At 37.5% G+C, this 144,179-nt stretch overlaps 3 protein-coding genes across 9 annotated transcripts; 1 reads left to right on the plus strand and 2 right to left on the minus strand.

The window, feature by feature from the left end:
* Positions 1-3,698: 3,698 nt before the first annotated feature.
* SMCHD1 (structural maintenance of chromosomes flexible hinge domain containing 1) lies at positions 3,699-72,695 on the minus strand. 2 transcript variants are annotated; one of them, XM_063167052.1, is made up of 48 exons: positions 72,501-72,695; positions 60,757-60,832; positions 60,151-60,312; positions 57,456-57,538; positions 57,223-57,353; positions 55,587-55,701; positions 55,314-55,433; positions 52,278-52,444; positions 49,983-50,076; positions 49,531-49,741; positions 48,566-48,683; positions 48,294-48,477; positions 47,594-47,791; positions 47,399-47,512; positions 46,812-46,918; positions 46,451-46,533; positions 46,185-46,298; positions 43,873-43,950; positions 43,675-43,794; positions 38,388-38,532; positions 38,065-38,161; positions 36,383-36,455; positions 34,602-34,741; positions 33,491-33,625; positions 32,443-32,670; positions 31,631-31,779; positions 30,828-30,916; positions 29,602-29,720; positions 28,803-28,970; positions 27,658-27,783; positions 25,686-25,765; positions 24,223-24,380; positions 22,478-22,593; positions 21,976-22,037; positions 19,898-19,985; positions 19,346-19,477; positions 18,048-18,194; positions 14,494-14,620; positions 14,204-14,323; positions 12,839-12,924; positions 11,701-11,823; positions 11,301-11,491; positions 10,422-10,531; positions 9,016-9,086; positions 7,967-8,138; positions 5,893-6,051; positions 5,072-5,195; positions 3,699-4,114 (listed from the first exon to the last, which is right to left on the minus strand). In XM_063167052.1, exons 1-48 carry the CDS (start codon positions 72,678-72,680, stop codon positions 4,012-4,014), a joined length of 6,093 nt encoding a protein of 2,030 aa, XP_063023122.1. In that variant the 5' UTR covers positions 72,681-72,695; the 3' UTR covers positions 3,699-4,011. The 2 variants fall into 2 exon arrangements, with proteins under 2 accessions (XP_063023122.1, XP_063023132.1); XM_063167062.1 differs by lacking the exons at positions 55,587-55,701; positions 57,223-57,353; positions 57,456-57,538; ... (1 more) ...; positions 60,757-60,832; positions 72,501-72,695 and having other exon boundaries at positions 52,278-52,341.
* Positions 72,696-83,010: 10,315 nt separating this feature from the next.
* NDC80 (NDC80 kinetochore complex component) lies at positions 83,011-99,198 on the minus strand. The gene is made up of 17 exons (XM_063177747.1): positions 99,128-99,198; positions 97,261-97,484; positions 96,664-96,750; positions 95,785-95,908; positions 95,485-95,657; positions 94,195-94,297; positions 92,983-93,072; positions 91,632-91,725; positions 90,407-90,513; positions 89,447-89,591; positions 88,950-89,155; positions 87,611-87,763; positions 87,250-87,339; positions 86,353-86,445; positions 84,717-84,847; positions 84,241-84,343; positions 83,011-83,887 (listed from the first exon to the last, which is right to left on the minus strand). The coding sequence occupies exons 2-17, from the start codon at positions 97,359-97,361 to the stop codon at positions 83,750-83,752; spliced, it is 1,938 nt and encodes a 645-aa protein (XP_063033817.1). The 5' UTR covers positions 97,362-97,484; positions 99,128-99,198; the 3' UTR covers positions 83,011-83,749.
* Positions 99,199-99,378: 180 nt separating this feature from the next.
* METTL4 (methyltransferase 4, N6-adenosine) lies at positions 99,379-118,941 on the plus strand. Of its 6 annotated transcripts, none has more exons than XM_063167120.1 (10): positions 99,705-99,796; positions 101,167-101,681; positions 102,391-102,453; positions 105,523-105,889; positions 108,016-108,085; positions 109,915-110,089; positions 110,303-110,409; positions 111,003-111,091; positions 116,223-116,261; positions 117,184-117,318. In XM_063167120.1, exons 2-9 carry the CDS (start codon positions 101,253-101,255, stop codon positions 116,240-116,242), a joined length of 1,320 nt encoding a protein of 439 aa, XP_063023190.1. In that variant the 5' UTR covers positions 99,705-99,796; positions 101,167-101,252; the 3' UTR covers positions 116,243-116,261; positions 117,184-117,318. The 6 variants fall into 6 exon arrangements, with proteins under 6 accessions (XP_063023155.1, XP_063023190.1, XP_063023182.1 ...); XM_063167112.1 differs by having other exon boundaries at positions 117,181-117,315; XM_063167085.1 differs by lacking the exons at positions 99,705-99,796; positions 116,223-116,261 and adding an exon at positions 99,379-99,414 and having other exon boundaries at positions 117,181-118,941.
* The last annotated feature ends 25,238 nt before the right edge of the window (positions 118,942-144,179 follow it).

Genomic DNA, 144,179 nt, shown 5'->3' on the forward strand with positions numbered 1-144,179 from the left:
TTGTTTTCACTAGCTGTTTACTGGGGAAAGTTAACTTTTAAGTTTTTAGGATCATTCCCATTTTCCATTAAACAAAGTAGCAGCAACTTTTAATTCAATAGCTCAGTTTTGTATTCAGTAACTTTTTAATCTACCAATTTATTTTGTGTGTGTGAAAAATGATGAATCAGAGGTTGCTGCAGTTAGTTGGTTCATCATTCTTTGAAACTTTTAAGTACACTAAGGGAAAATAATTTTCTGTTCTTGAAATCAGCCTTGACTGCAATATTTGCTGCATGATATGGTTTAATTGATTTACCAAAGTTGCAGGATGAGGGATAAAGAGGGAGTGAATAATAAGAAATAAGAGCCCACTAAATGTCTTTTCAGTAACTAGACAGTAACATTCATTTTCTAAAAAGGGTGAATACTATATGATTTAGGCAAAGATTCTTGGGCTGTGTTATTAGATGAAAAAAATCTTTCATAATTTGTTCCTAGGTAAGACAGTGAAACACATAGTTTTGCTGTTGTACTTATTTTCAATTTTTTGAAGGAAGGTCTTAGCAGCCCTATTGCTCTTGCAAAGTTCACCTGTGCTTGATGATATGCATACAAACAGGGCCTAAATAATGTAGTCATAAAGAGCAAGGCTACTGTAAAATAATAACCCCAAAATAGTGACTGGGGATTTCTTTAGAGCCCTCATAAATACTGAGTCCTATAAAAGCTAGTTAGAGTTGTAAGAATCCATTAACATATATTATAAAATTTGTGGAATTTATGTATTTACAAATTGAAAGTACTGTATTTTTTTGCCTCTAATAACTGAAAAATTTCCAGTTTATATATAGGCTGGATTAAAATAAAATTGCATTCAATTAGTTTACATGTGTACCTTTTCTAAGTCAGTTTTCATTGCTAAAGCTAGGGCTTCTCTGTTCTTAGAACCATTTCACAGCAGAGAAGACATGCCACAGAGGCAGAGATGGGGGACAGGAGCAGCTAAAGCACATCCAGGTAACACAGTAGCTCTCTTGGAATTTTTCCACAGTCACGATGGGTGTGGAAGAACTTGTCTATGGAAATAGAGGAACTATATGTACACATGTACATATACAACTTGTCGTGTGTATGCACATCCACAAGTCCATACTTTTTATGAACCTGAAATGATGCCTGTTCCTGTGCGAAGATGATCTGGTGTGGCAGTAATGTCAAAATCCCTGAATACACCCTGTCGAGTCACAGGCAGAAAGGGAGGCAAACAGCTGCTTTTTACTAATACTGGTACTGCTACCATCAGTAAGACATGTTCTACTTCCTAGATAATAAGCAAACTGACTTTTAAAAAAGAAAACATTGGAAGTGATTTGGGCATCTCTTCTGGTGTATTGCATTCTGGCACGTGAAAGGAATTTACTGCAGGTACAGTCTGTGATGGTTGCCTATCTTTGCTCTGTGATCATGAAATGCAACTTTAATAGATTTTGTTTCCCAAGTATTTAAAAAAAACAAACCCCTAAACAGAACAATTTGGGAGCAGAATTTATTGGGAGAAAATGTTGGTGCATGGAAACAGGTAATGTTTTAATGATAGCTCCTTAATAATGCTTTATTAAATATCCACAAAATAACACTACCATAACTGCAGCAATGCACTATAATAAAAGTCTTTAGAGCAGCTGATATCTTTGCTGTTATAAAACAAGCAACTTATCTTTCTTTTCCCATTGTGACCAACTGAAGAATGAGCCATTCACCAATGGGGACTGCAAATCTCTTTAAAGGCTTAGCTGAAATGGAGTTCAGGATAGCAATATAATGCTAACTTAATCAAATATGCACCTACTCTGGATTGCTTCAGCAGAAAATTTCCAGTAATTACACTGCTACAGTCTCACAATGTCTCAATGGACATTTGGAATGCGTGTTTTTCATCCAGGCTACTGCTGTAGCAGTAACATAGCAACACCCTGCAGTGGTTCCCTGCCCCCTTTTGCTCCCTGGGCATCATCCCTTCCTCCCTCCCTCCCTCCCTCTCACTGCTTTTTCCCTGACCTGCAGCTCTGGCTGACAAGGGGGCTTTGGCCCTGGAGGAGGCAGAACAAGTGCCATGGCTAGAGAAGTACTGGTGATACTGGGATTGTAGAGATGTAGAGTCAGGGCCATGATACTGATGGTGGGGCTGTAACACCACAAATGTGGTTTGGCATAAAGGAATTGTCATCCAACCTACCTCCCTGGGTTACAGGGGGTGTCCAGCCCCCCTCACCTGACAGGCAGTCTCTGCATCCCTGGGTGCTAGTCAAAAAGCAGGCCCAGACCAAAACCACAACCACTTTCTCCCAGTTTCCTGCATGGATTTCTACCAGCCCCACATCAAATCAGTGAGGACAACACAACACTGCCCACCATGGCTGAGGTCCCTGCTCTGCTCTGTTGCAGAATAAAGAGTGGGTAAAGGAAAAAAATTGACACTTACCTTCAGAGCTCCAATTTGTTGTCATGACCAAATCAGCTGCCCTCAACAGCTTTGCAAAGCAGTGACTTGCACTGTAGTAACTTGCCATCACTCTGCTGGAAAGTCCTGAAAGTTCCCTGGTGAAATTTCCTGAAATCTCTGATAGCTATTGCACAATGCTGGAAACCATCCTTAATTTTGTGTTTGTCTCTTCCACCAGGGAGATCCATCACACAATGCTAGTAGTGCCTACATTGACTACCAAAGGCAAGAGATGAACTCCAACAGGAATACATATTTCTGCAGGAATACTTATTTAATCCAATTCTGGATTAAATTTCTGCAGGAATACATATTTAATCCAGTAAGATTCAAGGTTATCCATAGGCTGGAGACTGAGGCTAGGCAGATGTCAGAATTAAAATAAATGCATTTAAAAGAAGTACAAATAGGTAACTTGTGTTAGGACAAATTATTACATGGCAAACCCTTCATGATGGCTACCCGATTCAAGTCTTGATGTCTAAATTTAGAGAGAAAAAACAGAAAAAAGGGTTGAGGTAGGGCTAGCTTAGTTTCTTGCTGGTGTTACATGTTTACTTGAATATATTTATTTGCTTTAAGAGTAGGATAATTTGATGTTTAACCTGTCTTTAAAGCATAAAGCTCTGGAAAACCTTCAACCAAAAATTACACTGTTTTATTTCTCCTTAATTTGGAGAAATTTCATATTATAACTGTCACAGAGATGTGCACCAGTGATCAGCATTCTAAAACTTCTAGCAGGAGACCACCATGTCTTTTTAAGTAAAAGTCCTTTTTCAGAAAAGGAGTATGTACATAAAATGCATGTTGCTGAGAGTACAGGTCAGTAGATTTGGTGTCAACATCCACTCCGAGGCAGAAATTCTTTGAGGCAGAGGTGAACCCACATGTCCACACCCCTGAACACTGTCTCCTATGTTATTCACAGGGCCTCAACTAATAACTACTGTACTTTTCAAGTTTAGCTTCCTACTCCTGCCCTATCTTTTTCTTTCAATCAAGTCTGTTTTCAGCTGCTTGCTCTGACTCTCGCTGCAATTCTGTCTTTAATCATGCTTGATCCTTTTCTGCCCTGTTCATCACTAAAATCTTTGCAATGCAGATCATTAAAGTGACCTTTGACTGTCTTCCTTAAGACAGTTTGAGATGCTTTTTAAATTAAAATCTCATTTCATGACACAATCTATTCAACACAAGTGATTGTATTGTCAGTGTTTTGTAATGAAGCAGTTTTATTGCAAAGATCTTTTATTTTCATAAATAAAAAAGAATATATTTAAAACCTTTTTTTTCCACACACGAACATAAAAACTCTGAAAGCTTTTAGAAATGAAAATTAACTATACAAAACTTCGGCTATCAATGTTAAATACTTACACTTTTGTTCCTACTAACTGAAATACATTTGTATCTTCTATCAGTATAAAAATCTTCAGAGTAATGGTAATACCGCATAAGTATTTCCTTTAAGTGAATGTATTCACATTTTCCATACACGGCTTTTCCCAGCAAGTCTCATCAGTCTATGCCTTTCTTTTCCGTGGAGTTCCATTAAGTTCTGAAGGGGCCATTTGCAGCTCTTGCTGTTGCTGCTGCTTTGCAGTAGAGGAAATCCATTCTTCTGAGCTAAATAAAACATAGCACAGTGGCTTATAAACAAAGCTTTTCTTTTTTATAGATATATATATCTATATATAATACTTATATAGCATAGAGTTCCCACAAGTATAAACAATATAATCCCCATATTTGTACACAGCTTTTTATTACTGTATTTATTTCTTTAAAATGAAGAATAGCAACAGGCTCATATCAGTTTAACTACATAACCACTTTAGTTCTATATGTAGATAAAAATTAAAACAATAACAAGTATAAAAAATAAGGAGACATAGCAATATAGTGAACACTTGTTCTGAGATTCACAGAACTGGGTTAAGATTTAAATAATCTCAGAAAAATGACCATAGTTCAGCAAAGACAATGATGTAGTCATGAGAAGAGACATGAGAAATGCCAAAGACAGTTTCATGTTACTTTAAAGATACAGATATACGGATTTCCCAAATTTGTGTGTGTGTGTTCAAACACCCAGCACAGAGGGAATGAGAACAGATGCATAGGTAAAACACTTTACCACCAGTTCACCTCAGAGAGTTACTTAGAAAAAATAGTGTAAGAATGATTCTATTACATAAGAATAATTATTCCTGTGTTCATCTATCCAGTATTTGAGAGCAGACTTTAAAAGAGTTTACAGACCGAGCCATCTGAAATGGTTTTAGGTGTAACAGTGTGGAATATATCAGAGAATATGGGGAATGTGGCGCACAAAGATAATCAACAGTTCATAAAGAGAAACAGAATTAGAATTAGCAAGCAAATCTCTGTATGAGATTTAACTTTTAAATGAGGCAGAAACTTTTAGAAGAAATTAAAAATTATCTTGAAAATCAGCTTTATGCAAACTCTATTAATTGTTGCTTATTAGATACAAATATGAATTTAAAAATATGAATAAACTAGTTTTGGTTTTGAATTCAGATTATGGGAAAATAATTACTAGACTCAGAAAATACTTACCTGTACAATTTTTTCACTGTGTCTCTTCTCATTCTTTTGGGAGGAATGGGGGTGTCAGATATATCTAAAATTATAGGCTGAAGTAACGATTCAGCACCTTTATCTGATAAAGCAGGAGTCATACCTACGAAAAAGTTGCAAGTAAGAACCAATAACAGAAAAATTAAACCTGCTGGTTATAAATGGGTCCTACAACAATAGTTAAACCTTTGAAATAAGACTTTAGAAATGTCATGAATTTTATGGTTTCGTTATATCTAAAATAGAGTTCAAAGATGACAGTTAAAATTATTTATATATAACTGTTGCAGAGTAAGTGTTGATTTTTAAAATATTATTTGATATTGGCATAAAAAAATTTTGCAACTCAGACAGACAATTCTTGCAGACTTCAGGGTGTTTCTTTTTATAGCACAATGTTTTGATTGTGTTTCCTTAGCAAAAGCAATTCAGCTCTTTACTACACAGTCATTTCAAAAAGCATGCCAATGTTCTGTAGCACGGGGCCAGCCACAGTAATAGTTATATAATCTCTTATTAGTGAGATCACGGTTTCATGTTCACAAGGTACAGACTGACCACGTTTTTACTATCTGAACACAATAGAGGGCAGTACTGCTCTAGGCAATATCCACAGCATTATACTACCACATACAGTTTTTCTATTCTTTCCTTAAAATGTGACATCTCTAAGCTACTAATTAATGTTAACAATTTACATTCATAGTTTGAACTTCTTACTTTGTAAGAGCAAAATACATCTGGTTGCAGTTAACTGTTCTCTTCCTATAGCACATCAAAATTATAGTACAATAACCTACCCAATTTTTGTTTTACTAGCTTGAGGCTTTTCTCTTGTTCAGCAAGTTCCTGTTTTCTCTTTTGCATTTCTGGAGTGTTCAATGACTGTAAATGTAAATCCAGGTCCTTATTCACACTATCAAATTTAATCACTGCTGCACGGTATTGCTGAAGAAGATCTAATTGAGAAATAAAACAATAAGCCACAGAACAATAAGTAAATTACCATTTTGATTTAGAATGCTACCAATACAAACTAGGCAACGTATAAATCCACAAGAAAACATACCTTTCAAAACACTACTTAAAAAATATCCAAACTTATAGCGGCTATTCTTAAAATGACTGTTAAAAGAAAACCATATCCAATATTTTGACTCCTCTTTTCTTTTTGAGTCCACATCTTAGATGACAGTGAAGTACCTGCAAGCTCTGAAAATTATGTGGGAAACTGGTATTACTGTACACTTCTTGTTGTCTGTGTGCTCCATGTGAAATTCTCTACCTCTGATGACATTAAGTGCTTGCAGCATGTTGTGTTTTCAGTGCTACAAAGCAGAAGCTTGTATTATTGACTTGAATTGTATTCCACCTTGTGGACCAAGTGAACATTTACTGAGTTTCACTCTGTCCCACTATGGAAATCTAATCAAGCAGACTCAGATAAACAAAGGTGTATTTTGTTGACAATCCTTTTTCCTCTTTAAACATATGAGACAAAAAATTTTTCCACATCCAGGCACTGAATAAATATGTCAAGTAATAAAGGAAGGGTTCAAGCATATTAGCCTGGACTCATTCATTTTACTTTCAGGTGAGTATGAGGTATCTTGCACAAAGATTAACTGAACACTAAATGACCTTAAGTTTGCCATGGGGTGAAAGCTCTCACACAGAGAGCTGCTGCAGACTGACAGAAGTCTGCAGACTCTTAGTACAGCTTATTTTACAAGTACCTTGCCTCATCTGTTATTACACTGGCAACTTTTATCCTACAAACATTCAAAAAGAGCATGTCAGAACTAATGCTAAGTGTAAAATTAAGTTCAAAACAAGCCCTGTGTAATGAGATGCTGTCCTTTAAATGGAATTTTACTATGATTTTCCTTTAAATGTCTAGTATCTAAGTGTAATTAAAACATGCCCTTTTCTTCTACCACGATTGCTCCAGTAGTAAACTATAAAAAATTTCAATATAATTTGTATTGGGTAATAATTGAGTTCAACAATTGAAAAGACGCTGACAGACAAAGTGCTAAACCCAGTGTATTTTAGTCTGTGATTGACATGCTTACTGTGTTTTCCCTAGGCATAATATATTTTTAGTAAAATGCTAAGAAAAGATCTTTTTAGTCCTTATTTTTCCCCCCTACTCAACTGGTCAGTGCTAAGTAGTTTTTCATATATATGGCTGCTTTAATAGTTATGTGTGTTCTCTCCCCACACCACTCCATTGCACTGTCATGGATAAACTTCATGTTCTTTCTTTTTACAGTTAAGTATTTAAAAACAATCTTGTTTGTAAGACTTTTCAATGTTTTGCTCATCAGTCAGGTCAGCTGTTACATGTCAGAAACTGCATCTTCTAACTTAATTTCTAACCTTTATTCTGAAATAAAGAATCCAAGCACATAAAGAAATGGAAGTGATCCCAGAGGAAATAGTGTAACTTATGAGATAGTCTCTCTAACACTGTTTCATAGAGCTCACGTGCACAGAAGAAATTCTAAATTGATTATGGTGCTTCCAGAGTAGAAAGACCTAAAACTTGTGTCTCAGTGATGCCAGAATTCAATCAGCTCAAGCTTCTCATGCTGGCTATTTGAATGATTATTACTGCTTATACTCCTTTAATAAGACTAAGAATAAAGGGGATTGTCTCATTATTATTATTTTTTATTTCAGGAAATGTAATAGCTATAACCTTTTAAGAAAAGGCAAATTTATAAACAAAACACTGTACAGCTCCTACTTCTTAAAATAAATGTATGCTAAATTGAAGTTTTCCTCTCTGTATTATATCAGAGAATAAAAAGCACAGGACAAGCAATACAATTTTGTAAGTTTTGTATGTTTGTAATTTCATTAACCCACCTATCTGTGCAGAGATAGTAGAGTAAAGTTTTGGCATTGGTGCTCCAAATACCATTCCTCTGAGTTTGTCCATTGGAGGAGCTTTATTCTGCAGGCCTCCAAATTTTCCATTGCTGCGAATCCTGTCTCCTTCCCTAGTCAGCAAGGTAGGGCAGTGTGTAATTTTTACAACCTGCACAGGTATAAAAATCGAGAATAAATTAGTAACTCCGCAGAAAATCTAAGTGTTCAGCAATGCTGTTGTGAACCTTTGTATTTTTCAACTGCAATGCAACTTTGTCCCCTAAAGAAAAACATATTTTATGAAATTACATCACGACTTTGCTTTTAAGCAACAGAACACATTTATTAAAATTAAGCATTACTGTCAATAATTACGGAGACCAGTTTTTTTGGGTTTGTGTTCTCACATTTTCCAGAACTCTGAAGGCAGAATATAGATCTATACCTGGGAAAACTGATTATCAACATATATTGGAAGCATAAGGAAGCAGTGGCAATCAGTACAGTTCTACATTCTTATGCTCAATCATTATTTTGATTCCAGCAAACTCATAAGCTGAGAGTAAAAGTGCTCAGTATCAGCACTTCCTCAGAGACTCCTGCCTGCTAAAACATGTACCATTAAACCTAAATAAAATGGGTCTCAAATCTAGCAAGTTTCACATCAAGTTTTTAGTCAAGTGGACCTGAAATTTCACCATGTGCCTTAGACTCCTGTGTTTTATGAGACAGAGTGACTAGGAAAGTACAGAAGAACCTGTGCTTAACGCTAACACAGCAGAACTGAAGATGCTTATCTTTGAAAACATGGTCCCAATTGCCACAGAAACATTCACATAATGGAATTTGTTGAATGGAGGTAATTTTGTCAGTTCCAATAACAGACATTTCATTCACTGTTAAGTGCTTTGAGACCCACAGACAGTAAGTACACTTACAGCTAACACAGCATTAAAGTAGGAAATTACTGTAAGTTTTTAATGTATTAAATATGTAGCTCTGCAATATATTTGTATAGTACAATTTAATGAAAAATTGAAACAAACCTCTTTTCTGTAGTGGTTGGCAGCATCCAAGTTATCTATAATGATAGTATCACCCAAGAGCATACCAAACACTGAAAAATATAAATTTTTGAACTATGAAATTTCTCTGGAGCAAAATAACTTGAGTTTTGAAAAGTCAATTCTGAGGCATCATTATTACATCTTCTAAGATAAGTGCAAGGGAAACAGCATGTAAATAATTTTTGTTTCAACAAAATTCTCTTGAGGTTGAGATATATATGCAATCTTCTGCTTTCATCAGTGAATTCATAAGGGAAAAAATAGTACATTTAAGTGTCTTTTGGCATAATTGATTGTATTTTTCAATAAAATACTCTCTTGATACTTTACATTGATCAAGATACACATAATAAGTTTCAGGGAATTATATAAACGTTATCTTTTTAAAAATCTTCCTGGAATGTTGAATTTTGCTCTCAGTTTCTTAATATTTTTTCTTAATATTCAATGCTTTATCAAAGAAAAAAACATTCACAAGCAAATAATCCAACTGAGCTTAAGACTCTTCTGCTAACAGAAGTCTCTTCCATACAAAATCTAACAATGTAGTCATGCACGAGATAGGTCATGCAATGTGGTTTTTCAATTCCCCAATGGGCATGAAGAAGAATTTATAGTTAAAAGTCTGTCAATATCTAACTTTCTGAAAATGCACAGGGTTAAAAACTGGTCTTTATTAGTAGAGAGGAATACTTCAATAGTGGGAAGTCATGAAATAAAATGCAAAACTTACTGAAGTAACTACAGATGCCAACTCTCCATATAAAGGAGCAGATCTACTTCATTTAAAAAAGAAAAAAAAGTGTAGAAAAAGGTAGGGATTGCTACATTGTTAGAAAGAGCAAGAGGACAATAGTTTCCTAAACTAAAATCTATGTAAAAATTGAAAGATTTTTCCCAACTATTAAGCTGTTTAAGCATAACATACACAGTCACGTACAGTTCAGTCTGCATGTACTTAAATCTATGTATTTCACATTTCTGAGAAGAACCAAAGAAACAAAGCCTAACAAAAGGAACAACTTCTGCAATATGAGATTATAAAATTAATCTTGTGATAGTCAGTTCCTGCTCTAAAGAGCTTGAGAATAAGATAATGTTGCAGGAATTTAAAAAAGAAAAAACCTGCCATACATCTAAGTAGACAAAATGAAACTAAGAAAACAAGCAGAAGAAAGTGGTCATGGTTGAAATTTTCACAATTTTGTTTAAAAATAATTAATGCTAATGCCCTCCTATTTTTACCAACAGAACTCAGGAGGAATGTACTCTGGTGTTTGCAAATGCATCAGTGAAGATTATTGAAGGGATTATCATTTGTCATGTTTCTGTATTTCATGCTTTAAAAGAAATAAGTTATTAATTATTTCTTTCTTATCATTTACCTGTTTGACAATGCTCTATGTTATCTGGAAATGTTAACAGATCTCTGGCAAATACAGGATTTCCAATAGGTCTGAAGAAGGTTCTTCCATTTCTCAAGTGAGGTAAAGGTCTGGTTAAAGAAAGAGGACAGCAAAGGAGAAGAAAAGAAGAAAGCAATTTGTCTTTATTCTACTCAGGAATCTCCAACTGAATTGAATGCATCTTAACACTTCCACATTAGAAAAATGATCCAACCATTATCTGAAATGCCAGTTATATTAAATATGTTTCAGTGAAACACTGATTTGTTATGAGACCTTATTTCCAGCAAATTCATACGACTAATTTATGGACAAGTTTTAATGCACTGTATTATGAAAACTGAGAATTTGAACATTATAAATGCATTTATACATCAGATCTTTCCTAAAGGGCATTCTTATTATATTAGCAGTCACCTTCATAAGCAAATGATTTTCAGGAGCATAAATACTGTACTTTATTTTTCAGGCAACTGAAATAACAAAATGAATTTCTTTTACTACAGATGATTTTAGGAATGTATTTTGAAACTGGACTTTTGAAAGTTATAATCTGATTAGAAGCACTATAATTATTTAAAATAAATTCCTGCTCTAGAAAACATGTAGACATGAAGAAAAAAAGATTATCTTATTTAATAGAAACACCTTATTATATAAAGAACATCACACAGTAGTTGAAGATGTAAAGCTGAGATTTCACTAACACTTCAAGTGACATTACCGTTGCTATAATAAGAAGCCCAGAAATTTTATACTTCAAATCTTTAACTGAAGTTTAACAATCAACTTAGACAAGAAAAAAGAGTTGAAGAAGTATGTAATACAAATGCAGAACTTTCATTGTTTTTTTTCTACCTGCTCCAATCTGGAAGTGTCTTCTTGTAAATGGAATCAAGGGGTAACACTTGTTGTCGACCTTGAGTTTCATCGAAGATAGAACGAGCAGCTTCTGTGGTCAGTGTGACAACACAGTCCATGTCACTTGCCAGGTGCCAAGAGATGACTTTTGCCGCTTCATTATCCTCAATTTGAGCTAAATGTGCAATCTGTACCACAGAAGTTACAACAGTCAAAACAGAAACCAAGACTATGTCCCCCTTTCATAGTAATCACAATAATCCTGCAACTTCAGACAGACATTTAATTCCCCTGTTGATGGCTCTGTTAGGGGAGCTGGTCATCGGATAATTTTTCATCACTACCACTCTATGGAACCAACAAAACTCATTAGAAGGCTCCCTGCAAGAAAACTCACCTTGCCTAGAATATCCTGGTTGCCTTTTGGATAGTTTGGGAGGGTACAAGTTCTCCTTGGCTGCTTCATTACTCCTTCTTGTTCCAACACCTTTTTTTTCAGAAGAGAATCCACATACTGAAGCTGAGAATAAAAATTTAAAATCAGCAAGCATGTACCATTGGACTGAGCAGCAGAAGTAATCTGTCATCGGTTAACATTCTAACCTGAAAGTAACAACCTGAAACAGACTTTTAAAATATAAGGGACCACAATCTCAGAAAAGAGCAAAGGGAAAAATCACTGCAATTGTGACCAAACTTTCTCATTACTTTTTTTCCCCTTTTTTTAATTTTTAAGGACTTCAAGGAGCATTTCACAAAGAACTATCAGTGCTTGATTAGAGACAAAAGTGAGGAAAGTTTAAAACAGCAGGAAGAGACAATCATGCACGCACAAAAAGAAAGCATTTCAGAGGGTGACTATGTCCAGGCTTGAAAAATTTAGCTAGCAGGGGGAACTTCAGTACTGTGACTGCAATTTAATTCTACTGATTTGTGATTAATGACTATAACTTGGTCTTATTTGATCTAACGATAATTGTTTACATAGGTGTTTTCTTCCCCCAAATGTCAGTAGTTTGCAAACTTTTTTAAAGTTTCTTAAAACATAATTGTATCTTTAAGGGAAATTAGTAATGAGGTACATTGCCCTGAATATTTCCAAACTTATTTTTACATGAACTTTGGCAGTAACATATGTAATTCTCTGATTCTCTAAAAAAAAGTGCTTTCCTTTGGCTTACTTATGCCAGAATACATCCAATATATATTGACCAACCTCCTATAACCTACTCTAACATCTAGCAGTACCAGTAACACACGTAACCTTAGCAGAAACATGACCAGCAAAAGCACAAGATCAGGATATAAAAGACAAGGTTTTTGTTAGTTCTTTAACAGTATTTTAAAAGATCATCACACTAACAGAACAATACAAAAAAAAAAAGATCTTAAGTTTGACATTGATTCATGATTTTTTCTACAGTTTAAATTTTCACTGTTTTGGTAACAGGTGTGATTCAGCAATATTAGTATTGATATATTATTGATATCAATTTTAGATATATTAATGGAGTTTAGTAAGAATCAAGGCATACTGTGTTTGTCTGTGGTAATTCAATTTGGTGTTTTTTCAGTTCATTCTTCAGGAGAGCTTCTCGTGTTTCAGCTTCTTTAACCTGACCTGAAACAAATCAAAAGAGAGTGAGGAAGTGATAGGAAGCAATGGAACACATAGAGAATTTCTTATAACTTTTCAGAATTATGCCAGCTGCAACTGACCCTATCTACTTCTTAATTTCAGCACAGAATATAAGAATTTTTCCACAAAGATCTTGCGATTTTGTCCAGTTTCTAAACTACTTCAGCAGATGTCACACCTTCAGCTTCAAGCAGCAAAGGGGCTTAGACCTTATATCAGTCTGAGAACATTAACTGGTTTTAATTTTCATCCTCAATTATCATTGTAAATGGTTCTCCAACAGGTGAATTGGCAAGACAGGAGAGAAGAGTGGTGGCTGGCACTACCTTCTTTTGTCTGTTATATGGGACACCACTTTCTGGACATTATTTCTTCAGCTCTCATATCTGAACTAATTCCAGAAACAAATGAGTAAACAGGTGATTTGCTTTCTACCCTCTAATGACAACAAGTTTGTACTTGAAAATGTTACTTAAGAGTACAGCATTACACTTTATGCTAACTTACTCTCCACAGATGTGTGTGTATGAAACAAAGATTTTATGCCTTTCACTGCAATTCAGGATTTTCCATTCATAATGGAAATATGTAGTATTAAAATTACAACAAACAGCAGCATCTTCTATACCAATGCACTTTACTTACTTTTGGTGATTATTTAAAAGACAAATTCAAAATGCAATTATTAAAACAAACCTTGAGATCAACAGGTGGGATGATTCAAACAAAAAAAAAGGCAAAGAAAACATTTCCTTCATTCATAAAGAATTACATTTGCTGAAGAACACAAACAATGACACAACACTTCTGAATAATGTACACAAGGTCAAACGTGAGGTGGAAAAGTAACATTTTGAAAACATAAGACTACATTTTTTAAAGAGGATTATCTATAGTTCACTCTCCTCAAATTGTTTTTAGACAACTGTTGAATTTCCAGATGTATGAGCATGCAAAGATGGGAGTGAAATGCAGTCGTGGATAAAAAGAATACCAACTTCAATGTTCCTTTTCTACTTTAGATAATCCTGACAATATGACATTCTACGTCAAAGACCTTTATAGGTAGGAACAGCCTAATAGACAGATGCTAAATAATTAGATGCTTCCCTGCAAGATATACACCCTGTCTGCTAGCCTCTAATTACTATGTCTCATGATTTCAATATTGATTTTTCACCCCTTCTCTATATTCTGAAAATCATTATAGGGCAGAAGTTTAATTTAGAGAAAAATTATTTACATATTTGATTGAACTTACATTTCATTTCAGCTACGAGCTGATTTGTAGTATCAAACATCTTTCTGTAAAGATCTATGGACTTGGATAATTGGTCTTTCTCCCTGGTCAGTGTTGCCATCAGCTGCTGCTTCTTGGAATCTACAGAAATACACATGTAAACTTTTAAAAGAAAACACAGTAACGTGCTTAATTGGTTTAAGCATTAGCAAAAATCTATTAAGCTATTACATAGTTCTGAAAACATATTATGGATCTAAAAATAGCTGATTCTAAGGAAAAGCAACTGTTTTAGAGCACTTGAAACATACCATTGTAAAACATAAACGAGAGACAATATGGTTCCAAAGGTTTTTTCAAAGCTGGCAGATGTGGCTCAAAGACAAGAATATATTCAGTGCTATCTCTTCCAGGACTGTCTTCAGCCAGCACTAAATTCTGTGAAAATAAACAAACATAAGTTTATGCCCATGCTTGAGGTTACACACAAAAGAAACATTCTTCAGATGTAAATCTCAAAAGTTACATAAGTGTAAATGTGAATCTTGTGAGTTACATAACACATGATATCTATACAGTTCACAGCCTTTTATAACAAATAAACAAAGTAAAATACAAAGATACAGCTATTTTATTATTAAGAAATTAAGATTGTCATTTTACCTGTTGAAAAAGTCTTAGTATTTTTGGCTATGTCTTTTATTTCAGAGACACACACTCAGAAATAATATCCTCTGCACTGCCTCATAAGCAAGATATCCTCAGGTATACTTCATTCAGTATGTGAAATGCAAACAGATCATTAAAAACAAAGACCCAAAGCATAAACACGGAGAAGGAGGAACAAACTATTCCCAGTGCTTAGCTAAAGTTACTGCTGTTACCATGGAAGTAGACAGCAAATCCCAAATGAATGAACACTATACATCCAAACACTATCATAAACATTTAACTTCTTATCAATTCCTTATTGAAAATACCTACTAAATCCTTTGCCTTTCTTTATAAACATGAGAAATATTATAAAACCATAAAGGTAAACAGAAATAAATTAGTAAAGGTATGATCTAAATGCGCTGCTACTTAGGGAAAAGTATCATGCATAAAATGAATAATTCTTATAATAAAACTCATACTGTTTCCACCTTTAACATGTAGAAATTGCCACTCAACTGGCCAAATCATGAGAGAAGTGGTTGCAGCCTAAAAGAAGAGATAGATATATAACCTTCAAAGATAGTCTTCATAGCTTTCAAAAATATTGTAGCTACATATGTTGTCAGGAGAAGTCTGTAGTGGAAATATGTTTTCCTCATAAAATATGTCAACAAAAATCTTAACATTTTTCTTCATTAAACAAGTTCCTGAACTTATCTATTACTAAGGGTAAACATGTCAGATTATCACTTTCATTATTTGTGCTAAGTGCACACAACTGTCTTTACAAACAAGATGGAACAATTTCAAAATACTTGAAGAACACAAGTATGTCCCTTCCACTCCCTATTACAAGTCATATGAAAAGGACAGTGCCTCACAACCAACAAATCCTTTCCACATTAGATCCGCACAGTTTCCACATGGGTTTTGTGAGTAGTCTGAAGCCAGTGAACTCAGTATAAACCAGATGCCTGAAAACTGCCTGAAGAGGGGGAAAGATACTGGGTTCACTGAAATGCGATTTGTCCCCATGGATGGCTGGGGAACACAAGTTACTGTCGAAAGCAGCAGGACCTATTTAGATCATCATAATAAAAAGGAAGAAGCATGCAAAACCCCCCAGCTCCCACCAAACCAGGAAAAAAACCACCTCATCTGCTTACAAAAAAAGAAAAAAAAAAAGAGGGAGGGGGTAAAGGGCAAAATAAGCCAAACAAACCACCAACCCCCTAAACACCATGAAACTCAATCACACTCTCCCCTCCATTACATTGGCTACTTTGTCGCTGATGGGGAACGGGAGAATTTAGGTCACAATTATGCAACAGGAGGTTACTACATGGAGATAAACAAAAAAAAAATTATTTCTGCATTAGCAAGGAGTCTTTGAAATTATCGAGTAATTTCATCTGAACTGTCACAGGTTGTATATGGGGTTATTGTTATCCATATAAAGGTGTTCAATTTACACCTTGTTACCACACGTGTAAATACAAGAATTGCAGAGTGTTTTGTTAGACCAGTGGTTTTAGCTGATCCTTACCTAAAGCTAAAACCTTTAGGTTTTCCTAACCCCATCTGCCTGGAGGAAAATGTGTTCACAAACCAGTTAATTACTCCTGAAACATGGTACGGAAACCAGAGAAACCCAAGAGTGTACCATAAATCAATCAGTATATTAATTTTATCTGATACCTCCATTCAGCCTCTGCATTTTATTTTACTAGTTTGTTTTTTATACATATTTTGTCACTTTTCTGTATGGATTAGAGTAGACAAGAATCTGGCACATTAATAACATTTGGCCATGTTAACTAGATGTTTCTGTTCTTGACTGTTATTGACAATGAATAACTTAGGCTGTGTCATTCAGTTTCACATATGAAGCTCCATAAAAGCAGTCAATGTACTGAATAAAATATATATTATAAAGAAATTTCTATGTAGGACCTGTAGATTTTAGGATTCTACTGTAGTCGTATGGTGGTGATTTCCAAGATTCATTTGGAGAATTCATTTAGATTGCTATGCAGTGTCTGTCTCCACTTGGCCCACACTGATGTTGGTCTGTCATAAAGCTGGTTCCAAAGGGTGAGTTAGAAAAGGTGGCTGAGAAAATGTCCTTAAAAAGTTGGATCCTCCTGTGGTACATCTTCTAACTGTTTGAAGACTTCTGTAGAAGTCAGACTTTTAAAATATGTGACAACCAAATGAAATAGGGGTATAACTTTGCTCTGCCATTCTTATATGATATTTCAAGTTGAAAACAAAAATCAATATACAACTGTTTCACCACAGGAATACTACTGAATGAATTTCTGTGTAGGCTTGAGATTGTAAACAGAGATTGTGACCATTCCAATTAGAAGAAATTTCACATTCACCTGGATTTTCTTTGGTGTGTTTTAAACAGTTCCTGGTTTTGGGCAGGAGCACATTTTACTCAGTGTCTTTGTATCGTATTTTATAGCAACTGTGAAAGATGGAACTTACAGGTTTTAAAAATTCAATCTGTATTTGTTGAAGAAAAAGTGCCTGCAGTGATGTGACTACAATATGCAGTACTTTCAGAGTATGCATGATGTCAGAGTTTCAAACTAAAATAAGGAAAGCATTTCTAACAGCCAGATGTGTTAATGAGTGAAACAAAGTATAAAGAAAAATGGTAGCTTTATCTTTTTCAAATGAGGGTAGGATGCCTTTCCACAAAGTGTATATATATGCCCACTACTTAGACAAAAAAGTAAAGAGAGCGTAGCAAAATTTAATTAGAAATATATGAAGAAGTCAGTGTAAATGATCTTAAGATATAACAGCCTGAGAGTACTATATATAAAAATGTAAAATAATGGTAATATTAATGGTTTAACTACAAACTGGTTAAGTGTTATTCACATGTGAAATTCAAATGAAGAAAATATTTTTCCTGGATTTTCCTGAATGTCCTGGTCCCTAACTGAAAGTACTTGTACACTTGTCTCACTTGGAAAGGATAAACTTTTTAAAGAATGTCCTTCCTTCAGATTTTCTGAAAATCAGCAACCAAATACGGAAGAAATAATTTATCTACTTATTTCTAAGGGAAACCTACAATATAAACTAAATCTCCACAGAACACAATGAGATGTAAGATAACTTTCAAACTGCAGGAAAAATAGCCTCATTATACACAGTGTTCATGGAGCTGTGTATTTCAGTCACTTACAATTTCAGCTGACCCATTCTCCAATGGAAACTCTACTGTATTGACTTTCCCCTGAAACTGCGGGATCTCAAAATCTTCATTGGGGCTTTTAATTTTTGCTATTATTTTGCCAACTAGATCAAGTCCAGTGTGGTTGTTGTATTCATCCTGTGAGTAAAAAAGAAATTAAAGTTAGTTTGGGACTGAACTAAATAATCCATTCCTGCACTGCCCTGGTTTTATATGGCAAGGTGCTAGCAGTCTCTGCAGAGGCAGCCTTTGTGAGGAGAGGCTGCACACGGCCAGTGCTCCAGCTGTGCACTGAGCCAAAATGGTGTTTCTTTATACTTAAGAATGGGCAGAAATGCATAGGCAGGTGAGAATGGGGAAAAAAAAGAGAAAACAGCAGAAAGTGAGAGAAGGAACAGCAGGAGGAGCAGAGACCTCTGCAGCTCACAGGGAAACTACACTGGAGCAAGTACTTCCCTGTAGCCAATGATGGACCATGGTGGAGCGGAGACCTGCATGGAAGCCCATGGAGGACCCTATGCTAAACCAGGCTGACAACTCCTGGACTGCAGCCTGTGGCAAGGGCTCACAGTGGGGCAGTTCATGAAGGACTGTGGCCCACGAAGGGACCTGCACTAGAACAGGGAAACTGAAGAAAAAGCACTGGCAGGAAGGAGCTGAGGAGCTGTTACAGGTTGACTGTGGCCCCCATTCTCCATCCCCCTGCACTGCTTGGGGAAGAGTACAGGAATCTGGAACAAAGCTGAGCCTAGGAAGGGTGGGGCAGTAGGTGCTGCTTTAGATTTTTGGTCTTTGTTTCTTATTACATAAATCTTTTTTAACTGGAAATGAAATTAAATTACTTTTGCACAAGCTGAGTCTGCTTTGCTATTGTGGTAGCTGGTAAGTGATTTCCTTTTATCCCTGTGAACACTTGATGTTCAAGAAAACTTATTTTTGGTAATATAAGATTTCTAAGAGAATAAAAATCATGGAGGGAAACATCTGCTGTACACATAAGTGTTTTCCCACTAGAATCTATTCTTGAAACAATTTTTTTGTGCAGCAACAAAACATGGATCTCTCAATTGAGATACCTGACAGCAAGGACAAAACACTTCAGTTTTGGTCATCTGTATGTAAATCTAAGAAGACGGACCTGTTATATGCTGAAAAATCACTGATTAACATCTTTTTTAATGAAGTAAATCTGCAAAGAAACAGTAGCAATGCCTTACAGCAAAATTCAACATAGTTTCAGCAGTCTTCTACATTTCGCTAATTATGATTTTGTATGGAAGTATAGTTACCATTAAATGGAGGTATAAATCCTTGACCAGTGTACGGCTGGTTTGAGCTCGAACATTGGAAACTGCTGGAGTAGCTGGTAAAGAATCAGGTAACAAGCGTACAGGGTCATTAGGTACAACTTCAATTATAATCTAGCAGAAAAAGAAGGAAAAATGAAACAAAACAAAATAAAATAAAGACTGATATAATTAACTACAAATCACTGCACACCTGGGTTGCTCAAAAACCACTAAAACAAATGTATGTGAAATTTGTGGACAGACCTGGAATAAATTAGCACAACCATAAAGCAGTTCTGCTAGGTTGCAAATTATGCACTTCTGTTATACCATCAAATTTTTGGTTACTTTTGGTTATAGAAGTTAATGAAAACATATTTTGATAATCAACAGTTTGAAATCAGTAACTATCAAAAATAAAAATATAATTTTTTTTCAAAAGTTGTGAGTGGAAGTATTTCCACTCTGAACCTACAAAGTATCCTAACACTTCACCCAGATGATTCTGTATTACATGTTCTTGGCTACTTGCAATTAATTATAGATACAAACCTGTTCACTGTTGAGCATATTTGTCTTATCCATTGCAAAGGTAAACTGGATCATGTAAGTGCCCACCCTCTCTGGAACCACTTTATCCCTAAAAAAAACCAAAAATAAAACCCAAGCAAACATGAGACAATATTATAGTCACAAGTATGTAAGTACACAAAAAATTCAAATTCGGAGTTGTCCTCCAATCTAGTCAGAAAGCCCTACTAAGGCATAATACTCCTCCTTCAGAAAGAAGGCCATCAAACATCCTTGAGAATTAGAGTATGGCTTTTGGAAGTTTGAATGAGGGAAGTCTCCTCCAAGAGTTTGTCTTTCCTAGATGACAGGATGTTTGTCATGGCCCTATTCAGAAATCTGCAAGTCCACACCATTTAATTTCCTATTCAGAATTTTCATACAGCTACCGGAACAAAACATAGACATGTCTAGATTTGGAACAACAACCATTTCTCTCCAAATCTAATACAATTTTCATAAAATCAGAGTATCTAATTCCCTCCTCAGTCAGATTGTACAAAGTTGTGTAATTGGGATCACTGGTCAAGGCTGAGTATAGTGAAAGAGAAACAGAGTTTTCCTTCTAACTGACAGCATTCCAGAGTGTAGACCACTGGCAAAGAACCCCTACCACCAAAACATGAAGAAAAGCCCAGACACCTGAGGTTCTGCTGCTACAATTTCACCCAGCAAGGAAGGCCACACGGCATCCAGAGGACTTTGCAGTATTCAGCAAGGGATACCAGTGACTTAAAAGTGCTTACAAACTTTTGAAGAGCTGCAAACAGCCAAGATGCAGGTATTTCTCCAAACATGACATGTGGCATTCTTAAACTGATTAATGATTCTTGCACTCAACATACAGCAGTTTAACTGTTTTGTCAACATTAAGTAACTTATTTCTTCTGATTTTGTTTGGGAAGTAGTCATATGTAAGATTCCCTGGAACACTTAGCTTGGAAAATATGAAATCCCAAAGCTTTAATATTTCTAGAACAGACCATAACTTTTCCTTTTTTAGATTTCACAAACGAAGTGACAGTTCTTGTCATCATTTTATTTAGCTTAAGACTGACAGTAGCACCTGCCTTGTCAGGATACATTAAAACATTAATTAGTAAATAATCAGCTAAGGATCTCATGGCTGGACAGACACAGGCTTTAGAAAAAGAAGAAATACATGATTGCTATGGAAGTTGTTTCAGACTGCATAATGGCATCTGTGTTACTGACTGGCAATAAACAGATGAAAACCATCTGAGAGTGTGCCAAGAACAGGAAACTTGAAATAAAGTCACTTCATAGACCGTGATGCCACAGACACTGGCAGCAATATGTAAAATGTAATTTCCTACAAGGGCTTCTAATGGGCAGTGTCTACTCTCCTTTCAAATTTTTCAATAAGGCTGGGAGTTTTATTTCTGGACATTTGTGGACAACTAGTGAACTACAGGCACCTACGAGAAGAAAAGCCCACTCCCAGGAGGCAAAAGCTTAAATCAATAGCCAGTACCATAACTACTTAGCTAATCCCATAGATTGTCTACTAGAAATAGATGTAGAAAGAATGTGGCAGTTAGGTACCAACTTATGATGAGCTCTGGTTCTGCCACCTTTCATTGGAGACACTATTTCTGAATAAGCAGCCCAAGGAATGATTACTAACAGGACCAAGACCATTGCTCAGGATTGATGCACAGCTAGAGAAGGTAGCAAAAAAGAGTTAAATCTTCTTAGTCCAGCCTGCAATTCTACAGTAGTTAAAGAAATATTGAATTAAAGTTACCATCTAAGTTACAAGCTGATCATTTAGCTCCCTCATTGCTAGCGTATCTCAAAATGTATTCTATTATCTTAGACTCCTTTCTTCTCTACTCTCAGATTATACAAATGTCAAAAGTATCTAGGAAAGAATTCAATCTTCATCTCAATGCATCTTGCTAGTATCTTTCACCTCTTCTGTATCATACTAATTCTGTGACGGACTATTATTATCAAAACATAAAACTCTTCTACTTCAAACTATGCATTTTGTACAGTAAGTTCCATGAGTATTTACAGAATAAATGCTGTTATACCTGAAGTAAAAGAAGCCATCTTCCTTGTCATCCTTCACCTTACTACAGCTAAACGTTGTAACCTGTAAAAATGCAAAAAATTTAATGCAATGTACTGAAAGTACTTAACTTGCAATATGCTACCAAGCCTAAATGATTTGCAGTACTGATTAGCCCACAGTGAACCAATGAGACTGCCTGTACTTTAGACACTAATTTCATGTTCTTAATTCTCACAGTCTTTTCTTTCCAAAATTCAATGTGGCTACTTCTAATACCCTCCCTGCTATGAGTTAGCTTCTGCAGAACAGCAACATTTTTGTCATTACTGTAGTACAAATGATCAATCTGACAACTTGTAACAGGACAGGCACTGATAAACACGTAGGGTTGATCTGTAATATTTGTTACTTAAAATCTAGAACAGGATGCAGATATAAGTCAAATGAAAGACAGGTTCTACTATGTTTGTCCTATGTTGGCATGTTCATAGCCATTTTGAAAATGCATTTTGATGACTTACATCAACTGGTGTCCTAACCCGGCCGCTCTGTGCTTCCCACATTTTCATAGAAATCCGTGCTGGATTAATATTTTTAATAATGGTGTCATCTTCAGAAAGAACACTAACCATAAAATCTGTAGGATGAAAAACATGTTTTGAAGATTATTTTTATTCAGAATTAAGCAGCTCAAACTTCATTATTTCTGTGTCTCCCTCATACTTAAGAGAAAAAAAAACTTACAAAACAAGCATTTCAAAAAGAGCCAAAACCACTAAGGATATCAAATCAGGTATGAAAAACCGTCTCTCCTAGACCAGGTAACAATCCTTAGGAAAAACCAAATACCTACTTTATGACAGCTTTAAAAAAAAAATCCTAAAATTTCAAGTCTGCCTTTCTCAATTTATCATTCTTATCAAAACAGCACACCAGGCTGCTTCTTGCTCTCAGGAATGCGTACCAGTAGCAACTGAGCAGGTGATTCCTTCCTTCAAGGACAAGAAATCCAAATCCCCCTTTTCCTTCACAAGTACTTTATTTCTTACAGACTAGGATCACACAGTTGTAGCTGTTAGAAGTCAGCTATAGAAAGACATTTCACTCTGGTGACTAGTTTTGCAGTCAAACTACCTGCCATTTTATAACCCAGTATGAAAAATTTCACTTTTCTTGTAGGCCCCATAGAAAGTGCAGTGATCTGAAGGAAATGGAATCCAAACTTGAATAAAGCTACCCTTCTTCTAGTTCAAAATGTGAACAAAGCAAATGGGTTTAATGCACGTAAATGAACTTGCAGTGTTCGTGCAGGACTGGATTTTGCACTTTAAGGAAGGACTATGATTTGATGAGCATGAAAAGTTCAGGCATGACCCCCCCCCAAGATTAGAGTGCCTGCCCTCAGTATACCTGAAATCAACAGTAAATCAAATAATTAGGATGTTATTTTATTTATTTAATAATATGAAGCAGTTAATACAGAATTTATTATGAAATAATTTAATGTCATATATACTATACATATTGTCCTGAGGAAGCTGTTTAATTCTCTTTCTTAACTAAAAACCTGGTTGATTTACACTACACATCACATTTGAAAAATGTCTGTTTGGCAGGGAGGTTGGAGGTAGATAATTTTACAGGTCCTTTCCAACCCAAACCACTCTCTCATTTTATGATTCCTCCAGGAAAAACTAAAATACCTCGTGAATTTAATCAAGGTCATAACATTGTATGGAGTATTTTAAAAAACAAAAACCTCTTGTCATAAAAATGTTGGCTGATCAAGTTATGACAGCCAAGAAACAAGCTCTTTTGTGAGAGAATACAGCAGGAGAAAAGAATATTTTGTGTTGTCCTCCTATTGATTACTTTTGGTTTGTCTTGGCTCACAGCTGACCTAGAATTTCATAGCTACTTCCTTTGTTACTATTCCAGAGAAAGAGATGTGGGAAAACATACATGAACAAGCTCAGATCATATTTTAGTAAGACAGAAAAGAGATTCTTAGTTTTATCGTTTATAGATGGATAAAAGGAGCAATTTGGAACAAATAAATAAGAGGTCTTTTGAAATGCTTTCCAAAGATGACCTACATATCTCTTCTGTCCAAGTGTTACACCTCAGACACAGCTGTTACAAAGAACTCAGAAAACAGACCAGAAAAACAAAACAAAACAATAGAGTAGGCAAACCCCCAAAATAATTTTCCGCAGTTTTCAAAGCTCTTGAGTGATTGATTTCCACCAAAAAGTCGTACACTTACCAGGAAAAGTACCTCCTGCTGGAAAAGAAGAACTTTTGTCATATTTAACATTCAAGCAGATAGGTTTCTCAGGATCAGGCAGGACATTTACTGTGATTACAAGACAATCTAATATAGCCTTGTTGTATGAGGCTTTAATCTGTAAAATGTGCTCTCCCCTGCAATATAGAGAAATCATAAAAATGGATGTAAAATCTCTTCTGAAAAGACAATTTTCAACTGGCTTAAAGTCTGAATAATGTACATAAAAGCATGCTAAACAATATCTAGTAATGTAGTAGTAAAGAGAAGAAAAAAAAGGAACTGTTAATGCAATGACAGGTAAGTATAGTCACAAGTTATTCTTAAGATATTAACTTGTTAATTTTGTGTTAGTATTTCATTATTTTAATCACATTTCATTGCCTGTAAGACACTAGCAACTATAGCCTCAAGCAGCAGACAGTAAAGCAAAAAGCAGTTAAAATGGTGAGAAGCATTCCACTTTGATAAATTTCCAAAGAGTGAATCCAAGTACCATTCACATACAACAAAGTACACTGAAAGTATATAATGTCTTCAATGCTATCAAATAACTAATTTTCTTCACAGTATTAAAAACTTAAATTTTTAAGTTTAATTTTTAAAAGTTTAATTTTTAAGTTTAATTTTTAAAAGTTTTTTCAAAAATTCCCAGTCTTTTAAAAAATACATCTGGGAATATAGTATTTAACTGCACAGAGGTTGTACTTCCCAGGAAGTTTTGATTATGCTATAAATAGTATATCACACCTGTTTCTAACCTCCAGTAGTAAACTGATATCTAATATTCATCATCCTTCTACCAAGTCACAGACGTCATAAATACACTGAGCACCATCAACAGCATTTAAAACAATGCTGTTTTAGATTTCCAAATGCAAGAGTACTATGAGTCAAATCCTCCATATTTAAATGCAAAGAACAAGCACTTATTGCTAGTTTCAAATAACCTAAAATCAACCCAGTCTTGCTCCAAAACCTCAGGGATACAGGGAGTGGGTTGCAGAACTGTGACTATGAGGAAGATACAGAAATGATGAACTGAAAAGCCATATGGGACCTAAGTGTGTAAGGGAAGCTATACATGAAGTGAGCATGAAGAAGCATAAGATGAAGAAGCAGGAACCACAGTACACATATCTGCTGGAAATTAGACTTGAGCAGTTGAATTACAAATAGGAAAAATGAAATACATCTATTTAAAATTCTTTAGGACACTCTACCCAATCCTTTAAAACAATGTCTAGCACAATAAAACGTGAAAATTACAGCAGCAGCTTCTCAATAGATCAAAAGAAGCAGCTACTGAATTTTATTTAGTTAAGCACTTAGATTTTTGTAACTTACTATCTGGCCATCCACCTGCATATGGATAGTAAATCTTAGTTCTAGATTAATACTTAGTAGTACTTTATGAAATCCATCCGGTTTTCACTACTTACCTAGGTGCGTGAACCCTAAAAACTCCCAGGTTAGCCCTACCAGTGTCATCTGTTTTATGCTGCTGGTTTGAAGGAACAAGCTGTCAAAAAAAAAAAAAATCTTTCAACAACACAGAAATAGTCTTAGGACAGAATGTTTATCTCATTTGCCTGCGTATGTCTGTTAATTTGAGCTGTAGCTAAAATTTGTACTATAAGTTAGGGAAAGATATACTGTTATTAGGACAATATTAAGAAGAGGGTTCAAATTCTCTACCAGATTTTAAAAGCAATCACTTCATCTGAACTAGGACACTTTCTTCATTAATATATTCAAATATTTTAAAAATGTTATTTCTTAAACTGCTACTGATGCTATCGTATCATCCACAGCAGATGTTAATCTGAGTGTATTTTCAGATCCAAAAACTTTCTACAAACAATTTAGTGCTTGTTACAGTGTTCCTCCAGTTCTTACTCAGTTTTGGATCTGTAAGATAAAGGAGTACAGGGAACACATGCTACAACTGCATAGTATCAGGCTTTGGAGACTTAGAGGATGGAATCTGAAATATAGAGAACATCTTATTTGAGAATTTCCATTCCCAAAATCTTCTCATTTCTTTTGAGAGACCGTGCATACCACCTATTGGAAATGCCAAGGCAGAGCATGCTGTAATAAACACTTTTATAACAATGTTCAACCTTGGCTTCCAGAGCACTTTCTCCTGGACACATCCCACTCAGCTCAAGAACATGTGGACTGTTAAGACATGCTGCTGGTGCTCCCCAGAAGAAGGCAAAAAATCTGTGAAGACACAGCATGCCACCCAACGTCTCTTTGACCAGGCAGTGCTATCACACAGTGCTACTGCCAAGGTTGTGTCTTCTCTCAGGAACAAAATAACTAGAACCCACAGTGAGCTTCAGCTGACACCATAAAAACAGTAGATGGTGCAAAGAAAAAAATCTCCAAACTGCAAGGCGGGCTTCTATGGCAAGAGAGTAAAAAAAGACAGAAAAAAAGGTTCAGGATATCAAGAAATCTACTCCAAAATATCCAATTAAAAGAAGTAATAATAGCATAGTTAAATTGGGCAAAAGCTAAGGTTGTGGCACAGCTTTGGAGGAGCAAGCAAAAGAAGGTTATCGGCTGTTGTTTATTCTGAGAAAACTGAGGAACGCAAATGCACGGCAAGCAGGAACAAAAAGGGAACAGGACCTGTCCCGAATGAAAAAATGTTATGTCCAGAGGTGGATGAATATATCCTGTGTTGATAATATATATATTCAATATAACAGTCTCTGTACTGACAAGTAGGAATGTTTGACAGCTTGACTTTTTTGTTCAAACACAGGAATAAATTTTTAATGAATGGAGTATTCTGTCAAAGTCCTTCCTTTGTATAGACTAAAGTGAAAACCATCTGATACTCATACCTCACTTATGGAACAGACAGTAACCACTTATATCTGGGCTAGATTTGCATCCTCATTGTTTTAGTCTCATTTATCCTGCTTTTCACAGGATAATCAAGTAGGGCCCAAATCTGCTGACCAGCTTTACCTACAGACCAGTAAGTCATACATTCAGGAATCAAAATCAAAGAACCACCGGATAAAAATTATTTGGTTCCTAGTTGAGACTGCACCATTGTCATTACTATAATTCAGTAAATTACCTCTGATAACATGGGGGATGTGGTGGTCTGATGTGCATGCAAAATTTGGAAAAAAGGTTCTGTAAAATATCTGGAATGTATTCGAATTTTACTCAGATCCCGTCCTAACCAAATTTTGTTATATTTGTGGGTTTTGTCCTGGGACCAGTTTATGATATTTGTTGTCACAGTTCTTATACAAGATCAGTTATTCTTTTGTGATCTTACAGTATTTTATTACATTTCCAAAAATGTCCTGAAAATTAACATACCATAGACATGACAACAAAACTTGTGTTAAACAAAGTTTACCTAATAAGGCCAATGCTTACCTTTAAGTTGCTACTCTTTGTAAGGTTGATTTTGACATTAGGTTCAGGAGTTGGATTTCCCCACTGATCACACAACTGAACAATAAGGGGCCTCTGCAATTCTCTACCATTAATCACTGCCACAGGCTGGAACAGACACAAATACACGATACTCAAATGATGATAATCAATTGTACATATCTTGGACATTAACAGCAGTTTAGGAATCCCCAGAGCAACAGTGTCCACCTTTCCCATACTATTTGTCTCCCAGAACAGCTAGGCCATGATTGAATGGTATGTAGGAATGTATTTCTAGAGTTTGTTATATTCTGTTTTTAGAATAAAATGCACTACTTGAATTAAATGGCATGGGTTACTCATTCTGAAGGGCCTTATCAATGTTCTTGTTGTAGGAAGAGCTATGGTCTAAAAATTTTATTTTCTGATATACTTGAACAGCTGCCTAGAGAAAAAAAAATAGTTATGCGACTTCCTGAACCTTCTGTTTAATTTTCTTCAGTAACCTCCTTCTCCATTTTCCCAAAACACCAATCTTGATTCCTGTCCTCTATTCAGACAATTTTCTTTTTTCTGCTTTCGATTTTCTATTCTAATTTCTGCAAGAAGTTAAGCACTGTTCTTTGAATAGCCAAAGTAAACACTGAAAAATAATTTTAAAAACCTAAGGCAAATAGATGCACAGCACCAAAAATCTCCAGCCATTTCCATTAAGTCTTAGAGACAATGAAGTACAAGTGTTTACTTTCTGACCGTAAACACTTATAAACTGAAGTAAATCTGGGACTGCCATCCTACATCCTGAACATCAAAAAACCCCAGCAGAGACAGAGAGATGAGCTGCCAGCCATTACTACCACTAAGGATTGTATTTTTGGAAAACAGCAGTGAAAGATGGGTGTCAGGATCCAGCCCACAGTAAAATTACTGCACCAGAGAAAAGTTACACTATCTGTAGAAAGGCAAATGGGGCAGAATAAAGTCTGCAGTACTTTAGGTTATAAACATACACATATGAGTTAGATTACTCCAAAATAAGTTTACTTTTAAAAGCCTAATGGAGCTAGCTATTGCATGAAAAATGGAATTAAAATGCATGACTAGGGACCATGTTGTTTTTTTTAAAGCAAAATTGTTCAACTTACCTTTTCTAACTCTGGCCAATCCACAAGCTGCAATTTAGCTGGGGATCCTGCTACTAAATTCACTCTGATAAAGTCAGAAAACTCACGCCAAGCAAAGCACAATTCTTTGCTTCCAAGTAAACAGGGTTTGTATTGAATACCTTTTACTTTCATTGTCTGAGTACTTTCCTATTGAGAAACAAAGAAAATTTTATCAAGAACAAATAAAGCAAAGTAAAACTTACTAGTATTTTTTTAATATAGCATTAATGCTATAAATGCTGTTTGGTATTTTTACTGTGAGACAGTGGACTAAAAATTAAACTACAAGTTCTATTCCTTCTCTTAAATTTTAATGAACTTCATGAGTAAGAAGTGACACATTTCAAACTCAAGAATTTCTCAGAAACTTGTTTTTCAGGTTATATCCAGTGAATTTTAAAAGGTATAGATACCAGTTCATTCTACAAGGTTTTTCAAAACATCTTAAAATCAACTGTACCAACATAAAAAAAACACAGAAGACTAAAAGCAAGATAGAAGAAAACAAATAGAACAATGACCTAGAAACAAAGCAACCCTAACTCAAGCACAGAGTGAACTGGCCTCCACATTTTACAGCTGCAGCAGTGATAAGGTTTTTAACAGATGCAGCTGTGCTCCTTAGAACAGGATCATACAATTTTAATGCTTTCAGCAACCAACTAGCATGTAATTTGAATACCTTTCCACATTTTTGGTTTAGTTCTGTGTAACAGAATTAAGACAATTACCACACAAATGCCACAAAGGAGTAAACTATATGACATCTTATAAATACCTGCCACGTTATTTTCAAATTTGACTTATCAAGTCCAGGCCCAGAAACTCCTAGGGAATTTACACATGCAGATGTCATTGTCTGAACCTGATTTCCAAACTGATCTGTAATCATTACATCTGTTAAAAAAGATGATTATGATTAAAATGATTATTAGGATGATCACCTCAGCAGCTGCTTTAACAAAATTTTCATTATACAACATATGGAATATAAACATACACAACACAGACACAATATAGAAAAAAAATCAGTAACTATCACTACATCACAGGCTGAGGTTGGAGAGTATTTCTGGATGTCACCTGGTTCAAAACCCCTGCTCAAGTAGGGCAACCTCGAGCCAGTTGCAGGCAGGCAGCTTCTCAGTATCTCTAAGGAGGGACACCACAAATTCCGGGCAATCTGTGCCAGTGCTCAGTCAGCCTCACATTGAAAAAGTGTTTCCTGATGTTTGGGGGGAACATCCTGTGTTTCACTTGGCGCCCACTGTCTCTCTTTACAGTCTCTGAACACACCTAGGAAAAGCCCCACTCCAAATCTTTTACACTCTCTTCAGGTTTTTATATACATTGATAAGAAGCCCCAGTCTTGTGGGTATAAACCAAATGTATCTATTTAGTTATATCCCATATTTGTGCTTCCCAATTCTTTTTATTCAAAGATAATTTCTTACCAAAAATTAAAAGGAAAAAAAAAATCTCAAAATTGAAAGCATTTTTCAACCTAGGTTTTTTTTCCTATCTCTTTTTGTTCTGTGTGCTTTCTTCATTCACACCCAAGCTTTTAATGTTCCAATACTGAAAGACTTTTTAATTTTTCATTGTCATGTGGCAACTGCATACAGAAACCAAAGAATGAGAAGACTGATCCCTAACATGCCTTCCTCTTAAGTCCATGCCTTAGCAACAGTCTGAATGTTGTTAAGCCTTTGAGATTTCAGAATACATGAACAAAAATTTATGAAGTATTTGAATTAAGCATGATGAATGTCCTGATGTACAAAGTAAGAGGCAAATTTTATCAGGGAGTAACTCCAGAAGTGTAAAATGGCAATTCAGAAGTCTGAACATCTTTCTGTGAATGAGAATGTAAACCTGTTTTTTTATTAAAGTAGTTGAAGGTAATTTACTCTTGATGACATCTGTATATATAACAGTCTTAACAAACTGCCAAGAAAAAGAGATATATCTTAGAAGAAAACAAAGAATATGCAAACAACTTACCGATTTCACTCTGTAGTTCTTCACCCATCTGCAGTGTGTTTGAGCCTTTTAGTTTACATTTAATGTGTTTGGGTTCATCAGGAACTGGTCTGAGTACATGAAAATTGAGTTATCTCTCTCATAATGGTAAATATAACATCATGGAAGGCATGATAAATATATTTAAGAATCTTAATGCTTTGTCATGCAGTGTATTTTATTTTCCTACTGCAGATCTGTGAAATGACTAATTGCTGCAAATCTACCCCTAGCATCAGAGTGCTGTGAATTAATTAATTATAACCTATTAAAATCACATGAAATACACTGAAATAATTTAGAATCAGATTCCTCTTAATAAACTTTTTAAGATACAAGACTTAAACACGCTAAGAGTGATAAACAGGTAATTTTAAGGTTCAATTTACAGCCTGTCAGTTTTGACTGAGAAACCAGATAAGAATTAACTTTATAGGGACATTTCTTTCTCCTCTGTCACCAGTCACCTTATTCTGTGAGCTAATGTTTACTTCAATTTTACAAAAAAAAATCAACAGTCTTCTTCAGTATATGTATATTTACATAAATGATTATAGGGCTGCATGCAAGTCAGTAATCACAATGGAGTCTTTCACATAGATAATGCTCTCACATGTAATAAATTTACATAAACCCTTCCCATTTCCCAAGCTGACATTCTCCTGTTAATTTGCCAACCACTTTCATTATTTCAGCTAAAGACTTTTGTTTTACTCCAAAGTAATGAGATCTACAATGCTATGCCAATAACATGGTTAATAAAGAAATATACCAAATGAACAAACCTGACTGTGAATGCACTTTCCAAAGACACGTGCTCATCAAGGTAAGTAATTAGACAGTAACGTGCATCTTTTACTGAAGTTGGTACTTTTACATCAGGTAATAATCCCTGCATCAACAGCTCTCTGTCAATTTTAGGTGTCCAGTTGACCTAAAATTAAAATTTTATAAATTAATCAAAAGCTAAATTATAAATGACTAGCTACATAATGCATCTTGAAGCCATTCCAAATATGTTGATGTAACATACAGGCAATAGCAGCTTTCAATGGAAAGCCTGGACATTTCTCAGCAGTAACCAATGCTATCTGCTGAAATACAGTCAATTACTTGAAAAAAAACCACAGGCAGATCAAAACATACATTAGGTTTCCCTCACTGAACTTGAGTTAGAAAACATACAAGTGTCATATATTTGGTGAATCTCTATGTTTGTTTTGGACTCCACATAAGCGCACACATAAGACAGGGGGATAAGATAGGCAAGCAAGCCTTCGTGCAGAACATGCCTATTTAAAGTTTCTAAATGTTGGGAAGGTCCTGGATCTGAGGAATTATACCTCTGTGATAATTATTTAATGCATTTAGGAGAAGCACTGGAAATACTAACCTGCTTTTCATAATATTACCCTGAAGCACTACTTGACATTTAATTAATAAAATATAACAAAATAATTAAAAGGAGAGTTAAGTTTCCATGTTTATTAATACAGTTTTGAGGAATATTATGTAGCAATCTGACATTTATGGATTTAATGCTATCAGCTTTGTGTTCCTCCCCCATATTATGCTGCTGTTTACTCAAAGTACTTGCCTTGATTTTTTCTGCAGCAGCTGCAGTTATGGGTATTTCCCTTTCTGCTTCATCATACATTTGAAATATAAGTTTATTCATGACTTGGCCAGCAACACAACTGATTTCATCCTGATGTTTAATCTGAAGAGCTTTTTGTCCATTCATACTTAAGACCTGTAGTCTTGCAACATGACTGCTAGGAAGAAGTTTAATAATCTTTTCCACTGGTGGCACATCTTTGCAATTCTATTCATGGGTAAAAAAAAAAAAAAGACATATAATTAAGATAATTAATTTAGATATGCATACACATAATACCATAATAGCCTATGGCTCTACTCAGAATACCAGGTCAGACCAGGTGTCCAAACATGAAATCAGCTTGACTTGGCAAAAGTAAATCGAAAAGATACGCCAATATACTTACAACTTTTAACAGATACTAGAATTGATGCTAGCTGTTTAGATTTTTTCTATTCCAGAAGCAGTAGGTTATAAAATTTAAAAAATACATTTTAAGCACAATCCTAAGTATCATTTCATATAATTCCTCTTGCCATACAAGTATTTATTTACACATTTTTCCAGAGTAAAACACACACGGGTCTTATTTTCTCCATCAGCATGACTCTCTTGACTGCCAGAGAACTACAATTTTCAATAGCATTTAAAAAATTCATACTTCATGAGCTTTGAAACTGAAATGCTACAAAAAACTATTGATTGTTGTACCTATTCTTACACTAAAATGTTTATGCAATGAGGGCAGTTTGTGAAAACAATCCAGGAATTAAAAAGGGGAAGAAAAATCCCAGAAAACACGCGTATTTCTGAAACACATCAGGGATTTAACAAATAGAATGAGAAGTGAAGAAAAAATGGAAAAAACTCTTTGCCTTTTTATTATTTTCTAGTGATAAAAAAGTGTAGCCACCTAATTATGAAGTTTATGATACCTAAACCACTAACTTCAGTGGAGCTAAGCTTGTTCATAAAAAATACTGGCAAGACAGTAAAATAAACTTTTCAATCTTTTGTTAATCCAAACAGTCCAACCAATACTTACAAGTACTTCAAACCTTGCTTTCAGTATTTGGTCTTTTTTGATATTCTGTACATGTATAACTGGACCAGTTAAAATGTTTGTTCCTCCATTACTGCAGTCCACAGAATACACAGGAAGGTCTGAAGCACCTAAAAACTATTGAAAATGTAAAATTAAACATCAAGTTTCTTTTACAGAACTACCATGATAATTTCAGAAACGACTATTTGCAAAGTCCAAATATATATTTTATTCTTTACAGAAAAAAATAATATATTTCAGTTTTCCAACAACTGTAAGACAATTGGAAACAATTGGAACCTGTATTTTTCTTCAGGTAATAAGTGATGTGTAGGAGAAAGGAGTAAGTTATAGAAATAAGGTATACTATCTATTAATTTGCTTTAATAACACACAATAATTACACTCTTCTGCCATTATGCAATAAATTCAATTAACTTGTGAAGCAATTTACTAAACATCACACATTAAAGGAATTTAAACATCACATTCATCATATCACTGCAGACCCACTCTACAGGAAGAGCATGTACCCATATAAAGTGCAAATGGAATGCAGCCTATTTTGCAGTGGGAAAACACTTCTATATACCCTTGCTGAATTTCACTAGAATTGGGGAAGTCACTTTCTTGAGTGCAAAAAAGATGGCCAAAAGGGGAAGGTTTTTTACCTCCTAAAGTCAGAGCAAGATACGCATTCCCTTCTGAGCTTATATTGGTGCTTATGATAATTTCTAATATTATTATTAGGCACTAGACTTGAATTTTCAACTTATAAATACCAGAAGTAAGCTTTCTGAAGTTATTTTTCTGAATAAATTTTAACATTGTATATGATAAATATGGTCTAAAATGCCTTAAAATTGAACCTATACATCCTCACATAATTTTCTCTTCCTTTTCTAAGGTCATGTTCCACAGATTCTACAACTTACTGAATGGCTCATAATACATAAGAGGTAAGAGAGTCACAGTTATGGCTAGCAAGCTGTAGAAACTTGGAAAGCGTTGCTAAAGATATTAAATTCTACGTAGACTCCAACACAGATTCTTCTTCCAACCCTTTAAAAAGCAAGAATAAAAATCCTTATGGCTATGAAATTAACTTTACCTTACAATGAACAATCAACTCTGGCTGTGCTGTTATATTTCCTGATTCATCCAGTACTTCAACCTGAAAGGGAAAAGCTGTACCATTTTCAATCTTTAGAATTTCTGAATCTGGTTTTACTTTCAATTGACGAGGAGGGCCTGTAAAAAATGCACAATTGCAGAACAATAGTTACATTCTGGATAACTTGTGAGACACTAAATTCAAGTTTTTGCTAACTCAGAGATTTTAAAGCCAAGCTACCAAGATATTTGTGGGAACAAACCATTTCAAACAATTCAGGTATATATATATATATGTTGGTTTGTACTGGAAAGTTCTACACTTTCTGTCCTTCAACACATACCATCTGCCAACTTTTTGAACTTAGTAGAGAACTCTTAAAAAAAAAACGATGAAATTCAGAATATACAAGGTGTAAACACATTATATAATTTTGTTTACATGTTTACATGTATATGGATCCACATTCATAAAAAAACCAACTTTGAGCTTTCTTGTGACATGATAAACGCAAAAACATTAATGCTGAGATATCCAATTAATTGCCAAAGCTATCACAGCTACAATCTGCATGTAAAAAAATGCAAAAGAAAATTTTGTTGTCATTACTTAGATAATAAAGTGAAGCTATTCAGATAAGTCTATCTCCTGGAATACATAATTATTTTATAAGTTTTTCAAAAGAGAAGGAAGTAACAGATTACTATTAAAAGATAGGTTTTGAAAGAACAAAGATGGTAATTTTTCAGAAGCATCCTTTATGCATGACTTATTAAATCTTCTATTACAAACTCACTAGTTGAAGAATGAGACTGAAATTGCTTTCACTATTCCTTCCTCAAAACCAGCTTACAAAGCCAAGGATTTAACTCAAGTGAGAAGAAAGAGGCAGTGAAGCATCTCTATATTGTCAAAGCAAAATGAAGGATGAAGGTAAATAACAGTCCAAGGTAAATAACAGCAACACACAACACAGTCTGTCAAGTCCAATCATTTCACTGTTTTCTACATTAATCTTTATCCTTTGAGGAGTTAAGGGTTTATGGACTAAACTGTGCATTGTTGGTCTTACAAAGTAGAAGACAGTATCTATGCAAAATGAGATGGTCAAGCCTGAAGTCTGGTAATCTGGGAGGCCAAAACTTAGCTTTCACACTATACTTTATATCCCAAATCCAGAAAAAAAGGTAACAAGGGATAACAAGATCTCATGTAAGGGACTCCTCTGAATCAAGACATCCAGAAAACAAAATTCTGATTAGGGCAGTGTCCTTACAGACCTCTATGTTCCTGTCTTGCATTATGATAAATTCATGTAACATAAAAATTTCAGACAAAATTCAATTGCCAAAGCATCCCCCTTTGCTCAGTTAAGAAACTGAATGACCACTTATTCATTCATAAAAGGTTTTCTGCAGGGAGAACAGGTCAATACTGATTAGTACAGGTTAAAAGTCTTAATGCGAAAGAAAAACAAGAAGATAAGAAATTCATTCGCTCAGTGGTGCTAGATTAGAAAAAGATTTAAAGTAATTAAAAGACAAAAATGTATCTCAAATAAGCAGACCAATATTCCAGCCCCTTGAATAGTAGGTAAGATTGTACTGTGAGTACAATGATACTCCTGCCAAGAATGAGATGCTCTTGGTGTTATTTCCTTTCTAGTCATCACCTTTTTTATGCCTCACTAAATATTTTACTTTCTTGGGAGAAGCTTTCGTTAATAGTGTCAGAATAAAATTTAACAGAATTTCACTAAATATTTTAAGGATACTTACCAGGCTGCAATCTTATTTTAATGACTTGTGTATCTTCTTTCAAACCAGGAAGAGTAATCTTCAGATTAAAGTTCTAATGAAAAGAATATTTTAATTATTAACCTTAAATAAAAAATAAAGGTTAATTATTAACCTTAAATAACCTTAAATGTATTAGTTTCACATAATCATGTCAATTTGTATATATGTTAATTTCAGAAGTCCCTAGAAATTGTCTTAAAGTGCTACAAAAAATAAAGATTTTTTTTTCTCCTGTACTGACACCTCTTTTCCATGTTATTATAATCAGAGATGTTCAATTCAGGATTTATATGTTAAACTACATGATTCTGAAACTACAAAAAGCAGTGGTCATAACTTTTCATTTCCTGCTTAGAGGCTGTTTAAATGGGGAAAAATATAGCAGTTAAAAAAAAAAGTCTTAAAATAAGGGTCGGCAAGTTCTGTGTTTGTTATTCCTTAGCAAGGCATTGCTATCACTGTCCATCTATCTTTGATTAAGGATGTAAGAAAAATAACTGCTGTAAATTGCATCACTAAAACAAATTTTCACATTAAAATCAGATAATGAAAAATAGTAATAATTTTTAAAATTATTATTGTACAGTATTATTTCTATACTGCAAATTCCCTAAATGATTCTTGGTCTTGCCCCTCACCAAATTTATCTCTTGCTAAAGTCTGGCACATTTGCTCCTATACACTTTATTTCTCATAATCCACTCCATTTTATGCCATTGTTCTTGCCCTTCACCTTAGATTATGAACTCTGCCTACAAAATTTACTACACTGAACACCCTTTAACTTTCAATAAGCAGGTATATATGCTCTTTCTCCTGTTCATACATCTTTCCACCAGCAACATTATTTGCTATTTTCTAAGCAACAATATCAACAGTAAAATGGGATATCTCATCTCCTAGCTTTGTTATTAATACACTAACATTATTATATTATCAGACTAAATGAAAGGATAGGCACCTGGCTAAAATACTGTCTAAATATGCCTTATAAATAATTTTTAAAATATTTTAAAAATATTTAAATCTATATTCATCAAAAGCATTAAGATCTGTTTTATGAAAAAAATCTTATTTAACATGGAATGTACATTTTGGGTTTTACAGTAAAGTAGAAGCTTGACAAGGTGCTGAGAATCCATCAGTAACAGGTTGGCTTTAGATAACATAAGTGTGTAAGTGGATAAGCGTAACTGTGTAAGTGCAACAAGAATAGTGGAAACAATTAAAGGAGCTTGAGCAGACACCCTGCATATTAGCTGCTATTACTCATCATCTGAACTAAGAATGCAAGATTTCATTTTCTTTAGCTCCCTATCATCTTTCAGTGCAAAAGTCACCAGAATGATTTGGTTTAAACCAATCTCAGTACTAGTTCAAACTAAGACAGCTGATTTGGTGTGCTGGGTACACTCTACCACACATCCATGCATTGCTCAGCCCTTCTAGCTCCAGGTCCCATCAGCTGTGAAAAGAGTGCAGGTATGGGAAATACAAATTGCTCCAAGTAGAGCTCTAAGAAATAATTTAAAAATATCCCAAGAAATATCTGTAGTCATTAGTGCAGAGCAAACTTAAAAATTTATTTCACATAAAAATTATTTTCTCCGTCTCTTAGTAGACAGAGAAAGTTTACTTAAAGTTTAAATTTATTAGCCTACCTTGCCCTGGCAATTATTTACACAGCCTTTAGCAGTAACACCCTTAATGACACACTTTGTTGCCACAGGTATGTCTTCATGCTTCAGTGTTAATCCACTAGAAAAATATATAGAAAACACAAGAGAACCAGTTTAAAAACAAACACAGTGTTTTAATATACAAGATACTTTCAGACATTCTTATGAACATAAAAGGAAAAATATTTATTTTATAAGTTAATTTATGTGAGAAATTCCCAGAATGTCATTCAGATAAACCCTAAAGTATTATTATATTATTGTCATATAAAGAAAGGGCAAATAAAAAAAGATGGCTGAATTACCTAGCTTCCAGAATTGGTCTAATGCGATTTGTCAAGTGTGTTGCATGACCAAATTCATCCTGCAATTCCAAAGGAATACTAAAAGGTACTCCAATTCGAAAAGGAAGCTCCAAGAGACCCACCAAAAATTTCTCTGGTTTGCCTTCTAAGAGAAAAGAATAATACATTTTTAGAAAGAATTATGTGTGCTCCTTGGCTTTTTCTTGATTAAGGCTGCAATTAAGTCAAGAGGTTTTCAGACACAAAGTAAACAGGCTGTTCAGAATACTGTTATAACCAAAGTTATGCTTATGTTCTTTTTTTAATTTACACTGAAATAAAAACAGTGGTTAAAATATAACAGTGGGAGACTACAGTATAAGAAACATAACAAGCCAGTCAAAATTCCCAAAGTATTCAAAACACCAATACAGCACCTGAAAGTGAAAAAGTTCTGCGTGGACAGCTTTTCCTAAATATTCAATTGCTTTAATTCTGGTAAAATAAATCATTCATGCAACAGAACATTTTTGTTCTACAATTGCCTCAAATTTGAGAAATAAAGGTATATAATGATGAGTATTAGAAAAAAAAACATGAGTGTATCTTTCCTGTGAAACCTGGCCCCACTACACTTCCTCCACTAGTTTCCTGTGAAACCTGGCTCCTCCACACTTCCTTTGCTAGTTTTAGGCACTAGCAAACAAGACCAGTGGTAACAAGTGGAGTGTCTATCAACTGGAGCGTGTAAATCAATAATCATATTTTGTGGAAACCAAATGTCTTGACCAAGTGACCTTTGAAAAAAGAAGCAATGCATGCTGACCTACATGGTAAATTAATGTCCTACCAAAAAATTTCAAACTCAAATTAACAACTATCTATACAACCTAGGGGTGTCCATTATCAGGGAGCTTCCTTTGCACAGGAGATGACAGATACCTTGCATTGGCCAAAATTAGTTACTGGTTATAACAAGAGAAAGACCTCAACCTTACAGTGTCTACAACTTTATTTGTCATTGTAAGCAAATGATAAAACTATAAAATTATTTGAGAAAGTAACAGTAGAATAACTTCTGCAATATTTAAGTGAGTAACTGCCAAAAGAACATGTCTGAACTAAAACCACAAACCTTGTAGATTGACTTCGGAAGCTCAGTTTTAACCAGCATTTATGGTGATTTTTTAGCTTATCAAGAACAACTATAAACACTCTGTGACAACCTTCTGTTAGAAAAATAGAATAATTTGCTTCTCAGTCCAGTGCTGTAATAAATATACCAGATTTACAACTTTCACAAAAGTTGTAGAGTTTTGTTTATCTCTGCAAAACACTATCAGCTAGACCAGTTTTTCAAAGTTTTATTCCTTTCCATTGAGATTTGTTCATTTTAGTTGTTATAGCTGAAGGAATCTTTAACTGAATAGTTAACTGCCATACTGGGGGAAGCCACACTACTATTGGAAAATAATAAGATTCTCTTTTCACTTTGATAAAGAGATAAAGGAAGAGGAAAGATTCATTTTTGTTCAGAGAACAAGTTTTTTGTTTTTCCTCTTCTTTACTTGCAAGTTCACAGAAATATCTTGAGCCTTCCATGGCATGTTTTTAGACATATGTTTAGATAACTACTCTTTTCAAGTAATGCCAAACATTTTTTTTCCTTTACTGTCATACAAGAACACCTCTTTATACTCTGCCAATATGCAGAAACTTTTAGAAAAATATGCTATACAAAGAACTATTTTCTGCCTCAAGAATTTGCATTCAAAGCCTCTCTTTTGTGGAAGAAATAGAAAACATTGATTTTTTCCCTCCCCTTTGATCTTCTGAAAACAGATGTTAGCTGTACCTCCCAAAATTGTGACAAAAAAATCATTTTGATTTTAAATGCAAAGAAATTAGCTTTTTTTTCTTTCCCTCTTCCTGTCCCTCTTGTAGATAAAGTTCACAGAATGGTTGAGGTCAGAAGGGTTTTCTGGAGGTCATCTTATCCAATGCCCCTGGCTCAAATGGGACCACCTAGAGTCAGCTGCCCTGGAACATCTTTAGACAACTTTTGATATCACCAAGAAAGGAAACTCCACAACTTCTTGGGCAACTTGTTGCCACCATTGCGTCACATTTATAGTGAAAAACCCCTGTTTCCTGATGTTTGGAGAGAACCTCCTGTGTTTCAGTGTGTGCCCATTGGCTCTGGTCCTGTCACTGAGCACCACTGGAAAAAGCCCAGCTCCATGTTCTTTACACTCCCCCTTCAGTTATTTATAGACATTGGTAAGACCCCCACAAATCATCTTCAGGCAAAGCAGTCACTGCTCCCCCAGACTTTTTTCAGGTAAGAGATCACAGAATCATAGACTGCTTTGAGTTGGAAAGGACCTTAAACATCACCCAGTATCAACCTGCCCTGCTGTGGACAGGAACACCTTCCACTAGACAAGGTTGCTCAGAGTCCCATACTACCTGGTCTTGAACACTTCCAGGGGTGGAGCTAGCACAACTTCTCTGGGAAAATTGTTTCACTGCCTCAGCACACTCCAGTCCCTTCCTCATCTTCAGGGGCCTGTGCTAGACTCTCTCCAGAACACCCATGTCTGTGTGTTGTGATGTAATGTGTCCAGCTCTGGGCACAGTACCCCAGCTAGCCTCAGCAATCCTGAGAGGAGAGAAAGGATCACCTCCCTTGACCGGCTTCTAATGCAGCCCAAGAGGTTGTTGCTGCTTGTTGCTGTGAGGGCACATTGCTGGTTTGTGTCCACCTGCTGCCCACCAGGACTTCCAGGTCCTTTCCTGCTGCTTTTCAGATACCTGGGTTGCAGGCTGCCCTTCTGCAGGTGCAAGACTTCATCCTTCATGCTGAATTTCCTAAGGTTCCAGACAGCCAATTTCTGCAGGCTGTTGAGGTCATTCTGGATGGTGGCAAATTCTCAGATGTATCAGCCACTCTTCCCAGTTTTGTGCTATCAGGAGAACTTGCTAAAGGTACATTCTGTCTTGTTATCCAGATCCTTCATAAGACATTGAGCAGGATCAAACCCTGTATTGACCCCCTAGGGTAACCCCTACTTGCTGCCCTCCAACTAGACAGATCACCATTCTCTGGGCTCACTGTTCATTAATTCACCTCACTCTGTTCATCCAGTCCAAACTTCATGAGCTTCTCTGTAAGGATCTTATGGGATCTTACTGATGAGAACCCTGCTGTAGTCCAGGTAGACAACATCTACTAAGGTAGTCCTTTCATCATAGAAGGTGAATCCATGCTAACTACTCCTGAGGATCTTCTAGTCCTTCACATACCTGGAAATGGTTTTCAGGATTAGTTGCCCCATCACCTTTCCACAAACTGAAATTAAGTTGACTGGCCTGTAGCTCTGTGTGTCCTCTTTCTGATTTCTGTAGATGGGAGTGATGCTTTCCTCAAAACATCAGGCAGTTCTCTCAATTGTCACGATTATTCAATTGGTGTGAGTGGCCTCATAAGGATATCAGTCAGCTGTCTCTGGTTCATGAGTGCATCCCATCATGGCCCATGAACATAGGTATCACCAGTTTGCTTACGTGTTCCCTGGCCTGATCATCCTCCACCAAGGGTGTATCCTCCTTGTCCCAGACCTTTCACCAGAGGAAAGTCTTTGGGGTCTGGGATTCCTGAGGTCTGTCTTACTAGTAAATACTAAGGCAGACGATTTCAGTATCTCAGCCTTTTCCACATCCTGTGTTCCCTGCCTCATTCAACAGTGGGCTCATGTTTATTTCAGCCATCCTTTTGTCACCTATGTATTTAAAGAAGTCTATCTTCTTGACTTTGATATCACTTGCTAGTGATTCCATTTTCAATTCCAATTGGACTTTGGCTTTCCTAACCCCATCCCTGCATGCTTGGATGGTGTCTGTATTCCTCCCCAGTTACTTGGTTCCATTTCCATCTTCTGTATACTTCTTTGTGTTGAGTTTTGCCAGTAGCTCCTTGTTCATCCATGCAAGCCTCCATTTTTGTCTGACTTTCTATTCATTGTGATGAACCAGACTTGAGCTAGGAAGTGACTGTGAATACTAACAAACTTGTTTGGGCCTCCAGTCTGTCCAGGGCCTCTTTCCATAGAGCTCTAACAGGCAGATCTTTGAAGAGGCCAGAGTCTTCTCCTGAAGTTCAGATTGTGAGCTTCCTTTTTGCTCTTCTTCTTCCAGCCTTTCGGGATTCCTCTGCCCTTCAGAACTACCTCCCAAGGGACTCTGTCAACCACTCACCTAACAGGCCAAATCCTGCTCTCTGGAAGTCCAAGATGACAGTTCTCTCCTTACTTCAAGAACAGTGAACACTGTAAACATCCATTTTATGATTTATATGCTCAAGACAGCCTCTAACCACCCACCAGTCCTTCTCTATTCTCAAAGAGAAAATCACAAAGGAGACGGGGCTCCCTGCCCAGCTGGCTCCCTCACCAGTTGTGTCAGCTCAGCAAGTTCTCTTCAAAAGTCTCCAGGAACCTCCTAGACCATTTCCTCTCTGCTGTGTTACATTTCCAGCACACATCTGGTAAAGGGGAAGTCCCCCATAAGAACAAGGACTAGTGACTGTGACACTTCTCCCAGCTGTTTATGTATTCAGTCTGCTTCTGCATCCTGGCTGGGTGGTCTGTAACAGACTCCCAGCACAATATCTGCCTTGCTGGCCTTCCCCGTTCTCTCAGCCACAAACACTCAACAATAACTGGCACCATCATCAGCTCCAGGCTACCTGACCACCTCTCCTTTCACTCCGACCCTTTCTGAAATGAGTATTCTAGTAAGCATTGCAGTAAAGAGACACATCCATTACAACCAAATGAGAATTTAGTTTTGCATAGGATTCTTCCTTAATTAATTAATTTAAAAAAAGACTTCAAGCTCAGCATGCTTATTTTAAACGTATAACCGTTTTTTAATGCATTTCTGTGGTTTATGTATGACAGTTGGCCTAATGAATATTAGTTTTATGAAAGAATATTTATGTCAATGGCATGAGGAAAAAGGGGGATTCTAATGAAGTTTAAGTTTGTTTTTTATACGTACATTTAGGAAAGGTCACATCAAGGGTTTTATTTTTTTATGTAAAACTGCCTGCCACAGAGCCAACACATTACACATGAGATCAAAACCTACTACAAAACCCCATTGTTTCCTGGAAATTTGTCAAATTTGACATGCAAATGCTACTTTTCAGTGCTGAAAACCACGTCTCAACTAGGACATCACAAATTTTGATATAATATTAATAAAAGAGAAACACTAAAAGTAGAAAAAAGATGGGAATTCTTACCTACAATAGTAAATTTAAATACTTTAGATGGCAGAGGCCTTCCTGCATAAGTGTCTGCATTACTTTCATTCAACACTACTTGCAGTTTCAAGGAGTAGTTACCAAGTTTCTGAAGATTTTCTAAACAGATATAAAAGTACAATTAGAAAAAAAACCCAAAAAACCAAATAAACTGAAGATATTGAATATGCAACTTACCCATTTTTTTAAACCAGTATGGCCACTTGCCTCCATGCTGACTGATATGGGAAATTATTTCTTTATTCTCAGTAGGTGCTGCAAAACAAACACTTAGCTCATGTATTTAAATTTTACACCATAATTCTTAACTTTTTCAAGCATTAGTATCACTTATTATTTAGTATTATTATCACTTCAGGATCTCTAACTAACATCAATTCAGCTTTACAACTAAACACAATGATCACAGCTAAACAAATGAGTTCCCTGTCTAATCCCACTTTAATTAAAACTTGCTAGCCTCAGGCACATTGCACTGAAAGAAGCAGGTTTTTAAAGCTGAATTTTGTTAGCTCTTTGGTTGTACATTTCCTGTAACTATGAGCACTCTGCACTCCATGCTGGCAATGGATCAAACTGACAAATTACTGTAGCAAAATTGCTTAAATGGGAGCAATGATAAAAATGTGCAGTTGACAGAAAATATTACTGTGAAAAAACCCTCCTTTTTTGCTCCAAATTGTTTTATCTTTATAAACCTCTGCAGAATTAAGACATATACAAAAATATAACACACTGAAACTCTGAGGCAGTTCTAGTGACTGGTTCTATAACCTAAGATAAATACAGAAGTAAGATTTATTGTTGGAAGTGTCAAGAGGTAGTAATACTTTTTATTTTCCACCAAAACACACTTCCGAATATAGAACGTGACTGCAATAAGACTACACTGAACAAAAAAAATGCAGTAGAAATACAAATTGTTTTATAGCTAAGCAAAACTGTTTCATTACCCTGTCTTTGCACCAAATGGCATACATAAGATAAAGTAAGAGCTGTCAATGAGATTTTATCATTCTCTTACCCTAATTCAAACCCTAATTTTGAATTGAAGCTTGTATAATAAGACTGCCCAGTAAGAGATCAGGTTTCTCATAGCTCAGGTCTCTTGGTAGCCCGTACTACAGTTCAGCAAGTATTCCACTCCTCAAAAGAGAAGAGAAACTTTTTGTACATTATATTTGCTCTTGGCCTTTGTATGGGTGTAACCACATTTCTCTCATTTATACAAATAAGGGTTTGAGTTTTGCTCGGTGTGCTATGCCCAAATCATCACTTATAGGACTTATTCATTGTTCTGGTGAAGAAGATGAGGATTACACTACTGATTCTTCAACTGAGTAGAGAAAAAAAGCTAACACAGGAAGCAGTAGAAACAGTTAAAAGTACAAATTTCCATCATGAATGGGTCAGGAGACATGAAAGGTCTGAAGGCAGACTTTTCAGTGATCCTAGGAATGACCCTGACAAAACAGAACAACAGAAACACCAGGTCTCTCTCAAGTCCATACTTCCTGACATCAGGATGCCCTATCTTAAGTTTGCAAAACACTGGTGTGTCACACATGCTGATAGGAGACAATTTGATAATCTAGATTAAATGAACAGCTTTTGTTCAATTCCAACCTCTTTATGCCCCAGCACACTATGCTGGACAATGGTCATGCACAGCAGCCAGCTCCCATGAACAAGTGCCATTAAAATACCACATGTAGACTCATGACATATACACTAAACTGAGCTAAGATACCTCATTTGGTTTCCTTGACATGTACCACTACAATAACCTCAGCACTCATAAAGCTATTTTTACAATTCCTAACAGATAAAGGATTTGGATTTTCTTATGGTGTATGGAAAGAAATAAGATTTTAGGTTTCTACAAGTTTCAAATACATTTGACATGTGCAGAATTGGAGTTTTCAGAGAATTTAGTGTTCTAAACAAAACAAAACTTGAGTGATTTCATCTGCGTTGGACAGAACACAATTCTTAATAATGCAATGTGAGAACATCAAGTGAAGTACCCACAAAATGGAAACCACAAATGAGTAACTAAAAAAAACCCTTGATTTTTTAAAAATGCTGAAGCGAATTTATGTTAGATACTTAACAAGTCTGATCCCCACTTTTATGCATCTCATGTAAATTGCTACATTAACTGCAGAAACATTATCCATTTTACCCATGTTCTTATGCAGGTTAAGTAGAACAGGCTGGAATTGTTAGGCTCTCCTTACTTGTGACAGAAGATGTAATCAAAATACAGCATTTAAGATGATACATGGTATTGAGGCAGTTGTCATTTCATGAAAAGTGGCTTTGAAATGCAACACGAACAGATGGAATATTGTCTAACTACGACATCCACTTATCAAATTCAAATATGTATTTTAAATATATACATATATTATACAATTGAATACCTTATTATCCATTATGCACTTTAAAAATAATAAAGATACAATTAAATATAATGAAATACTCACAATGCAAAATAACTTTGAGTTCAACAAGAAGTTTCTTTGAACCTCCATGGCTTGTACCTGGAAGTTTTTGCATTGCTTCTCCTTTTTTATTTAAAATTTCTATTCTTAATGCTCCTAAATATAAAATGAAAGATGACAGACTTTTAAAATATGTTGTGGATTAAAAGTGATCAGAGATTTCTGTATGCTTGTCTTTTTAATAAGAGTGCACAATATATTTTTTAACTGGCATTTAATGCTTTAGTATTTGGAAGAAAAAAATATACCTATTGGTGTACCAGCAAATCTTGTTTCATTTGGTAACAACTCATCTCCTTCAGGCCATGTTACTGATAATTTATCAGGAAGTCTAATAAAAAAAAAAGGATGAACATTTTTGCAGTAAGTTAAAATAAAGAGCAATTTACCTTTAGTTAAATACACATGAAACTATTTTTCTGGTAGGGAAAGAAAAACCAAATCCCAACCTATTTCTTCTTGGTTTTTGGGGGGGGCTTTTTGGTTTCTACTGAAACAGCTGACTGCTTTCCCATTTGGGAATAAAACTGATCTTTGTTTGATTCCTGATTAAATACAAAAACTATAATTAGGAACTCCACAATTATGTAATTGTTACTTAGTGCTTACCTTGCCATTTCATCCTCTATGTACTTTTTCACAACTTTGTCAGACACTGTTCTGTCAAGTTTTGAGATTGGAATAATTTTCGTTTCAGCATACAATGCCTGTGGTTCCTGAAATAAAAATTCAGTGCAGTTATAAGTGGCCAGACTTTATAATATGTCAGATGAGAAAGACCTCCCAATCAAGAGACTAAACAAGTCAACAAAGACATAATGCAATATGCTAACAAATACTGCCTAGTGAAGCTAAAAGACACTTTTTAAAATTTGCTGAAACCACAAGGGTTACAGATGGATGCACAATATAATATTGATGTTAAATGTGGTATGGTACTTTATTCCATACACAAATCTTTATAAATCAGACTGTTCATAATAAATAACAATTTTAATATATTCACATTAAAGCTCAAGTTGAGTATTTCTAGACTGCTGATTGTAAAAAATTACATTAAAAGTATTTACTGTTATTTAAAGTAATTTAATCAGGTCAGACTAAAGATTTAATATCTTTATGTTTAAACATATCTTTATGCTTAAATATTTAATATCCACACTAGCTGTGTGAATCCTTTCTGTATTTCTTCTTACCAAAGCAATTTGAACCTCTCCCCCAGTGGCAAATATATCCCCATCATGGTCCCCATACAAGTAAAATTTCTCAATGCTTCCATAGAATATTGGATGAGTCTTAGTAGTTTTCACCTATAAGCAGAAGACACCAATTAATTCATTAATCCTGCATCAAATGCACATAAACCCTTTCACAGGGTTTAACTAACTTACCAGCTGTCCAGTTTTGTATGTTTTTCCATCCCACTCTATTGCAGCATACATTGTCCAAGGGCTCTGCATTCTTTTGGATAATACATCAGTACGTACAGTTATTCCTTTAAAGACTGTGAATTTTATCTGTTTGTCATATTTTTCATGACAGTCTTTGAGCCACAGAGCAAATTCTCTGTCAATTTTCATTCTCTGCTCCTGTAAAGAGATTACAAAATAAGTACATATTAACAATGTATTATAAAATTTGAATCTGACCACATCAGAAACCTGAACAGTTCTAAGAGTACAGAGATACCGTACTCAAATGAAAAGCCAAAAAGTCACACACACACAAAAAGAACAAACAGAAAAGAAAAAGAAACACAAGAACAGAAACAAAGAAAAAAAAGGATTCTTCAGTCTGAAAACTTTAAAAGGAGGAAAGGTACACTTCAAGTCAAAAAAAGTGCTTCCCCCAGCAGCCATATTCCTTTAGGAAGAGGGTCTTTCCACAAAAATGACATGTAACAACTAAATAAAGTAATTGTTCAAGAAAATAAAGGGAAAAATACAGTCTTAAGTTTTCAGATTTAAAGACTCAGCTTTTACTGCTCACTAAACCAGAGAGACATGAACAAATAACCAGTGAGCAAAGTTTTCTGTATTACATGCACTGAACTTCACCAAGAAGAAACACTTAACAGAATGCAGTAATTACCTGTCCATTGAAGATTCTTGTGAACAGAGTATTCTTATCCTTTAGCTTCAGCTCCAGATCCATGAAAGTGAGTTTGTTTGTGCTGACCTGGAACTTATCATTGGTAAACAATGCACCAGAAATTCTGTTGTAGCATTCAATTGGTGCCAAACCTCTCTTCTTTGGAGGAGCGCACCAGTCAAAACTTAAAAGGAGAAAGTCATTACAATCCTTTTTTCATAAAGGGAGGTTTACATTATAGAAAGAGACTGTACAAACACATCACCACTTACTCTTCCACAGTTGTGTACGGTATTAATCTTCCATTCCAAAAACATTCAAAAATAGGCCTTTTTCCTCTGGCACCTTTTTCTACTAAAAAACAGTCATCGTCATCATCATCATTTAATCCTTGTTTAAAAAAAAAAAAAAAAGAAAGATAGTCTCCTGAATATATTTCCTTAAAAAATTAGTGTAATATCAAAACCCATAGCAATCTTAATGAAGTACTATTGTTATTATATTCAGCACAGTAGCAATGCACATTATATCAAGCTCATTACATACAATATTACATTTTTTTTTTCATGTTTTAGAAATAGCAAGCAGAAAAAATAAGGAAGGTAAAGAAAAATTCTAAATGGAAGTTAAATATTACCAAATTCGAAATTTTAAAATTTTGAGAGTTACTTTTTCCTTTGCTTCAACTGATGTTCTTCTAGTATCATGAAATCTTGTCCCAATTAACTCAAGATTTGTTTTGTCAAAAAAAAAAGCACAAGGAATTTTAAAACCCCTAGCATTTAAAAACTCACAACTGAGTAAAACAAATTTTAAACCAAAGACTTCAGACTATATGTTGTCCTTTGCAGTATTTCGATACTATAATCTCTTGAATCTGTATCTCTTGAAATCTCTTGAATCAACTGCTCATATTTTACTTCTTTGTTGGAGCAAAGATGCAATCAATAAAGTGCAAAGTTTCAACTGGAGTACATTCCATGAGTTTATAATTTGGAATCAGATGGTGGTATGCCAAAGATCAAGTTTACAGGAATGAGTTACCACAACAGAAAATTCACAACATCTGTTCATCCAAAAGAATGTGAACTTTTCTGTTCTGTCTCAACCTAAATCAGGTAATATGGCAATATTTACACTTCAACCTAAAGTTGTTCTGGTTTTTATTTCATTAAAATATTTAGAGTAGTAGGACTGTCTATGATAGGACGGACAATCAGCAAAGCATTTCACTTACTTGATGGAAAACATGGATCGTCAGGGTATGTTTCTTTATCATAAAGGAAGGGATGGTATCGGATGATGCCTTCAACTATACCTTCTTCTTCAACATGTGCCTTGAACTCAAAACTATCTGCTGCAGTGTTTATATACAGTGTCTGCATGTCATCTTTGATCTCCCTCAGATTGACAATCTTTGGTACTTTTCCCTTTTCAAACAATGAAATCTGGAAAAAAGGAAAAAAGGTAAGTTGATTTTCCTTACAGCAAAAGATTTATAGTAATAAGCACTTTGACAACTGACTGTTAGCAAAGGAGTTAGTTTCTACACTGCAATGCTAAACAGAATTACTTCAAAAAATTAAACTACATACACATCTTGAATGCTTGATTACAGAGAAACAGGCACAATATAAAATAAGTTGTCATCAAAGAGGACTTTTGACTAACATGTATAAAATCTCTTACCTGAATATCGATATTGTTGAAAGGGCTTATTTCTTTTGTTACAGCATTAGCTTCATTTCCTTTTGGTCCATGGATATAATAGTGATAGATATGACTGAAACACATTTCAGAAAAAAACCAAACCAGCAAGTGAAATTTAAAAATTGCACATTATAACTTAAAAAATCTAAATAAGCTTTTATTTTAATTAAAATATAACTGGTTTGTTGCACTGTTATAAATCAACTCCTTGACAACATATATCTGGTACAAAAGGTTTACTAAAGGGAGTGACTCCTTTTCATTCTTCTCATCTCTGTCATGCACAATCACACTAGGACCAATTTTTGGGTAAAATAATTGGAAACAAATTTGAAAAAAAATGAATAAGTGAAAAAAAAATACAATTGTTACATGGCTACAGATCCTTTACATCAAAGGGTCGACTAAAAAAACCTACTGTAAATTGTTCTGCAGTCTGGAAATCAGAATTAGAGTCACAAATCTTTCCACACTTTGTCTCTGCTATCAGTTTTATATCAATCATCTAATAGTAACAGAAATATGTAACAAACAATCACCATCTTTACATTATTTACATAAATTTGAATATAGGTAGGAGTCATGGACGTGATCTGCATAATAGAAATAGTTTTTCAGTTGTAAACATTGCTTTCTAATTGGCATTTTTCCTCATTTAACAAATTTCAAAAAATATGTGGTCAAATAGATTAAAAAATTTCACAGAGAAATGCAATTTGAGAAAACTGAGGAACTCAACTCCATTTACTTCAACTTTTCAGCTAGCTAATTCTTTCAACTTCAAAGACTGAATCCTTAAAGCTCTGGGGGATGGTCTGGAGAAAAATGAGATTGTACTAGTCAAGGGGACTGAATGCATGACTAAAGTCAAATGCACCTGCAAATTTATAGCTGCTTGCCTTTGACCTCCACTGCACTAAATGTTCCCCAAAGAGAAATCTTGGTTCCCAGAAAAAGGCCCCTCCTGGTCTCATTGCTCAGGATTTTATAGTATGTCCAAATTGTTTAGTATTTTGTGTGCATTTCTTCCAGACTTCAAAAGGCAGTCTCCTGGCCTTAAGACATTGTTATTTTAGGGGTTCATCTCCGCTTCAAAGCATCCAAAATAATGAGGGCTTGTGCTGCAGCGCACGAAAGCGGAACGAAACTGGTACCCTGCATGTGTGGCAAAAGGCATGGCAGAAGGAAACGGGGAAGTGTTCGGGGGGGAAAGGGCCATTACAACAGCTGAAACAGTGACACAGGACTGTGTAGCACTGGAAGGCTAAGTGAGTGGTTTTACTGCAACAGCTACAGGGCATATATCTGAATAACTGCACCTGGGTTCCATCTCAAACAGAGGCAGCTCTTTCACTTCAAGAGATGGTTGGAAAGAACTAACACACAGTAAAGTGTAAGTGTTCACTGGATGAGCTACTGGAAGCTAATGAGGGATGTAAATTATCCTCTGCAAGTCATGTACCCTATATTTTCATGAGGTTAAAAATGGCTTCAGTAACAAGTTTTTATGTGCAACACTGAATGATATTTCACATAGTAAGATATTACCTAATTCTTATATTAATCCTCTTTTTAAGTACATCTATTATTATCAGATTATAGGTATCACAAAAATGAAATCATAGTTTGAAAACAAAGTTGTGTAGTTTGCCAGATTTCAAAATTGGTCTAGGCCTTTGTATTTCAGTTTACATTCACAGATGGATCATCATAACAGGTAAGACCAAACTATTCACTGGTATCTCCAGGTTCTGCAGGCCCACTGATGACATTATTACAGTACAGAGCAGATAGTGTCATATATCCTTCTCCCTCTTAAACTGGGATGAAGAGCAGTACCTTCTTCTGTTGTTGTTTAAAAAGTGAACCAACCAAAAGATCCCCTAAAAGTGTAAATTAGGAGCAAGGCTGTGAGCAAGGTTAGGAGCATGGCTGTGAGCAAAGTAACTGATGAAGTTCTTAGTAATTAGATGAACAATTTCTTACATTAGTAATACACCATTAAATTAATAGGCTACTAAAAATTACAGTGGATACGTATGCAAAAATTACAGTGGATTATGTATTAATCATCAAGTCACATCTTTGGTTGGGGGTGCCCCATTCAGTTGTGTTCATTACTGTAAAATTGGTTAGATAGGGAGGCTAACTGAAGCATCAACGGCCTTAAAAAGAATAAGGCCAATGTCAAAGCACAAAAAAGAAGCAGTTCATAATTACTTGACTTTGTTAGTAGCCCACTTTTAAATGAAATCTTTTAAATCACCAACTTACGCCAGCTGCCTTGTCCAAAGATGAAAGTAGTTTTTCAAGTACTGCATGTGATCTGGTTGTACACCTGTAATGACAACTGCTGTGAAACTCTCTTTATCCCTTTCTTCTAATATTAGATTATGAAGAAATCTTTCATCATCACTTGTGATGTGAGTAGAATCAGATGGCTACAAAAAAAGTAAAATAATAAGAGCAGGGATGTAAACTGAATTTCCAAACTCCCATCAACTTGAAAGGGATTAAAAAACATAAGAGAAAACTAATACAGAACACATGATGCTAAGTATCACAAAGGATTAAAGCTTAAAATAAAGGTTTCCAAATTAAAGTCAACAAGCTGAGAATGTGACATCACTAATCCAGTTCATTTTCAACTCACTTTCATCACAACACCTAAAGTGTGCCGTCTAAAAATGCATTTAATCACACTGAATGTAGCACTGTGTAATATCCATGTTCTCATCCATCAAGTGGAAGCATTAAGTGGGCAAGACATTAAGGCCTCTTTAAGAAAACAAAGCCAAAAAAAGTTATTGGCTTTTAAAGGGATAGGCTACTTTCTATAGCAGAAACTCAAGAAGAAGAAACAATTTTGTTGTAAAAGAAAAAAAGGTGAATCCTCAATTTCAGATGAAATGTCAAGTAGCCTAACAGAAAGAGAGATTCCTCATTCCAGAAACTACTGATTGTCTTTTCCTGAATGGATGCACTTTGCTCTTTTGACAGTTTTCTAAAGTGCAGGAAGACACAGTGGTTGATGTCATGCTTCACACTGGACCAGTGAGTAATCCCTTACATTTGGTACATCCAGAAAAAAAACGCCTATTTTTAAAACAAAGATTAAGATCTTTCTAGTGAATGCAAACAATTGCTACAACTGAGAAGATATGTTGTAGTAAATGCAGCTACATGCCTTATTTTGCAGGAAAGCAGACAAACCCCACATCACTAAGGCATGAAAGGAGACATGTCCTACCTAACCAGTTAGGTGAAATAGTTAAGGGTGTTCTACCAAGACTTACTTTCCCCAGGGAATCAAAGAGCTCTCCTTAGCTAAAAGGATAATTAAACAATTTTTGAGACTTTTCGTCAAAGAAGACTACATCTCTTTTTCCTGCCCACAGCATAGCCTGGATTATTCTATGCTAGTGATGGGATTGGCAATAATAAAGAAAAGCCAGAGCTGCTTGGTCCTCATCCCCATGTAATCTGACAAACCTAGAAGCTGCACACTTGTGCTGAACAAGTGCCACTTTGTACATCATGGAAGAAATTTAGAGACCAAAAGAGCCTCCAAAATATCACTGCCAAATTATCTGGCTGCCTTCCCACTACAGATTACAAACTACCATGGTACCTTCCCCTACATTCCTAGCATCTATCTCAACTAGAAAATAACTATTTACTTCTTTGCAATATTCAATGGTCCAGAGAAATGACTGCAGTGAAGAGAGGTGACTATTACCCATCAAGGAAAGATGACCAGCAGGGATACCATTAATATCACTTCTCTTCAGTGTTATGGCCTTTTTCTAAAGTTCTTTTTGTTTCACATTAATTACACCTTAATTTCTTTGCAAAAGTAACTTCCTTCACCAACTGAATGGCTCAAAGGCTCAATTATTCTTCTCACACTAGTAATCCATTTACAATTTCTACTTCTGCCACAGTATTCTCTTGCTGATGTATGTGCAGTGCAGACCATTTTTCAAGTCTTTACCAAGATGCATTCACACATTTTATTTCACACCAATATAATGAACTGGCCTAGGTATTTCAATGATTTGCAAAAAAAATTCCTAAACCTGGGTTTTAGGAATCTTTTAGGGAAACCTCTATTATCTTCATACCTCACTTCTATTACTTTTCACATCATCTCCTCCCTCTTGGATAGTTACAAGTTATCTTTTTAACTCTAAATAGAATTTTACTTGCATTTTAATATTGTCAATTTAACTTTGATTTTATATTATTACCACAACATTTCAAACAGTTGATTGCACCAGCTTCTTGAACTCTTTAGTAGTACCTATGCATCTCATTCAACTACTTTCTTCCAACTTATGCGTGCCTTAGTTTGTTTTCTACTTTGTATCATCCAACCTTGCTCTTTAGTATCAAGCAGGGAGGGCAAGCATTTGTACCCTTTACAATAAAGCAGATTTTGTCAGCTTTTATTTTCAGTTTCTCTTTTTTGAGTCTGATATTGTAGAGAGAATAAAACCAAAACTGGCAATTCATTTTTTGTTGCAACTCACTGACTCAGAATTGGCCTGATAAAAACCTTATTTCCTTTCTCATCCATATGAAACATTAAGAACACTGATATAACCCACAAGATACAAGCTCAAGGTCTGACTACCCTGTCATACACACCACTCATTTTTCCTCCCATCTGCACCCTTAGCTACATCTTGGTCTCTCCCTCCTTGCCCAAAAATGTCCAAAAAACAGTTCTTTTCAATCTTCCTATTTATCTTACAGCTTTTTTACTTAGGCTCTTTTTCTTCATTAAAAGCATCAGGACTGTTGAGTTTAGCTTTCAGCTAAACAGTTCATTTATTTTACAACATTTATGAATATTTATAAAATCAATGAGTTTTGTTGGTCTGGCTGGACTTCTCTCCCGTATACAGGTTAGTCATACATATTTCTAAACAAGTACAATTTGGTTCCCTAATTTATTCCTTAATGCTTCAGAGAAAATTCATTTTTGTTTCATACACAACAAAAAAAATTTCTGTGCTTAGAAAAGTATTTTAAAGTATTTTTATTAACCTGACATGCAAAACTGTAAAGCATTTCTGTCATTTAACCTTAACTGAAAAGAGGAAAAAGCATCACGTAAAAAATAAGGCATATATTGTCTTTAGTGTTTTCAAGTTCTTGGTTACTTCCTTTTACACTACAGGGTGCAAATGATTCACTAAGGTGAAGATATCTCCAGATAAGTATTACAGGAATATTACACAATTAAATCACATTAACCTGGGAAAGGCTTTCAATTATAAATGTGAGAATCTTAAGGCTATTTACCTTTCTGTTTCGAATGAATCCAGTATATATTGCTTCTTTGTTTTTCTCCTTCTTTTCAAAATCCTCTTTAGAAAGGACAAGTTCATGAACATCCTGAGATGCTGCAGGTTTGCTTATCATCTGATTTTATTAAAGAAACAGCATTGAAAAATCAAAATAAGACTTAAAATTAACATAATAAAATACTTTATTGCTGTGATTAAAAGTTAGGAAGTAACAATCTGATTGTGTGCCAAGGTTCTAAAATAAAATTAAAGTCAGACATTGACTTACTCTGGCAGACTGTCCCACGAAGAACACTGCTTGCTTGCCTCCAACTCCAAAATATGAGATATCACTATTTAAACTACGAGGCACTGGCAGAGGGCGTACATATCCTGAGTGATCACTGAGAATAAGAGTGTCTTTAATAAATTTTTTCAAGACAAAAGTAATTAAAAACCCCAAAGATACTTTTGATCTAAAGCTTCTACCAAATTCTTCCTCCTGGTATTTTGTTAAAAAATCCTTCGCTTTATACCTTTTAAAACCCCAAGCTTAAAACATATGTGCCTGAAATTCTTGATGTACTCTTCTAAAAAGGATAATGACAAAGTAAGTATTTTCCCAAGTCATCTTATAAAACATTTCTGCCCCTTCTCGCAAACCAAATCTTACTAAATAAAAATGGCTTAAAAAGCAAGCTTGATCTTTCTGACAGCATCCTTTCATAAAAATACTTTTAAGTTGAAGTGGAAAATAATGCCAACCAACTATTAAATGCAGACTTGGAGAGATAACATATGCTATCAGTAGTTAAATTCCATGTCTTCTAAGTCACTTTGAGCAGCCTTATCTAGTTTAGGAAAATGTTTATTTTTAAATCACAGCAGTCCCAAATGAAAATAAGGTGTAGATGGCATCCTACTATAATTTACACCTCTGTTTCCATTAAGCGGTAATCCACAGTTTAAATCTGCATTTTAGGAATACTACATATTTCTGTTACTAAACTTGCCTACAGCAATTTCAAAAAGCAGTGAATTTCTTTACAAGTGACCCAGAATCACTTTTTATGCACTTATCTCTAGATGCTTAAAAGACATTGACTTTCTATTTGGAGATGTTTTCAATTCCCCCAGCTATATTATCACTTCCCACAGCCATATTACTTTTTACACTACCTGTTCATATGACAAATTAGTTATGACTGAGACTGTAATTATCGTCTTCCCATTTGCAATCCTAGACTTAAGGTATTTAAAATGTGACCAAAGCTCAAAAACTGTACATCACTGATTTTGTGCAATTTTATACACTAGGATTAAGCCTGGGTGTGCAGGTAGAACATCTCTTGAGAACAGACTCAAAACCATAAAGTTAATTCATATAAAAAGCAAAACCCACCATAGAACCTCCACTTTCTTTTTTAAATGCAAAACATTTATTTTGTGTAGCCTGCATAAAAAAATAGACATCTCCAGATATAATTTAAAATACACTATACAGAATTAAAATTTAAATTATAAAAAGAAAATTTGAACTAAAACCAACTGTTATTGCAGTAGCTTAACAGATATTGAATGTATCATTTAATGCACCACTGAAAGGTTTTCAGGTAAGAGATGAACACGGTACAAAAACCCCTAGCAGGACATAGCATGTCCCAAACTGTATGCAGGCAAGCAAAAGACAGTTTAGAAAAGGCCCCAAGAACAAAAAAGTATTCAGTGTGTCACAAGAATAGAAGACCAGTTTCGTGTCATAAAGCTTCTCTATTGCCTACTCAGAAAAAGTATGGGTCTATTTATGTAATCATAAAATGTCAGGGTTTAGCTGAGTGTTGGTATACAGCTATGCCTTAAGAACATATTTTATGGACCTTTGCAGAGCTTGCTAATTGTTGTAGAAATATATAGAACTTGCTAACCTTTCAAAGTCACCTTGTCTTGTAAACTTTGACAATCTATATACAGCCCAGTTGTTAAGCTGTTTAGAAGTCATTCCACTTCCATTATCAATCACAGCAACAGCTGGTTTTCCTTGGGAATCATCAAACAGCTGTTGGGGGAAAAACAAACAGCACAAATCAACAAGGAGCAACAGGGAAAAAAAAGGATAATGCAAACTATGTCTGAAAACACTGAAGTATTTTTATCTTACCAATTTTATCTGTATACTCCGAATGCCAGTATTTTGACAGGTAGCTGATAGAGAATTGTCAATCAATTCAGCAAGGGCAAATGCTAAAGAAATTGACAAAAAAACCCTATTAGTGCTCAGGAAACAGACACCCACTTATAGTAGTTTCTTTCAACAATTAGGAAAACACATTACCTAAACACAGACAAGACCTAAGCCCAGTCAGAACAATCAAAATCACATAACATCTTGTTTAAAAAATGAAACAGCTTTTCTACATGTACTTTTTAATTTGTTTTATCACTAAGTCTCTCATATCTCTTAATGGCAATATGACAATTATTAGAAAGAACAATGATAAACTAACCATCTCCTTAACAAAAGACAGATTTGTCCCTTTCATGATTAGAAATTAATTTTTATGATTCATATGTGAGTCAAAAGTAAATAAAAATAGACTTTGACTTGTTAAAATATTGAAGGAAGAATGAATTAACTGAAGAAAACTGAATTGAAATTTTGTGAAACATTTAAAACTACAGTGTTAATTTTTTATAGAAAACAAAAAAATTGCAGAAATGGTTGAAGGATTTCAGTGAATGGTAAATACAACCAAATTTCTGTCAGATCCATGTTGCAATACACTGCAGAAATAGTCAGGCAAACTGTGCACAAATTTGTCGTTTCTAACCATTAATGTTTGGAGCACTTACCTAATTAAAGTAAAATTACTTAAGTTTACTGGAAAATTGCATTTAATCTGAAAAAAATACATCAAATTCAGATTAACTCAATCTGACTGACCAGCTTTAGTGAACAGACATTTCCAGTCAGTCTCTTTAAAAAGGAAACCTTATTTCCTACAATTTGCAGAGTTCTTCAGAATGCTACAGTGCAATTTACACTGGCCCCACACTTCAGACATGTAAAAGAAAACCCTTGAGTATCAGTGTAACACAGCAACACTGAAGCACATGGCATTTTCCCTCAAGGGGTTATCGAAGTACAAAAACAGTTCTGCACTTTTTTGCAACTTTCTTAATTGCAGAGTAGTTGAGCATCAGTTATGTGATCCATATTTACTATTCCATAGCAAAGAACAATGGTCCTTCATCAGCACTCAGAAGTGGTTAGGCATTGGTTTAGTACTTCAGTCTTCCCCATGTCAGCTGCCCCTGGACCTCCTCACCTCACATTTAATTTATTTAGGGTGCAACTTTTTTTTGTCATCCTTTTCTAATGTATCTGTAAAACCCTTATCATCCCTCCTCCCATCCCTTGCCAAATTTGCTCCAGCTGTGCCTTAGCGTTCCTGATCTCATCTGCATATTCCCAGGCAATATCCCTGTATTATCCCCTAACTTGCTTGCTAGCTATTATTGCTATATTATTCTCTAGCTTGCTATTATTCTATAGCTTGCTTCCACCAGCTGTGCAATTCTCTCTTGTGTTTCAGTTTGACCAGGAGGTGTTTTCTCAGCCATGCTATTCTCCTGCCTTCTACACCCGATTTCTTCCACATAGAAATCAATAGTTCTTGTGCTCTGAAAAGTAATTTAAGCAACTGCAAGAACTCTTCTACTCCTTCATCCCCAAGGGTGTTCCCAGTGTCCCATGAACCACACCCTTTAACAACTGAAAGGTCTTTGCTTAAGGTTTAGAGTCCTTACAATACTTTACACTTGCCTATTTAATCAAATTCCACCAGGGTATGGTTGCTACAGACCAGGCCCAGCTTGGCCTTTCCAGTCAGTTTCTCTGTGTTGGAAAGCCACAGGTCCACTACTGGCTGCTAGCAGGAATAAAGTGCACATCACAGATCTCCACAGAATGCTTGCTCTCAGTGGGCTTACACAGCAATTCCTGTGCACAGGGATGGATGTACCACTGACTCAACACTACCACCAAACCCGAACCAAAATAGTGCCTTTGCTGGGGCACAGAACAAATTATGTGCACAGAGAGGAAAGGGGAAAGACTGGTCCTTAAAAATAACTGCTGCTATTTATAAACATTTTTTATATTGTTTTAAAACAACAGGAATGGTATCATGCTTGATTCTTGATATTTTTTGGAATTTTTTTCTGTGCAATTTTGAACCTGCTGTACCTGTGAACTACATAGTACTTAGAAGGTAATCACAGCCACAGACAGAATTTTCAGCGAAGCCATGAACAGAAAGTAATTTATTCAATAAAACAATACAAAATGGTGATTACATATTTCATGCACCACTTAGAAAAAAAGCTGATTAAAGCAGCATCTTTTTAAAGAAATACTTGCTCTTTTTGGTAAATTAAGCCCTGTAGCACCCCACATGGGAGGGCACAAAACATTCTATAGTAGCTCACACAAAAACTGTTCATTAAATTCAAACACAAAGTCTACAGTTTAGTACAGGAGACAAAAACTTGATAACACAAATGCTGACCTGTCTGAATGACATGCACAAGATTATTCAGGCTAAAGTTATTTTACTTCTAAAATACTCAAACTTCTTGAACAAGTATTTGAGAAGGTATCACTACAAATCTGGATTCTGAGGTGGCTAATTTTAATAATTTTAAAAAGAAACTTTTTTATGAAGAACATAGTAAATTTTTCTTTTACAGTTAAGACTATTTTTTAGCAGCTATAATTTGAAGTTGAATCGCTCATAACCACATTATATTCATATAAACATCATTTACACGAGATTACTTTTGCAGGTACTTACGCAAAGGATTTTGGCCCTCGCTGGCATAGTACTCGTACATGCCACTTTTGACAAGTGTGTCATAGTGGGGCAGAAAGTCAATTCGCTCCTTGGTTGCCAAAAGCAACATCTGATCAACTGACTGCAGCAGATATAAAGTAACTCCATCGTGAACAAGCTCGCCTGCAGTGAAGATGAAATGTAAAGTACATTGAAGAGCACTGCATCAGGCAACTTCTGCTCTCAAAACAAGTACGAGCGTTGCCACAGGTAATCCGTGTATTGTCCTAGGCATTGCCTGTTCAGCATTTAACAACAACATTTCAATTAATATCTTTTCACATTTCCAAGCTTTAGAATGCAAGTTTTCTCAAGTGACAGCTATATATATAATTTTTTCCTATCATTTACAGACTTTGTGACAGAAGATACTTAGTATAACTGTTATACAAACTCATCAAAAACATGTTTGTGAAACTAATTTTAAGCAATTTTTGGCAAACTATGACAGGATTTGTACTTTCAGTTAATTACTGTACATCATAGAGCACAAACAGTTATCATGTGACCTTTATGATCAATATAGAAAGAAATAACTGTAATTATTTTGTCATCTAAGATACTTACTGAAGTTCTCTTCTGTGATTTCCTTCCTATTTGTTGTGGTGATAACAAAGGTTTCATCAGAAGGTATGCCAAACGCCTATAAAAATTGAAGGTTATTTAGTTATGATAACTAAGTAGTCCAAAAACTATTCAGATACATTAAAACAAAAAAAGGCAAAGTCTATTTACTTTGTCACAAGCTACTGATGAGTAATCACATAATCTCTTAGAACACAGTGGAATTTAGGATCGTTTGTTTTCTCAATTTAACCAAATCTGTTCATACTAGGGTATGCTCGTTTAACTGCATAAAATAAAAATACGCTCTAGTGAGCAACAGGAATTTTAAGGAGGAAGAACTGTCTTATTGATAACCCACTTGAGGGCAGAGGAACAAGACTGTGAAATTACAACAATAGTTATGATCTAGAGGGTGTCCCATATTTGACTGCACTCCTGAGACACCAAACCAACCTAATATTTCTTAATATTGGATATTAAAGTCTTTGTTCTTCAATTATATCATACATCTAAAAAAAAATTTCTTTCAGAAAAAATTCTTTACTGTTAAAACACTGAAGTTTATTTTTCTGAATCTAAACAATCTTTGCCACTTTGATGCCTTCTTCTGAATGTGTTTACTGTAGCTTTAGACTTTTTATCCTGCTTTCTACATGCATTTAAATGTTCTGCTTTTACTTTCATTTTTACACCCTGATGATCAACACTAATCTCTTTCCCAAAATAATAAAATAAATATCTGTACCTTCTCCTGCCTTTCCAGTCTTTGAAACGCAGGTAAAATCAACCCTGGTCTCATCAAACTCCATCAACCCAGTCATTCTTGCAGTGACAATTCAGACAGGTACTTGATGCACTTCCAGCCAGATTCTGCCCTGAAGGAAGCTCCAGCATTCTCTGCAGCAGCTTGCCCTCATCATTTCCCACATCTCTCTTTCCATCCCTATTACTCAGACTCATGAAAATATTTTTAAACCCTACTTATGGTTTCATTAAGAGCCTACTTTCCATATTTCAGTTACTTTCTCCCTGTGACCACATTAAAGTTACAGTTATTATCCATCAGCAAAATTAGAAAAAAATGTTGAACTTCTCACAGTACTTGGTGCAAGTGAAACTAATGCAGATGACAGAGACTGATATTCAGACTTAAGAACCTGGAGTAATACTTTTCAACTCCTCTGAGTTCAGATCACTTCAATTTTACCTCTCACATTACACAAATTTCCACACAGCAAATCTGTACAGGAAAAACTATAAAACTGCTCAGAGCAAGAAAACTAAGCATTAAAATATATGGATTTTAGAAAGCTAACATTCTACAGTGCCATTTGAGGTCAGTGGTTAATATAGAGTAACTGCTGAGTTTTACATTTGAAAGCACAGACAAGCATCTTTCCCTCCAGCTATAACTACAGCTTCCTTGTTTTCTCACTCTCCCAAAGGCTCTTCTGCTCTCACACCCTTATGAAGAGTGCAGTATTTACTTTAAGGCAGCAAGAAGTTAGGATCAGCTACTGCAGGTACAAGACTGTCTGCTATGGAAGCAGGGGCAGCCTCATCCTTCTGGTCCTCCCACCCCATTCCACAGGAGTGCCTCAATTAAACCAACCCAAACAGCCTGGCAGGCTATGCTTTACTTCCCTGGGTGAACCCAGCATTTCAGTGTCCACTGGCAGCAGGTCCTTTCCACTTCAAAAACTACTAGGTAGGTACACACACCAAGTTTGGCAGTCTGGACTGCAGATTACTGTTTGTCTTGTCCATGTCACAGTTTGACAGGCCATACCCTTTGTAAACTTTGGGGATTACTCAGCTTAAATGCTTCACTTCTACATAAGACTTCCTTGTTTTACTTCCTCCCTCCCTCTTTCCTACATTCTTGGTTATCCTAGACCGTGTCTCTTCCCACTATGCCAGGTAGCAGTGAAGCAGCTGCACAGCTGTGCCAGTATATGGACCTGATTTCCAGAACGAGAAGCTGCTGGTGATTCCTGAATTAAAGTGAACCTACTGGGCAATTTACTTGTACAGTTGGCAATTTTCATTCAATTCTAACAGACAGTGTTTGGTCAAATGTTTAATTTCTCAGTAAGATTTGTCCATGTAAGAGATAACATGGTATCTTCTGTTGGTAAGAAGTTCAGGTTTCACTGCCATGTCTTTTTCAGCCCAGCATGGTGCCCTTTTCCAAGAAAGTACTGAAGATGTACACAACTCAATTTGATAAGATTTATGAGACAACCCAGAAACACATTCATATGATAAATCTGTGAGCTATTCTATGATAATCCAGACACACAACCATGATGAAGCTTTCACTGTCACCAAAATCTTCAAGAGTACAATCACTACGCTCAGAAATGCCTCTGCACATTCACAGTGAAAGCATGTTTGGAAGTCAATGTGTTCAAACAACTAAGTGCAAGCTTTTATCTTTTTGTATACAAAAGAAGAGACGTTGGGGAAAAAACAGATACAAACTTCAAATAAATCCACAAGCCAGAAAAGGCAGACATGTGAAAAGGCAAGGATCCTTAAACTGTTGGTTACATATTATCACTACATGCAAATGCAAGAGTTAAAATAGTACAAAGATGAACTGTTACGTGCATAGAGAAGAGAAAAATTACACCAGAAGCTTAAAAAGTATAGATTTTGTCAACAAACCAAAAATTTAATATTCTGGAAAACAACCATAGGTGTTGACTGAAATCCAAATGAGTTGCTAAAGCACACTTGGAAGCGTGCTGAGCGTACGCTGCCGGGCTTTGATGTCGGAGAGCTGCAGGGGTGACCAGTGTGAGAAGAGACAATCAATTGCCCTGAGACAGCCATAGCCAGTTGCAGATAGCTCTCAAATCCATGGAAATAACTCACTCCTCCTCCACATTTCCACCAGAAGGGCACATGGTGCTTCTGCTCTAACTTGTCAGGGAAGACATAGAAGAGACAAAAGAGAAGCAACAGAGGAGATGCATCAGGAGACATTGCCCAGGACAAACCCATTGAAAGGATGTTCTCCATACCAGAGCAGGGAGGGTCCCAAAGGTGCTGAGGCCCATGGAGGACCCCACATCAGGGCACAGAATCTCCTCTCTGTGTCCTCCTACTCCCATGGAGCTGAGACCTATGGCAATTCATCATAGCAGGAAAACAAACAGTACGAGCAGCAGAATAAAGTCCTGCACATGCCCCGATGTCTCACACCACCTGTTGCCTAAAGGAATTGGGATTGACCATGAGATGTGCATTGGGAAAACAAGGATAAATTAAACTAGGAATGGGAAAACAATGGTGTATGACAGAAGATGAGTTTGGAAAACGGGAAGGAAATGCATCACTTCTCTAAGTGATTAATTTCCCCCACAATCAATCATCAGAAGTTTGTATTAAAACAGGCAGTAAGTTAAATTAAGAAAAACAAAACCCCTGAGTTTAGCCTGTTTTGCACACAGCAGGATATCAATCCTTAAACCCATGGAATGATACAGATGCAAAAAAAAGCTGCCTGTACAAACAAGAAAAATGCCCTCCTTGTAAGTGGAGGATCAGTCTGGAGCACCACCTATGTTTAATGATAAATAAAGTTAATAGCTCTCAATCTGCTGGTAGATGTTTATGACATGAGATTTATATAATGCTAAAGGAGTTTGAGACAATGTCACATGCCCAAGAAGCCTTCAGCAGAGCACTTTACAGGTATGACACATGAAAGCATGAATGAATTGTGGTATCTTTAACCTTTAAGTCTGAATCAAGAAGCATGGTTCAGTCTATGCACCAGCTCCAGTCACAGGTTTTCTTCATAAACCAAAAAAAAAAAACCCAACAAACCTCAAAACAAAAACAAACCTCAAACCACAGATAACTCCTCAGCAGCTTACACTTCAAACAGGTCTCTGTTTCTTTTCTCTTTCACATATGAACACAAAAGCTCAAAAGTTTTACTGTTACTTGATCTACACACACAGCAAGTCTTACCTGCCTACAGAGCCAACTAAAACGCTCAACATGAAGTCAACATAGATTTTGCCTCTGGATTTACTATCTGCCTTGGAAAAGGTGTTCAAAGAGTAAATATTTAACTTAGTGTGTGCACCACCACAGCTAGCAGTCACATGAAGAGGCCTGAGGCAGTAAGTGAAGGAGAAATAACATGCTGTAAGGACAGAGTCATTGCTCTGCTTCCTCTGGTCCTCCTGGTGGTGACTTTTAAAACTGAAGGAACAGAACACTCTCCAACATGACAAAGGTAGAACCGTGAAGCCAAGACTACAATATCTTCAGAAAAGACGTTTAACCTCTTGGATTCCAAACCTTTCCAACACAAACAGTTGTTCCCTACAATATGCAACTTCTGTACCCTTAAAATTCTGCATCCTCTGACCATAACCAATCCGAGCAGACAGCACATGAGAATAATGAGAATAAATGGCTGCAGGCCTTAGTGATGCAGCCAAAGGATAACAGAGACATAACATTCATGGAGTCACCTTCCACATCCAAGAAGTATTTTTTCTGACTACTACAACTGTACTGCCAATGCAAACCTCTAAAGGAGAACCTGAACTGTATTAGTTAAACATAAAGAAATTTGATAATGTCATTTTCAATGCTCTCCTTCATAGTTAAACACTTAGCTACCCAACATGGCAAAAGGCAATATAGCTTTAAAAGTATTTCAAATTGATCCAGCAGCTGCTTTACAAAAACTTGTCCAGGAATCTGAAAAAATGAAGCTAAGAGCCACACCCAAACACTGAGAAGGCTGTAGCCTTCTCTAATTTTGCACAGATTAACTGAATATCCCATGCTATTTACCAAATTATCATCTGAAAGATATGCATTTATCAGTTAATTAGCCCACTTAATCAAGATTTATCAGTCCAAATTGAGAGAAATCTCTTACATCAACAAAGGGATGAAATGACTGCACTCATTTAAGGGAAACTATTTCATTCTCAAATCCCAGATTTTCAAGCCAAGAACTGTCTTTTGTATCATCTCTCTCTACTATTCATACAACTATGTAATATTAAGGTAATTAATAGAAGTAGCAGATATGAAAACTAAAATATAAAAAGATTAAGTGGAGAACTTGTCGGAAGTAAAAGAGAACTGTACATGCCTCATAAGAATGCTAATCAAATAAACTCTTCCAAATCCACTGTCAGGACAGTTCACAACATAATTACAACTTGCTGAGGATGTCTTAGTGAGGACCTGGGACTAAGCACTCATGGTAGCAGGGCAGGATGATAACAGTCATCTCTAATCATAATCTCAATAAACTTCCCTAATGTCACAACACAAACTTATATATAATATATTTGGACACCAACAAAGAGGAATCCAAAAGTCTCTAGAAAAGCAGCTAAAGTTAAAAATAAAGGCAGAAATTATTTCTAAGCATTTCTTAGAGCTAAAATCCAAAAATGATATATTACAGAAATACACAGGAGCCTGTATCTTCTGGTCAAATGGTTTTTAGAGACTATCTGCAGACAAAAACCTGCAATGAACACTAACGCTCTAAAAATATTTTCCAACCATCCTTTTTTGACAGCACCATCTCCATCTAAAGAACAAATTACAGATGATAACATTTGCAGAACTTCAAGGTCCTTGTCCTCTGTCATACTTAAAAGCTTCACTACTGTCAGAAGTTCAGTTGATACACGTCTAAACATTTATGAAAAGTAATCAATAAAAGATGTTAAGAAGTTAAGAACTAAGAGTTTAACAGAAACACCTAGAACATTGCTATGTATCACAAGATCCAGTAATAGAATAGGTTTTTGAGATGCCTTAAAGTTTTATCACAATTCTGATGGAAAAAGAGAAAAAAAGAAAAGAGACAAATGGTATGACACAACATCTCAAATGGTATAACACAACATCTCTACAGAAGTCACAAGATGCATTAACTCAGACATCTTTTCAAGATTTGCAACTTTTAGCAAGCAGAAAGAAGCTTGGGACCCCAGAATTTCTACAAGGAGCATGTTACTAGACTTAGTCTGAGTCTAGACAGTAACTTCCACGAGACCTTCACAAACTACCATATCTAAAATCACAATCACAAATACTCAGTGCACCTATCAGCCAAAATTTGAACATTAACTTCATGTCAGCTTCTCCTACCAAAATACTTTGTATGGCACCACTTGTTAAAGGAACAAGAATTCAGAAACCACTCTTCAAAACCAAAAATTATTTAGTCACATCTAACAACTGCACCTGGATAACTAATCCTAAAGACTGCAAGTACTCTTCATCTGACTGTGTTGCCAACACCTGAATTTGACCAGGAACCTACAAGCCACTCAGCTTTCCAAATCAACTGATACACATAAGGCTGTACCTAAGTGCACAAAGGTAGGCAAATTGCATCCTTCTTCCCATCAAAACATCAGTAACAATTTCAGTGATGTCTGAAATACAGTGTGACAGCGTTGGAAAAAAAATTACAGCATTGCTGCATTTTACAGTATTTCCAGCAGTGTCTTTAAAAATCAAGGAGAAACTTGCTTTGCGTATGAACAGCATGTTTAAAATACATATATTCTTAGTTTCTGGTTACACAGAATTGCTAAAATTGCTAAACAAACATAGGGTTTAAAATACAAAAATACAATTATTGCAAGATGGACTGATTTTATCATTAATGGAAGTATCTCTATTAAGCATTTATCAGAATGATGTTTTGGTGATACAAACTTGCAGAAGTTCCTAATATTTTTTCTTTGATTATAATTTGATTATACTTTATGTATTATGCACTGTAAGTAAATATTCACCAAAATATTAACTTATTTCTTGTCTTGATTTGATATTACACTTATGCTTATTTTCCATACACCATCTTAATGAATATCCTTTTCTGCTTCTTGGCTCACTGAGACATTGGAATTTATTTGGGTGGATTGGCAAAATCTGTTTAAATATCTATTCAAATAGTAAGTAGGTTAGTATACAACGGGAAGCTTGACAAAAGACTAAAAGCAAAACCAATTGTTTTATTGTGATACTTGTTGAGTATTTAATTACAGATATTTACTTTTTACACAGATTACAGATCTATGCTTTCTTTTTTTTACACAAGGAGATCACAACAATGAGGAGAAGCTTCAGAAGAACTAAGGAAGCATTCACCAATGACTTTGGATCCTATACAAGCAGTTACCCTAATCTTAGTACCATTAACTGTCCTCAGACCGGTAGTTCACCTCAAAGCCTCTTAAAAATCCCTCCACACGTGGCAAAACTTCTGTGCAGTTTTCAGCACAGACACCTTTCTGCTATCAAAGGAGCATGACCTCTCTAACTGACTGAAGGATTTCTGCCATCTCAGCAACAAACTGAAGTGTTCCAGTTCCACTGTGCACCTGGATAAGGTGAGCAAGGAATCTCAGATTAGCTGCCAACAGTTTAGCCACATTTTGCTTACTGCTACTAAGTATTTTTGAATTATACACTAAACATCAGGACAAGCAGTAGGGTACAGACCTAACGGAAGACAATAGTAAGGCGCACAAGAAACAGTACTGCCAAGAAGAAGCAACACACAACACTTAACCCCCTTATTCACCTTAAAACTTTATGATTCTGTAGACTGAAATTATATGACTGCTCCACATGGGCACAAACTGAACACTCAAGCTAGTATTATTCTTAATTAAGAGCTTTCTGCTTTAGGATTGATCACTACAAGGATGAAGAACAAAGACCATATAAGCTCCACCCTCTTATAAGATTTTTTCCCTAAATCTTCCCTCCTGCAACACTGAGAATGAAAGGCTAATTTATCAGTATATAAAGCCACTTCCAGCTACACAGACATGCATGAACTACTTAGGGGATAGTAAAAAACCAAAAATTTGCTTAAAGCCTCCTCCCAAAATTTCAAAATTAAGAATATTTTAGTAATAACAGAGGAATATTTTATATGACAACAGACACAACACACATAAGCTCCCAAATTAGCCTCTGAAGTGGCTGAATCAATTCTGCTCCACAAACAAGAAAATACCTTCTCTCTGCATTATGAAAAATAATCCCTAAGTCTCAGAAGTAGTAGCCTAAGACCATGCCATCAGGTACTTAAGTATTTTCAACTCAGGATCATCACATATCACCATCAGGTTTAATTTCATAATTTCTTGTAGGCTTTGACTCCTATACATTCAGATCTACCAAGAAGAATCCTCTTGTGCCATAGGAAGATGTTCACAACATAAACAGCTCTAACACCTTAATATTTCTGGCATCCTTGTCAGCCATGACCACATGGGAGAGTCTTTGCTGCTACACTCGCATCATTCAGTTGCGTGACAAATTGCCAAAGTCCACTGAAAGCTGAGCCTGTACTGAGGCTGAGCCACCAGACAGGAGATCCGTGGAAACAACATTGCTGCATACTTGGTATCTGCCCAATCAGGCAGTCTGACAGTGCCTAACAGCTTTAATTGTCTAAAAGTGACTACAACATTCCACTTCAACTTAGTTTGAACTAACTCAAAACCCGCTTAACAAAAGAATCATTCTTCCTGAGCTTTCATTACTTCCCTGCTGTTTTCAGCACCAGGAACCTAGGAAAGAAAGTCTGTCCCAAGCCACTGAACCATTCATCACTTTCTCCTAAAAGTAATTAGTTGCAACTTTCAAGATGCCAGAAATGGGGAACTTTGGAGTACAACACTCAGAGAAACACAATCTACAAAGCTCTTGGAGCACTGAGATGCTAAAATGTTCTTCCAGAAGTCCTACAACTTGTATATTGTTAGTGTGGGAGACATGAGGTAGCAAACATCCCAACCCTCTGCCTGTCCAGTTTTCACTGTACCAACATTTAGAGGTCATGCCAAACCACCTGTCTCAGCATTTTGTCAGAGTCAGATGCCCCACGTATCAGATGGATGACAGTTCCAAAGTGCAAAGAGTCATTACACTGAAAGTAGCAGTGACAGAAGCATCTCTGACCACACTCACTGATGGCAAATGTTATAGATAAAAGTTAAGTTACGTTAAATTAGGGTATAGTTCAATTATATTGTATTAATTATGTTATATTAATTGCATTATGTTAAGGGGGGGCTGATGAGAATGTTCTAGGACAAGGCTCCAGGGTTTTGGTGGAAGGGCGGTCTGGCGGGGCAAGGTGAGGTTGAAGAGGGATTGGATGGAAGATCTGACCAATCATTCGAAGCCCTGCAGAAACGATTGGTCCAGAATGAACGGCGTTAAAGACCAATGAGAAGCCTGGAAATGGACCAATCACCATGCGGATCTAAAATGGACCAATCCTGGACTCAAAGGGAGCTATAAATGGGGGGCGTTCGGTTGGGTTGGGGTTCTTCTTTTTGGAGACTTGTTTGGCGGGGAGAGCCCAGTGCACTTGGGCTTAGCGCACTGTTGTGCTTTTGGCTCGCTGTGTGGGTGCCTGGGCTTATCCTGGGTACTCCGTTCCTTGCAGCTGTTTTAATAAATGAGAACCTCTTTCTCCAGAGGAAGTTTGGCCTCGTTCATATTCATAACAGTAAACACATTATTGGAGAAGGTCTTTCTCTAAGAGAATAATCAGCTGAGGTTCTTGCTGCGTAAGTTTGTAAGAGCACAGACTGTTACCCTTAACATGCAAAACAGCCACCAGGACTGGTGACAAGGCTTGTAGTATTAAACATAGTAAAAAAACTATACTTGAAAATTTTACTTTCACAGGCAGCACATTCAAACTCAGCAAGGTCTGCTTTGCAGCATCAGGCTTCTCACACGCTTGGCTGCCCATGCAAGAAGTCTGCCTAACAGGATTAAGGTACCAACTTCAAAACATCAAAACGTTTCTCTGGTAAAAAAATCCCCAAAGCTGTTTGTACCCGAGATCTGTCACAGCTGGTGATGATGGCTTAGTTCTTAATAAAACTGCAAATATGCCAAAAGCTCCGTGAACTGAACACCATGTGGACGTATGGAAACATTAAGTCACTGGAGTGTGCAGTATATGTAAAAAAACCCAGAAAAGACAGACTCCGTTCTAGAACAAATTGTAAATTAGTGTTAAACTCAGCTCGTCGATAAAATACAAAATTAAGAGAAAGAGGGGTGGGTTCATCAGGTACATATTTGCCTCAACTACTGAAAACACTTAGTATTCTTGAGCCCATCTGCTAGGCGCAGTTGTATCTATTAAGACAATTCTAGAAGAAAATTATGTAACACTTATAAATTACTCACAGGAGATACAAACCCTTGGAACGTCATGAACCCACCCCACAGTCTAGCTTTTCAGAATATTACACTGTAGTGCATTCATGTCTTTATCGGGCACGGATCAGACAAAGCAATGTGCTAACACTCCACAGCCCCTTTATGAGCACAGAATCAAAAAGGCTGGAAAAGACTTCCCAGTCTTCCAAGACTTTGCACTCTCTAAATCATATCATATCACAAAGTGCCACCTGTACTCGTTTTGTAGACACTTCTAGGGAAGATGCCTCTGCCATGGCTATGCCATTTTGGAGACAGAACTCTGCAATCACAAGTGACAGCTATCCCTGCTGACACTGGCAACTCAAAGCTCCATCACAGTAGGAAGCCATTACAAGAAACACTGTCCAGACATAGAACAATTTATACACTACTTATTTAGTTTTTTTTTCCTCAATAAATATTTTGCCTGTATCTTCTATATAATTATCATCACATATAATTATATTAATTATATATTTAATCATTATATAGTTATATTACATATAAAAGCGATACTTGGTAGTACTTATATTGTTCATAAATAATCGATACATTTTTATAAAATTTAGAAATAATTATATTTATTAAAATGTAAACCGGGTATTTATTGTAATCCAATCTATATGTAGAATTTACATGCTAGAAAACGAAGTGCAAATTATACTGGATAAAGAAACTAAAATTAAATTTTTTATCAGACTAAATTAGTACAGAAATTAAGAGCTGATTTTCCTGCGCATTTCACATGGCAAAACATGCAGGCAGCTAAGAAAGAGGTTTATGGCATTCGCCACTCGCTCAGAAAACGAAACCATGACAGAAACGGGCGATGCCTACTGGCAGCGCCAGCAAACTACTGGGAACAGCCCGTACGCGGAAAACAATCTCCACCTTCCCGAGCTGTGAAGACGGAGTAAGTTTCGTTTCGCGTTACGACAGGGAAAGAGAACCGAAAGGACACGCGACAGAGCAAAGGCGCCGCCAGACACGGTATTTAAATGGCAGCCACGGCTGCAGACGGGAAACGGCGCTCATCGCCAACACTCTGGACAACAGAAACAGAGCCACAGAACCATCTCGGTTGGAAGCGACCTGTGAGACCCCCGAGCCGGCGCTGTGACCGAGCACCAAGCACCGCGTCAGCTACAAACGCCCTCCGGAGCGCGGCACCGCGCCCGCCGCCGCCGCTCCCCGCGTGGGGGCGCTGGGGGGCCGCCCGCTGCCTTCCCGCCCGCCGCCAGGGGCTGCTCCCGCCGCCGCCCCGCACCGGCCTCTCGGGCTGCGGGAGAAAGGCGACGGGGCGGCCGCGGGCTCTCCGCCATTGCCGCCCACCTATCCCGGCAACAAAGCTGGCGGGCAGGCGGCGGGCGCGGCGGCCCCCGAGCAGGCTGTGACACCCCCGCCCCTCCCCGGCCGCCCCCCAGCCCCAGCGCCTCAGGGACGGACGCTCACTCGTGAAACAACGCCACCGACGCGCCCGCCCTGCCGCTTACCTGGCAGACGGCGCTGCGGAAAGCGCGGTAGTTGTCCTTGCCGTAGCTGAGCACTTTCTCGTCCGGGTCCGCCTGCTCCCGGCGACGGTCGAACAGGAACACGGTGCGGTCCCCGTTGCCGCGAGGGGTCAGCAGCGCCGGCCTACGAGGTGCGCGGCTGCCTCCCGCCGCTGCTGCCATGTTGGGGAGCTGAGGAGACTGAAACCGTCCTGCAACGATGGCGGCAGCGACGGCTACTGCTGCCGGGCCCGCCAGCGCCCCCGCCCGGCAAAATACGTCCTGGCAGGGGAAGGAGGAGGCGGAGCCGGCCCGGAAGCCGGCGAAGGAGGCGCCGTGGAGGCCCGGAAAGAGAGGGTGGGAGTTAGGGAAGGAGAGGGACGGCGGTGACCGAGCTGCCGCCCGTGCGGAGTGGTGCGAGGGGGCGTGGGGCAGGGGGGTGGGAAAGGTCTGGCAACAAAAGCGCCACTTCGGCGATGTGATCTCGGAATGAGTTAGCGCCCTCGGCCTCGTTCCACTTCCGCCGCCGGGTGGAGCAGGAGCGGGATCGGGATCGTCATCGGGATCTTCATCTTCGCCGGAGAAAGCGCAGGCGGGGTGGGCCATGGCAGTGCGTGCTGCGCCCGCGTTCGCCGCCCGGCGGCCGTTGCGCGCGGCGCGAGCGGGACCGGCGAGCGCGTTCCCATCACCGGGCAGCGGCCAGGGAGGGACCAGAGGTGTGAAGTCCCGCTTCGTCTGCCGGGTCAAGTTGGAAGGGACCAGAGTGGGTCACCTGGTCAAATCTGTGCTAAAAGAGAGTCATCCCAGAGCAAAGAATTGTGCCCAGATGGTTCTTGAGTGTCTCCAGTGGGGGAGACTCCACAACCTCTCTGGACAATCTGTTCCAGTGTGCAGTCACCTGCACAGTAAAGCTCTTCCTCGTGTTCAGGTGAAGCTTCCTGTACATCAGTTTCTGCCAGTTGCCTCTTGCCCTACTGCTTAGAACCACCGAGGAGAGCCTGCTCCATCCTCTTGGCACCACCCTTTAGATATGTGCACACATTGGTGGGGTTGTCTCTTACTTGTCTCTTCCTGAGGCTGAACAGGCCCAAATCTGTCCTTGTAAGAGAAGTGCTCCAGTCCCTCAATTGTCTTTGTTGCCTTCCGCTATATTCACTGCAGGAGATCCATGTATTCTACTGAGGAGCCCAGAACTGGACATGGAACACCAACTGTGGCCCCATTGGGGTTGAATAGAGGAGTCAAGGATCACCTTCCTTGACCTGTTAGTGATGCTCTCTTCCTAGTGTACCCCAGGGTCCCTTTCTTGGCCACAAGGGGACTGCTGGCTCATGGACAGCTTGTTGTCCACCAGGACCACCAGGTCCTTCTTTGCAGAGCTGCTTTGCAGCAGGTCGACTCCAAGTTTGTGCTGGTACAGGGTGTTATTCTTTCCATGCCAGAACCTGTGTGTACCTTGGTTAAACTTCAGAAGGTTCATTGTCCATTTCTCCACCCTGTTGAGGTCCTTCTCAAGGATGCCACAGCCCTCTGGGGTATCAGCCACTCCTCCTAGCTTTGTGTTACCAGTTAACTTGCTGAGGAGTCCTCTGTCCTTTCATCCAAGTCATTGATGGACAAATTAAACAGTACTGGACCCAGTATTGAGTTTTGGGGGACAACACTAATGACAGGCCTCCAAATATACCCTGTGCCACTGATCATGACCTTCTGGGATCTGCCAGTCACCTAGTTTTCAATCTACCCCACTGTCCACTCATCCAACCCTCACAAAAGTGTAGCTGCTTCTGTTCTAAGGAGTCTTGGTTTTGAGGAAAGGATTGTGATGGCATGTAGGGGAGGTTTGTAAATCAGTAGAGGTGACAAATGAGTAACAAAAAATCTTCCCTTTTGAACACTTCTAAGGTCTTCTGATGTCCAACCTCAGCCTCTCCTGGCACAGCTTGAATCTATATCCTCTTGTCCTGCCATTTGTGTTTTGGGAGAAGAGACTTACCACCACATGGCAACAGCCTCCCTTCAGGTGGTTGTAGAGAGAGATAAGGCCTCCCCTGAGCCTCCTTTTTTCCAGGCTAAACAACTCCAGCACCCTCAGCTTTTTCTCATAAGACTTGTGTGTCAGATCCTTCACCAGCTCCATTGCCCTTCTCTGGACACACTCCAGCCCCTCAATGTCCTTGTGTAGTGAGGGGCCCGAACAGAGCACAGGATTTGAGGTGTGGCCTCACCAGTGCCCAGGGTAGACTGTCCTGCTGGCCACGCTGTTGCTGATCCAGGCCAGGATGCCACTGGCCTTCTTGGCCACCTGGGCACACCCTGGCTCATGTTCAGCTGCTGCCAACCAGCACCCCCAGGTCCTTTTCCACTGGGCAGCTTTCCAGTGACTCTTCCCCAAGCTTCTAGCACTGCCTGCGTTGTTGTGACACAAGGGCAGGGTCCAGCACTGGGCCTTGTTGAACCTCAGACCATTGACCTGAGCCCATCGATCCAGCCTGTTCAGATCTCTCTGCAGAGTCTTCTTGCCCTCCAGCAGATCAACAGTTCTGCATACCTTGGTGCAAAGTGACTGAGGGTTCCACTGACAAACTGGATCCCCTGGTTTGTCAGTGAAGATACTGAACAGGACAGGCCCCAGCGCCGAGCCCCGCAGAGCACCGCTTGTGACTGGCCATCATCTGGACGTAACTCCACCATTCTCTGGGCCCAGTTAGACTACAAGAAAGCAAATTGCATAGTGGAACTGAGCAGCGTAGAGTTTTGTGAGAATGAAGAGCATTTGTGCTGAGCAGTTAGGAGAGGAAGGGTCTCTTGAGAGTTTTTATATAGGCTGTGACTCTGAACCCCTCTAAATGATGACTTGATAAAATTTGGAAGAGTGTGTCAAACCTTGTTACTTTATGAATTCATCAAACAAAATTTAGTTTTACAGTGTACTTGAGACAGCACTTCCATTTTGGAATGTCTAGTGCTTTGAGAAAAAAAACTTGATGAACTATTTAATCTAGTTTAAAAAATAATGTTGCAAGGAGGAAGGGATGTTTCTACCTGAAATGCAGGCACTTAATTTACATGAAAATAAGTTCCTCACCTTTCAGCCTATCTCCAAGCTGGTTTAAAGAGTGCCTGCAGTTGCAAAGTTTTCATTTTGCAGTATGAAGTATTTTGTCCTTGAACAACTGAATAGTCATTTTAATCCTTGTGAAAAATAATGTCTTATCTTGAAAAAGGAATTTATATTCATCTGCCATATTTTAAGGTCAGGTATCATGTTATTTTTCAAAATTAATAGTAACAGTAGGGTAACCAATAATTTGTTCTGTCGGGAGTTTAGTTCAAGCATGGCTTAAAGAAAAAGGCCATGAAGGCATACAATTGAGAGAAAAGTAAAAGGTAGTTGTAAAGCAGTTCCAAAGCAGTTCCCAGCCTGACTTCTATAAACAATTAGACTCTCTGAGGCATCATTGTATAAACAATAAGGTTCTCAGGCAGTCTTCCCATAACAAGTGTAACACTCTCTCTGGGAAAAGATGGCACCCTGAGAACAGATGTGGAAGTTTTGGGAACCGTTCATAACACAGTGAGAACACTGGTTTTGTTTTGTGTAAACAATCAACGGTGTAGTAAAACAAAAGGTGTGGTTAGAGTTTTCTCTGTTAGCCTATCATAAACCTGTATTTCGGAATATGCATGAAGTTCGTTAACACTATTATTTAAGCTGACTGATCGATCAATAAATTGAGTTCAATGCATCACAGGATGGTCGTTCTCCCCTCACTTCAACAAGATTTAAAACAATTTTTTCTTCCTATGAATAGAAAAGAGATAAAGGACTAGAAAAATTAAGAATTAAATTATTCCCGGTAGATATTCAAATCATATACTTCGGTCTTAGAATAAAATATCCAAATATTACTGAGTAGGAAGAGTTTAAGTTGGAAAACAAGTTATTCCATATCTGATCATTGTAGTGTTTTGCACTATTTTCCAAAGACATATTTGGAAGGAGGACCCCACACTAGATGGATAGTTGTAGGATTTAGACTGTCAGCTCTCCCAGGATTGTCATGTAACTGTTTGAGGGAAACCATGGCAATAGCAGGGAACTTCTCTGAAAAGCTCAGCAAGAAGCTGCTCTCAGCAAGAAGCTCTTGTCATTCACCTCTGACAAGGGCAAATGAATGCAGCCAAATATTCATTGGTCGTGAAATAAGTTTGTTGGCAATCCACTGCACCTTGTGAGTTCCAGAGTCAACTTTCTCATGGAAAATTAATAAGGATGTATCAAACCTTAAAAAATTTCTTTCTCTGTAGACAAAGAAACATGAATGATTCTTGAACAAATACATGAGAACATGTATTGGGAGAAAACAATTTTTAATTTGTGAAAAGGCTGTTGCAGTATAAGATTTCTGTCTTCAAGCATTACTGTTCTAATAAAACACCGTTGATGCTGTGAATGCAACGATCTTTAAGATCGTGTCTGAAGAAATCCCTCCAATCACACTCTTAAAAGACTGGGATCAAAGACATAATTCTCTCCCATAAAATGTGTAAGAAATAGGAAAACTTGATAAATGCGTTGTCACAGAGAAGATCCTGCCTCCTATGTAAGACCCTGTGCTTTTCCATTCAAATTGCTATTGCTGTTCTGTGGTCTTAGCTGAGTGTCTTCCAGGTGTTTTGTAGCTGAGCATTATTTTTGAAGGCTGCTTCCTCCTTTTTCTCTTCCAATTACCTTGCTTTTAACGGTCTTTTACGCTCTTCTTTTTAACCCTTTCCCTTCCCCTGGCTGCTTTCTCCTGAATGTTCAAGGAGTGATTTTATCACAAGCTCCAGTAGCAGTGGCACCATGGACTCTCTAAGAAAGCCCGGGCAACTCCAGTTGACTGCTTAGTTGTCATATGTCTCTGCATGGCATTACCTCATACTCTGGATTTTGGGATGGTCACACAGTAACCATTGTCCTGTCTTTGTCACTATGGGTGTGTTTTGCCGTGCAGAAATTCTTCAAGCATGTATAAGCACAGTTTTTGTTGTAGCACTGTGGTAGGTTGATGCTGGCTGGATGCCAGGCACTCACCAAAGCCAGTGTCTCACTCCCCTCTGCAGCTGGGCAGGGGGGAGAAAATGCAATGAATTCATGGGCTGGGATAAGGCCAGGGAGAGATCACTCACCAAATACAGCCACGGGCAAAACAGACTCCAATTTGGGATATTAATTAAATTTATTACTAACCGAACCCAAGCAGGTAAGAAGTGAAATAAACCTTAAAAACACCTTCCCCCCACACTTCTCTCCTTCCCAGCTCTACCTCCCTCCCTCAGTGGCATAAGGAGACACGGAATGGGGGTTTACAGTCAGTTCATCACACGTTATTCCTGATGCTGATCAGTGCTTCTCCTGCTCCAGTGTGGGGTCACTTCCACAGGAAACAGTTCTCTGCAAACTGCTGGAATGTAGGTCATCTTTTCACAGTGTGCAATCCTTCAGGCACAGCCTACTCAAGTGTGGGCCGCCCACAGGGTCACTAGTCATATCATGGAACCTGCTCCAGTGTGGGCTCTTCTCTGCACAGGTCCCTGTCAGGAACCTATTCCAGCGTGGGCTTCCCATGGGTTCACAGCCAAGTCTTGGGCATCCACCTGTTCTGGTGTTGGTCTCTTCCATGGGCTGCAGGTGAATCTCAGCATCCCCGTGGGCCTTCGTGGGCTGCAGGAAGACAGCCTGCTTCAGCATGGTTCTCACCATGGGCTGCAGAGGAATCTCAGACTTGGAGCACCTCCTTCCCTTCCTTTTCCACTGACCTTGGTGGTAACAGGGTGTTCCTCTCCCATATTCTCACTCTGCTCTTCTCTGGCTATGATTTCTGCTGTATAATAACCTTTAATTTTTTCTTCTTAAATATTTTATCACAGAGGCGTTGCCAGCATTTCTGATTGGCCCAGCCTTGGCCAGCAGCACATCCATCTCGGAGCTGCCTTGGACATTGGCTCTGCTGGAGATGGAGGAATCCTCCAGCAGCTTCTCACAGAAGCCACCCCTGTAGTCCCGCTGCTACCAAAACCTGGCCATGCAAACCCAATACAAGCACACACAAAAGACAGATGGTATTTCAGGAGCTTCTAGGCTAAGTATTTGTGTTCTCAGAATCCATAATAAAAGACCTGAGGAGTAGCTTCTGCAGAATCAAACCATCCAGCAATTGCTGGAAGAGATCCTCATTAATGCTGAATTGTCATTCCTTGATTTCTTGTTTATACCTTTACAATTCTATATCTTTCAAGGGAGTGATTTTGTCTTAAAATACCTATACTTGCCTGAACCCTTCAACCTGTGACTGCTTTCTTGTCTTGTGTGACTCAACTCTGCAGCTTTCCTTATGACTTTGTTATGAGTGATGGCCTAACCTTTGGGAGGGGGAAGAAGATGGTAAGTCGCTACCCAGCAGTAGTCAAGCAGACCCCATTATTTGGTGTCCACTCTGCATTTCAAATGTAATGTAATTTCCATTGCTAACCAAGACCTTCCAGATAATTAGAACTAGTAACTCCAGAAGCTCTTTACCAGGCAGAATAGTGAATGCCTTTCAGCTGGGCATACCAGTTGTCATGCACGACTGTGCTAGTGTTCAGCATTCTCAGAACCACATAACATCTACCAATACAAAGGCATGCACTATTCTGAATCCTTGGAGGAAAAGTGAAATAAAATGACATACATCTCGCTTGTTTCAAAATACTTATACACATTCCATCACCTTTCCTTTTGCTTTGGAGTCTTGCCAGACCAATAAATGTTTCTTTAGAGGTGAAGTTAGAGTAACAGACGTCCTTTTAAATCTTTGCCTTGTGCAAAGGGTTCTTGAGACTAAAATGCTTATCAGGTCACTGCCTGTTAAAACTGTGGTCTCATGCATGAGGTGGTAGAGAAAACAACATACAGACCACACATCACAAAGGCTCCTTGTTATCGTGAAGCTGTTGATAAGAACTTCTGTAATGGAGGGACAGTGCAGCCAATCATCCTGTAGACAGACAAGTGATCCTGTCTACCTCAGGCAAATACTGGGACTGGTAGACCTTTATGAACCAGAGTTCACAAAAGGTCCACTCTCCAGTGGGCAGCAGTGGACAACAGAGCTGACATCTGTCATGTCTAGAAAAATCCTGTAAATAGATCAAGTCCTACCCAAAAAAAAAAAAGAAAAAAAAGCCTGCAAAATCAGGAGTTTCCTCAGGCTGAGTGATAGGACTCTGTGAATCTCCTGATAGAGGGCTAAAAATGCTCAAGATGTCAGTGCGCATCCTTTAGATATGATATTGGCTAAGACATTGATAGTCCCTCATGCAGTGGGGGACACTGAGGCCTTTGTGTCTTCTGTGCTTCTTCCATTTCTAAAAAAGGGATGAATACCATCAAAACTTCCAACAAGCACCTAAAATGTAAAATCCTGATGAAGATTCAATAGCCCTATATGATGGAGTGCTTTGCAAGCAAAAAAGACTCAACGATACATGATTTCATCATACCAGAATGTTTTCACAGCCAAAAATCTGTAGACAGGAAGATTGAAATATTGAAAAATATTGAAATATTGAAAAAACAGGTAAATTCCCTGTTCTGTACTATTGCCAAAAGAGGAAGGTTATCTGGCTCTGAAGGACACATTAAGGTTTCCAGTATTAAGCAAACAAGATCACCCTGAAGAAGACTGGAAAGATTATATATATAGTCTCTTCAGAGATTGTTTGCAGTGCTCAAAATACTTGTATACCATATAACATGTAATTAGCAATGAATAGGCAATACCCTTGTTAACAAAATTTCCATTGCTTTACAGTCATTTAGCATGAGACCAGAGTTTTCCTTTTTTACTAGAGCATTGCACTGAGGGAGTTGCCCATGTTAGTGAAAAGGGAATGTTTTCAGCTATTGACTTTTTCTTCTTCCTTACTCTTTCAAAAAAGAACTTAAAAAAATATAGCTGGTTTTTTAATTCTACCACATAAGTTGGAGCAGGGATGAGAGCTCCCATAAAAGGCCAGAGCAGGCAAACTATTGGAAGTATTACAGAGCCACAGAGCACAAATTGTTACTCAGCTCAGAACTAAAGGCTTGCATAGGCATGCTATGCTTTATGTTGGCAAAATCAATGAAGAGCATTGCAGAAGCCTCATATAAAACACTGCAAAGCTAAAGCCTGAGCAGGCACAGGTTGCAGCAGAGGAGGTTTCAATTGGCTATTAGGAAAATTTCTTCACGGCAGGAGTTGTCACGCATTGGAACAGGCTGCTCAAGGAAATGGTTGAATCACCAGTCCTGGAGGCATTTATAAGTCATGAGGATGGGGCACTCAGAGACATGGTTGAGTGGTGGACTGGGCACTGTTAGATTAACAGCGGGACTCAATGAAATTAGAAGCTCTTTCCAACCTGAATGAATCTACATGACGCACTCCAGAAATACTCCAAAAAAAGAACTACCTTGTTCTTGTTGGTGATGAGTTTCTGACAACAAAAAAGGAAAAAAACAACATATGCCAGAGAAAAGAAGCTACAGACTTCCAGCATGCTTCTACAGCATCAACTGTTATTTTTTATAGCTAAATAATAATAACAAAGCAGATGCAAGAGTGGTCACGTAAAGGAAATACTTATGTAATATGAGGATAGCAAAAGGTTGGTTCATGAGATTAATGCTAAAAGGATACTACATGAATCATTGTCAAAGCAGCTTGGCCCTATGCTCCTAAGAATTTTTAAAAAGCCATCTATTTTTAAAAAGGTTAAAGCAATTTCTGTTCCTCTAAAACTTACATGAAGATGTTTGTGCATTTTATTTTTCCTCTACACAATGCATGTTCAATAGCAAGGAGAGGCAGGGAATTAGTATCTGCTGCTAAAATGATTATCTAGTTCCTCAAAGAAAGTCAGATGATTGGGATTTTTTGTCATATTTCTACACTTGCAGTAAGGATCAGTCTTTTATAGAAACAGGCATAAGAAATTTTATTGAGTGTTAGAATACAAAAATTGTCACATTAAACTGTACAAAAGGTACACTAGCACTAAATGAGGCAACTGGATCCATACAAGAGCCAACATTTACAAATGACTCATACTACTGAAATGTACAGGTGCTGTGGTACTTTCTCATTAAGACTTTATATTCCAATAAAGAAACAAAACCAAAACCAAGAGCAGTAATTATGTTCTAGTACCTACTGCCTAAATTTAGAAGCCCTATTCCAGAACACAAATCAAAACCAACTTGCCTGACTTTCAATATCACAGAGAAAACATGTTGAACGAGGATTAAAAAATTCCCTCAATTTTTAAATTGTGAAGACGCAGTACCTAGTAAACATTGCCTGATGTTGATCTGTTGGATTACAACACACAGCCCTACAGTATTTTACAGAACCTTGATCCAAATTTGACGTAGTTCTAAAGACAGTTTAGGTTAACTGACAGACCAATAACAAAAACACATTGCCAATGTTACTAACAATTATTTTTAGAAATTATTTGGACTACTTTAATTTCAGAATATTACGTTGGCCAGTGCGTTAAGCAAAGGCATCATGATTTGGATTTTGACCCATGTTCATTAGGGTTAATATAAAGCCCTTGGAAATGCCATTTATTTTGCTCTCATTTAATGAACTGACTACTGCACATGGCAAGGAACCTACAGATGCTAAAATCACAAGGTCAGTTATAGATGCAGAGATAAACAGGTATGGGGGAGTCAAGAGAGAGCATAGCCCCTAAATAAGCACATGGTTTAAAGGAACGTGGCTCTCATCAAAAGCTCATAGTTTTGCTCCATTAGATTGCTACCTTGCTTTAGATAACAAAAATGTTAAAGAGATCACAAAAGGAAAAAACTTCTAAAGAGAAGGAACTGGGATGTAGTAAAAAGTAGTTTGTTACAGAAACAAAAAGTAAGTCTGTAAAGATAAGAGAAAAGAGGACAACAAAAGAAAGCATAAAAACTTCCCAGCTATCAGAAGACTTTTCTAGCTGTTAAATTAGAATTCTGGAGTATAAAAAAGGAACAGAAAATTAGAAGCTTAAATAATGTCATCATTATCATATCTGAAACAAAATACTCTTACCAGGGCCAGAAGATTCACACATTATGTTAAGAACAACTGAGTTTTAAACTCATTCTGCAAAAATAGCCTAGAATGAGACAATTCAGTCTGTGTTTAGATGGTCTAACTCAAGTTTTGTTATATATCCTAGGGATTCATGTTGCATTCAAATATTGTAGAATTAAGGAGCAGTTTTCTTTATTTATCAGCTGCTAAATGCCTTTAAACAACTGCAAAATTGTTTTTATCTTTGTATATTTGAATGTTTGACTGATAAAAACAACTCAAATACTTCAATGCTTTTAATAGGACATACCATCATAAACTATCCAAGATATGAATGCTGGGTTTTATTTATTTATTAACACAAAATATTTACTTATTATTTATTAACACAAAATTATACACAGAACAGATAAAAACATACTACTTTCACATAGCATTGATCCACTTTCTTTAAAGTATTTGGACCAGAGCTGCCCATACATTAATTTTACTGTTACTATCCTGAGGAAACATCAAAATCTGTCCAACCGGCCTAACAAGAAGAATACAGATATTTTAGACCATTTTGATGTATCTAACATGCACCAAACCTACAAGTGATTAGATATACAGCCAGAATTCATATGATGTCCTATTTAGAGCTTTCTCTGGTATATATATTCAAGAAGTTCAGTGAAGTTTCATCTGGGAGTATGAGCAGCTAAAGACAAAGCTTGGTTTTCAAACTACTGTGTTTCTTTTTCTAGATTATTTACAAGACTACTATACAAGGACTAATCTTATCAAGAGAGGTTTTGATTTTTTACTCATGTAAGAGGTGTCTCTGTGCAGTTTCATAGGTAACTGAACAAGCAGGAGACAGACATTTACATTTAGTCTTGCTAGTAAAATAAGGCTTGGGGAAGGATGTGAACTGTCTGTGATGCGTGTGCCCTAAACGCATAGATATGCTATTGAAAGTACAAAGTCTGAGCAAAGCATTTAAGAAAATGCAAATATATTGTTTAATTCTTAAATGTATTTGTGTCAACAAAACAAAGAATTACTTTCTTCCACTTAAAATCAGTTTCAGTGCTAAACACAGGTAAGTACCCATCCCTTTAGAAGGCCCCATACGAGAGCTTCAGAAATGCAACATTTTTATCTTCATCCTTCTAGTGATTGGACACTTTCAGCCTTCTTTTTATAACTGTCTAGGATGCTGGTCAAGTTTGACAATAGATCTTCAGGCATGAATTCTTCATCGTCTCTGTATATTCTTGCATTCTGTTCATTAAGGTATTTCTAGAAAAGAGGTACAGAAAGCTTTATTAGCTCTGTCATGGTCTGTATTTTACTGATTCTGCTAAAGCATTTTAAGCAGTCATTGCACAGGTTAACTGATTTCAGTTAAACACTTTCCTGAAAGACATCTCTCAGAAGCAGGTTTAACCTGACAGGATGTTACTCCTGAAACTTAACAATCAATTCTGATTATTTACACCAAAGGTTTTGTCAGAAAATTTAACTAGAATCCGCAGACTTAGTAGCAGCTAAATAACTGATACTTCCTTAGAAAGAGTAAGCTCTAATTTCCAAGTGTTTAACTGCAAATATCTCTAGAGAGATTTAATTCTGAATATCAAATTTTAGCTTACCACTATAGATTCTATATGAGTAGCAACTGTTTCTACAAGACGACTCAAGTTCGCATCAATTTTTCGCTTCTCTTCTGTTGTTGTTTGCAAAACGACTTGATATCTAAAAGGTAAAGATACTCAGATGGTCGTGTCCATAATTAGAGAATTCCTGACATTTAAAACAATCACTTCAAGTCTGATTTATCATCACGTTTAGCCATACTTTTTTTTCCATTAGTATTAATTTGAACCAAGTTACAATATATTAATGCTCAACTTAAAGAAAAACCCTTATGCGGAAAACAGGAGTTCTGATACAGCAGACAAATATTTTAGCAAAAGACTGTTGAGGAGAAACATCTTTCAGTTGTTAACTTGTGAAATCAACACGCTGAGATGGATACCTGCTGAAACAACTTTGTTACATTCAAGAAAATATCTTTATCCTTAAAAACCAAAATAAGCAAGGCAGACATGGAAGTTAGGAGCCTTACTGTCTTTGGTGATCATGCAATTCATTTGTAGCTTCACTGAGCCCATCATAGACACCACTCTCAAGTAACTGTTTATGCTTCTTTAACGATTCCAGTTCATTTGCACATTTCTTGTCTTCTTCTTCTATCTCCTGTTGTCATAAGGAAGGAGAAAAAAAAAAAAAAAAGGCCTCTCTCAGGTATAATTTGGATCTTTTTCCTTTCTACTTACCTGGTTATATCCTAATACTTGAATCCAAAATTCACGCAAATAGTTCCAAGTTCAGAACTGAAAAAAACCCCAAGGATATCCCTCCCAAACCTAAAGTTTCAGCTGTTTTCTGTATCATCCCCATCCCAGAATAAGCCTAACCATCTCTTTATTCCTTTAACCACACTTAAAGGCCTGTGTTGCAGCTACTTTCCCTTCAGAGTTAAAGCTCAAAAAGTGTTGTTTAGATAGTCTAAATAGCTTAGAAATGGCACATCATGAACAACTGTTTCTAGGTTAAAAAATACAACCACACTTGAGTAAGAAAATAGCTTTTCTTTTTTGTCTGAAAGAGAGTACTATTCCAAATGATCATCTCTTCTAGGAGAATGACACTGTTGATGCTATACAGTCCACAAAACCAAACAAAATTCTGACATCAACTCAACATGCAATTTTGGTAATTACTAAAACATCATCCTTCAAAAATAATTTTAATACTTAAGACTTACAAACAGCATTTTAAAAATTAGGAGAGGAATTACATGACTAAGTGTCTGGTGGCAAGTGTGTATTTTATGAGCTTAACTTTAGAGAAAAGTATATGCAAGAGCACAGATCAAAAGCTAAATGTCATGTGGTTTTAAAAAATATAAACTAAATTAATTGCCTTTATATACCTATATATACACCTGCCTCAGCAGGTATTAGCAGTGAAATAGCCCTGTTTCATGGCTATAGCACAGGAGTTTGGATTTACAGGAGCATATATGGTAAACATTGGCGTAGTTCAAAGAACATTTTTCTGCAGGGCACCACGGCCCCACTAAAGCAGTGTTGTCAGAGAAATTGGGAGGTACCAAAATAGCCACTCGGTTGTTAACAGAGAGGGTTATGTTTTGTTGTTGAACTGCAAGTGGGGAAAAGAATAGGGACTGCTCCCGTGCTGGCAAAGGAAGCTAAAGGAAGTAACAGTCTGAGATCATTAAAACAATTTAACATGCTTTTGGTCAATGTTTTCCTTAGTTTTTACAGAAGCTGATTAAACATGTTTACTAAAAACTGTAAATGTATTTATTATATACAAATTGATTAGACAAGACAGGTTCTGATAATCCTAAAATTTCCTTCAAGCACATGCCCGGAGACATCCTGAGGTCAGATGATTGTTGCTGCTTTTATTACTGGATGCAGGAATTTATGATTTACAGGATCTGCTACAGTATGATGCCAGATTCTCTTACAAGAAAGTGAAAATTGATTCAGTTAAGGTGGCAGTCAAATCACTTTTCTGAAAAGAATGAAAAAGTCCTCTAAGAGGGAAGGAAGAAGGCAAAGGCAGAAGCCCAAACAAAAACGTAACCCAAAAATTTATCGATAAATACAAAAATTAAGGATAAGGGTATCATTAAGGATAAGTTGTCATCAAGGTGTAAGAAGTTCTACCTTAAGCTTCTGCTGGTAAAGATCATCCAGATTTTCAGCTTCTTCTGTCAGCATTTTCACACTGCGTTTCTTGTCCTCTAGCATTACATTCACCTAGGATGAAAACATAACCAAGGAAGTATGGTTCAAAAAGAATTCCAACATATAAATCCATGCCATCACAAACCACACCTGGTTAAACAGGTTAAACAATTAAACTAGGCTAGGCTGGGATGGCATTATCTTTCTTCATAGCAGCCTATGTTATGCTTTGTTTTGGATAAGGGGCTAAAACAGTGTTGGTAACACACCAAAGTTTTGGCTACTGCTGAATAGTGCTAGCACAGCATTCCAAGGCTTTCTATGCTTCCCAGGGCCCCTCACTGAGTAGGGCAGGGACAGGCAAGAGGCTGGGAAGGTGCATAGCAAGGCCAGCTGGCCAAGAGGACATTCCATACCACATAACACCATGCTCAGGTAGAAGGTAGAAGAACGAGGAAATAAAATTCTCCTTCTTTCAATCTGTCCCAAATCCAATAGCACTAAAAATCTTCCTGATGACAATTTGTCGGTGATGGTAAGCCACACAATCAACTGGAATGGGCAACTTATTAGAAACAAATACTTCCAATGGTTATGGTCAAGTATATGTAAGCTACATAAACTTTAATTCAGGGAATACACGATATTTCAACCAACAAAGACCTCAGTTATTAGAAAAACTTTCAGGTTCCATTACAATAAAAGCAGTTTTCTCACAGTTTCTCCCCCTCTACTTGTCCTCAGAAAAACCCCAACTAATTCAAGAAACCAACCCAACACATCACACTTAAACTATGCAAAAAGTTGAATGAAAGAGGCAGATAAGGTTTTAGGATTGGTTGGTATCTTAGTGTTAATCTTCATTAACTAACTCACCTGTTCCAAAGTATCTTCCAGAGTAATTTTCCGTTGAGTGGCTTTACTAATTTCTTCCTCAGTCTCGTTGATGATCTCCATGAGGGGAGCCTGTAATACGCATACAAGAAGATCGAACAAATGCAATTTGCTAATTTGAACCAAGATGCACCCCAGTACATCTTTCCCTTTTATTCTTTTAGGCTACTGTATTCTCCAATACCAAATCTCTTTCACATACTACAATGTCATTATGGTGACTCATCACACAAGCTTTTCAATGACATTTCATTGTGAGATTGAGAGGCCTTCCCAGCATTCCCAAAGAAACACATTTTTTTTGTGAGTGGTATCTAAAGCCTTCAGTGTTGATTCTACTTACCTTGATCTGAGTTCTGTACTTGACTAGGCAATTCAGTCCTGAATCAGGATTAAACTGAATCCTAAAGTCGTGGCCTTTGGAATTCTCAGCACTTACTGGAATTAATTTCAGCTTTCGAGCCAGTTTATGATACTCTGCCAGCTGCATTTCAATCTGCTCAGAGGAGAAAAGGGCACAAATCATAGAAGAGATACAAGTGAAAAGCTGTGCAAGAAGTATTCATATAGTACTTTAAACAAGTTCCTGAGTTGCTCTCTATAGCCATAATTCCTTGCTACCCCACAGTATTCAAGAGCTGTATGCAATGCCAGTACAGCAGTTTGCTGCATTAGGTACTGTTTTCTGATTCTTTCAGAGTTTGCACACTGAGGTTTCTTAGTGTCTATGGCTGAGAACACTGAATGGTTTCACCTGTGGTTTTCCATATTCATCTCCCATAATTTTTCCTGCCTCAAGTTTCTGAGAATTAGCTGATAGGGAACTAAAAACGTGCTGGAAAATAATACTAAACAAATGATCAGTTATAAGGTCAATATGCCTTCTCTCGTTAGTTTTGACAGGAAATGCTACACAGCCACACATCCTAACAACAAACTAACTTGAGCATGCCTTTAAACAACGCTTATTAAATGCTTTAATTTCTAATTAATCTAATTAATTAAATGCAAACATTAAAGAACCCAGGGATTTTTTTTCCAGTTTTATATGCTTCATACTTGCACCTGAGGATTTAAGTTGATAAAAGTGCTTGATAAAGGGTGACCCTACCAAACATATTTGAAATTTTTTCTTTAGTTCTCTAGTTGGCAAAGCAGAAGCTTTTAAATCCCATCACTTACAGGACTATATCTTTTCATTCTGTTTGAAGGGATTGAACTTGGCCCTTGAAAGATGTTACAACTGCTACACAAAGAACTAATCAGGCCCTAAATGCATGCAAAGCTATTGATTCAAATTCACGAGTTTTGCCTTACTTCCTTGCTCTGAAATATTAACATTAGGCTGTAATTTCTTGTGTTATCAAAGCAATGGCATGCTAATGTTATCAAAGCTCTTAATGCTACAGCAGTGACAGCTTACCATGCTTCATATTCTAGACACATCTCTTACGATGCAGGAAAAAAGTACATTTCCATTAAGTGCAAAACAGAAAAAGGGAAAAAAGCGCAACATTTTTCAGAGATACTGTAAACAGAGACCATTCTTGTCAGTTTTGCCTGGTTAGATACACGTATGGTGGTGTTAGATTATTTAGGAAAGAAGTTATCAAGACTCCAATTTTAAGCTTGCATGATGAAAACTGGCAGCCACGTCTGAGTGTTGTGGGGTTTTCACATACCGCGTCTCTATTCCTAGCATATTTTATCTCTTCATTCCACATCTGATCTCGTTCTGCTTGCAGCTCCTTATTCAGCTTGTTAATGGTTTGCTGCAGCTCATTTCTCTCGTGATTTATTCTCTCAATGTCCGCAGCTGAGTACTTCTGGTTATCTAAGATGTGCTGGAGCCGGGCATTCTCCTGCTTCATGGCTTCTACTTCTACTCCTAAGTATATAAAACATTTGTGAAATGGACATAAAATACCAGCCTATATACATAAGCCTCACCTCTGTATTGTATGAGTAAATGACAGTTATTACATAACATTACCATTTCATTACTCCAATGTACAGAGAACTATTAGACAAAACATTTTTATTAGCAATCCATTCTGGAAAGTTTATTTGTAGCATCATGCTACTCCAAGTACCTTGCTCTGCTCTCAAGCTAAGAACTACAATTATTTGAAGACTATTTCTAGCTTCACTGTCCTGACTGTGATCAAGTCCTCCTTACCTGCTGTCTCAACTTCATCATTAACACTTTCCAGGTTTTGATCAAGGATGGATATATGAGATTTCATATTAGCCAAATAAGCCTGGTATTTCTGTACGTCTGCTTGAAGAGACGATTTCACATTTCGTAGCGTTACTCTACGATCCTAGGAAATGGGTGAAAAGAACAACCACTCTTAGATAAATATAAAATAATGACTTCACTTTCCAGATAAGACAGTAGAGTAATTGATCAATATCAATAGCACAAATATAAAACTAAAGAACTTTAATAATTTTTTATCCCTGTGACAGCTAAGTCCAGTCAAGACACCTTTAAAATAACAGCAAAGAAGGCTGAAAAGATTCTTGCATTTCAGCATTATGTCTCTCATTTGCATCAGACAGTGCTTTAGACAATTCTTACTACAGGTAGTCCACAACTTAACTCTAATAGTACATGGAGGGCAGATGAAACAGGGGCATAGAAAGCCAGGAATAAACTCAGCACATTTTGCACAGTTGGCAGGAATTTCAATTTGCCACCTGCACAGCCACTAACCCATTTTTAAACTCAGGATGTATTAAAAGCAGAATCCAGCTTTTCAAGCAAAGTATTTTCCATAAAATATATTTGTTACCACTGAATCCCATGCCTCATATTTGAATACCAACACACTTGAAAAAAATAATGTTGAAATTTATATTAAAAAATTTGGTTCAAGTATTTTATTGATATTTCAGTCAATATAAGACCTTATTACCTGTAAATACCTGCACATTATCAAACAAATAGTTACTGAAGATTCCACAGAAAAAAGCCTTGTTCTCTAATAGTATAGAGTCTGTAAAATTCTGGCCTAATTAAAATCTCAAAGCACTGAAATTTTTCCATTTGTTATGTATCATAAGTATCTTCATTCAGAAATGGTCGATATTATAAAATTCAACTCCACCATAAAAACAGACACAATTTACTAACCGGCTCACTTTCCTTTTCTTTTTCTAGTCTTGCAATCTCTTCTTGAAGTCTTTTGTTCTCAGCTTCTAAACTTTCCATCTGGAATGGATCTACATTAAATAAATCCTCTGTGGGAGAGCAGAAGAGAGAGTGGAGTTACAAATTTATCTCAATATCACCACCTATTTTGAGTATCTGAACTTGAGCTTCAGCACAGTAAATATCCATTATCTGGATAATTATTTTACACTAAAAAAATAACTAAAAACAACCAAGAAACTTACCAGAAAAACCTTTAATTAAAATGTAACTGGGCAAAAACCCCAGAACAAACAAGAAGAGAAATGGGTTTCTCAGTCCTCACGTCAGAAAGAGTTCTCATGTCAAAGTCACTCCCAAGAGGTAAGGGTTTCCAAACTCTCATACAGCCCACACCACAGGAGAGTTTACAAGTCAGGACCACCTTGTGAAGCTAGAACAAATCAAACTTGCTTAACAACCTCTTTCTTATCCATATACTTCCTTGCTTCTTGAGGCATCTTTTCCCTAACTTGGCTTTGCCAAAAAATGGGATGATTATTTTTCCCAATATCTGGTAACATTGTGGTATCTTGTTTCCTCTCCAACTGATGGCTCTGGTTTGCAAACAAAGGGCCCTTAGTCTGGCTTCTCATAGGAGAGCAAAGAAAGTAAGAAATGTTTTTCTTCCTTTTCTCACATCGTGTTTGTATTTCTGCAGGTGGTGAAATGAGTGAGTCAAAAAAACCTAGTAATTTTCTACCTCCCTGAAGACAAACACAGGTGCATGCTGAATCACATACAGAACCCTCACAATAGAGTTTGGAACTCTTGCAGACTGCTTTCAGATCTTTCAAAAGTTGAACTTTCTTGTCAGCTGTGCATCCTCTGAAAATATTTTTCTTTTTTTTAATTATTAACTTTTCCAGACAGAAACAAGAGCCATCTGCATAGATGGAGTTCACATCTGAAGAATCTGGTTTACTGGTTTTCTGTGACAAAGACATTAAAAAAATCAGGTGACACAGCTACAGCTGATAGCAGATCACGACCTATCCATCCATACTGCTAAAAATACACAAAAAAGAGAGCATTAAGTTGAAGTAACTGAAACATACTTAGGTGTTTCAGACTCTCTTAGATCACTTTCACTCATAAACTGAACAAACTGATGATAGGAGAAAAGAAACCAGTAACACAATTGAATACTTAAAATTTGAAAACTTACTTAATTTTGACTGCACTTCAGCATCCAACTCTTCAAAGGTATCTCTCCCTTTCATGAAAAGATCATAGCACTTCACACAGTAGTCCATGAAAAGCTGAAAACAATTTAAAAATCTTTCATTTCAACAATTCCAAGACCTGTAAAATATCTGAATAGTCTAAAGCTACTCAATCAGTGGAATTAAACAGACACCAAAAATATCTTTAAAGCTTCGATTGTACTTTTGTAAAATTAAACTTTTTTCCTCCCTTTGAACATAGAATGTCAACAGATTATATATTCAGGCAGAAGGAGACAACTATAATTCACACTAAGAAAGGTCTGGAAATAATGTATTTTTAACAAAGATATTAAATAAGATTGTAGGTAGAATATTTAAGAATTGTTCGTCTTGATGCATATGATTCTCTCAGGCTAGTTTATGGAAACTGCAGGTCTGTTTAACAGACCTTTTCTATAAATATGATCATTAAAATTCAGATCTGCAGACTCAAAGTACTCTTATCTAGAATTAAAGAAAGGTTACCCAAAAAGAGTTTGCTAGACACTAAGTCACAGATGCTTCAGAAGCAATTACACCAGTATTGTGAATTTTGTATCTATATATATATGCCTAAGTGCCAATGTAGAAGAATGTATTTAGTTTAAAAGCATTGTTACTTGCCAACCATCATGTTGTAACCTTAGTCCAAAATTATGATTTTACTTGATTTTTGCAATTTCTAATTAAATGTTTTAGCTTATAATGCAACCCTCTCCAAACACCTGCTGTGATTTAACACTCAGTTAAATCTGAGTAGTACTAATAATCCATGATAAATTAAAAAGAAAGCAAGCTGTTGGATTAAGAGCTTGAATTATACTGCCACCCTATTTTGTGGCTCAGAAATAAAACTTTACAACCAATTTTTATATAGTAAATTGGCACAAGTTACTATATTTAGAATTAAGTCACTTTCTTTACACTGCACTGCAGTTAACCTCAGAAGTCTTGAGTGCTAAAGGAAAATATATCAGAAACTACTTAAACAATAAACAGCATAATGATGCCCTTTCTCTACAAAGGAGAACAGTATATACTTGTAGAATAAGGTGAATATAAAATAAAGAGAATATTTTGTTTAATACCCTGTCTACACCAATAGACTGATCATCATACCTGCTCAGGAAATAGTTGATCAGGTTTTTAATACAATGCTACTCTACCTCCTAGAAAGCATTGTGAATATAAAAGGGAACAGAATCTATAAATACATGACCCAGCAATCTAAACTGTAATTAAATTGTGTTGTTACAGCACATGGCAAAATCCAGTTAAGCAATTCTGATACTAATTTCCTTTTTATGGTACCTTATTATGTACAATTCCATCATCTGTCTCTCCTCCCCAGCTCTGTCTGTCATCGAACGATGGTGCATTTTCCCTGATCGCATTGTACAGCTGAAAAACAGAGGTGCACACAACAAAGAGCAAATATGAAGACATCCATTAGTTTCCATGTTGGTTTTCGTGAAAAGAAGCAGAGTAACACTGGATTAGGATTTCAGCAAGCAGGTTGGAATGAACCTGTGTTGAGTTGACTAAACACACAGGTAAAAAGGCATGAACTAGACAGTCAACACTGCCAAATTGTCTTGTGTCTTTTGAGCAAAAAGGACTGGGTTTTCCTGGGTGCTCAATTCAGCAGTGGTCAACTTCTGTCACAGATGCCAAATTTTGCTCAGTCCTGAGTTGGCAGCAACAACTGTTAGGACTACTAAAAAAACCCAAACAAACCAAACAAAACCAAAATTAAATAAAAAACACCCCACTCAAACTGAAAACTTGCCACTCTGCGTCGCTGACCGACACGAAAGAACACAAGCACACCACCGCTTTCAAGTGAAGGGAAAAAAAGGGAAGTTTTATTCTCTGACTCCACTATTTATAGTTTTACAAGAGTGACAGTGGATTGGAAGATGACAGTGACACCTCTGCAATGCCACAGGTCAAACCAACAGTCCATCAACTCTCTCCTCCTCCATAAAGGAATGAAAAACAATGAGTTATTTACAGAAAGTGTGTGGGAAAGTTCACTACAAGAATGTCAACATCAGAAGGCTTAGAAAATCTTAAAAAACCAGGGCGACAACTCTGTACCAGAATCACAGGACATTTGAATAATTTCAATTGAAAATTCCATCCTTAGATTTCAAATTTAGGAGAGAATGGCAGATGTCACAACATTTGCACTGGAGATACACATTCCATTCAGTGATTATACTCATTAACTTCTCACGTTTATTGTATGTACAGATCAGCATTTTGTCACCTCCTCTTATACATTAATTTATCCAGTGCATACATGTAAAGAAAAAACCCTATCATAATATAACATGAAAAGCTCACTTTAAAAGTTACCAAAACATTAGGCCAAGGGTCAGCTCCCAGATGACAGCTAAGAACATATATGTTTACATATATGTTAAACAAAGAGATTTGTTGAAAATATGTACTAAATCTGTATTGAAACTAACATTCCAGCCTGGAAAGTAAAAATATTTATCTTAAGACAAACATTACCTTGACACAATCAATTAACCAACACAAAGCTGCCACAATCTGAGGCCAGGTGTGTGGTGCTCCCACAGTGTACATGGAGCTTTTTGACAGAGCAAAGGGGTACCTGTATGGCCAAAGAGGATACATTTTTAATAGCTGTGGCAGACAGTAATGAAAACAAACCAGCACATTTTGAGAACAAAGCAGCATGTTTTTCCATGTAGATGAAAGCACAGAAGGAAGAGCAAACTCAATTCTACTGTGCTTCAAAGGAAATTAGTTGAGTTCTTACAGTACGATTTTATTCAATTATCATGGCTTTCTCATTTTGCAACTCATAGAATAACATGGCTTGAAAGGGACCTGTAAGGATCTACAAATCCAACTCCCTGCTCCTCATAGGACTGCCTACAACTAAACCATATGATCAAGAGTGTCATCCAGATGCTCCTTGAACTCCCAAAACTTCAAGTGACTTGTCAGAATTATTCATTTTATCCAGAATTACACCCTTGGTGCAGCAGAGTGTAATCCTTTTCAACATTTTAAGCTATATCAGCAGTTTCAAATGTTATAGATTAAAACAAAGCTTTATTAAAATGCTGAGAAGTGTACAAAAAAGATTTGCACCTACATTTAAGGAGCCCTGGCACTCTGACACCATCATGGGTATACATTCCCTTTTTTTTTTTAATGAGACTGAAAATTCACAGTTATCAAGAGGCAGAGGATTTTCTTTCCAAGACAGTGTTGGGGCATTAATGATTTCAAACACTGAACAAATTCAGCAATAAACCACTCAGCTGCTTAGTGTTTTTCTCCCCTCAACAGTAATTTTGTTATTTCCACATTCTTCTTTGAAAGCAGAATGAGAAAAATTGCAAGAAAACATATTTTAAACTAAATTAAATTTGTTTAAACTAAAATTAAATTGTCTTGATCCAAAATTCTGGAAATTTTAGTTCCTAGATTCTAACAAAATGAACAGAAAGGTCTGTAAAAGAAAATTGTGCCTTGTCCTCCAAAGTTCTATACAAATAATCAATTAAATTTTACATGACAAAGCAAGATTCCCAGAGCTTATAGTTCTGTAAATTCAAATATAAAATGTATAGCAGATGCTGAAAATCAGAGAGTAAACCTAGAGTTAAACAAAAGTGAAACAAAACAATCACAACATTGCACTTTTAGTCTCATCTGAATAAATAAACCTATCCATTCCCCCCAACTATCAATGCAGAATTCTTAGCTTTTAAATTTCTAGCCATAGCATATCTATTCAGACCAGGAGACTAACAATAATCATCTTACCCAAGGTCTTTAAAAACTTTGGGAATTTCCTCTTCAAATTTTGAGTCAGGCAGTTCATAAGAAGGACAGAGGAATTTGTAGATAAAGGTGAAGATCTTTAAAAAGTCCTTAACTGATGGAGATTGTAGTGATTTCATGGAAACATTGTGGGCATAAGCATTTTCAACAAGGAACTGTGCAAAAGAAACACGGAATACCAGTCACTAAATAAAATTTATAGTTGAAACCAAGGGAAATAACCATTTTGACTAGCACATTTTACACCTCATAACATACATGCAGAACAAGTTAATATGTTACCTCACAAAGCTTTTTGATACATTGTTGGATGAATGTCTTGTCATGAAGGGGCCTGGGATCCTTTATCTTTTCTGTCCCAAACACACCGTACTGGCTGCTGCGTGACCCTCCAGCCCCACTCGCTCTAGGGACAGACAATAAATACAGGTCTTGTCACAACACATAGAAAGAAGAACTCTCTTCATGTTTAAGTCATAATGGCTAGCTTTATGTTTTCTTTGCATTTGTTATACAAAATGATACTTGAAGTTTTCTCTTTGTTTAAGGTCATTGGAAAAACATCATCAACCTGGAAGTCACAATGCCATAAGTACAACAAAGATTACTGCATCCTAGATAAATACTTTCTTCATTTTATTGAAATAAATAAACTTTTAGAGAGCAGAAAAATACCCCAAAGATGAAAAAAAAAATGTTGGTGACTGTAAATAAACTCTAAAAATATTTAAGGAATATTTAAAAGGAATAACCCCTGCAACAATGGGGTACTATCAAGAAGATACCCATAACAGAAAGTCATGAGCTAAGTAGAAAGATTATAGAGTTTTGGAAAGTTTGTATCTTAGAGAGAGGAAACTAATGCAGAGTATGCTTCAGATGTCATTCTTGCTTAAACAAGAAAATGTATTGAGATACTCTTAAGGTCTGCAGTGCACATCATTCCCAAAAGAAAAAAAAAAAAATAAAGCTCCCAAAGCAATTCCTGCTCCACAGCATTATTGTTTAGTGATCAAGGACTGGAGGAAGGCAGACCTGAAGGTCTGCTTGCCTCCGATCCATTATTCCCTATAGTGAAAATCTGTCAAGAAAGAAAAATACCAAAATTAGAGGACCATTTTTGTTTTAATGCACAGTGCAGACAACAAAAGCTATCCATACCTGTTCCCAAAACAGCTGACTTTTCTTTCTGAAGCTCCAGATGTAGGTTTGCTCATGCTCAGCTTCCCAAAGGTGCTTCTGTCCTTCCTGAGGAGCAGAAAAAGATTCAAGTGACTACTTCTACCAATTCATACAAGAGCTATAGTAAGTAGCTCCTATAGTACTTTTATTATAGTACAAGATTGTAAATAAAATCTACAATATTTAAGGAATATTTAAAAGGAATAGACATAGGAATAGACCCCAGCATAGACCATACATAGCTCATACTAGAGTGATACAAACACTCATATATTCCTAAGCACCTTCATCCCCCAAACATCTTAGAAAGGTTAACTGATGCATCCAGCTATCTCCTCAGAAACATGTAACAAAGTGTTACTATTTGAAACATGACATAAGTACACAGAAAGGTTAAAGCAAGTATTTTTGAAAAACTGGAGCGCATGTGCAAACACCCTTGGTTGTAGGGAGCTTTCTTCTCACTGTCTTATTTTTTTCCCCTCAGTTGCTACTCACATTCAAACACACTATGATAAATCTCTTCAGAATTAGTTTTATATACTTATTTTTAGCAACACGACCAGCCAGACTTACATCTGAGGGGTCTGAAGACCCATCTTGTTGGTGTCCTGCACTCTCAGTGCCATCATAGATTGTCGACTGCTGCTTCCAGCAGTACTTGAGCTTCGCCTCATTGTGACTGCTGTAAACCACAATCCCTCAGTATTCCAGCAGTATCAGAAAATCCAGGACCTAAGGGTATTTTCTTTTCTAAATGCCACAATGATTTTCCAAAGACTCAGAATAAACAAGTAGACCTGTACATTGGACCAAAAAAAAAAAAAAAAAAAAAAAAGAAGAAAGAAAAAAAATTGTGTTAGACTCCACAAATATTTAAGACCAGCCACAGCCACAGCCCTTTAAATCAACCATTTTATTGATAAAAAGTGTTAGTGTTTCTTCCAAACCTACTGTTTTGCCTTTCTTTTTATTTGGTCATTTCAGACCTACAGGTCCCAAAAGCAAAAGAGCTTGAGAAATTTTTCATTTCAGTCCACTGGGAAAAAGGCCACACTACCATGAGTACACAAGTACTGCTTACAGCACTTTGCTGTACATCAGCTCCTGAGCTTCTAGTTCTGAGCCCACCCATTCCTCTGCAACTGATCTCCCAGTATTATAGCACAATAACTGGAAAACCTATTCTGAGATAATATTATGGCTCTCTTCAGAATATGCATGCAGAATATAAATCAAATTGGAATATTAAGACCATTATCCCCACTGTGGCATTAAGGGGGAATTTGAAGTAAACAGAACTCACAAAACATTAAGTCACAAAAATTGCCTGCTTCTGCCCTCTACAGAGCTTCTACTTTATTTGTGGGATGGGCTTAAATGACTGAATTATAACTAATAAAAACTCCCTCTTCCTACAGATGTTACCAAAACACATTAATATAAACTGTTGCTTCATTTTGCTTCCAGTTCCACTGCTCACAAACCACAACAGAAATTTAGCTCAAGCTCAATTCATAGGGCAGCATTTCTCACTGTGTCTGGGGAAGAATCTGCATTATTCCATTACTTTAACTGGGACCAGCCACAGAGAGAATGAATTTTCACAATCATAGCAAGCAATTAGCTTCTAGAATAACAGAATCAATTAGGTTGGAAAAGACCTGCAAGATCATCAAGTCCAACTTATGACCAAACACCACCTTGTAAGCTAGGCCATGGCACTAAGTGCCACATCCAGCCTTTCCTTAAACAGCTCCAGGGACACTGACTCCACCACCATGCTGGGCAGGTGTGGTGGTTGTTTGAGCAAGCTTAACACACTCATTCACGACAGCAGTCTATTCCAGTGTATAATCGCCTTCTCTGTGGAGGAATTCCTCCAATTGTCCCACCAAAGCCTGGTGCAGTTTGACACCGTGTCCTCTCACTTACTGCCTGGGAGAAGAGGCCGACCCCCACCTGGCTACAGCCTGCTTTCTCTGGAACCACTCAGGTAGTTCCAGAGTGATGAGACTCCTCAGAGCCTCCTTTTCTCCAGGCTACACACCCTCAGCTCCCACAGCCGCTCCTTACGAGACTTGTGCTCCAGACCCTTCCCCAGCTCCGGTGCCCTTCTCTGGACACGCTCCAGGCCCTCAATGAATTGCGGGCCCAGAAGTGGCCGCAGCGCTGGAGGTGCGGCCTCACCAGTGCCGCATACAGGGCTCTGTCACTGCCCTGGTCCTGCTGACCACACTGCTGCTGACAAAAGGTAGGACTCTGAAAGAGCAGAGATTTAAGAGCAGATTGCCAGAGCCAACATGCCAGCAAGAAAAAACCAAGAAAGCGTAGTGCGCGGCAAAGCTGGGCGCAGCTCCACCCGCTCGCCGTGAGAGCGCGTCTAAACCGTACCGAAGGCGACCGAGGGGACTCAGCGGCGAGCCCGCAGCCCGGGACTCACCGCCGCCGCACGGACACTTGTTCCAGTGGGTGAAGCCGTGAGGGTGTTGGTGCTGGTGCTGCTGCCGCTGCTCCCCGCCCTGCCGTTACCGTCAGTGCTGCCGCCGCCGCCGCCTCGCAATTTCAAATCCGCCCGCCCGGACGTGGCCCAGGCGTCACACGGAACTGCGTCACGGCGGGGCCGCGGGCCGGGCAGGGCCGCGGGCGGGGACCAGGGGCGGGGGAAACGGAGCGGAGGAGGAGCGGGGGAGCCCGGGACTCACCGCCGCCGCACGGACACTTGTCCCAGTGGATGAAGCCGTGAGGGTGTGGGTGTGGGTGTGGGTGTGGGTGTGGGTGTGGGTGTGGGTGCTGCTGCCGCTGCTCCCCGCCCTGCCGTTACCACCACTGCCGCCGCCGCCGCCGCCTCGCAATTTCAAATCCGCCCGCCCGGATGTGGCCCAGGCGTCACACGGAACTGCGTCACGGCGGGGCCGCGGGCCGGGCAGCGCCGCGGGCGGGGACCAGGGGCGGGGGACACAGAGAGGAGGAGGAGCGGGGGAAAGAGAGAGGCGGAGGAGCGGGGGAAAGAGAGAGGCGGAGGAGCGGGGGAAAGAGAGAGGCGGAGGCTCCACCGCCGGAAAGGCTCGGGGAAGGGCCATGGCCGTACGGCGACGTGGATGTGCCCATGGTTAGTGTCTGACAGGCGCTGCCGGGCCACGGCGAGCCCCGGGTTTTTCTCCGGCCGCCGAGAGTTTTCCTAGGGAAGAGCCCGAGCTCTCGGTCCCTGTGAGCCCGCGGGGATGGGAGTCGGCGCCCGGCCTCAGCAGCGCTGGGGCCGCGGCTGCCCCTGCCCTTGTGCCTGTGTTACTGCTCCCGGGTGCTGTCATAGTGATATATGTCTCTATATGTATATATATGTATATTTGTGTGTGTGTAGATACAGTGTATGCACGTATATATAACTATAGTGTGTATATGTGCATATAATTGTGTGTTTATGTGTGTGAAAAATGCATATTTTATGATTGGCTTTTCGCAAATGTTAAAATGAATATGTGTTATGTTAGAAAGTGATGCTGTATTAATTTTCTTGAGTAGTGTGTTAAATGCAGTTTTAGGTTATAACAAAATGTTAAACTAGAAACTATGCTATGTAAGATATTTTTTTAAAGAAAGGACTCGCAGTGAGATAGCAAGCCACAGGACACCTAAATCTTTCAGAGAAAGTTTCTCCTGATAAGAGAGCAATAAATTCTCTAACTTCTTCCCTCCTCACTCAGCCATAAAGATGCCAGTTAGGGTTGAGAGGAAGAAGCTGACACTGACCAGACAGAATCCTGTGTTTGAATGGAATTTATTTGTCATGTATGAGGTGTATGAATATGCAACAGGTTATTGTTTTTAGGGGTTAATCCTTCATTAATGGCTGTCCTTTTTTTGGGCTTATGCTGCCCAGAAAAAGGTACCCGGACATCTGTAACTCTTTGTTTCTATTGTCTCATATTGTCCTAATCCAAATTGTCCAAATAATTATTACTCTAATTATATTGCTATTTTTATAACTATTTTTATTACTATTAAACTTGAAACATTTTAAAAGCAAGTGATTGGCATTTTTCACATGTGTGAATATATATAGCATATGTGTGTATATATAGCATGTGCATATAAATAGTATATATGTAATCTACATAGCGTGTGGGTAACATATATAGTAAAGTCATGTAGTGTAAATGCATGTATAGGTGGTGTATATGCAGTGTGTAGATATATAGACATACCACATAGTGTTAGACTTAATTGGTGGGTCATAGGGCTGTTTTCTGACTTGTTAAAAAGAGTAAGTGCATGCCGTATAAAAGTATAAAAAAGTTGTGTAAAATTTAGCTGGTATAAAAATGTAGTGGTATAGGGATGAACATAATGGGGAAAGCTGCTGAAGTCAGGAGTTTCAGCAGTGTGCCCTGTGTGGGCATGGAAATGTCTGTGAGAAGGCAGGTGCTAATTTATTAAACAGTGATAATTCTGTAAAGTGAATTCTTATAAAAATTCCCACAGGAGGAGGTTGCTCCAGGAAGGGCAAATGGTTGATGAAGGCCATGGTTTCAGGGAGCTGATTTTTCGTCCTGAAAAGGGGACTTGCGATGTCCATCGTACATCGTCTGGCAGTGGGATGGCTTGTGGATCATCTCTCTTTCATCAACCAGTGTGGCTATGAGATCTGTGACTCCTTTGCACAGCCTGGTGGTGGCACTCCCAATGCTTCTGCCACATCTACTGAAGACTGTCACAGTATTTCTGCTTTTGCTACCACCCCTTCATCAAGCAATGGACCTTCTTACTGTCCTGGAAATGCCATAGAAACAGAAGGTAAAAGAGCAAAAATGAGATATGTGTTTCGGGAGGAGTTCTTTGATGTTTCTAAGCCCCATATAGCTGCAGGTCCTGAGGAGCAGCTGTGTCAGGGATGCCCTGAGGTGAGTCTGACAGAAATAAAGGCCAACAGCAGCAGAGAGGAATACCAAGAAGGAGCAAAGAGTGACACTGGAGATTCTCTTGCCACTGCTAGGAAGGTATGTTATCTGTAACACAGTAAATTACAGTAATCCCTTGATAAATAATATGCTGCTAATATGGTTTTGCATACCCAAGTCTTTTTAGGTAGTGTAGAAGAGTGGGAACTTTAGAGAATATTCCTGTGTCCCTCATGTCAGTAATGTGCATTCTGTGTCTCATAAGCAGTGGATTGCTCCAGAAATCTCCTGACACTGGTTGTGGTCAGGTACACAGTCTGAAGCTGTGGTAGCTGTTGAGATTGTGCAGATTAGCAAGCTGGGAAGGACAGTATGAATTTACTGTCAGTGTTGTTTAGTACTGTTCCATATGGACAAAAGAAAATAAGAGTCACTTGTCTAAGCCAATAAATGTAATCATGAAGACATAGTTAATTTTTTTCTCTAATTGGTAAACTGCCCTTGGCAGCTGAAATTAGTATGGGCCCAACAGAGGCATAAGCACAAACTGTGCACTAGGTGCCTTCAGATCCTAGTGCCATGAATAATTTAAAACAGCTTTAAGCCTATGTACCTTGTGAAAGCCTGCAGCAGGTTAGGTATTTTCAGATCTTTTTGCTTATTTGACTTGTACTTGTGATAGAAAAACAGGAAACTTTCTTTTGCTTTTAGAGTTCATTTGTAATTCAGGTATGTTTGGTGTCTTTTTCCCTTTGATTTCATTGTGGAATGATATGGATTTTGTTGTTGGTTTTTGCTAATTCTGCAGAAACGTAAAAGGAAATGTGTGTTCAACCAAGGTGAACTGGATGCTTTGGAATACCATTCAAAGGTAAGTTGGAAAAAATGTATATTTTGCAAGTACCTGCTACTTGACTTTGGGTGTGTGCCGAGTGAAGGGCATGGTTGCCAACAAATTCTGGTTTGGTAGCTTGTTCCACTGGTGAAAAGAAGGAAAGGGAAAGGACTGGTCAATCTCTCCAGTCCTCATTTGAATTTGTGTTTACAGCATGGATCTTCTATGTGGATACATGTGAAGTTGCATCTGAGACATTAGAAAGACCTGGAAGCTGCATTCACAAAGTAACTTGGGCTGTTACAGACAACTGAACATTGCTTTGTGATGAGTTGACTATTAGGAATTGGCTGATTTGAAATTGGCAGTGTAACCTGTTCTGAAGATAAGTTTTCAGTGTTTCAGGACACTGTGCTGGAGTTACTCAACACTTTGTGACCAAATGTGCTTCAAAATATCTTATTCTGCGATTGAAAAAAAAAAATCATCTTTCTCTAACATTTTATATTGTCCTACTAAAACATTATGAATGAATTTGAATTCAAGTCTGTATGCTTATGTCAGTTATGTACTGGCGAAGATACAACTGAATTACACTGAAACATAGTAGTGAATTGTAGAAATGCAGTCTGTAGGTAATGTTTGATGTATTCTTACTGCTTTCCCAAATAGTAATGTGAACCTGAACTAGGAGCTACACTTGCTTTCTTTCCTTTGACAAAGGTTTAATCATATTGGGCTTTTTGCTTAAATCTTTTCCGCTTGAACTACATTTAGATGACTACGCTTTTTTCTTTTATATGGCAACAATCTTGTAGTAAATATGTCCGTGTGTAAACTTGCTGATACAGTGTAGAGGTCCTGTGATTATTTTTGTGAATAAGCTGTAAAATCATTCAACAATAGGAATAAGGAAAGAAATTAAAAAAAGAAGTTTGATGCCTTGGAGGTTTGTGTAACTTTGGTGATATTTGGTGAATATGTGGAAAATACAGAGTTTAGAAAAATCAGTGACTCCAGTTAGCCTCTTCTATCATTCACAGATTAGAAAGTATTGGGTTTTTACTAAATTTGTGTTATTAAAGGTTATACCTCTGCAAGTTAAGCCAGATTATTTTGACACTTATTTATATCTGTAGACTCATCAAAAATAAACCCAAACAACCACAATTTTTTGTTTTTGCAAGTGAATCTATGAATTTCAGCTGTTGAATCATTTCAGCCAGTGTCAACATAGGGAACAGTACAAAATATGCTAAACTCCTTCAGCAGCCATTTGTTAAATCTCCTGCTTTGATTGCTTAATATTCAAGACTTTGTCCATCTGTAAATTAACACATGCATGTAAGAAGGTATAATTTCTGAAGATGTGTTTATTAATTCTGTTGAAGCAATATGAGCTTTTCTTATCACAAACCTAGGTACTAAAAATTTATAACTCTGTACTGTCTGATATCTAGAGGTGGCGCTATTAAATTATAAAAAAAAAATCTTTCTTCCCCTTCCACTAATCTGGGAATTGTAATAAAGTGCATTTTGTAAAGCCCTCTTGTAATCTTGAAGATTCTGTAATCAGAAGCTTTTGAAACCACAGTATAATGGCTTTTTAGAGGGGCTTTAATAAAGCCCCTGTAACTGACAATGGACAAATGGATAAACCCACCTCACTGACAATCAAAACTCATAAAGGCTCCATGATTTGGAATAAAATGGGTCTCTAAATTTTGTGAAGCAGAGGTGCTGACTCCCCAGTAGGTAAATGACAGTGTAAATACATCCAAGACTTGTGTCATCCTGGACTGACTAACAGGCTATTTGAGATGTTTGCCACTTAGAAAAGTTGCAAAAATTGAGTTCTGATACTTTAATTTGATTTACTGGTGGTACTTCTGTATGACTGTAAAATGCATAAACTGTTGTTTTATGAAGTGAATTGAAATGTGGAAAATGACTGATTTTTAGATCCCAGTATACATTTTAATTAAAAAGATGTTCATGGGCACAGTAACTTGAAATTAAATTAGAATTTTAAATTAAACTTCAGATAATTGCTTTGAAATTTGTGTTTGGTTGAAACAATGATATTCCACATCTGTTGTCTGAAATGTTTTATTCAGTAGTTTCTTGCTCTTTCTTTCTCCAGCATTCTAATTATTGTAACTTTACCAAAACATGAAAACCAACAACAGCGTGGTGTCCTGGTTTTGGTTGGGATAGAGTTAGTTTTCTGTTTGGTAGCTGGACAGCTAATGCAGAGTTGATGGAGTTGGGAGTGCTGCAAATGAAAAATAAACCTAAGATTTCTAAAAAGCCCCAGAGTCAACATATTGAATGCTAAAGCTAGATCTGTTGCCCAAATGTCTGCACCCAGGTGCAGCTGCTTTGTCCTTTCCAGCCTGGTCAGGATACATGGGAAAACATCAAATATTCTCATTTTGGGTTTAGCATGAGGGTAATGTTGACAGCAACAATTGAAACATTAGCGTGTTAAGCTGTGCTTACCCTGAGTCAAGGAGTTTTCAGTTTCCTGTGCTCTGCCAATAAGCAGGTGCACAAAGGAAGCTGGGAGGGAACACAGCCAGGACAGATGCCCCGAACTGGCCAGAGGGATATTCCATAGGATATAGGATATCATGATCACTATATAAACAATAGGAGTTGGCCAGGAGCCATGGATTTGCTACTAAGGGATGGGCTGGACATCAGTCAGTAGATGTTCTTACTGTGCATCAGTTGTGTCTTTTGGGCCTTACTTCTGTCTCACTCCCACTTTTCAATAATAAAAATAATGATAATAATTTTTTAGTTTCAGTTTTTAAACTGATCTTACAGTAGCCCATGAGGTTTGCTTTTTTTCCTTGGATTCTTCTCCCCACCAGGGACTGGGAGGCATGTGGTATGAGCGAATGGCTGTGTGGTACTTGGCTGCCAGCTGGGGTTAGACCAAGATGCCTTATTATAATACCTGCAGATTGAAAATGTTTTGATTTCAGTTGCATTCCCTGGTCAAACAGACACTTGAAAGATCTTTTTTTTGTTTGTTTGTTTGTTTGTTTGTTTTTGTTTTGTTTTGTTTGTTTTGTTTTTTTTTTTGTCACCATACAGGTCAGGAAGCTCATTTGGGAAGGGACTTTGGATTTAGTCCAAGAGGGACTCAAAAGTGGTTTTCTTCACCGTATGACTGCAAAACTCAGTTGCAGGAAGAGTAATGTTCCTCAGCACATTGTCTGTGGGTTGGCTGAACTATGTGAAATGGCAAAGCAGTTTCCAGCTGTGAATGAAAGTGACCATCAAGCTGTATGTGTGCTAGAGGAGGAAACCTCCAGTGCAGAGCAGGACCTGCTTTCGTCTATTGTGGAAAACAGCTCAAACTGTGCAAAGAGAATTGTGTTAATGGGGCAGAAATACTTGGTGCCACCAAGAAGCAGTTTCCTCTTATCTGATATTTCATGTTTACAGCCCCTGCTGAACTGTAAGTATCTTTAGGTGTTTTTCTCCTGCCCAAGAAGGGCAGTTAATGTCAAGATGACTCAATGAACAGATTTTAGCTACAGCATTTCACTCATAGCAAATGCTGCTGCAGGCTTTCAAGGTGATATTTCTAACTTTGTGCAAATAGATAAGGACTTCCAAAGGAATGTTGAGTGGCTAGGAAATCATGTTATGAGGGGATTATTTGTCTCCAGGAGGCTCCTTTAAAAGTCTCAGCCAAAATACAGGAGTTTGTGAGTGTGTTCTGGGCCTCTGTCAGCGTAGAAGTCACAGAAACACATTGAATTGAGACTAGCTGTGCTGCTGTGTCCCTGTCCCACAGGATAAGCCTTTAGCATAGGTAGGTCCATGCTGCTGCTGAAGTGGTGGTCTGCTGTCTTGATTTTTAGCTAGATTAGTACACGGGGGAGGGATGAGATAGTGCACCATAAAGCTAATGTTCACTTACAGACTCATCCTGTTCAGTGGCAGGGTCTTTTTAGACTGGAATTAACAGGTTGTGGAACAAAACCCAGTATCCCCCAGGGAGGGTAACAGTTTGAGAGGCTGTTGCACCCAGCTGGAGGGCAACACCACTTTAGCAAGACCACCAGTAGCAAGTATGACTTGACTTTTCAGCTGCTGTGTTTCACAGCTGAGGGTATTGGCTTATGTAAAAATCAGTGACAGGGAAATTAGGGGATTTTGGAATAATCAAGTTCTCTGTAAAAGTAGATCAAAAGCTATCCAAGGCACTATCCCCAGCCTTAAGCTGACAGCATGCATCAGTCTTCAGTGCCATTCCATTAGTTTTCTAATTGATCTTCATTATTATTACTATTATTTTTATCACTATCAATCATAGCTAGGATTTATCAGAGTCTTACAGGAAAGATGTTGCCTGTGAGCAAGAGCTGAGCATTAATGCTCTTCCCTCTAATCAGTAATTTTAGATTTTTTTTAATTGCACATGAGAAGAGAAGAAGCATATGTAACTTAGATGCTATGATTTTTTAATTTTGCTTTTTATTGAGAAGATATTCAGGAGGTAGAATCTTACTATCTAAATAATAATTTTGCATTTGAAGTCCAAAATCTAGCTAGGAAGCTGTTTTCATCTGTAGGAAAGAAAGAAGATTATTATCATTCTGCTACCACTCTCCACAGTGGAGCATATAAGATTCACCAAGGACTTACAGAGCAGTCCAAGAAATCTGAGCAAATGCTTTTGAAATAAACAACAGTGAATGTTAACATAATGCTCTGACTGTAGACGTTTTTCCTGAGTAAATCTGCTGTCCATTTTAATTATTATTTTTCATCTTTCCTTTCACCTGCCAAAAGAGAAGTAATTCTTGCTGGTCAGTCCACTGTGAGGATAACACCTCCAGTGTTAAATGAATAATGTGTAGCAATCACATTTCATGAACATCAGATACTAAGCTGTTGTTCTTGCTGTCAGACTAAATGAAAGAACAGAAATGTTCTCTGGAGTATTAAAATTGGGGAGTTCTGTTTTTTCATGGATGTGTTCTGTATCTTTTATCCTCCAGCTAAAGTAAACTCAACTTCTCCCATTAAAACTCTATCGGTTCTGTTACTCTTCACTGATTCCCATTTCATACACTATGTCTAGCTATCTGTCTCTCTTTGCCTCCAGTAGTGCAAAACAGTTTTCTAGAGCTGGCTTGAAGCTCTGCATGTCTCTGTTGGCCTGATAAAAGATCAAACAGGACAGAAATCTTGCATTCAGGGCTGTAGCTTTTCACTCAGCTGGGTGCCTTATTGCATAGCTTCTGTTGGGAAACTTTGAAAAAATTTTATTTTTGAGACTTGCACTCTGCTATCCTTTCTTTCCCTGAAAGTCCTAACGATACTCGAAATTTCTTAGAGAGATCTGACACAGACCACATAAAAGTCTTTTCCTTAGGTAATCAGACAAAAAATATTGAATTTTCTGGATGTGGTTATCTGAATTAAAACAAGCATGTCAAAAGTCTTTTAACTTCTTATTTGAAAAGAACAGAAGAAATTTGCAGTTTTGCTATATATCTGTTTTAACTCATAGATATTTTTAAAGCTACTTTACTGATTTTTCTTTTTTTTTTTTTTAATTTCACTTGCCAGACAAGAAAAAATATGATGTAATTGTGATTGATCCACCATGGGAGAACAAGTCTGTTAAAAGGAGTAACAGGTATGTTTTATAGTAAAATCAAACAAACTTTGTCATTGTAGCTTACAAAGGGTAATTAATATTTTAATATATTGACCCAATCCAGGACCAGTATAACTGTGAGACTGTAGCTCAAACTTGTAAATATTTTCACACATGCTTACCTTCAAATCTATGGACTGCCTTAGGTATTTCACTGAAATATGTTGGATACTTGGCATACAAGATATTTGCAAGAGTAGATCTTGAATTATGTAGCTGGTGAGAGAATGTTAGCTCTTTACAAAGAAAGTATGGATTCAGCTGTTCTGTACAGCCCAGATCATGCACATATTAGTTTGTAATTACTAAGGTTACTTCAGTGGACATAAAGCTAGATAAATATGTAAGTATTTCCAGGACTGAAATCTTGCTCACAAGTTTGAGTGCATTTTTATTTAATTTGAGGTGTAGCTTAAGCTTCAGTCTGATGTTTAGAAGAACACGATAATGCAGCAGTGAAATCATCTAGTGCAATAGGAGCTCTGAGTACTGTAGTTTATGAACTTACTAACTTAAATTTTTATGGGCTTCCTCCACTGCTGAGTAACATCATGTTTATGGTAGTGGAGTCCTCTTGATTACCGTAGAATTGTATCTCTTTGAAAGAAGGGTAGACAGGAAATATGGTCTTACAGCTTTTCTAGAATAAAGTTTGCCATGGCTTTTGATCTTGTTATGAAGACATAAAATTTGAAGATGTAGAGACTGATGTGTAGGCTGTCCTTTGAAATCCCTTCAGAAACCTCTCTAAACTCTCGTTCAAATGAGACTTTTCTCCTTCAGAAGTGTCTTTCTTGAGTATATAAGGTACTCAGAGAATAATTGTAGTTATGAGCATAAGTTAGTCACCAAGATCCTTTCTCCCTTATGAAATAAAGGCAGAAAGTGGAGGAGCTATCACTGCTCATCATTATCTTGTTGGCAGCTAATAATTGTGAAGCATTTCTCATCTAGGTGAATATTTTCTCCTCTAGACAGTCCAGGAGGTATTTGGATTTTGTCCTTGTTCACTGTTTCTCACTGTAGCATTGTGTAGGGTCGTGGCTACCCACATGGTGGCTGCCAGTTTTCATTAGGCAGTGTGCCAATATTTTTGGTGCTGCAATGTGTAGGTTCCACGAGCTGCAGTTTATTGATAGCGTAGAAGTGCATCATGAAAAAAAAATGGTAGAACAGGACAGGATCTGGAAAGCACCCTGGCTTCACCAATGTAGCATTCAGTTAGCTCAGAAAAGTGCAGAATGGTTTTGAATAACCTAGAAAACTTCTACCATGGCTGATAATTAAAAAAAATGAACAACTTGTGAAAATAATTGGAGAAGTTGTTATCTCTAATGACCTCTTCTCTTGCCATTCAAATTAGTGTGACTCACTTGTCATTTTCATTCAGAAGAGAGTTTATTATGAGAAATGAATAGCATTACATTGCCTAAGAAGCTGTTCACTAAATAGCTTTGTTCTGGCACAAAGATGAGAATATTGAGTTACATCTGATAGTTCTTAAATGAAAAGAAACATGGGCTCCTAAACTTAAGAGTCACAACTAATAGTGCTTTATTTCAAGGCATAGTGGAAGTACATAGTTCAAGGTTCTGCTCAGCAAAACTTATGTTCATACACTAATGATTTTATATCAAATCTCTCAGAATTGTCCACTAGGTGTCAGTCTTGAACTATTTTTATGACTTAGATTGTCAGGAGATAATTCTTGAAGTGACTGGTCTGTGTAATTTTTTTATCCATTTGTTTTGCTTTGAAAGTTTTATGGTTGATATATGCTAATTTGCTTTCTCACTTTATTGACATAGGTACAGCTACTTGTCTTCATGGCAAATCAAGCAGATTCCTGTACCAGCACTAGCTGCTCCAAATTGTCTTGTAGTCACGTGGGTGACTAACAGACAGAAGCACTTACGTTTTGTTAAGGATGAACTTTATCCTCACTGGTCAGTGAAAACACTTGCTGAGTGGCACTGGGTAAAAGTAAGTTCTTAATTTATTTTGTTGCTTTCTTGGAGACTGAGAAGACTTGCACTATGACACTTTGTGTTCTTCTCATTTGTCTTACTTCCCATTTACTTTGGTATTTGAAAGCTGTGATATCATCAATATCCTTCTTTTTTTAAAGGAAAAGGTCCTGGGAAAATATGGGATATTAAAATTTTCTACTGTATATTTTTAACTCTCTTGTGTCAGATTACTACAGCTGGAGAGTTTGTGTTACCTTTGGATTCTTTGCACAAAAAACCCTATGAAGTTCTTATACTGGGGAGAGTTCAAGGAAATGTAAAGGAAGCCTTAAGGTATGTCAGGATATTTATGGTAAATGTCTTTTTTTTTTCAGCTGCTAGGATTCCCTTTGTATGTATCACTAACTCATAATGCAATATAATGTCCCAAAATCTCTTGGCTGATTGTGAACCTAAAGATAGCCTTATTAGCTTTGGAGTAAGGGATTGCCTTAGTGAGACTAAAGAATGGAACCCGCCTCTGTTCCTGCATCTGCTGTCTTGGGAAACTCTTAGACAAAAGCCTTGTGGACAGGGCTTCCTTTGCTGACAGGTTGTCTTGGACCATGAGTCCTTGGCACAGGCTGATGCCATTTTAGGGATGCTGCTGTTGTTCCATACATTATGACATAAAAGACTGCATTGTTTGTTCTCAGTGGCTTTGCATGGCTGTTGTAAACCATGTTTTGTCCAAAGCCTCAATGATTTCATAATTTGTTGTTTTATGTATTATGTCTGAGCAACATTTAATTTCCCTTGGACTTTGAAGTTTGTGAATGAACATTCTGTCTGTTATCTCCCATCTGAAATAACTCTGCAAGAGCTGTAGCATCACATTGGGTAACATTCATTCTCATGTTTCTTTTCTTTTCTGATTTGTATGACAGGAAATCTGAAGGTGTTCTTCCAATTCCAGAGCATCAGTTAATTGTCAGTATACCCTGCAGTCTGCATTCACATAAACCTCCTCTTGCTGGTATGTTTTGGTTTTCATGCCTAATGTTTCTGTAGTACAGTGGTCTTGGATGCCTCATTATGGGATGTACCTAGAAATGCCTTAATTTCCCATCTGTCAAGCAATTTTACTCAACAGAACTTGTGGTTCCTCTAAAAGTATTCTGATGCACCTCAGCCCTAGTCCCAGAAAATTAATGTGAAAACCAGAACTTCAGGTAGTGCTGTGTGAACATTTTGGGTAGACATAGAAAAAAATGTTGCCTTTTTCAAAATTTATCTTTTAAATGCTGCAAAAACAGTTTTACAGGTACTTCATATATGAAGTTGTGACAAATGACCTAAAGTACCTTGTGTGGGAGAGAACTTTGGGAATACATGAAATAGGAAAGCAGAAATCCCTTTCTTTATTATGTCATCCTGAAATAAATGGTTACATATCTGCATGGATTGATTATATGCCTACAGTGCAATTATGCCTTTAAATCCAAAGACTTAACTATTTTAAGACTGCTAAGAAGAGGCAAAAAATAAGGTATGCCTTGCTTGTTTCTGAGGAGTTATATTTCGCTCACTGAAGTTGTATTTCACTTACTGAAATTGATGCAGTAATTCCAGCCAGCCAGTTAGTGTGGGTATAAATTAAACTTTTTAGAGTTAGTACAAAGAATTGTTCTGGAGCACTTGGACTAATTTAGTCAATAGGAAGTGGTACTTCTTTCATCATTACAGCACCTTAGAACTTTACGAGGCTGCGGTAAGAAATGTATTTAAAATCTCACGCAAAATCAATTTAATCCTCCACCAAAGGGGAAGCTTGCAATGAGTCTGCAAATATTCCAGGTGTTTTGTATTCACATCAGAAAGGCAGGTAGAAGAAATGTTTAATGCTCTTGGAGAGGAGAGGTGTCACACTTTGCTTCACTGGTATGCTTTCCTTTTTCTCTTCCCAAGGGGTAGAACTGCTTTTGATCTGAGCAGTTGTTGTACCTCCAGGGATGTTCTAACATCTGTGTTTAGGGGCTTGCATTTATTAAATTACCACATGTATATATATATATATATATATATATATATATACATACACACCTATTAAAAAGCTAGTAGAAAGGACATACTTTGGTTAGCTAAAAATAGAAGAAAAAAGTGTCATCCTGAAGCCACATCTTCAAGAATTAGGGCTACAGCAGGGTGTATATGTGTTGATTTAAGCTAATGAACAGTGGGGTGGTTATTTATGAGGCTGTCACCTAGGGTCTCTTTAGCAAGCCAATATTTACCAGCAAACATGGACACAAACAGGAGACTTGTGAGGCATCCAAGAGTGCAAACCAGCAGTTTGGATGTATTATGGAAAATTTTAGTGCAACAATGGTCCTCGGAGCAATTATTTTATAGGGCAGATCTAGAAACCATATTGGAGAATACGTTACAAATTATAACCCTGAGTGGAATTTGAAGGAAACTGTCCTTCCTCATTTCTTGTGTGTATTCCTTGAGTCTTAGTTGAGTAATGGGATTTGGTAACATTGTGCAGCATTTGTATTTCTCTTTGAAAAAATGAACTTGCTTGGAGCAATATGAATGGTTTAAAAAGTTTTTGTGAAAATCCACATGTATCCTACAGGTTTTTTGTCAGGTCTATGCACCATATGGTTATGTAATGAAAAGGTAGACAGTAAAGCAAAAGCCGATTGCTGATGCTTTAACTTCTGTGCTGTACAAGGTGTTCTTTCATGACCAGGCAATAATCTCAAGCAGCCAGTAGAGAGCAGCTGAGCTACATCCTAGAGGGGTTCAGAAGAAATTTGAACAGAAGCAGAGATTTGGCAAGGGGGGAGAAGGACACTTCATGAGTCACACACATTCTTTATGCTTTGTTTTAGTAGTAACAAAGCCAAAAATATTAGTATTTACTGATGCTGTCTGGCACTTTGTTTCTTATTACAACAATAAAGGTTGTATGTTGGTACATATGTAGCCACTTAATGACTGATTATAAGAGTTTATCTCTCTGGGGGAAAAGAAAGATGTAAATTAAAGTAAGCCATCAAAAAGAGATGTTTGTGTTCCTACAGTGCATTTAACCATGAAATTGCAACTGTAGGGGTTTTTGGTGATGCATGTGCTGTGTTCAATGCTTAGAGCTCTAATATGTCATTGTAAATGTACTTAAGTTGCCTTATGCAAATGTGTTAAAATCAAATTTTATTACTCCAGGTTTTGATTCAAATAACAGCAGGTTTTCTTCCTAATTCAATTCAATGGTGCTCTTAGAGAGCACAAAAGATACTCTGTTACAGATATGTATGAAGTTCTACATAACTTCACATCACCTTTTTTCCTTTTCCTGTATTATAGATTTTTCTTGTTATAGCCATTGCTCTTCCAGTTTTTAAATATATGCATTTATTGTCAGAAAATAATGCTGTTGTGTAGGGGTTTGCCTAAAAGCAGTGGAATTAATTCTTGGCTATGTTCTAACCAATTTGCATATATTCAGCAGAACTGTGCAATGAGGAGTCATGGGAGGTCCCTCCTCCTGTAGCAATGATGGTTTATTAGGCCATGTTATAAAGGTTTGCTTGGAACTAAAAAAAGTAAATGCCTTTTGTTTCATTATAGGCCTTGTGAGCCCTTGCTGTAAGACTAATTGATTGTTGCATCAGCATCTAGGTTTAACTTGAAGTTCAGGAAAGACAAAGTGCTGTAATGCCATCTTTGAGCTGGATTTCAGATCATTTTCTGGTCCAGGGTTTAGACAAATTGGGCAATAAGGACCTCTATGTTGCAAACTCTTTTGAAGGGTTATTTTAAACTGAAATAACTTGTGCTTTGTGCTTTGCATGGCTCACTGATCAGGCAGTGAAAAAGCAGACGCTTATTTTCACTTTATATATCCAATTTATCAATGCAGAACTTGCTTTTTAGGCAGTGGAAGTTCAAAAAATGTTGCTTGTTTCAAAGATAATTCTTTAGCTTATTTAAACATTTTTCTGAGCATGCATCTTCAATATGTGTCGGGGATTAGGAGTGTGCAGGTGTGTCAAGCCTCCTGCCTGGCCACTGGATTGTGCTTTGGAATGAAATGGGTTTTCTGGAGCTGTTGTGTCTGCCAGCTGCCTTTGTGCTCACTTCATGTGTCCTAGGGCATTAGGTGCTCAAGTAGCTGAGTTGCTGTCTTGGTGTTTGTGACACCTGCAAATGATAAAGAACAGGCTGTTTATAATCTATTTAACCTGTTTCCTGTCAGTGGTATCTGTAAGTGGATAGAAGTAATTGTGTTCTGGGTTTTGTTTTTCATTCTATTCCTGTGGTAGAAAAACTCAATACTTAATTTTTCTACTGATGGAACTCCTCTAAGCTGTTTTCAGAGGAAAAACCCCAAGGGTTTGCTTGAGGGCTGCAGATCAGATCCATGTGTGTTAAGATAGCCTACTAGTGATACAAAGGTCTAACAAAGAAGACAATTTGGGACTTGAGCACTGATTTTTCCTATTTGAGGGAAACCAGTGTAATGAGATTTTAAGCCAACAAAATTCAGCTCTTTTGATATGGTAATTTCGTTGCAGTGCAAGTTACTGCCTGATGTGATTATGTAAATGCCTCCAACCTAGCAATGAAGAATCATACTATAATGTGATCTCAAATTATATGTAATATGTCTGGTTTTTTTAAAAAGCCCTCCAAGTTTAAAAAGATGCTGTCTCTGCCAGAAGGAGAGAGGGAGATTCCTGCGACTTCCTTTTTAAATTCTAGAACCAAATTGATAGAAAGACTGGCACACTTTTCCTGCTTCTGTTGAACTGAGTGGTTTCTTGGCTACCCCTTTTTTGCTTTCTGGTGAACCAGTCTTTGAGATTGGTTGATGTGTGCTTTTCAAATTTGTTCTTTTAGGCATGAAAGTTTTTGGTGACTATTGAAGCTGCTTTGGATTACAGAACCTAATGCTATGATGATTATTTTTAACTTATGAATTTTAAGATCTACCACCTCTCTGGGCAATCTGTTCAGTGTTTCAGCACCCTCATGGTAAACAATTGTTTCTTATATCTAGTCTCAATTGATCCTATTTTAGTTTAAAACCTTTATCCCCTGTCCTATTGCTGCAGGCCTTGCTAAAATAAGCTTGTTGCCTTCTTTCTCATAGACCCTATTTAAGCATTGAAAATCCACAATAAGGTCTCCCTGGAGCCTTCTCATCTTCAAGATGAACACCCCCAACTCTCAGCTTGTCCTCCTAGGGGAGGTGCTTTGGCCCTCTGATCAAATTGTCAGCAAATTATGCCCAAGAAATTCTTATCTTAATGGAGCTGTGAAAAGAACAATAAATTTTACCACTTTTTTTATTATGATGTGTTTGCAAAATGATATTAAGCAACTACTCATAAGTGGTGTCTAATTAGATGAACACCCACGACACCAAACTGTGTGTGAGTTTTCTGTCAGAATGTACATTTTCCTCTAAACTTCCCAGACTCTTCTCTGTAAATGCTAGATTTGTTTAAACATTTAATCTTGCCTCTAAAAGAAGCAGGTTTTTGGAATAAGATTCCTTCTGGTAGCAGTATTTTTTAGATTAAAAGCTGCCTTGATGATAGCCCATCTGAGACATTCTTGTGACATTTGTTAAAGATTGGGAGAAGGCTAATAGATTTTTACACCATGCCAAAATACAAAAAAGCCTGGAAACACCCATTTAAAATATTTACAGAAAAGTTTTTAATACAGTGGAGCTTTGGAAGAGGTGATCATGTAGACAGGAAATGCATCTTGGGTTGGCTAACACTAGAAAGTGAAGCGGGTGCTCATCTTTCTGCAACAGGAGCAATCCATGGCCTTACCAGCTGGAGTCTCACATAGGGCATCTGTCACTGGCAAACTTGATGCAAAAAGTCAGTAGTTGGATTGCACCAAAAAAAAGAAGAAAAAACATTTCCTCTCATACTTTGGTGTATGTTGACTGGATGTGTTTTTGCTTTATGCAGTGATCATATCTGAAGAGACTGAGTGAAGCAGCAAAATGTTGGCCTTATGAGCTGTATTTTTAAGTGACAGATATGCAGAAATCACTAGCAGATCTGATCTAAAAATGACCAAAGTATTCTTTGGAAAGGGTCATGTTTCCATAATTTTTCTTGTTTTATCTTCAGCAGCAAAACACAAAACTTAACATGCAGTTTTTAGTATAGGTAAGTTTTTCAGTCTTTCTGCCTTCTCTGTGTTGGGTGCTCCTTAACCCTTTGCTTTTCTCATGTTTTTGTAGCCATTTCATGAAACGTAGTTAAGGAGTTCCTCGAACCAGCCACAGACTAAATGGTTCTATATGACAAGTAACACATTTAACAATAAACTCTTTACAATAATACTTCTCAAGCAAAATGCAAGATCTTTTTTTATCTCCAGAATACCAGTGATCAGTGACACAGTTGATGTTAATGACAGACGTCTTTTAGGCAGCAAAAATCCCTAACTATAAAAGAAATATGAGATTTATGTTACTGAATAGCAGTAACAGTTAAAGAAATATCTCTTCAGGTGCCAGGTTGATATTGGGGAAAAAAATAGTTCCTGCATTTTTATAGCTCTTTTAGTGCTGTACTTATTTAACTGGTATTACTTTTAACAGTTGTCATTACAAAAATACTTTTATTCCCTTTAAGGTACAGAGGAAAAGAGAGTGCACTCCTAATTAAGGAAAGGGTTTATGTATTTATTTATTTATATATAAAAGTATTGCCCCCATGTTATTGGAGCTAAGTGAGGCTTTAGGAGGTGTTTGGTTGATATTAGTAAAAAAATTCAGGACTCATTTATGTAGAGGCTGAAATAAATCCTCCTTCCCTTTATCTAAATGAAAACCAATAAATCAAGGCTATTGAAGGCCTTGACAGTATTTTTCAGAATCTCAAGGGCATTTATTTAAGATTACTTTCTCACTATAAATAGTCCAGCTGTTTGATGAAACCTCTGAAATTAATTTGCTGTCTCTCCCTTTTTTAATGAAACATTCATTTTTTTCATCTGCCAACATCACAGGGGAGGTTTTACTTTTTTACTATTGTTATTTGTACCATTGTCATTGTTGTCTTTTTTTTTTCTCTTGCACAGCAGTTCTGGCAGAGTTTATCAAGCCAGATGTGGAATGCTTGGAGTTGTTTGCTCGCAATCTACAGCCTGGTTGGACCAGCTGGGGAAATGAGGTCTTGAAGTTTCAGCACATTGATTATTTCACTCTTCTGGAGAATGAAAACTGAACTGGGTCTTAAACATCTATACCTTCTGAAATTCCACATCATCCCAGGGGCCTCTTGAACTTAGTCTTATTACTGATGGTGCACCTAAAGGTAACAGAAATAAAACCAATTGCATTTTAGTTAGAATTCTTTAAGTGACAATATATCTGTTTAATGCTATCTCCCCTCTGTGCAAGGTGGTCTCTTATTTTGATGATCTGCACATATTTAGATACTTTTGTTACCAAAAACCAGTGAAGATAAAACCCCTTAACAGCAGTGTAGCTTTAAGAAGCAGGCATTCTTTATTTGGTCAGGTGCATGAGGGAGTATCTTCTCTGAAATATTTGTATGCTGATTACAGAGAAAGCTCCTGTTTATATTCTGTATTTTACATACATATTCATTGACATTGATGACATTTATGTCCCCAAAATCATTAACACAGGCTCCCTTCCGTTTGCATACACGTTCTTCTGTACCAGGGGTTTCTTTGGTGGTTCCTGGTGGTCAGCCACCCCAAAATCATATTTGACCATCCAGTGAACTGGTAAAAAGTTGACATAACTGGGGCTAGTTACTCTGCAGTTTTCCTTCTTGGTCAATGTTTAACATGACCCTAGAGAATAAGCATTTTGTGGTTCTATAGGCTTGTGGTTTTTGAAGAATAATCATATTAACCCATCAGGTTAATATGATGGGTTAAAACAATAATTTTTCATCTGCCAACAATGTTAGAGTGTAAGTTCATCCCTGTTCTTTTTCAAACCTCAAGCAAAGAAAGATATTTTAAAGTATTTTCACTGCAGCTATCAAATCTGAGCTGATAGCACACTGCTGCTGCTGTACTGTAGCTTGTGCTATTTTTAAAGAATTATAATAAAGAATTGTATTGTTTTTCAAGAGTCAATGGAAGTAAACAATTCTGAATGATGCATGTTTTCTTAAAGTTTTTTTTGCAAAACAATAGATTTTGAACTAATGTAGTTATGAAGGCAGTGTATCTTCCTACTCTGTCTGCCTTAGAGAAAATAAAAGGAACAGTGCTTATATTTACTGGCATATGAATTCTTGACTGACCATATTCTATATAAAATGTTACTTCTAAAACAATTGATAATTCTGTCTTTGTGTATATGGTGTTAATTTTCTGACTACATTTTAAATGATCAGCCTCAACATCTTTAAAATTCTGAAGTTTTAACAGATTGTATATATTTTTTAAAAGACTCTTTTTTTATGTTCTGGAACATTATAAAGCCATGCTTGTGAGCTGTATTTTTCAGCTAACAAAAAAATGATCCCTTTAAAAAATATTAAAGAATTGTACACTTTGTGTATCATTTGTTGTTCTTAAATTTACTTTGAAAAATATAAAGAAAATGTAATGAGGCCTCTGCCACTTACTCATTTATAGCAGTTGAGGCAGAGGTGCTGGACAAATTGATTTTCCTGATGGCAGGTTCCTGAGTTCTGACTGTTTGTAATGGAGAACAAAATACATTGCCTAACTTCTTTAACCTTCATTTCCCTTTTGGTAGCCTGGTGAGCTGTGAAGATTTATTTAAATTTAACTTCAAAATGTTAGTAGAGTATTTTTTGATAATTTTGTAATAAAGATGACAATGAAAACTTGTGTCTTATTTCCAGTTTCTATGTTACTGATCAATTCCATGTTTTTCCTATTGGAGCAGTGGAGTTAATAAAACTAGGAAAATGCTTTTTTTCTCCCTCCCCCCACAGTTAAACATATACTCAAGATAAGTAACAGTGGAAGTAGTTTCTCAGGGAAACGTTTCTTGCTGCGTGTTTTTATTTAGTCTGTCTTTTAAACTGTCAGTATGTGTTGTCATTACACTGCAAGGGTTCCATCTTGCTACAGTTTCATAGCTCCTTGATGTTTCTTGTAGGCAGCTCCTCTAGGCACTGACTCCTCCTTGCCCTCACAGTGGCCAACTGACTCCAGTTCCCACCAATGCACTCTTTTATATCACTCTTCTTATTGGCTACAGGTGTGGCCTGTTAACATCAGGCCTGTTCCCAATCTCTAATAATTGGCTCAGCTGCAACTCTTTAGGGTGTAAGATTACTTTCTACACTACCTTTATTTACTTTTGTTCTATCCCCCTACAAGTATGTAAGCAATCTTACCTACAGCTACAAGGGATAGATGATTCTTTATTTGCCTTTAGTTTTAGAAGACATTCCCTACCTGGAACTTCTGCTTTCCCAGTCAGAATTCCCCTGCCCTCCCAAGATGCTCTCATCCAGTAGTAAATGTTGTATGGGACTTAAGCATGTAATAAATAACTGTTGCACTTATCTTGTTTACCCCTTGTACTCTACAAAACAGCACAAGAAATGACAATGTTGTCTGTTCCACATCCGCTGCTATGAACAATTCCATTATCTTTTTAATTCCAACTAAAAGATAGATGAACAATCTTAGGGATCAAGAAACCACCTTTCTCCTTCGAGCTAAGCAGCAGAACCCTTCTAAGGGAATAACCTTCTTTAGGCTGTTTAAGAATTGATTTGTCTTTTCTGTGGAGTCCTTTGCAAACAGTGGCTTTCTAGAATCCTAGAATAATTAGGATTGGAAAAGATCTCTAAGATCAAGCCCAGCTGTTAACCTGCCATCACTGTGTTCACCACTAAACAGGTGAACTTCCAGCATCTGGGAATCCAGCCTCCTACGTATGGCTTGTATGTAGAGGACTTGCACAGGCAGGTTCTAAGCTTCTCAGACTTAGTCAAAAGTTTAAGTTTGGAACTTGTCATATCTGATCCTGTCCTAAATAGTTACAAAATTATGCCTTGGACACCTGTTTGCTGCTTTTCCACTGCTCTGGCCATGAATAAAACCTTGTGAATATGACAGAAGTGATGTTCCACATCTGCAGCCAACCTGAAACCATTGCCTTTTCTCAGGAGGAGGAAACTTGGAGGAGAAAACTTGCTAACTTGGAAACCCCATGGTGGTATTAGTAGTTGATATTTTGAGGTGATAGGGTCATCTTTTAAACATAATTATTTGCCTGTTATGCTGAATTCATAATTTAAATAGCCCCTTACACTTTTGTAGCTCTCCAAGACCCCAGCTGTTCCTGACCAGCCATCAGATTGTTCAGTGTCTGTCAAAAGATTCTTCTGAGGCAGAATCTGCGCATCAGTGATAAGTGAAACCAGCGAATATAACAGGACAATTTAAGATCTGGTTTCCTTTTATGTTATAAATGTCAATTGCTCAGAGGGTACAATGCTCTGTGTTAAGTCCTGTATAAAAAAGCAAACTTGCTCTGAAGAGTTTACAAAGTTGGTAAGAAATGAAAAAAAAAGGGAGAAGATAAGGATGGAGGAATACAAGATAGTAATGAGATATTAAAGGTGTATTTAATAAGTATCAGCCTAGGTATTATGCACATCTTCAGTGTTCCTTAGGAATTGTAAGGTTGTTTCCCCCATTTTAAATGGGATTTTCTTTAGTATTCTTGCATCACACATTCAAATAAAAAATTGGTGGAGTGTGTATTTTACTTACAACATTAACAAATTAAAAGGGTTTTTTAAGCTCTAAATTCTTCTTGTGACAACAAGTGACAACTGTGATTACTGAAGAATTTTCAGAAAGTATGTTGTTTGGTACATCTGTTGTTGTTTTAGCAGGACAATGGTAAAAGCTTCTTTGGCTAGGTATTCTCTACTATTTAAAGCCTTTTAACACTATGTCTTATTGCAAAAAAACTCAGTAGCATTACAAAAAGAAGTAATTTTAAGCTTTTTCTATACATAGAGTACATCAAGTGTCATAATCAAACTTTTATGAATCTTCTGGTTTGAGTGTGATTTTGAAATGTCAAATTAGCATATGACCTTTACTTGTATTTTTAAACTTCTGTGAAGTAAAAAGAATTATACCAGTAAGATATGTTTTTGGAATAATGATTGCTAGGCATGTACTCCTGTGGAAACAGCAAAACTTCTTTTGCAAGATTAAACATTATTAAAGAAGTGAGATAAGTGAGGAGGTCGTACCTCTTCATAACATTCAGCTTGGATAGGTGTCAGCAGCAGCAAAGGGTTGACTTTTAAAAATAGATTTCCAAATTACATAAACAACTATAAATTGCAGGAGATAATGCTACTCTGCCTTGATAATTGCATTCATTAGCCTCAACACACCAATAAAGACTTGCCTACTGCTTATTTTGGATTGGACATAAGAGGAGGAGAATGGAAGGTGGCTGGAGAATAGCCAAGGGACACAAGCTATGTTCCAGTTGCTGAAAGAAGTCATGTGGTGTCCCAGCTGGCAGGTTTTTTCATAGAATAGTTTGATTTGGAAAGGACCTTTACAGGTCATGTAGTTCAACTTCCCTGCAATGAGCAGGGACATCTTTGTCCAGATCAGGTTGCCGAGAGCCCTATACCCAGCCCCTACCTGACCTTCAATGTTTCCATGACTGGGTCTGCCAGTTTTTTGTGGAGAGAATTGTGTATGTGCATGTGTGTGTGCAGGCAAAGCTGACCTGTTGGAGTAGTGTGAATCACTAGTACGCAGTGCTTTGAATAACAGTGATATGTGCATTGCTAGAAATTTAATATCACCATATTTTTACTTGTCAGTGTCCTAAGGTTACCAGTTTGTGGGGAAAAGGCACTATTTATTTGGTTAGAGATGTCCCAATACCATGCATGGTTTGAAAGCTTGCTTGGGGGCTGTTTAATGGATATATTTTTGCTTTGTAATCTTCTGGAAGCATAACATTGTCACTGATAAGTGAACAGCATAGCAGCTGCCCAGGTGTGTTCCATGACCCTGGTTACATCTCAGAAGCATGGGAAGCCTGCAGGGGGTTGGGCAGGTGCATGGTTCTGTGGGTTCTTTGGCAGCTTCAATGTGCCTTAACATCACTAAAATGACATCAGAGCTGTTCTAATGGGGCTGGGTCACTTTGCTGGGCCTAGCTTTGAGGACTTTCCTTCCTGGCATAAAGGAGTTGAGGTTATCACCTTCTTGTCAGGGTTGTTCTTCAAGTAGACTGAAAATTTTCTAAAGAAAGTTGCTTTTTACTTGCAAACATTTTTTATTCAACCTGCTGAACTCTTGATGTGCTGTAGAGGCTGGGCTTTCAGCTCTGGGTCTGAGCCTGCCACATGGGGTTAGAGAGTTATGGGCCATGCTCTGAGGGCTGACATTCAAAATGCCTCTGGTCTCAAGGCATCCAGGCATTCTTGGAAGTACTCTGACTGCCAAACAGCAGGCAGAGCTCTGTAGTGGTCCTCCCTTCTGGCTTTTGGCTTTTTAGCTAGCTGTCTTATGAAGGGGAGGGCTGGGAGGCACTGTTGACACTGAGGTCTTGACACTGCAATCACAATGCTTTCTTAAGAAATGTGTCATCTTTCATATTTTCCCTGTGATGAGAAAAATCTGAAATTTCCATTACTTGTTTCAGACCATTTTTATATTTCAGTTAGTAGTTTGCATTTACTCACAACAAAGTAAGTCTGACTTTCCATAAGCTCTGTTTTTTGCTGCTTAGTTCTTCCTTCCTCCTTCTCTATTTCTCAACTGGTTTTCTTCAATTTGATATTAATTTACACATTAGTAACTTTATTTTGTTAAATATTTTTTACTGGAGGTGCCTTTAGATTTCTTTTAACTGTCAGGAAGGCTTGTCTGTAAAATTGCATGGTTTGAATTTATTTTTTTGTTACCTGTTTCCACAAACATCTGTAGATAACAGAGTGTGGCATGGGATTGGAAACATGAATCCTGTGTGGTATGGGATTGGAAACATGAACGCCACATCTGGTGATTAGGGGGGAATGAGGGGCTACTTAGTAAATGTAAGCTGGAGGATGGGATGTTGTGGCAATAGCAAAATTGGCTGCTGCCACAAGAACATAAAAATGTGCAAGCCACGTGAGAGAAAGGTGTGATTTCTCTGTTGTGTTGCCTAACTTTTAAGTAAAAAAGGACAACAGTACCATAGCAGGAGTACTATCCACAAGGGAATTTTTATTTATCAGTTCTCTGGTGCTACCTATTTGATAACAAAACAAAAAAGTAAGGCCTCATTTGATGACCTTTATGGAAATGATAGCCCTGACAGAATTCAGGAGACTTTTTCAGATCAGCTAGGGAGATAGTATTCATGGTTAAAATACTGTAGTAGCAGCAGTCCCCACTGGGGAATGATTAGGATTGACTCCATGGTTGCAGAGGGCTGATCAATCACTTCATTCTTGCTACACTCTCCTGTACTATATGAAAAACCCATTGTCTGTGCCAGACAGTCTGATACAGCTTTGACCTCATTGGTCATCAATCAAAACACCATCACCAGAGTCCAATTAAGAAATCACTCTTTGGTAAATAATCTCTGTAACACATTCCACATGTGCACAAGAGGTGCAGCAAGTAGACATAAGAATTGTTTTCTCTGAGCCTTCTCACAGCTTCCCAGAAAAATCCTAGGAGAGAATTATGTCTCTCTCTGTTCACAGGAATGTGATTACTGCAAAATACTACTACTAAAATACTGTGAAGGCAAATATTTGAGTAAGATTTTTCTCTGATATTGTTCAATATGCAGTGGCATGTCTTCCTTTTTCCCATGTCAGTAAGTAAATTGTGTTAAAGTAAAATAGCAGTATTGCTTATGACTGGTTTGATGTCAGGCACCCATATTCAGTTTTCCTTTTCTTGTGTAAAACCCAAACAATAACTTCTGCTGAGGGAGAAGGGGGTCATACATTCTCATTTTGTCTGTAATATTGCCTACATTTGCCTCAGACTGTGTAGCCTACAGTCCTTTAAGCACCTGGGATTGGTGGAATAGTCACTTTGGGATATCTTAGATCTCTTTTTACCCTTCTGTGTCCTTCCTTAAAGGGTATTTCTGTAACACACAGTTTTGATATGAGAAAATAAAAGAGGCCTGTAAAGAGGAGAAAACAAAGTGGAAAACTTTGCCCAAAAGGCAGTTGAATAATGAAGATTGTACACTTCACAGCTAGTGCCATGGGAGTGCTCATGGTTCTCTAAAGCATCACTGTGGACAAGCTCATACCCATGTTTGAGACTTTATTGTAAAGATCTGTAAAGATCCATTTCTTTGACTTTTTGGAGATGGAGACATTTTTCAACAGAGGAGGGTGGGTGCAGTCCCCTGGCCAGCATTTTTAGCACAGCAGACGTTGCATACTGCTGGTTACAGGTCAGCTGCAGAATTGTACAAAAATCTGAACTTCATTTGTGGCCTTTTTTTCAGCATAAAATATGGCTACGCACTGATTACTATGTAGAAAATGAAATGCATTCAAGGTAAAACCAGCACAAAGCTGGAGATAAGTTAGAAATTTAAGAATAGCTAATGATGTAATAGGCTAAAAATATCTGCATCGTGGGTCATGATTTTACGGGATCGTTAACTGAAATTTGTCGCAAAATTTTACCAGTTTATTTAATAGCACTGTCTTGTAACAGCTTTATGCCATTAATTCAGGAGACAGCTAATTGGAAATATTCTTATGGCACTTTTACTGCCCTCAAACTATTGCATGTGTGTCTTAAAATGATTTGCATCTTCCATTACTCTGCACTTCAAAAATTAGGCTGAGTTCAGAAAGAATGTGTCCTTTTCTGAGGTTCATGGTTCATCTGTTGGTTCATATAACTTCAAAAAGATAGTTATGACATAAGAATTACATTTTTCCACATCAAAGTGACCCAGTCAAAACTTCAGCTGAAAATTTTTATGAGGCCTACAGCCTAATTTTTTAAAGTACCCAAGAGAGTTTAGATTACAAGGAGCTATTTTTGACCAAGTAAACTGGCCAGCAAATTTATCAGGATTTCTAAATTTCTAATAACGTCAAGGGAGTCTAGAACATAAGAGGAGTCAAAATATTATTAGAATTTTCACTGCATAATGCAACTTCCACAGATTTATTATTTTTTTGGTCCTGTGCTCTTCAAGGTTAATTGTGATAAACCTCAAAGTAAAAAATGCCACAGGAATCAACAATGTTAACATTACCTCTAGCATTATAGGAGGAAACTTTCTGGTATTACAGTGCTGAAAAGCCTCATTTGCAGAGGCTGGCAACTGTCTTACACAACAATTACATTTAGTTGATACAATCATGGCTTTGTATAGCCATTTACATAATGACATTATAGGTCTGTAAGAGAAATAGGATTATATTATCTCATAACAAAGTTACTGAGGTTTTGATATAATATGAAGACTCTACTTTTACATATGAGTTTCACGAGAACACTCTAAAGGAAATTATTTGCCTACTATCACACTGCTCTTTTTGAGGTCTTAAGTAGCCCTGCAAAGCCTAGGCCTTTTCCCAAGTGTCTGCTGGTGATAGGTGGCCATTTCACTCCAAATCACTGTGGTAACAAACTCTTCTTTCACATGAGTAGTTTGCCTTTTCCTCTGTGTATATATAGAAGGTGAAGCACAACAAAGTTGTGGCTTTGTCACACAAGTTTCTTTACAGGAGGATTTGCTGAATGTACACAGTGTGTGCAAAAGAGGATGATCTTTTACAAATCCAGAAAGGAATGATGGGCAGTGAAGAGTGATTGAGCAGTGGGATGGCTCCTTTGCAAGGGGGGTGGATGTGCTTTTTTGTAGTTTATCTTTCCATAGTGGTGAGTGCTCTGATTGGAAAGGTTGCATCAATAACAGGAGATTCACTTAACATGAAGATGTTGCCTCAGAGTTTTTAATTCTCAGTCATAAATCTTTGCCAGAAATCTAAATAGCTCTCTCAGCTTTCCAGATCTCTTCATTATACAAAACCTCTTTGATGATAGTACTAGCAAAAGCAAGAGAAAATAAATCCAAATGCATTTGCAGAGTTGACTCCCTTTGCAGCCCAAAGATGTGAGATTATATCTGTTATCTTCATAATTTTTTACTGTCTAGCCATTTTTGAAATGCTTACCCACTGAAGATGTAATAATTTTCACTTAAAATCTTGGTACTAGATATTTAGTTTGAGACCAGCTGTGACACTTAAGTATTTCCTGCTTTGATGAACCAGATGATGAAATAATCTAATTAGTCTCCTTATGAGAAGCAGTCAGAAGTATGATAGCTTTCCTATTTAAGAAACAATATAAAGGCAAGATGGTAAAATCTGGCAGGGCATCTGTAACAGGAATGCTTTATTATGAAGAAACGAAGGCTTCATACAGATTTGATTACAGAGGATTACTTATCTTCCTTTGCAACAGCCAGGGATTAGCAAGCAGTCCTTATCCTTCTGCATACTCTATGTGTCTGTTTGTGAGAGAAGGGGTATATGAATAAGATTTAGGGATACAACTATTTAGTTTTTCTCTCAGTGGGTACTATAGGTGATAATTTCATATTTGCAAGACCTTTATTCTTTCTTCCATTTCTTCATAGCAGCAGCGCACGTGATGGTCCTCAACTGGAATGAACTTGTGAATTTTTTTGGAAGCTGATGAAATGCTGCTACATTACAAAAACAAAGCCTTTGCCTGACAGCTTCTGGTGTCCACTTTTCTCATCACTGATCAACCCTTCTGTGAATTTCTCAGCTTATTCAGACTAGAAAACAACAGATAGCTCCCTATAAGTCAGGCGTAGTATTTTCTAAACCATCTGTGACTATTTTTTGACTCATTTTTTCCATGTAATCCCAACATTTTTACTCACTGCATCAGACATAGCTCCTTCCATGTCTTACAGGGGTACCAAACCAGACTATAATTGCCAGCTACATGTGATTTTAATTAATGCTTTACCTTGAAGGAACTGAGCTGCTGGTAGCAGCTGAGGGTGTATGAGTTCCTCATGTTGTGAACATTGCAGCCGCGTGTTAAAATCCACATCCAAAACCCAGCTCCTTTAGAAATGAACTACAGCTGCTCCTTATATCTAACATTGTAAACTTCTTTTGTGTCTTTTATTGACCCTTAGAAACATCACAGACCACAATTTTAGAAATATTGAGCTAAGTATCTAACAATTCTTGCTTCTAGGTCACATGGCGTGCTGGAGTTGGGTAACACTGTCACCTGCAGACATTCCCTTTTTTTCTGATTGTTCTAGTAGAGCCCACTCATGTTGAGATATAAATCTCTTTAGATTGAAAAAGGCACATAATTCAGGAGCTTTCTAAAAGCAGCCAGAGCATTTATCTATTTCAGTTACAAGTATTCCATCTTTCTGTAGCAAAGCTCTATGTCTGGGGAGAGCTTAATATCAGATACAGTTTTCCCACTGGATGGGGATCTTTAATGTATCACTTGTGAGTAGTAACTCTCTTTGCTGACATTTATAGTTGCTGTTGATATTTCTTACTTCTTAATATTTCCAGACACTGAGCCTTCCAGGAGGGCCTAAGCCGACTCAGGCTGGGGTGCATTTGCCTCCTCTGGGAAGCTGTTGTACAGTTTTGAATATCTCAGCTATTCATAAAAAGGCAATGTGACTTTGCTAGCCCTCCGGAGTACATCTGTCTCACTGACTCACCGCAGAGATGCTGAAAACAAATATACTTGCCAGTCCTGAAAGCAGTGCTTGGCTTGTTGGCTTTTTCATGCACTTGGAAGAGCACAGCCAAGCTTTCTCAGGAAGTGCTTTGGGCAGACAGGTCAAGATGGCAGAGGCACCCAGCCAGGATGGCAGCTCAATGGGATCGAGAGCTGGACTGCTGCATCATCTGGTTCATTAGAGGATGAGGCACTTAATTGTCACAGCTGGTGTCATAGTGAATCTCTGGCACCTTGGAGAAGAATGAGAATTACTGAGTATGACCAACATGGGCTCCAGGAAGAGATGACTGGTAGCATGCAATGAAGCAGCTTTTATGAGGATGTGCAAGATAAGAGTAAGTCTACATAAAGTTGGAATTCCAAAGTAACGGGTCAGTATAAAGCTTAGGATTCCAGGTGAAAACTTGTATTGCATGCCAAGCTTGTATTAAAAAGGTAGCCTCTTTTAACCTTTAAAATATTTAATGAACTTTTCACTTGAAAATTTAACCTGTGATGAAGATTCTTTAGTTTGAGAGGTCTAAGTTAATTTCTGAGTTATTTTCTCTTCCCAGTTTTTATTTGCAGTGTGCTTAGCTGAGCATGATGCAAAATACTTAGCCAGGTATAATGTAAAAGATCAGAAAGGCAGCTCAGGCCTTCAGCTGTTGTCTTTAAAGAACCATCACTTACATGCTTACTACCTACTAAGAGGCTGAAAGTCATGTGTGCTAAGTCTCTTATCTGGCTCATTTACTCCATCTTTGGGAGCATGATTGTAGGTGGAGAATGAAAATGGAGAGTTCAGAACCAGATGAGAAAAAGCAGTGGTGATTTCAAAGCACTGAAATTAAGGCTAATATCTCAAATATTGTCATGGTCGCTTGTCTTACCTGGCATGTTCTTAAACTCCTTTGCTGTGACAGAGGTGGCTGTTAACTGAAGAAAAGCAGCAAATACTGCGAACCACTGATGGTGGCACTAGAGCCCCATCCCTGTGTTCTCCTCCCCTGAAAGCTAATAAAGAACATCAAAAATAGATGTTATCAGGCCATCAAGAATTAACAACATGCACCAGATGGTAACACCTACCCTTTCCTATATACCTAATTTTAGCCCAGACTATTTACCAGCAAGTTGTGGCAAAGGGTGAGGAATCCAACATCAAGGAGCAGGAAGTGAGTAGAGGCAGGAGGGGCAGAGAGATTTTCTCTCACTTCTGGCCCTCTTTCAGTTTATCATTTTATCAGTGCCTTTGCACACCATGATTACCCTCAGTGAAATGAATGAAACTGTTTCCTTCAGCCTCAAACTATCAACTAGTAAGCTGCCAGTTGAAATCTATGACATACCCAAAAAAATGGGGCTATGTTTCATGGCTGAAATTGAACTGTCTTCCTGAAGGTGTTATCATGGGAAATGCAATTAGGTTATGTAGTGTGTGTGTAAGGTGGGCACATATGCTTATGGATACACATACATATTTTACTCATCATGTTTTGTCCTTACCTCCTTGCTTTATGTGCTTTCCTTTCCTGACACTAGCAACAGTGTGATTTAGGACAGTGCATTGGTTCACTTTGGATCTGTCATTCTTGTGATGGAGTATCTAGACTATGTTTTCACCACAGGCTAACTCAGGCTCCCACATACATTTTAGTAAAAATCTCTCTGTCAGCAGCACACTTAAACTTTTCACCTGTGCTTATGTGAGCTCTGAACAGATCTTTTCTTGCCCAGTGAGGGGCACAGTCTAAAGTCAAGGTCAGTGCTGAGGGGTGGCCCAATTCAGCAATGCAGTCTCTCCAGTGCAGGGAATGGCTGAAAAGTGCTGGACAAGGAAGAAAGAGGTCAGGATTTCTCCACCTGGAATGAAGGATGCCACAGTCAGGGTGAGCAGACCCTGCACCAGGTGTGTTTGATAGCAGGTGGTCTAGTTTCTCCGATGGTGGAGAAGCAGGTGTTGCTGCTGGAGGTGTCCACCCCAGATGCTGCAGCCCCCCAGCAAGGGACAACTGGCATTTAGCAGCCTTATCTCTGTGCCCTGTCCTGTCACTCTTCACTGAGAGCAGACCACACCAGCTTTGCCAGAGGCTTGGCTCTCACATCCTGCGCACGAGTCACATCCTACAGTGCATGACTCCTGCCTTGATGCTGAACAAGGGGCTGACTGGATTCCCTGTACCCTTTGATGTGGATTTTCTTGCTCAATCCCTGCCAGGTCAATGGGCCACAGGCTTCAATTTACCCATGAGTCCATACTTTGAAGATGCAGGGAGGGTCTGCAGATCAGAAGAGACCTGAAAATTTGCGAAAGAGGATGTAATCAACAGGAGAATTTTCCCCAAAGCACTGGCAAACTGCTCTGCCTTTGAGAGGGTCATGTATAGATTTAATTTATTTTTGTTAAATTGCCATATCACCAGCTGTGTTCCCTAATGGGAAGTTCTATACACAAGATATTTAAAATGTTCTTCTGCTGTGCATGCTTCATGTAAACAGCAGTTCAGTGAGAGACAAACTGCCCTGAGTTGCACAAGTGAGTAAAAATTACTTGAATCCCTGGTTCTGATCTACTGACTAACTGCTGTGAGTTTTCTGTATATTGTGCCTGGTTTGAAGTGCCTGAAAGTTATTGGGGTTTATATTTATTATTTAACAGACTTCTCCTGGGAAGACAGCTCTGGCCTCTCTCCACTATGTTTTTCAAGAATAAAAAGCTCACAGACCTATTCATTTTTAAAGTTATATTAATGGAAAAAGGACTGTTGAATTTTTTTAAGGTTGAGTTTTCACATTTACAGTTTGAAAAATCATTCGTAAGGAATCAGTTTTCTTCATAGAACTGCTGCCAATATCACAGGTACAAGCATAAATTTGTGTATGGGATGCAAATTGCTTTATGTGAGTAGTCAAAATGTGAAATTATATTTGTACTAGTTAGGTAAAGTATAATTTGTTACCCCTGACTGAACATAGTAGCACTGTTCATTACAAAGAATACAAGAAACCCAGTGATGCCAATGGTTCTTACATAAATGCTAACCTATGTGAGCATTTAAAAAGGACAGATGATTAATAAGATAGCATAACTTTGTATCCCAGGATTCCCATAGCTTCAATATCCCTTCAGCTTGTATTTTCAGAACACCAAGCAAAATGAGTTGCTGGGAAAATACTGCTGTTATAGCAGAGCACCTTTTTTTCTTGTGAGCTAATACAAATAGTAGAGAAGATTAATAACCCCCTAACTTTAAGGTTCTTAATTCCCATACCCCTTTACTTAGGATCTCAAGAAGTTGATAAATTCTAATAAATGCTATTAAAAAATAAAATCCAGAGAACATATGGCATTTGACTGCATAGTAAACAAAGATGCATTTTTGCCTTTATCCAGCTGACTACATCATCTTTGGGCAATGAGCAGTGAGCCAGAGTCTGATTTGCTTCCTCAGCTGCCTTAAACTGCAACAGGCCTTAAAAAGAGACTTTCTAGCACTAATAGTGTTGCAATTAAACTTTCAGAGGACTCATTCAAGTTGAAAGTTTGAATATCTTGACACACAAGGGGCAAACACCCTTTCACTGAAGGACTTTTTTCTGCAGCATGGTCAGGAGCTCGTAGCAGCCTTGAGTTAATTGAATGCAGTCTGCAAGAGAAGTGCAATGTAGCATCCAGACACAATGCAATATATTCAAGTGTTTGTCCATATCTAAGTAGTTAATTGATTGTGTTGCTATGAAGCACAATTCAAGGTTATTGTATTATCTTTAGCACAAAGCTGTACAATTACAGAATCATACAGTTTGCAAAATACATTGAAGGGCAAGGTAGGCTTAACTACTATGTTGGGAATGACAATGAATTATTTTTCCTTTCTTTATCTTACTGTACCCTTCACAGCTCAGGGATGTCATCTGGTGCTTGGTAAAATCCTACTTCTCTTTAGATTTTCTACTGGAAGGATTGATGGTAAAAGAGATTGTGTGTGGTTTCCAAGGGCATGCATTCATGTTAAATATAGTTTACATTTGGAGTCTTGATAATTGACCCATCCCAATCATTCATGTATCATGCTTTCAGCCTCTCAATAATGTGTAGATGTTATAAAAAGCATACAAAAAAATCCTATACAAGGCTTAGCCTACCTGTCCTCTCTTTCTAAACCTTTTAAGCACTTTTCCATTTGACCATGAAGTCCAGAAACTTACATAAAAGATGAAATTTTCCTGGAAATCTTTATTCTAAGGAATGGGGAAGTCCTGATGTTTCCAGAATTTTACTGAGATTGTGAAAGTTTTATTCTCTTTTTTCCCCTATCCAAACATCCATCTGGACCTTGTGAAGCTTATGTGAAGACAGATTTGAAAGCAAGATTCCATCTTATGGTCCCTTTCTTTAACTCAAAAAACCCCCCAAAAATCTTATAACAAATTGGAAGGGTTTTGCTGAGCTAGAAATATCGAATTTTTGGGTTGGATTTCCTATTTTTTCTCCTGTTCACCCTCAGTGCAGCTGCACTAAATGAGGAACAACCTGGGGCAGCAGGCAGAGGGAGACAGGACCACAGATGTGTGGATACTCCACCAACCTTTGTCACCCTTGTGGTACAGTGGTGAGGAGGAGGTGGAAGGATCAAAGAGAAGATTTTTCTGTGTTCATGAAAAAGCTAAACCTCATTAAAGGCATATAGCCAAGCACATGACACAAACTTTATTTACCCTCATTCCAGTGCAAGCACAGATATGCTTCAAAATGTCCCACTTGTGTGTGTGTGTGTGTAGCTGGCAGAAATGACATAATGTAAATTTCACAATTGTAGCTATAACTGAAAATAGTGAGGTAGCTACAAATATTGTCATCCAGTACTTGGCATCTCAATCCCTTGCTGTTCAAGGCAGACAAAAATGTTTGTGAAGTCTCAAAAAGCCTATTTTTAACAAATGACAGACTGAAACTAGAACATAATGGTCAGGAGCCCTTTTAGCAAATGAAATAGTATTATGTTCTTAGTATGAGTATTAGATATGAAATACTTCCCAGGAACAACTATTTGAGGGTATTCCATTGAGGAAATAAAATTATTGTGAATTTTAAGTAGCTTTGTGAAAGGATTTTCCATGCAAAAGTATTTAGATTACCTTTCTATCTTATCTATTCATTTGGTGTGGTCTGTCTGCATAGAACAGACATATATATTTATTTCTGTATATAACAGAATGAAATGCCTTCTGCATGTTTTGTTATGGAGCCTGTATCACCTGATCTCCTTGAGACTGCCAATGCCATGCTTTCCTCAATGCATTAAAAAAGAATATGGATTGCATGCTACTGTATGTGTTCTTAGGTTTCTCCTTTGAATTTGATAGGAAGTTATGGGTTTTCAGTGCTGAGGCCCTAAAGCACTGTACACATGCTAAGAAATGCCTCAGACCTAATGAGACAGGAAATTGAGAGGCTGAAATGGAATAATAAAGGAAGAAAAATATTGATGCTTGCATGATCCTGGAAAATGACTGTTACGTTCTATTACAGAAATTAAAGTAAGTTTGGCAAGGATTTACTATTGAAGAAAAGTACACATGGGACTAAACCTAGGGTAAAAGAGCAAAACCAAAACATCATGTCAAACAAAAAGCTTTTGGAAGAGGCATCAATTAAGATACATATTGAGTTTTAAAAGTATTTTTAATTAAAATGTTTCATTTAATATGGACAATAATACAAGAGAATTATATCTGAACTTCAAAGAAGGTTGATTACCTGTAGGAGAGCTTCTAGATGCTGGTTAAGGAGTTATGGTTTATATTATCAAAAATTAACATATCTGTAAAGACGTCTGTCTGTTAGCAGTTTTGAGAATGCATCTACAATTTTGGTGCCTAAACATAATTTCCTCTTTTTATTTGCTGTAAAAACCAACAACCAAGGACCCGTGGAGAGTTTTAATTTTTTGAGGGTGTTCTGGTCCAAACTGTTTGACACAGCCACCTGCAGTAATTGCCTGGCCTGGCTCTTCATTAACCATTTGTTGCATGTTGTTTCCATGACAACTTCCTATATTATTCTATCTCAGAAACTCAGTAGAATTCAGACATCAAGTTAAAACACCTAAATGTTTCTCTGAGTTGCATCTCTTGTTTCCTTGGCAACTTCCTCTCAAGTCACCCTAGGATATTTCAAGGCAAATTTCACCGCATTGATCTTTTTAATGAATTTACACTGACCTGCACTATACACATTGTACCAAACTTAAAATATTAGATGACAGAATCTTTATTGATTTCATTCAAATGCTGCTTCTCAGCCGAAATCCAATTACTTTGCCCCAGTACATACATTTTCCCCATTAAGTCTGCAAAAACAATGCTGTAAGGCGCTATCTATACGTATGCAGACCAATCTGAAGATTAAAAACAACTTTGCATACCAAGTGCAATGTTTCTGACAGAAACAAGGGCACGTTTTTGCTGCTCTGGAGTAATGTGTGATTATTAAAATAAATTCAATGAGAAAAGGTAAATGCAGAGGAAATCTCAAGAAGCATTGACTTCTTTGGTACATTGCAAAGGCAGCAGTTAAAGAAACCGTAGCACAAAAAATTCATTCCGGATGCTAAATCCTGTCCTTCAGTCCCAAAGGAAAAAACAGCTAACACTGATTCCATGCTGGTCACGAAAGTTAGTGGCTCAATAGGTCTTCCCTAATTCTGCACATTCCCACATTCTGCTTTTCCTATCTTGGAGCAGTGTAAGAGGCTGGAAAAAACAAGATGAGTCTTGTATCTTGATTCCAGTCTCTTCCTCCAAAGTCCCTTAAGGAAAGAATGGGTAGTTCTGAGCAAATATTTAACTGTAAATGTTTACAGTGGATAAACAGCATTTTCATCTCCCACTTTTCTCCTTTCACATTGATTGGTCCCACAGCCTAAGGAAGTGAAACCAAGATCTGTCATATATGAATGGAAAAGTGGAAACCAGATCAGAACCTGAAAATTAATCTCTGGAGAAAAGAAAGGACTGAAAATCTAAGATCCTCACACCAGAATCTTATCTCCACGTGCATTATTGAATCCTACCACACTTGGTTTCCCTAGTGTAAACTCATATCCTATTATTTCTGAATATGGCCCACCTTCTTACACTGGCATCTGTTTTCTGCTGACCTCCACCCTGGTTTAGCATCTTCCTATTTTTCTCATAGCTTCCTTTTACCAGGTTTACTGAGTATGCTTCCCTCTAAAATAAAACCATAACCAAACACAGGCAGCACAATGGCTTCCTCACAAGGGTGCAATGGCAAGGGCCACTTCCTCCTCTGTGTTATGGAGATGAATTGGCTCAAGCAAGAGCAGTTTTCTGAGTGTCAGTCTGAATCTAAGCCTTTAATTTAAACCAGTTGACATTCCCCAGGAAAGATGTCTGGGGTGGTCTCTTTTGGTGAAGACCCTTTAAGTGTTGATCCGGTGTTGTGCATGTGAGATCCAAAGGAAAGGAAGAAGCAGTGGAGGACAAGGACCATATTTTTATTGCTGTGCAAATTGGTTGTCATGGTGTCAACACAACAGTATTTGTTTAAAAGAAATAGAATTTCTGCTGACAAAGAGATAAATGAAGGAAGTTTTAAGAGAGGAAAGTGAGATTTTACTGTTTTGAAGTTAAGCTCAATGCTTAGAAGCACCTGAGAGGAAATTAACTACTTTAAGCTCTCATGAAGCCTAAAATAGAGAGCCTTGTATCACATTAATGCTAATTGACAGATGTGCAACACTTGAATATAAAGATTTGAGACATACAGTTATATGTAAAAACTAAGCAGCAATGGCTTCATAAGAGGTAACTGGAGATGATTAGTTCATACATTAAAAAAAAAAAGGTGAGCTGTTTGTCTGAGCCTGAGCAATCATCCATCCCTCTACTGAGTGTTGGCTGCTTTCTTACTTTTGTCTGGCAGGAAGTGATCCTTTGAAGACATAACGACTTGTCTAATTTTCTGCATGTTAGAAGTCTCATTAAGTATAATAAATTATTAATTCCAAAGAGATTATGGTGGAGAGAATTTGTTGGATCAGAGCTACAAGTGTTAAACCCTTCTGCAAAAACACCAGTTTACTGGGACCTCAGCCTAGATAGCATGGTAGATTTGGGTAGGATAAATAATAATATTTATAAGGACCAAATTATACGATATGCGTGTGATTTCAGGCAAACCTAAAGTGCTGGGCAATTTGAATGCTATTAAACTTCCTTCTCTCTTGAGAAAAATGATATATTTTTTAAAGAAGAATTGCACATACTCTTTTCAAATTTCAAATGCAATTCATAGTATTTTGTAGATGGCCTGCACTGCCAAGACTTGCTGTTATGCAGAATGCACTTTAATTAAGATTTTAATGGATGTCTTATGTCAACATTTATGGTTGTATTATGCTGTTTTAGCCTAGTGGTAAAATACTGATATTAAATTTTTAGTAGAAACTGTTCTTTGAAAGTATTTTTTGTTCTTGCTTTTCTCAGACTAATTGTACTTTGATGCACAAATATTTCAACTTTATTTCGGTGGGAGTATCAATGCAGGATAGTGTGTGATGCCTGGAAGGGATTAAGACTAAGTTCAGGAAAGACTGAAAGTCTTTCCAGTGGTTTCAGTTGGTTTTGGATCATGCTGAAGCAAACATTTTCAGATACTTCTCTTCAGTTCCATATTGACACTTGTGTAATTACTGGTTCTTAGTAAGATAAGGTATTTTCTTTATCAAAATATATGATGCCAACATGTATCATTAGAAAGAAGATTCTCTTGAATGACATCATCTATTTGTTTTGTTGCAGTCTAGCTCTGAGCAAGCAATGCAAATATATGTGTGTTTGAAATACAGAATGTTTGTTGTACATATGGAATCAGTTTTTGAGATAATATCTTACTACACCACTACTTTCAAATCATTGACAGAACTGTGGGCATTTTTAAGAGAAGGAACAAAAGTAGAGTCTGATTTATTTACCCTGGAAACAGCTAAAAATCCCATAAGGTTAGAGACAGTGTGTTGATCTGTACTTGTACTTCCAGTGTAAAGGAGTGTAAAATATACTGCCTTTGTCTGTTCCATTTTGTTTTATTACTGACTTAAATTCAGAGGGATTGCCAGAAACAACAAAATGCTGCCTGACACAGTGGTACCTCCTTTACAGCTGGGCATGTGGCAATGGCCTGAGGGTTACATCTGCTTTGCATATGAATTTGCATGGTATATTCATGAGAGCCTAATGTGAAGGGTTAGCCTTTATATATTTGTATGAATTATAAAGAAACTGCATAAAATATGTTTCAACGGCTGCAGGGGGAAAGGGTATAAAATGGAAAACTGACACTTCTTGTGTCCATCTTTTTCTTCATGCATTATTTAACATGCCTTCTACTGCCAATATCCATCAGGCTGAAATTCTTCAGGAAAAACCCAAAATGCTAAAGCTTTGTTTGGAAGACAAAGAACCTCACAAGTGAGATGATATTTGTTTGGAAACTGGAAGCTGAACATTTATCCACCTAGGTGAAAGCAATATCACAGTAAAACAAGATGATTTTGGTGCCAGCAGCACTCTCAAATATATGAAGGAGTTCTTGGAATCTTTTCCAGGACTGCTCATCTAGTGAAGTACAGCATTCACCCTCATTCCCTATTATTTTTTATTTCCTGAAATGAAGTGTTAACACAGTGAAGACTTTGGAGTGTAGTTTCCAAACTGTCATTAGCCTCAGGAGATCCAGGTTTTGGCTTCTCTCATGCCTGCAAAACCAGATGGACTTTCCCTCAAAAATTCTGCTGGCTGAGGATTATCCTCCTTCTCTCCCCCTTACTTTGAAAGAGGGTGGTATGAGAAGGTGTGCTGAGGAAGAAGTGGCTGTGACCATTTCACATTGTCTTCTGATAACCTGGGTCTTCTGCAGAGATTTGCTTAGAGAACTTTCTGTTTCCCTGTAGCATCTCTTGTGGTGCTCAGGATGGGCACTAGAGGTACCTCAAGGAAAGTCAATTCTTTGACCAGGAAGCTCAACAACATCCAGTCACTTCAGAGAATTTCAGTTCAGAGGCAAAAAATATAGACATGTCCCTTTTGTCTGGGTGGGTTTGGTTGATTGTTTTTGTGTGGTTGTAAACCAGATCTCCAGCCCAAGTGACACCTCAGCTTGAGACCAGCACCCCCAACCCCAGGTCCACATTCCCATGAGGCCTGAGGAAACAGATATATTCATTACAGGAGAGTCTGCTGCCAGGAGGGGTGCACATGTTATTCCTTTGGAGAAGTCTATCTGAGTCTATCTAACCTTGTCAAATATTTGCCTTTCACTTTGAAAAATTACATGGTTGTCAGTCTTTTTTCTTTTTTTCTTTTTTCTTTTTTCTTTTTTCTTTTTTCTTTTTTCTTTTTTCTTTTTTCTTTTTTCTTTTTTCTTTTTTCTTTTTTCTTTTTTCTTTTTTCTGTTTTCTTTCTGCAATGGGTTCAAGCTGTACCAGATCTCCTTTCCTCTGAAGAAATTTACCTCTGCCTAAACCACCCATATTGTTGCAGTGCTAAAAGTAAAGCCTCAGCAATTTAAACAGGAAAGTGTCTCATGATTTGGAAAAGACACTAAATCTATCAGGAAACAAGGGGCTTGGGTTACAGATGTGTGACCCAATAGATGGTGAAAATCCATTTTGATTCATCTACTTGTAAGGGTTTTTACATCACACTCTCAACTCAGATGTTCTTTTTTTAGAAGACAGCAAAGCTCTTTGTCTTTTAAACTAGTGATATACCATTATTGAATGAATGTGAGTTCTATTTATGTTTGACTGAAGTGCTTTTGTCATGGTCTGATCAATCCTTCCTGAGGCTCACAGAAGCCTTCCAGCTGGCTTTGCTGAACTTTGCACTGTCTTTACTGCATGACTGTGGTTAGTAAGGGAAGGCTTCAGAAGGCTTTGCTTACCTTAGATATTATTCCCCCATTTATATATCCTGAGAGTTATGAATTTCCATGACTGTAATATCATTTTTTCAAACCCTTGTGAAGATTATTATTTATTATAGGCAGGGTAATAGGACGATTTTTTATACTATAACTAGCAAAATTGCTGAAATTGAGTGCCTTATTTTTTCCAATACTTTTGACAGATACTGCTGTGCTTCCTATACTTTTTATTGCATAACATAGCAGCATGTAAAATGATGGAGAGTGTAGTCTAGTGACTCCAAATGAATATTTGCTCAGTCTGGGACTTTAATCAATGTAAAAATATGAGGTTTTTATACTGAAAGGTTTCAGCTAACTTCTGATTTTTGTCTGTTTTTATTCTGTGATTGTATTTGGAAATTATCTATCATCTTTGAAACAATTATAACTGCATAGAAATGAAATTCTATTGCAATGGGTGGTAGCCTGGTGCTGCATGTCCCTTCCCATGTGTCTAAGAGCCCCATGTTTAACTTGCAGCAGTATTTTTTAATTTGTCTGTCTGAGGCAGATGTTGATGTGTAACTAATATCACTGAAATATACGAATGCCTTTCCATAATTAGTGTCTTGTGAGGGTAGATTTGGATTTAATGCGGGATCCAAGTCTTAAGTGTCTTGCAAATTGCAATATACTGATTAATACTGTCCTCTCAACCAGAACTTAGTTTAACAGCCACCTGTTTCCAAAATATCCAGAAATCTAAAACTGGAGTAGCCCACCGGTTAAATCAGAAAATAAATGAAGTTTGATGTACACATTGAAATTTAACTATGCTTGTAAAAGAATATTATTGAAGCTGGGGTTGGTAAACATTTGGAAATAATTTTGAATATTTTTATTCAGGATGTATTCAGCCATTAAAATTGGCCCTCCAGGTAACCTTTCATACAGCACTAATATTATTTAAAAGTGGAAAAGCTGAATAATTAAATGACTTTAGGGCACAATATTTAGCAGATGTAATCAAACAGAGTTTAAGAATGAAGAAAAATCAAAATTTACTTTTCTGCATAACTGCTTCCTGCAGTAATCACGCAAGCTTCTAAAACTGAAGTCAGAGTACACGTGCTGAGCAGGGAAAGGTTTGCTTTCATTGGCCCTCCTTAATTAAATTCTCCATGTATACCATGCTGAATCCATACTCACCCAGCAGCAGCTAACCTAGACAAGAAGAAAGTAAGAACACTGGAATTTAATAATTTCTTCTCTTTCTGTTGTGTTTGCATTTGCACAGTGCACTTACCCATTTCTTAGGGGAGAATCCAGCAGCAATTATCAGAGGCTTGCCACTTCTGAGAGAGGTATGCAGGAGAGAGAAAAATGAATGTTAGTAGCCAGAGCTTGTTTGTCTTTTGCTGTAGGAATGCCAGTCAAATGCCAGTAGCCTGTAACCCTGCGATGAAGCAGCTGCCCAGCTCTCCCACCATCGCTTTTGCTGTATATTTCTTGGTTTGTTTCTGGATTGGGAATTTTTCGCACCTGATATTTCACGGGGTGAGAAGAAAGTCAGAAGAAAATTATTGCAGAGATGGTGCCCTGCCAGGCAGTATGCAATTGAAATATCGATTAGGCTTGTGAGGGCTCCACTGGACCAGAAATTCTTTGATGCCCGAGTTTGCTGCTGGTGTCTGGAACAAGCTTTATCTGCAACAGAAAACAACATTTTTCATTTCTTTTAACAAGGTGCTTGCAAATTTGAAAGGCACATCAACAAATTTTAGCCATGTCCTTGGACCGGCACTACACGGTCTAAAGTGATGGTGCAAGAATGACCAAAATTTCAGAGCTAGAAACATTAAGCACTTCCTGTTTTATTACAAGAGGTCTGAAAACAAAGTCATAGGATTGCATTTAAAAATAGTTTTCTATCTGAGTGGAGCAAAGAAGCAAGCATGTTGTGTGTAGAAAGTCTGCAGTAATTGACTCAGACCTGTGATTCCTCTTAAGCAATGACTAAGTTCACCCTACTGGGGATGGCAGAGCAGTGATTGTCTTCTTGCAGACAGATGGCCTCCCACACTTTATCTGATTGTCAGGAGAAAAAGAAGGGAAAGAATTGCAAGGGCAAATTACTATTACTTGGATATGGAGATTTTTGTGCCCTTTCATGCACTGAACTTTGTTTATTGCTACACCGTCTACAATCCTGTTGCTAACAATCACCCATCAGAGTTTATGCATGGTCACAGCTCTCTTGGACAATGTGTCTCCTCACTCTGGGGTATGCCTTCTTCTGGTTTGCTGTCAGCCAACATTAGTACAGCCCTGAGACAAATGTGAAGAGGGAGATACTTCTTGTCTTGTGCCTGCTTTTGAAAGGGACCAGGAAACTCACAGAGGAAGGCCCTCCTATCTGATTCTACTTGCAGCTCAGGATCCAGGCTTTGTCTTTGTATTACAGAGAAAAATCTCTGAAGAGTCAAGACCAGACCCCATCCTAAGCTGCTTTCCCTGATGAAAAAGGAAAAGTGCTTCAACAGCTTCTTGGATTTAAGTGGAAAATATTACCCTTTTTTTCATGTATAGTCTTAGATAAGTACATGCAATTTTGGAGTATATATTTTAGAGTGCTGCCAAAAGAGTCACTGTATTGTACTATGTGAATGCAATGGCAAAGAGCTAAAGCCTATCTCCTTGTGTCAGACAGCACTGCTACTGGCTAAAAGCATTCCTGGCACTATCCTGCACCTCTCCACCCCACTGCTGAGTCCCTGAACTTTGCCTTTGACTCTTCCTGTCTGGTTCTCATACAAGTGTAAAGGAAAAAATCACAAACCTAGTTGTTCTTAGGAATGTATAGGGAATGTTCTGTTTTCAAGTAGAATATTATGCATCCCTTCCCCCACCCTCTCCCCTTATATAAGACTTTCTTTGGCTTGCATACGATCAGCCAATGGAATTTCATCCATAGGAGAAGTAATAAATCTGCCAGGAAAGCTCATTAGTTTAATTTATTATGATTAAATACAAGGATTGTTCACTTCCCTGTTTCATCAAGGATTATAATCAAGATTTTAAATGTGGCCAGAAGGGACATTTCAGCCAGTGATTCAGTCCAAAAGACAGAAAGCAGGTCTTGTATAGGAAAACATAGTTAAATATGCAAGTACAGTACGTCTGTGTGTGAATTTGAAAAATAATTGCATAACAATATCGACATTTTACATGAAACACTTCTAGGAGGGACTCATTTGGGGATGGAGGCTGAGTGCCATTATTTTTCCTCTCATTAGTACTAAGTTTAACATATAACCTTTTAATAGCAATATGAGCAAAATAAACAAGTAATTCTTTGTGGTCCAAAACTGTCTGGACAGACAGATGGGTTTCAGGGAAGATTGTTTTCTGTATTCCTTGAATGACCTAAAATATTTCCAAAGCAGATTAGTGTTTTAAGGGACCATTCACACTGTCCAATCATCTCTCCTAAAATTACTGCTTATAGAGCCCGTGACTCAGCATGTGTTTTCTAGCGGTGGCTCGTGAGAGAAATGGTTTATTGGTGGCTGAGAATTGCATCTTTCTTCCTTGCTCTGTCTTTAACCATTCCCTGAACCTGTGGGCTGGATTCACTCATGGTTTTGTCTTATCATCCTCTTTTTTTCTCTTCCTCTTTTCCTTTAAATCTTCCCCAAAGTAATCCCCACCTCCCCAGTGTGTGTGGGAGCTATCAGTGAGGCAGGTGCATGCCAAGGACTGGCGTTTCACCAAGTGTTTGTGCATTTCTCTAGAAAAACAGAGGAAAGTCAGGAACTGCCAGAGTGAGTCAGACCTCTGGTTTCTCTAATCCACCATTCTCTGACATTAGGCACATATTCCTCTGAACCAGATAAATTCTCTGTGATGTTTTCTTGTTTCCTTCTCCTTTTTACAGGTAAATTTAGCCCAGTCTGTGGAACTATGGGGGGAAAAAAAGGTAGTAGCAGAATACAATAGGATTTCAGTTGAAGGAGAAACATATTTCTGGGCTGTTCCTTTTTCATGAGGGATATTTGCTGAAGCCTGGATGCTATAATGACAAGCGCACAACATTCTTTCCACTTGTACAGCTAGTTTGGGCACTTAGTGACTGTATGAGCACATTGAGCATGTTTTGGGACATCCTGGGGAAAAAAAATCAGGAAACACAAAGCAGAGGAAGCACAGAAAGTAAGTTTGCTCTAGGATTTGAGCCAAGCACTTTGACCCCTAAAATCTGAAGCAGAAAATCAGATTAAACTATGGTTAAACAAGAAGATATGTTAGAAGGGAATGCATTTACTTGTTGAACACCACTTAAGAGGAATTAAGACTGAAAATTACCAAAATTTGAAGAAAATTCCCTATGGAAAGAAAGGATAAATTAAATTTTTTATCAAATGTAGCATACTAAACATCATTTGTGTGGTAGAGGAGGACTGACTGACAAAAATCCAAGAAAAGAAGATTTTGCTGGAAAGCTTCAGTTTGTGGAAACTAAAATTTGGAGGGTGTAACTTAAGCCTTGCTTCATCAAAGCAGAAATTTTTGTTCTAAGCCCAGCCATTGTCCCCAGATACCTATTAATTTGGAGATTAGGCTCCCCTGGGAATGGGACTTCAGGTGTAAGTCCCCTGATGCTGGCTCATTCAGGCTGAGGGCTTCAGCCCAAATGTGGGACCAGCTGAGGAATCTGCTCCTGTGGAGGTCTGGGACAGGAATGAGGTGGCTGCTGCTGCAGAGATGACTTTTGGGCAGCCAGGAGCAGTGTGACTGCACTGCTGCCCATCTCACCAGACACCTGTGCTGGGCAGCAGCTGTGGAATGGCCTGCCACATAGCATGGGGACGTGCTGCCCATCCCTCTGGATGGCCATCCTTCCATCCTTCCAGCCAGCTCCATGTTTCAACTTTAGCGGCAGGTCCTGTACTCAGCCATCGCTCTCAGGCCGCAGGATGGGAAATGTGGTTGTTCTTGTGTGTGGGCTTTTCATCAGATGGAGCCAGGTGGTGCACGTTCTACTGCCATTAAAATGCAATTCTCTTCAATGAATCCTTGCATGTAGGCAGGCACTGCCACATTAGATCATTTGCAAGTCCTGCCACCATCTGGGATTTATGTGCAGTGTTACTCAAATGATACATGGTGCAGCCCCAGGAAAATGATGGCAGCGAAGAGAATGTACACTGAATGCATTCATCAGCCCTATTCCATCTGAAGAAATGCAACCATTCCCTGACACAAATTTTCTGCCTAGGAGGAGAAGCAGAATCTGTTGGAGCCTTCTGGTAATAGTGTGTGGGGTTTTTTTTTTTTCCTTGCAATAATGATTGTTAAAAAATCATTGTGTGCATTAAAGTTCATTTTACAAGAGAGTAAATGT

Source organism: Melospiza melodia, chromosome 1 (genome assembly GCF_035770615.1).
Source record: "Melospiza melodia melodia isolate bMelMel2 chromosome 1, bMelMel2.pri, whole genome shotgun sequence".
Lineage (NCBI taxonomy): Eukaryota > Metazoa > Chordata > Aves > Passeriformes > Passerellidae > Melospiza > Melospiza melodia.

Excerpts from the sequence above, each read along its gene's own strand:
- NDC80 (XM_063177747.1), bottom strand. The coding sequence starts at position 97,361 with ATGAGGCGAAGCTCAAGTACTGCTGGAAGCAGCAGTCGACAATCTATG. Across the intron at positions 95,658-95,784 it reads GTATCAAAAAGCTTTGTGAG|TTCCTTGTTGAAAATGCTTA; the intron begins GTAACATATTAA and ends TCTTTTGCACAG. Across the intron at positions 84,848-86,352 it reads TTTACCAGCAGAAGCTTAAG|GAGATAGAAGAAGAAGACAA; the intron begins GTAGAACTTCTT and ends TTATGACAACAG.
- SMCHD1 (XM_063167052.1), bottom strand. The coding sequence starts at position 72,680 with ATGGCAGCAGCGGCGGGAGGCAGCCGCGCACCTCGTAGGCCGGCGCTG. Across the intron at positions 46,919-47,398 it reads GAGAGGTTCAAATTGCTTTG|GAACCACAGGCATTGTATGC; the intron begins GTAAGAAGAAAT and ends TTTTTATTTCAG. Across the intron at positions 36,456-38,064 it reads TAAATAATTGCCAGGGCAAG|AACTTTAATCTGAAGATTAC; the intron begins GTAGGCTAATAA and ends TCTTTTCATTAG.
- METTL4 (XM_063167085.1), top strand. The coding sequence starts at position 101,253 with ATGTCCATCGTACATCGTCTGGCAGTGGGATGGCTTGTGGATCATCTC. Across the intron at positions 105,890-108,015 it reads TTTACAGCCCCTGCTGAACT|ACAAGAAAAAATATGATGTA; the intron begins GTAAGTATCTTT and ends TTCACTTGCCAG. Across the intron at positions 110,410-111,002 it reads AATGTAAAGGAAGCCTTAAG|GAAATCTGAAGGTGTTCTTC; the intron begins GTATGTCAGGAT and ends TTTGTATGACAG.